Source organism: Choristoneura fumiferana, chromosome 30, assembly GCF_025370935.1.
Source record: "Choristoneura fumiferana chromosome 30, NRCan_CFum_1, whole genome shotgun sequence".
NCBI classification, from domain to species: Eukaryota; Metazoa; Arthropoda; class Insecta; order Lepidoptera; family Tortricidae; genus Choristoneura; species Choristoneura fumiferana.
The window spans coordinates 244,884-389,062 of NC_133501.1; the positions used below are offsets into that span (position 1 = coordinate 244,884).

General features: G+C 39.4%; 6 protein-coding genes and 1 long non-coding RNA gene across 11 annotated transcripts in view; 4 read left to right on the top strand and 3 right to left on the bottom strand.

Moving 5' to 3' along the window:
* The first annotated feature begins 2,152 nt into the window (after positions 1–2,152).
* On the top strand, positions 2,153–14,402 carry LOC141444613 (uncharacterized). The gene is made up of 3 exons (XR_012453189.1): positions 2,153–2,192; positions 12,043–12,151; positions 13,178–14,402. It is a non-coding gene; the product is annotated as an uncharacterized lncRNA (long non-coding RNA).
* A 2,028-nt stretch (positions 14,403–16,430) lies between these two features.
* LOC141444437 (uncharacterized) lies at positions 16,431–81,715 on the bottom strand. The gene is given in 51 exon segments (XM_074109986.1): positions 16,431–20,872; positions 21,832–21,936; positions 22,444–22,522; positions 23,206–24,161; positions 24,975–25,083; positions 26,231–26,386; positions 26,910–27,041; positions 28,166–28,179; positions 28,363–28,573; positions 29,617–29,745; positions 30,787–30,899; positions 32,323–32,409; positions 33,787–33,949; positions 34,465–34,590; positions 36,052–36,149; positions 37,490–37,649; positions 39,224–39,377; positions 39,941–40,032; positions 40,783–41,031; positions 41,787–41,885; positions 43,154–43,255; positions 43,258–43,281; positions 44,420–44,521; positions 45,554–45,652; positions 45,761–45,852; positions 46,877–49,205; positions 50,231–50,510; positions 52,631–52,753; positions 52,999–53,105; positions 53,713–53,801; positions 53,804–53,837; positions 56,520–56,640; positions 57,789–57,881; positions 58,538–58,715; positions 60,040–60,140; positions 61,171–61,238; positions 62,648–62,726; positions 63,429–63,513; positions 63,667–63,811; positions 64,314–64,380; positions 65,386–65,500; positions 66,861–66,986; positions 68,802–68,938; positions 70,673–70,799; positions 71,758–71,837; positions 73,825–73,901; positions 74,889–75,023; positions 77,581–77,660; positions 77,837–77,972; positions 78,372–78,494; positions 81,244–81,715. Coding segments are annotated over 51 exon segments (8,991 nt in total). The 5' UTR covers positions 81,544–81,715; the 3' UTR covers positions 16,431–20,867.
* Positions 81,716–84,355: 2,640 nt separating this feature from the next.
* LOC141444808 (uncharacterized) lies at positions 84,356–89,879 on the top strand. Of its 3 annotated transcripts, none has more exons than XM_074110469.1 (5): positions 84,356–84,775; positions 85,811–85,901; positions 86,749–86,867; positions 87,514–87,694; positions 87,884–89,879. In XM_074110469.1, exons 1-4 carry the CDS (start codon positions 84,634–84,636, stop codon positions 87,681–87,683), a joined length of 522 nt encoding a protein of 173 aa, XP_073966570.1. In that variant the 5' UTR covers positions 84,356–84,633; the 3' UTR covers positions 87,684–87,694; positions 87,884–89,879. The 3 variants fall into 3 exon arrangements, with proteins under 3 accessions (XP_073966570.1, XP_073966571.1, XP_073966569.1); XM_074110470.1 differs by having other exon boundaries at positions 87,887–89,879; XM_074110468.1 differs by having other exon boundaries at positions 87,514–89,879.
* A 4,645-nt stretch (positions 89,880–94,524) lies between these two features.
* On the bottom strand, positions 94,525–100,068 carry LOC141444809 (calmodulin-like protein 4). Of its 2 annotated transcripts, none has more exons than XM_074110472.1 (6): positions 99,893–100,068; positions 99,769–99,815; positions 98,688–98,801; positions 98,037–98,128; positions 95,894–96,001; positions 94,525–95,365 (listed from the first exon to the last, which is right to left on the bottom strand). In XM_074110472.1, the coding sequence occupies exons 3-6, from the start codon at positions 98,728–98,730 to the stop codon at positions 95,264–95,266; spliced, it is 345 nt and encodes a 114-aa protein (XP_073966573.1). In that variant the 5' UTR covers positions 98,731–98,801; positions 99,769–99,815; positions 99,893–100,068; the 3' UTR covers positions 94,525–95,263. The 2 variants fall into 2 exon arrangements, with proteins under 2 accessions (XP_073966573.1, XP_073966572.1); XM_074110471.1 differs by having other exon boundaries at positions 99,769–99,799; positions 99,893–100,066.
* Positions 100,069–100,205: 137 nt separating this feature from the next.
* Positions 100,206–112,562, top strand: LOC141444805 (solute carrier family 25 member 44). The gene is made up of 8 exons (XM_074110461.1): positions 100,206–100,394; positions 101,529–101,977; positions 104,025–104,176; positions 107,382–107,471; positions 107,872–107,997; positions 110,066–110,249; positions 111,164–111,291; positions 112,352–112,562. The coding sequence occupies exons 2-8, from the start codon at positions 101,800–101,802 to the stop codon at positions 112,544–112,546; spliced, it is 1,053 nt and encodes a 350-aa protein (XP_073966562.1). The 5' UTR covers positions 100,206–100,394; positions 101,529–101,799; the 3' UTR covers positions 112,547–112,562.
* Positions 112,563–130,885: 18,323 nt separating this feature from the next.
* Pisd (phosphatidylserine decarboxylase) lies at positions 130,886–133,855 on the bottom strand. The gene has a single exon (XM_074110460.1). It carries the CDS (start codon positions 133,598–133,600, stop codon positions 132,461–132,463), a length of 1,140 nt encoding a protein of 379 aa, XP_073966561.1. The 5' UTR covers positions 133,601–133,855; the 3' UTR covers positions 130,886–132,460.
* A 492-nt stretch (positions 133,856–134,347) lies between these two features.
* LOC141444800 (uncharacterized) overlaps positions 134,348–144,179 on the top strand; it is a 13,858-nt gene continuing 4,026 nt past the window's right edge. Inside the window, exons 1-4 of one of the 2 annotated variants that reach the window (XM_074110456.1) lie at positions 134,348–135,044; positions 135,567–135,856; positions 139,985–140,071; positions 141,331–144,179. The exon at positions 141,331–144,179 is cut by the window's right edge and continues 4,026 nt beyond it. In XM_074110456.1, coding sequence (XP_073966557.1) covers positions 134,438–135,044; positions 135,567–135,856; positions 139,985–140,071; positions 141,331–141,618 — 1,272 coding nt within the window. In that variant the 5' untranslated portion in view covers positions 134,348–134,437 and the 3' untranslated portion in view covers positions 141,619–144,179. Of the gene's footprint in view, positions 135,857–139,984; positions 140,072–141,330 lie in introns of both variants that reach the window. The other variant, XM_074110455.1, reaches the window with a different exon arrangement.

The following is a 144,179-nucleotide window of genomic DNA, read 5'->3' on the forward strand; positions in this document are numbered from 1 at the left end:
GTTGATGGATTAACAAACTACCCACAAATTATTAAAATAAAATTTTAACCGTCCTTCAAAACTACCTTGATTTTTTATTTATTTACTGTCAAGGCATGTTTTATTAACTACCATTGCTGAAATTAGATCCAAGCCAAGCAAGCAAGTGTGGTGGTGGTGATAGATGGTTTGTGTGATTTGTGTGTGTTCTTACAGTGTGGAGGTGGAGGAACTGCATGAACACGCATATTTTGCATAAGCTTAGCTATCGTAAGGTCGCGGGTGAGCAAGGAAAATTATTTAGTCATTAAATTGCTTTATATAAACTCGAACAGGTCCAATTTTAAAAAAAAGCTCAAACAAATACCGACTTATTTCTTATTAAGTGCCTAAATGCCAAGTTTCATGGGTTTTATTTTCGACAGCGACGAACTTCCACCATATAAAATTTTCATCCCCTATTTCAACCCTTAAAGCCTTTTTTGCGATAAAAGATAGCCTATGTTCTTTCCCGAAGGTCTATTCTATCTCTGTACCAAATTCATCCAAATCGGTTCAGCGGTTTTGGCGTGAAAGCGTAACAGACAGACAGACAGACAGACAGAGTTACTTTCGCATTTATAATATTAGTATGGATTTGTCAAGTCTCAAGTCAAGCTTTAGAAAAGACTCCGGCCATCGTATCTTCTATGGTATTTTTTAACCCCCGACGCAAATAAAGGGGTGTTATAAGTTTGACCGCTATGAATGTCTGTCTGTGGCACCGTAGCTCTTAAACGGGTGGAGCGAATTGAATGCGGTTTTTTTTATTTGTAATCAGGTTTTCTAGCGATGGTTCTTAGACATGTTTGATCAAAATCGGTTTAGCTTTGCGAACTTTGAAGTGACAAGGTCGGGGCTTTTCCAACTTTTTTTTAATTTATTGTTGAACTTTAAGCGTGCCTCAAAAAGACTTAAGTCCTAACAATCAAAAAATTTACAGTATGAGGGTGTTTATTTTTTTCTAACGGTTTTTATTGAGTGCGTTTGTAGGAACAAGAATATGTTCGTAGCAGGTAGGAATGTACTTAAGATACAAGGTGATAAGGTCTGGTTTTGTAATAAATTAAGGAAATCAGAATGTAGGTACTGATTGTCAAGTATACCTAAAAGTACATTTTAGTTCTAATCATAACTCAGTTGTTCGAAAAGCCTTAGGTCTAAACAAAACTAGTCTTTATAAAGAACTCGAGTCCTCTGTAGAGAACTCGAACATGGTTTCCCCCCCGTTTTTTGCTTGATATTAATAACGGCAACAAGTAGACGTTTGAAATATTCACAGAATCTTTAGTTGTATACCTAATCACTTTAAAAATAAATATTTAAGGGGGGCTCCCATGCAACAAGCTTAATTTATTTGCCGTTTTTTTTTGCTAATGTGTAATATTGTGTAGATAATGGTACGGAACCCTTCGTGCGCGAGTCCGACTCGCACTTGGCCGGTTTTTACAAGCTTTTATTTAACCCTTAATAAGGCAGAGGCGATTTAGCGACCACTTGCATTGAGTTGGAAACTGAACCTTATTGCTTACATAATAAGTCACAATTTCCATTGTAATTATTGAAAATACGACTAGCTTAAAAAATGTCCTTTGTCAGGTATGTATTCGATAGCTGCTTTTGATTCTGTGGTAGTGTGCTCCAATAAATGGGTCCTTAAAAAGGGTTAAATTGCCCTGTTCGTTTATTTATTTGGGTCAAATCTTGCAAGTTAAATTTCCAGTAGTCCGATCGACTTGAAATTGGATAAACTATAAACTTATGTCTGGTGACAATACATAATCTGTTAGTGACATCCTGTTAGTCCGGCCAGGGCCGTCTACACAGGAACGGAACTCTTCGACGGTTAATGACATCGACTTGAAATTTGGTATTCAAATGTAGTTTGGGTGCAATACAAGTACAGTCAACAGAGTACAGCCAGCAAAAAAAGCTTGTATTTTTTTTCCGAAATCTTTTTTTTTTTGTTGTAAAATGTTGCTACCGTCATAGCAACAGTAGCGCTGGCTGACACAGCTGAGGATGATGTATTCTGTTACAGACTAACCGCCCACAAATACGCGTGCCACTTCCTCCGACCGTCAGCGACGACCTGGCCCCGGAGTACAGTAACATAGTCAAGCGGCCCATGGACCTCTCCACCATCAGAAGGAACATCAAGATGGTGTCATCAGGTCATGGAATCAGCATACAATGCAGGTTGAAATGTTTTACTTGGTACAAAACTAGTGTTCGCATATTCAATTGTTGCGTAATAGGTGATTCAAATGACAGATGTCAAACTGACTAACTAGAGTCCCTCTACTGTTTACCAGGGGGTGTCACTAGGCATTCCGCCCGCCGAGTACATACATATACAGGGTCACTCCCCATCGTTGAACGAGATTTCGTGCGACTACAACGCGTGCGAGTGAACACGCCAGCTTATGCGATTAGACAGAGAAGCATATCGGAGGCATCGATTATTATGCCTAAACCGTCACTTTGTTAGGCGGCATGAATTACTTTACTTGTACTTATTACTTATTCTGTAAATGTTACGCAAACTATCGATACTTTTGCATGTTCCAGTTGCTAAAAAGATGGCAATAACCATTATATTTGTTGGTTAAAACGTTACGCTAACGAACTAAATCTTATTTTTTGAATTTTAAAATACAATTTATTCAAATTCACTTCCGACTCTATTTTTTTTTTAATTTTTACCGAATCATCTCTCACCATTCTAGGACAATGTACACAACAACACTGTAAGGGCGTATTCATTGAAGAAAGTACGTACCTTATTGGCTAAACAGTGCCTACTCAGTAAACTTAACGATTTGTTAGAAAATTGAGTTCAAATATTTCGAACATATCAAGCACTTTTATGTGATTTCATTTTTCAAAGCATTATATCTCTGTTGGAAAAAATAAAAAAATTAAGTTACGCCTCACAAAGTACATAATCATCATGTTTCATTTGAATCATGTTAAAACAATTAAGAGTATAAGCTTGTTTATTTGTTGTTTGGTTTATACTCTTTATTGTCAAAAAGGAAAAACAAAAGGTTACAATATGAAAATGAATAAATCTAACATTAAGAGTCCGCAGCAAGCTTGATTCTCCATACAAATCGTAGTTACGTCCTTATTTTAAAATAACAAGTAGCATCATCATGATTTTTTGTAAATACAATGAGATAAGGCATATCTAGGCCTGAAATTAGTTTATGACTCTTGAAATGGTATTACAAAGAAAATAGAACGAGTACAAGTTTTGCATTTTAAGAGCCAAAAACCCTGTGCAGTTCGGTTAAATACTACGGCCAAAATATAGTTCAGATTGAAGTCAAAACCTATTTCCGGCATCGACTAAACTATGTAGTTTCATAAGAAAAAGCATTTTTCCGAAATGATTTTGTGGTTTTCAAATGAGAACGAAACTACGAAAATCAGTAAAAAAACTATACATTTTTTATGCGAATCTGCAGCGAATCACTCTAGCGCGGGGGAACGGTACGGGGGAGGGCGGTACGCGCCGCCCTTTGTCCTTGGTTTACGCTGGCCCTGCGTGTGCGTGCGTCGCTCGTTAGTAGTGACTCGTCAGCTGTGCGCGAGAGTTACGTAATATTATTTTGGTGAATTCTCTTCGTATCATAAACGCGATCTAACTACTTACGACTTGGACTGATAACGGATTTGATATTTCTTGGTGATACTGGTGGTGTGTGTGCACATACTGTTCGACGACCTTGGCTTTCTTATATGGACTTTGCATTTTTATGTTACAAAAATGGATAAACAGGGTAAGTACCTACCTAGATGCATTTTAGTCAATATTACCAAGTACTTATAAAAAATGGGTCCATATATCGGCTCGCATACTGACAAACGATGATTTGGACAAAAAATAATTATGGTTTTACTAGAAAAGAGAAAAGAGTACCTATGCGAACTATGGCGCTCCCATAAAAAATAATTATTAATGTTCTTGTTTCCAGAAGTGAAAAGATCATCGAAGACAAGATTATGGTTATCGGCTCGTAGGAAAAAAAAGGACCGGCTCGTCATAAAAAAGAAAACATTAATCCTAATAGGTAAGTTATAACTAGGACAGTAGCGTAAGATTTTTCTTCCTTGTCCTCTATTACAAGCTTTTATTTAGTTTCACCTGTCCCGATATTTGTCTGTAATCAAATCTTGCATTCGACCAACTTCTAGCAGTCGGATTGACTTGAAATTTTGCATAATTATGTAAATTGCGTGACAATACAATAATCTGGTAGCTGACATCCTGGTAGTCCGGCCAGAATCGTCTCCGAAGGACGGAACTCTTCAACTGTTACAATGTTATCGACTTGTTTTTGGTATAGGTACAAAATAAATGTAGTTTGGGTAACAATGCTAGTAAAGTCGACAAAAAGTACAGTCAGCAAAAAAGCTTGTATTAAAAATGAATTTTCGTACTCGTACCTTTATTTATTATTTTTGTACGACGTAGGTACACCACACAAACTTGTTATTTCACTTATACAGGTCATAGCACTGTAATAGCACATTGTGTATTAGGGCGGTAAGTAAGGTATTACGAACGAAGTATTACCTCTGGTAGTCTCTGTTATTACTTTGACTAATGGCGACTGACGTCATTTCACCATGTATGTATTTTTCACATGTGCAGTACGCTTGGCACCGGAGAGCATGCCAGTGAGCAGTCTGATAGTGATAACAATACCGATCCTCCACCTCAACCTCTAAATTTAAGCAGGTTAGTGTTTTTATTATTATTTTTACTAGTTTACAATCTTTTATTTAACTTGCAATGTATGTACCTATGTACTCGTATGTATGTATGTGAGGCTCAAATCCTGCGAGTTGAATTTGACTCAGTTTCAGTGGTCGAATTGACTTGAAATTTGGTATACTTATGTGAATTGCGTGACAATACAATAATCTGGTAGCTGACATCCTGGTAGTCCGGCCAGGATCGTCTCCGCAGGACGGAATTCTTCAACGGTTAATGGCATCGACTTGAAATTTCGTATGATGTAGTTTAATAGGTAACAATGCTAGTAAAGTCGACAAAAAGTACAGTCAGCAAAAAAAAAAGCTTGAACAGATTTTTTTTTTACCAAAAACTTATTTCACAGCTACTTACGTTTTTCACTTGTAGTTTTATTTTCGCTCTTGACTGCAACTGCACTGAGACTAGTACCTACTCGTACCTATATTGACACGGCTATTAAAGATGATTTCAGTTTATTATCTTGATCGATGTACACCGCACTTCTGTTATTTCACTTATACAGGTCATAGCACTATAATATCCCATTGTTCATTAAGGGCGATAAGTAAGGTATTACGAACGAAGTATTACCTCTGGTAGTCTCTGTTATTACTTTGACTAATGGCGACTGACGTCATTTCACTATGTATGTATTTTTTACATGTGCAGTACGCTTGGCACCGGAGAGCATGCCAGTGAGCAGTCTGATAGTGATAACAATACCGATCCTCCGCCTCAATTTCAAAATTTTAGCAGGTTGGTGTTTTTATTATTATTTTTACAAGCTTTTACCTTGCAATAGTTGCAATGTATGTACCTATGAATGTATGTGCAGGTAAAATCTTGCGAGTTGAATTTGACCCACTTCTTCCACATTTGGTACGGAAAAGTAGTTTGGATGAAAATGCAAGTACAGTCAGCAAAAAGCTTGTATTAAAAATGTAGTCGCGCGCACAATATGGCACCGAAAATCGAAACGTATTTTTTGCATAGCGTCACCGGCGTTAGAAGTTTTCTGTAGTAGTGTACGCCTCATAATGCAGTATCAAATATTTTTATTTCACCGTATACTCTGATTTAACCTTGCATGGTATAAATATAACGTAACTTTTTTTTTCCTTTCAGAAATTTGAGTCCGAGTACTCCGTCCTCGACACCATCATTACAAATTGAACTTGATCATGATAGCAATGAGGAAGTCGTACGTAAAATGACAGGTCGACGAATTTTCAATGTTCAATATTTATTTGAACAAATGAAGGCTGTGGATCATAGTCCATTTAATTGCAGCTTTAAAGATATGGATTTTGTGAAGGAGTCGAGAATCGGATTCCAGTCAACTTTTCTTTTCAAATGCAAAATGTGTGGCAAAAAAGAAGCATTTAATAATGAAAAACTAGAGTCTAAAATTAATAAAAATGTTGTTCAAGCAGTCGTATGTTCGGGTAGTGGCTTTTCCCAATTAGATGAGCTTTGCGCTCATTTAGATATGCCATGTATAGCGGAGAAAACATTTGGGAAAGAGAATTTGTTGCTTGGGGATGTTTTAAAAGATATCTCTTTGAAGAGCATGTTTGAGGCAGGACTCGAAGAAAAACAAATGGCAATTGAAAAAGGAAACGTAGACGCTGATGGCGTTCCCTACATCACAGTAGTAGCGGACGCATCGTGGGGAAAAAGATCATATCGTACCAGCAATTATAATTCATTATCCGGGGTAGCGTGCATTATTGGGTATGAAACTAAAAAGGTTCTCTTTTTAGGAATACGGAATTCTTATTGCTCTGTATGCGCTGTTGCAAGTAATAAAAAGATTGAGGTCAAGAAACATAAATGTTTTAAAAACTGGTCTGGTAGCTCCACAGCAATGGAAGCCGACGGTGTAGTAGAAGGTTTTAAATGCAGCATAAATATGCATGGCTTGAAATACACCAAACTTATTGGTGATGGCGATAGCAGTGTCATGAGTGCTTTAAACGAAGCATTGCCATATGGCCACTCCACTGCTATACACAAAAGAATGCAGTAATCATTTATTACGAAATTATTGCACTAAATTGAGAAATTTGACAAAAAAAACTGAAAATAAACAAGGACCTGTCCCTATTATCATGAGGAAATGCCTAAATGATAACATATTGCGACTACGAAAGGCAATTAAAGGAGCAATAGACTTTTCTTCGAAAATGGAAGGGAAAACTTTTACTGAGAAAGTAAATGAATTAAAAAAAGACCTACGAAACGGGCCTTGCCACGTTTTTGGTGAGCATGCCAACTGCAAAACATATTTTTGTAATGGCCCGAAACCAGGCGAAGAAAACTTCATAGGCCAAATGAAAGATTGTGGCTTGTGGTATGACATATACACCGCTATAAGTCCTATTTTAAACAATGCCGAAAGTCTCCTTATGGGGCAAACAAACAATATTGTTGAGCAGTTTAATGCACTAATCGCAAAATTTATAGGAGGCAAACGAATAAATTACTCCCTTCGTGGATCTTATGAGTCCCGTTGCTACGCAGCTGCTACAAAAAGAAACACCGGGAGTCTTGTAGCAACCATGAGTAAAGTATTAACAAAAAATGAAGAACTGGGGACTTACACGCAGAAGTATGAGAAGAGGCAGGCAGAAAAGGCGAAAAGAAAATCAAGCCAAGACAAAAAATCAAAACGAAGAAAACGTATCGCAGGACCCGATGAACATTACGGTGATATCGAAAAAGAACCAGATATGGAAGTTGAGCACTACGAAAAAAGAAAACAAGCACTCTTAGCAGACTTTTCAAAAAGTAAAATAGAACTTGAAAATATCCAAAAAGATACCGTTGGGCAGGCAACGAACCCTGAATGGATCAAACAACGAAAAATACGCCTTACTGCGTCAGTGTTTGGTCAAATATGTAAGAGAAGAGCTGCCACGTCGTGTAAAAATATTATAAAAACACTCTTATATAGCAATTTTAAAGGTAGCGATGCTACTAGATACGGCAATGAGAATGAGCCCATCGCTTTAAAAGAGACTGAAGCTGCACTAGGAGTGCAAGTATCACCTTGTGGGTTATACATCCTCGAGGAACACCAGTATTTAGGCGCGAGTCCCGACGGAGTCATAGACGAAGAAACAATTGTGGAGATCAAATGCCCAGCTTCGGCGGCAAATATGACGCCAACAGAAGCTATTTTAAAGAAAAAAATTACTTTCTGTGTGTTGGACGAAAGTGATCCTCAGAAAATAAAACTGAAGCAAAATCACAACTACTTTTATCAAGTACAAGGTCAGTTAAATATTACAAAAAAAAGATACTGTATCTTCGTGGTGTGGACTCCAAAAGGCATATTATTCGAAAAAATCGAAAAGGATACAGGATTCTGGGAGAGCATATTAAATAAATTGAGAAAATTTTACATGGAATGCATACTACCTGAAATTATAGATCCGCGTCTACCTAGAAAGTTACCGATACGAGAGAGTTCTTAAAAATAAGCGAATTTTCATACTTGTATGTATTAAAAAATAAAACACAATATTGTATGACTTTTTTTATTTTATTCAATACACCCAATCTTCAATGTGTCCAATCAAGTTGATGTTGTAGTCTATAGATATTATACTTTTCACTTCTCATGCTCGTAAAGTTCGTTTTTATGCTGAGATTAAGCGACATAAAATGACTTTTTATGCTCTAGTGCATAAAATAAAATCTTTGTCTAAGACCAAGCTAATCAGGTGTCAACCAGCCACAAACAGAAAGTTTTTAACTTTTTTATTTATTTATATAAAACTAAAAATTAACCAAATCAATCAAAATAAATCAATAAAATAAAAAAATAGAATTATGTATATAGTAATTCATGAAAAATAAAAGAAACATAGTAAGTGAACCATTGTTTCCACTGTTGCTATTTCCTCGAATTAATCGAAGTAAAAAGCAGTGTAAAACTCGAGCATTAAACCCATTTTTCCCTCGACGTGTCTATCCACCCTCGCCGTACCGGAACGAACGTCTTAAAATCGTAAACGTCGTAAAATGGCTCGTTTTATGCTCTTGTTGTACAATCGACTATTTCACTTCTCATGCTCGTAAAGTGCGTGTTCATGCTGCATCTAGGCAACATACAATAACTTTTTATGCTCTAGTGCATAAAGTAGAATCTTCGTCTAAGGTCAAGGCAATCAAGGTGTGAAACCACAAACAAGAGTTTCTACATATTTTTTTATTTTTTTACACCTAAAAATCAATCAAATCGATGAAAATAAATCAATAAAACTAATATAGTAAAGCATGAAAAATAAAAGGTACAAAATAAGTGAACATTTATTTTTACTATTGCTATTTCATTTCTTCGCAAGCGAAGTGAAAAGCAGAGTGTAAAACTCTAGCATTGAGCCCATTTTCCCCTCGACGTTTCTATCCACCCTCGCCGTGGCTCGGGTGGCTATATGAACGTCTCGGGTAAAATTGCTCGTTTTATGCTTTTGTTGTACAATATACTATTTCATCACACTTGCTCGTAAACAGTGTCGTAAGCTGCAGGCTAACTTGGTTGCAGTCCTTAATAAAACCTAAGGGCCTTTTTTTGGCGTTATGAGTTGTTGCGCGTACTAATACTGCTGCGCGCGCAGGTTCTGCACGACTAGCAGGAGGACCTCGTGCACGCATGTCAGGCACATGCTGCGGGAGGCGGAGGGCGGCTGGTAGCTGGCGCTGCCAAGAACTGCACCAGCGGTATCGGCAATTTTTGTAACAATAATATTTTTCTTTTACACATATACAATTTTACTCGCAAATGTGATGAAAACATTGTAAGTCGCACGGGCGGTACTATAATTATGAACATCGACCTAGTCCTCAGTCTTTGACTTTGAGCTTCTAATACTCTCGTTCGTAATTTCTTATTAACCGCCCTTAAGACATAATGTACTATTACGCCACACCTGGCCATAATGTGAGTTTTACCGCCCGCTATGCGTATGGTAAAACCCACTTTCTGGCAAGGTGAAGACGTAAAATTGTGTACTCACCATGGGCAGTAAAAAAGTTTTACAGCGTAATGTGTAGTGTAATGTACATTTACGTTTTTGGAACGCCAAATAATATCCTAGCCGGTAGCTGCCCTCCCGCGCTGTATATATTATAATCTTGGTCTGGAGATGTTCTACTGTTATATTCTACTTAGATACTGCAATAATTTCACCATTGTATGAAGATATTTTACTGCAATATTGTTACTGTGACATGTCTCTAGCTCCGCCTTCCCGCTAGCGCGCTCTTGCTTTCTTTCTAGCGCCCTGTCTTACTCTAGGTGAAACAACAACATTTTAAAGCGTTAGCGCGTGATCTCAACGCGGAGTTGAGCGCTACTTGCTGCGGACTCTTAATACATTGATATTCTATGTTACATTTTAAACATTTTGATCTTATATTTTACTTCAAGATAATGTTAACAAATACATACTCATACTCATGTTGGCACTGGATTACCAAAACTCAGCATAATGGTGACCACTTTCGCGTTTATAATATTTTTAGTTTTAAGTTATTTGATACCTTTTTTATGCTTAGCTTTCCGTGCACTAATAATATATTTTGACTCTTTAAAACTCACCTATTTGTTTCTCTCATCCACTCAAAGGTTGACTGGTAGATATCCCTTAAAGGGATAAGTCCGCTTTTGTACAAGCATCTCAAAGTTTTGTAAATTTTTCTGTTTATTTTATTTTGTGCAATGAAGAGTTTTACACACATACCTACAGTATCTCTATCTATCAGTATCTTTAAGATTGCACATCGGTCTTGGGAGAAAACAATTGACAAACATTTCATTTTAATAACACTTCAAAATGAATATATGATTCAAAAGCATATTGCCTCCTGAACACTATACTATATTTATAAAAAAATTATATAGCTTAATAAAATAGTTAAAAAACAAATAAAATCATGGTCTAATTTTACCCATTCTACGAAATAGTTAACGGATAGCCTTTGCCTTGTTACAGAAAAAAAAACATACTCCACAGACATACTCCAGTGACAATGGCAAAGTCAGCAGGGCTACTCCGAAACTCAAAACTCGAAGTTCGTGTCGTGCGGTCCCTCTCGCTCTCGTATCAAACAGTGTAAGTGTCAGAGGACCGCACGACACGAACTTCGAGTTTCGAGTTTCGGAGTAGCCCAGCAGATGTCATTGTCAATGTCCGATCACTTTTTTCCGATCATGTAAGACAAAGGTGATAAGGCTATTCTTGCGTAGAATTGGAGTTACGCCCTTTTAGAATAAGTAAATATTGAAAAATTAATAACAAGTTAAATACGAAACCTAGAGAAATAAATAAACTATCAGCGTATTTGTCTTTTTAAACCAAATACACTGAACCAATAAAATTTAGGGCTCAAAAATATGAAATGTTGTCAAATTGGCTGTTCACGAGAACATCCGAACACTGGCCACCATCCATCAATCATCGTATTTATTAAGTGACGTTTTATATCAAATAAATACTGCACCTTTATTAACTTAATTATTTTACGTCAAGCTAATGCCATGCCATGTAAACTTCGGATATCTATAGAGAGCTGTTGTAACTACTAGAAAAAGGATATCGAAAATACAAACTGAGACATGGATGCACAGAAAAACCAGAAATAGAGACCAGCACTGGGAATCGAACCCAGGTCCTCAGCAATCCGTGCTGCGTGCTATAACCCCTACACCACTGCTGGACAGGAGTCTAGACACGAATTTTGCCTATGCATACATATCTCAGGTTGCTTATTTCTACTATGCTACTTAAGCAGCAGCACTACCTGGGACCTGGGTTCGGTTCCCAGTGCTGGTCTCTTTTTCTGGTTTTTCTGTGCATCCATGTCTCAGTTTGTATTTTCGATATGGTTTCACGGGATACCCGTAAAAGTAACAAATTTGGAGTTGAAATAAAAAATACAAAAAGACTCCAAAAAACCAATCAGAAAAAGGGTAGTTCCCTCTTTTTCCTAAAGATGCCATTGTACAATTTAAAGTTTTGGGGGGTTTCAACAACACTTTATTATATATTTTCATCTAAATGCGTCCGTACTCTATTGCACCTGTACAACGACTGACAAACGTCACATAAGTAGTGTGTGTCAACGCTCTATGAAACCAAAATTAGCAGAGTCTTTCCAAAGACCGATGTGCAATCTTTATGGCCGGATACTGTTAATATAAGTTTTTGAGTATGGCAGCTAAATCCAGCCATTCTTTCTGCTATCAGGACGACGGCGGAGTTCCAACGCGACCTGCTGCTTATGTTCGCCAACGCTCTCATGTACAACAGTTCTGAGCATGTCATCTACCACATGACGCAGGAGTTGAGGCTAGAGGTAACACGCTGAAGCATCGTAAATGGATTAATAAACTTTACAGTGCAGCTGGTTGCCATGGTGCTTGGTCACTTATAATTTATTGAATCAGGCGTTACATTAGGCGTGTACTTATGTCGTTATACGGCGACATTTGACAACTGACAGCTGTCAATACCTCTTTTTTTAAATCAAACAGGCCAAGGCACAAAACCTATTAATCTCACGAAACGTGTGGTTTGCCGAAATAAAGTTTTAAAGTTGAAAAAAAAAATATCTATCTACAGTTAAATTTTAAATTATACATGTATTATCAATAAAAAATATAATATGGACCATCCCAGAAAACTTAAGGTATCGAATTCTCGAAAATTACATAGTGGTTTTCATTGGCATTGCATTAAAAACAACCATGCCAAATTTCATGACTTTAGAGTCATGTGATTGTTTATTCGAGATGTTATCCGTATCCCGTGGGAATATTGGGTTAAAAAGACGCCTGTGTTATTCCACACATCCTGCTATTTGCGTACCAAATTTCATCAAAATCTATCCAACAGTTTCAGCGAGAAGCAGTAACAAACACACAGACATGTTCACGAACTTTCGCATTTATAATATTAGTAGTCACTTAAGCAGCGACACTAGCGACATCTATGCTGTAGCCCTCATCGAGAAACTTTCAGCACCCCATTGGAACTAACCGCTCACCCCGACAAGAGATGTCGTTATTAAGCAATCAAATTATTAATACAGCATAGATGTCGCTAGTGTCGCTGCTTAAGTGACTTAATAAGAAAAACAAACAAGCTGAGATATGTGGTGCATAGGGGAAATTCGTGTCTGTATCACTCTCCAGTGGTGGTGTAGTGGAATAGCACTTGCCACGGAATGCCGAGGACCTGGGTTCGATTCCCAGCGCTAGTCTTATTTTTCTGGTTTTTCTATGCATGGTTTTACGGGATGACCGTAAAAGTAACAAAAAACATGGAATTGAAATAAAAAATACAAAAAGATTCCAAAAAAACAATCTTAATCTGTCCGTAGGCCATGCGGGAACTCTCTCTGTTGGCCGCCGCCGAGTCCCGCGCGGAAGCCCCGCCCGCCTGCCGCCGCCGTCCCCGGTAGCACCAACTTGGTAATCATCTCAGCCGTAGGACATAAGCTTCCCAAATAGTCCAGTTGCTTCGGTTGGAAGCGGCCTGGCCCTATACTTCATCATCATCCCAGCCTATATACGCCCCACTGCTGGGCACAGGCCTCATAAATTACGTCCCGTCTGTAAAATGTCACATTAGCAAAATGTCCCGTTCGCAAAACGTCCCTTCCGCAAAATGTCCTTCCTTTCAATCCATTAAAAATACGACGCGCAAACAACGTTAAACTTTGATGACATTAGTGTTACCAGTGCAAGAAATTAGTTCTATTGGTTTTCCGCAATAGGGCGAGGTTTTTTATAATTCTGGCCAGCCTTTAATTTACTTCCAAATCTAGTATATAGGGCATTATGTGTCAAACTAAGTCATACATAACTAACTAATCAAAATCGTAAACTTTAAGAAACTCTGCTCATCTTCCGTGACATTTATTTGATTTGTAATTTTTTTATTTGTAAATTTTGACAGTTGCTGTGACACTACTACTGTTTTGGTAAATTTAAATCATTCGGTCCTTTTATCTTTGCAGTGTCTATTGTTTCTGATGTCGTATCAATAAAGGGATAAGTTCCAGTTAACCTTTGCTCGCCTTCCAACACTGTAGCATTTGTTTTATTTGTCATTTTTGTGTTTGCAAATTGTGACAATCATGCTTGTAATTTTGAAATTTTTGACATATTTGTTTTGTGCTTGTTGTATCAAATTTTGTACTGATTTACTATGTATTTTTGAATACCTACCAAAGAAATGTGAAATGGGTAAAAATATAAAAATAATAATACAATACAATACACACACACACACACACACACACACACACACACACACACACATACATAAAGGATTTTCATAAATAAACATAACGAACACATTTTGATCTAAGAAAAATAGAACTAAAAATAACCTATTCTAAACGTTTTTAGGGTACATTTTGATCTTGTATTCAACCTTTCAGTTTCTCCGAAAATTATGTCAAATGACCATTATGTATTTTGTTCATTATGCTTTACAAATTTTTATGTATTTTGACGCGTTCCATGTGACATACAAATTCTCGAATTAATTGTGTAAAAATTACATCTGTAAGGCCGGCTCCACACGTTGGCACCAACGTTGGCCCGAAGCGGGAATCGGTTATACGGTGGAATGAGATGTATATATTCATCCAATGTATCCATCCCATTCCACCGTATAACCGCGTCCCGCTTAGGGCCAACGTTGGTGCCAACGTGTGGAGCCGGCCTAATGGTGACACACACAAGTCACGAATGGTTCTATGTATTTATGATAAATGAACTATTGCGTTCCATGTCTGAGGCAGCCTGTGTAATGTAATTACCAATTATTTATAAGCGCTATTGTTCTCATTGTCTCATACAAACATGTTTAGTCATAAGGAATAAAGTGATATTTTGTTTATAACTTTACTTTTATTATACAAATTTAAAGAGTCGTCAATGGAATTATTAAACCCCAATTTTGAGCCTTATCACTGGCAATTTTATACAGACAGAGAGAGAGAGAGAGAGAGAGAGGAGAGAGAAAACAAAGCAAGCGCGCAACGCTTCCATCGCGAAGTGAGTCGTCTAATCTCGCATTAAGTATAATCAGAGGGGCTACTATGAATTTCGAAAATCGAAGTTCGTATCGTACAGTCGCCATCAGATACATATATCGGAACGACCAAGGTGTCCAAATATTTGAGTAGGAATAAATTTCAATAAATCCTGCACGCTGCAAATACCATTTATATCAAAACTACTGCAAAGCCATAATCATCTAAGCACTCTGTTTTTCAATGATTTCTTTGCATACGTCCAGCTAAAAATATCTGATCACACAAAATGTCAAACGTATCCCAGCAATAAGGGCGTTTACAAAGATTTGCACCAATTATAGGTACTACGTATGACATGACATGTCATGTTTATAGATATATATTATCCGACACAAGGTATATTGTCCTCAGATGACCAGATCTTTGTGAAATCACTTATTTCTTAATACCTGTTTGACTTTTTTTTGTGTGATCTGATATTTTTAGCTGGACGTATGCAAAGAAATTATTGAAAAACTTCGTGTTTAGATGTTATGGAATTGCAATCTCTCTCTCTCTCTTCAAGTGCCTCTCCAACTAGTGAAGGTTGGCAGTCAGCTCCGCATATCTAATTCGATCTTTTGCCAGTCTAAAAAGCTCCGCGGCGCTCTTAACTCCCGTCCATTCCCGGATATTGCGTAGCCACGATTTCTTCCTACGACCCACTGCTTCTTTGCCTGCCACTTTGCCATCATTTTAGAGTTGCAAGAGTTATATCTGTCATGTTTAATACGTGACCCAGATAGGCAACTTTTCTTTTTTTGATGGTCTGCATTAGTTGGCGTGACCTCCCAGCACGGCGTAGCACTTCAACGTTGGTCACTCGATGTGTCCAGCTAATGGCCACAGGCGTCTATAGGCCCACATTTCAAATGCTTCGATACGTTTCCGAGATCCGCTTTAATTGTCCAAGCCTCACATCCGTAAAGAGTATAGGCCATATATAACATTGAGGCGAGTTAAGGCTGCGACTGCAAAGAACCCTCCTCATCTCATTGAAGGCACTACGGGCGATTTCAATACGGGTCCTTATTTCACAATCACTGTCCCAGTCTAAAATTGCAATAGCTGATATAAATGGTATTTACAGTGTGCCGAATTTATTGAAATTTGTTCTTGCTCAGAAATATTTGGACACCTTAGCCGCTACGATAAATCTGATGGCGAATGTACTAGCGTACAGTCAACGCCATAAATAGGTGATCATTTCTGTACCTTGTCCCTTTCAGTCGTTACACAATTTGGTATGGCATTTCAAACATGACCTTAGAGTGACAAGTACAAAAGGGATCACTTATTTTATGACGTTGACTGTACTAGTCTGCGAGCGTCGACACGCGAACACAATCGAGGGTAAAAAGTCGCAGAGACTCCGCAAAATGTCCCTTGTGAAACCCCAGGCTTTGACCGGCTATGCCCATGAATTAATGACAAAAAATACGTGTCCGATATTTTTTTAACTAACTAACCGGTGGACTAATTATATAATTTTCAGGAATGGAGCCTATTAAGGTAAGTTTAAGGGATGAAAAATAAAAGGCATATCCTCGTCTATAATATACATTTTACTTATATCTTACGTCTTACAACCTCGCCGCGATCGGCAGTGATACATTTCGCTTACTCCTTACATAAATTCCAATCAAATGTCAAAATCATTATTTAGCGCAACAAGGGTTTAAATGAACGTGAAGGCACTGATAGCCTCCATTAGTCGAGTCAAAGAAATATCAGTTAAACATGTCAGTTCATGTGTTCCACATACGGTACACGATAAAAAACCCACACATCCAGCGTAACACAAGGCTAACCCTAGACACAGCGTTGGATACATAAATGTTTACAGGACAAAGTATTCCATAGTTGATGTTCCACATATGGCACACTGTTAGCCCAGTCATTTAAGCAAATAAACTGGTAACAGTATCATTCGAGAAACGAGTTCCAATCTACTTTAAGTAAACTGAAGGATTCCAACTAAAACGGAAGAATAGAAGGAATATCAACTCTATGAAACTTAGTACGGCAACGTTCTAAGGCGAGTTAAAATACAAATGGTTCGATAACCATACGTACCAACCATCAGTAGTTACAACTATCGCTTATGCCAAATTCCAAATTCCTTGAAACATAAAAAGTGACCTGCCTTTTTATAATAATCGTAGCACAAACTAAAATCCACGTTCATAAAAACCCTTACAACACTTGTAGAACGAGAAGCATAGGTGGCGCCACTAGTCATAATTGTGTACTAGAAACGCCATCTAGCGGTGCAAGCTGGTACTTGTTGCTCGTTCTGTCAATATAAGTTATTATTCACAAACACTCGCGACAGACGGTGCCATAAATCACTGTATTTGTGGGTCATTTTTTTTTTCTTGTTAGTTATTCTGGCCCGTTGTCTAAGAGACAACAGTTACAGAGTTTCTTTAATAGACTGTCAAGTAAATGCAATATGCTAGAGTCATTGCTGCAAAAATGTTTTCAAGTCACCATATTAAAGGGTTAATCGTAACTAATGATTATACTATTACATAACTAAATTATATATCACTTATATTTGTCACATTTAAAATAACCCAATTAATACGCAGCAAAACAATGCGTATCTACGTCTTTGGGACGTCACGTATAAACATTGCAAGTGGGAGAGAGCACGTTTTACTGCACCGTCTGTCGCACGTCTTTGTGTATACTATAGTTTAAGGTACACCAGCTGGGAACGCGGCATGCGTTTAAAATTTATACAAAACTAATAATAAGATTAATAGAAATTATATCGCGTATCTCCTTCCACAGTCGATGTCTCATTTCGCCTCTCCCGTTACTAATAAGCAAAAGTTATTTTGTTTTCTATAACTTTTAATAGATAACTGTACTTATCAATTAATTGCAGTAAAGCAGTTCTAATAATGCTGTACGTGTCCATGGGTGGCGGTGATCACTTACCATCAGGTGACCCGTATGCTCGTTTGCCAGCTATTTGATAAAAAAGTGACAAGGTACAAAAGTAATCTTATTTATAACGTTGACTGTTGCAGCATAATGCTGAGTCAAGTTCCTTTTCGACATCATCAAATGTTTTTATGTCATTATAGGCTGCGCTGGAGAAATAAATATATGTCTTTTTACACTTGCGCGATCGCATTTTTAGCTCGCATAACATTTCTATTATCGCAAATACAAACTGAGACATGGATGCACAGAAAAACCAGAAAAAGAGACCAGCGCTGTCCAGCGGTGGTGTAGGGGTTATAGCACGCAGCACGGATTGCTGAGGACCTGGGTTCGATTCCCAGCGCTGGGCTCTTTTTCTGGTTTTTCTGTGCATCCATGTCTCGGTTTGTATTTTCGATATGGTTTCACGGGATACCCGTAAAAGTAACAAATTTGGAGTTGAAATAAAAAATACAAAAAGACTCCAAAAAACCAATCACATTTCTATTACTCTTATTATCATTTCTGTGCTTATGCCGTTGTCACAATCTTGTATTTAAACGCACATGTGCATTTGCGACGCTTCAAGCTGCTCAGCCGGCAGCGACTATGTCATATTCTACGTCGTTGCTAAGACGCATCCTTTATTATTAGGCCGCTTCGTTTTATAAATAAACAAAACGGCACTCGTCAAGTCATTATAATCATTAAGTCATAATCGTGTATGTCAAAATTTTCATCATTATTATTATATCAGCTGTAGGACGTCCACCGTTGGACATAGATCTCCAGTTGCTACGGTTGGAAGCGGCCTGCCTGCATCCACCGTAAACCCGCGGCTCTAAAAAGTCATTCGTCCATCTTGATGGACGTCCTACGCTGCGCAATATACATGTCAATATTTTAGAAAATTATAAATTTTTGCTTCCACTGTTTGACAGTAAAGAGTAGAAGGGTGCGGTTATTTTACGCCCTGTAATTGTCAACAACAATGCGCGAGCAGATAATTCGTGCCCTCATGTACATATTATTATGTATTCGGTACATGAATTATCAGATCGTATATTATTGTCGTACATACCATGTCGACAATTACTAGAGCGTACATTTACCACACCAAAAGAGGACCTAATTTCTACATACAAAATTGTTGTCATATTCAAGCAAAACATAAGGCTACGTACACACTACGCGGCTAACCGCATAGTGCGTACATAGCCCAAGTAAACATTAAATTTCTACTCTTTACTGAAGAACTGGAGGCGTCGCCCTAATGTAAACCCTCTTAATTTAATACTAATAAAATTAATATAATTATTGCTCCAACCTAAATAGTTGTTTGAGCCCTTATTCTGAGTAAAACTTATCTACGATTTCGACGTTCTAGGGAACGAATATCGCGCTTATAAAGGACAGTGACTTCACCCCAAACACGTTTCAATATTATTGTTACCTCCCATCACAAATATCTGATGCATAAGCTAGATACCAAGAACTTAACCGAGAGGTAAGAAAATAAAGTAAATTGACTTACCATCACCCAAATAAGTGGTCTATCAATTTTAAAACAAGCTCCTATCAAATGAATATGTCGCTAAAGTCGAACATTCAAGTTGACAGACACGTCTATTGGCATTATTGTTTTATGACATGCAAACGATTATCAACTTTAGGGTGGTACACCACATATTTGGCTGATGGTACATTTTTTTAACCTTGTCTAGAGATCTGAACATGTTTATTTATTCCTGCCTAAATCTATGACAAATCACTATGGAATTTGTCACTGTCCATTTACCCGCCTGTCGTAAAAAAGGAAGGTTGCTATAGGTGTAATTTGACTAGTAGTAAGTTATTCCCAGTTGAATCCTGTTCACAAAATCTTTTTCCCAGTTGTTTGCAGCCTGTGGTCACCTTTTTTTATGAATTTTCTATAATTTGATGACATTTTCGAATATGTTGTAGACGTCCTGCACTTCTACTAGATAACATGGAAACTGAAACAAAATCTTCTACAGTGCTTTCATTTTAGCATGGTGCGGGTGACAGCTATCAATATCACAGACTAAAGAGTAAAAGTGCCGAAACTTGAGTCGATAAAAATAATAATTTAAAACCTTAATCATAATTAATGTCATCATTAATCCGATTATTACGCTAATTTTAATGAGAATATTAGTGAAATTCTAGATGGGAATATTATTTGCCACCTTAATAAGTAAGGCTATACGGAGTTTGCAAGAATATTCGATACTTACCAATTAATAAGTACCGATATAATTCAAGATCCATTAGGTCCCATCACTAAACGAGTCTCTGGTGTTACGTTACATGCATATTACGTTTATTCACTTAATTGTGCTTTGAATTTTATTAATTAATTATAAAAATCTGATAGGTTAAATTTATTGCGTATAACATAGTTCTTTATATTCAAATATTTCACGCCAGTCATATTCAGGCTACAACTGACATATACTTCCATATATTTAGACCGCAGCAACTTTTTCTTTTAGTAAAACGAAACGGCGCATCAAGTGTCACCCGCACCATGCTAGAATGAAAGTACTGTACCATTTCAAAAAAATGTGCCCACGAAATAAAAGCTCGAATGATCCTAGCCGGCTCTAACACATTCATAGTAATTCGCACTCACGAAGTAAGTGAGGATTGAGAAAAATCCAGCTGGAAATAACTCGTAGATGATAGATACAAAAGTGTCTAATAGAAAGAAAAGTGTTATGTAAGAAGGAGAAAATCTGATGAACGAAATGATTTTTGCAACGCAATAGTATTAATAAGAATAGAAAATAGAGAAATGGTTGTGAACAAAATGTTCGGTACAAACAAGTTACAAATCTTATAAATAGCGACGAAACACTTTTTTTGAGTCAGATTCTAATAAAAAAAACTTATAAATAAGAGGGTTTTCTTTTAGATTACGAAGGTTCTAGAATCCCGATATTTTACTCTAATTCGTCTGGAAGCGTCTGGATTTTATCTTCGTTTCGTCTTATGGTTTTCTAAATTTTTGACCGAACTCCGTTTATTCTGCGAACAAAAACACATCAAAGTCAAAGTACTTATTGTGCGTTACAGGTTAATGAACTGATAACAATTACTTTGCTCCCTTACTACAGGTCTAATTTGAACAATAAAATGAAAAAAATAAAGAATTTAAATAAAAATTAAAAAAATATATTTACTGGCGGGCTGTGCTGGTTTGATTATAAAATACCTAATTGTAACAACTATCTGTGATGTACAGTCAAGTGTAAAAATATGTACCACAGACTCTTATTCTGACGCAATAAGGCCGTAGTAACATATTTTTGAGTGGTTCGAATAGATACTTATTTTTGCACTTGACTGTACCCACAATCTACAATAATAAAATATTCGAATTTGAATTTTACAAAACTGTTAGGATTAATAAAACATGCCTTCACAGTAAATAAATAAAATTTGAAGGCAGTTTTAAGTGACAATCGAATTTTGTAAAATATTTGTGGGCAATTTGAAAACATAAAATGAGCACTTGGGTATTTTCGATGACAAATTTAAATGATTGTTTTGGTTCGTTAGTCTGGCATCATGTTGAACGGTTTTGTTGCTCTGATGATGAACTGGTTGAGTTCGAAACGTGTCAGCTTAGTGTGGTGGTGGTGATGGTTGGGATTGTGTGATGTGGGTGTGTGTGTTCTTACAGTAAGGAGGTGGAGAAACTACATGAAAACACATTTGTTGCATAGAATAGAGCAATTCAAGTAATTGTTTATACATAGTTTAGTAAAACATTGGGGGCAGACGTTGGAATAATTTGGTTGGGGGGACAGAATAATTTCAACGTGACTACATATCAAAGGAAGGTGGACGAGTTGCCTAAGACGACTGGTTGGGAAAAGTGGTCAAGTTCGAGAGGACACTGGACGAAATGAGATTGCTGACGAGCTAGGATGTTGACAAAATGAATGTCGTCGAAGTGAATCTAAAGGAAAGGCCTATAGTACCTGAGCGATCGTAGTGTAGAAGCGCGGGCCGCGCGACGGGCCCGAAGCGCGCGTCGTCGGGCTCCGCGCCCGCGCACAGCGGCGACCCCGCTGCCGGGACGCCCGCTGACACAACAAACACATTTGAGCCCGTAACACATCACTGATGATGAACTCTGCTCGAGTTCGAAACGCGTCGGTGTAGTGTTGGATAGGACTGTCTGCCTAAAAGATGTTTGTTCATATTTTAATGTTCGAATCGAGATTGAAATATGAAACGAAACAGAATTTGGACATCGATCTAGAGCTGCCAAGATATTAAGATCGCACAAGTTTAGACAAAAATAGAGAATCAGTAGAAGGTGTCTCTCTTGAAATAGTGATCTTAAAAGTACCAAGGAACTTCAGTCCTTACAGTAGTTTCGTGGTGATGATGACAGTTGGGTTTGTGTGATTTGTGTCCTTGGGCGGAGGTGCATGAACACACATTTGCTGCATAAAGCTATCATAAGGTCGCGGGTGAGCAAAGTAATCGTTTTAGTTCAAGTGTTTTTGTATAGCTCAAAAAGTTGTATAAGTTTCAAAATGGTGTCGGACTCACCCCCTAGTGAGTGGGGATGCCTAGGGGCTTACCGGGAGGGTTCGGTGGGTAGGAGGCGGGCCACGGGCGGGAGAACAGCGACTCGTCGCGCAACTCACCCGCCGGCATATCCTGTAATAACACAAGAAAATTATGATTGGATAACTTCCGCTTAGAAGTACGTCACATTTAGCTTGCAAGATTTGCCCCTTACATACATACATAACATATATATGTACATACATTGCAAGTTAAAGAAAAGCTTGTAAAATGTGTTTCTTTTCAAATCATAAGTGTATGATTCTCACCATCAACAAAAAACAATAAAAAAATGTGCAGAATTTATAATATTGTTTACAGAGATTATGACCAGGTTCGATATAAAGGTTAAACGAATGCCACAAACGTACGAATGCCACAAACGTAACAAACGAATGCCATTTTTAATTACTCTAAAATCGACGCCATTGTTCCTAAGATAAGAACAGATGTCGCTATCTCTCAGTTCCTGACTTCTCCCTACTGACCCATTTGGATTGTCACCCTTTATCTTTCAACCCAGCCTATATACGTCCCACTGCTGGGCACAGGCTTCCTCTCAGAACAAGAGGGCTAATAATAATGAGGGATATTATATCTTTCATACCACATAAACGGAAATAAACTATTAGACTATGTATGACTATGAAAAAAATATATATAGTCAAGTGTAAAAATATGAACTTATTCAAAGTTTCCAAAATAAGTACCCTTATTCCGACGCAATAAGGCCGTAGTAACATATTTTTGCACTCGACTGTACAGTAAAACCTCACCTGTCCTTTATAAAACTTCGACTCGGTCACATGGTGTATAGTCACTTCATTATTCAGCTTGGAGCCAACCCTCAACCTCTGAAAGTACGGTAGCGGATCCCCGTTCACCAAATGCCCATCATCATACCCATAATTGGGCACATTCTTATCATTGAACAGGGCATTTCTGAACACATTCCTATCCTCCTGCCCGAATGGAGTATAAAGACCTGCATAGTCATTCTCTTGCTTTAAAGGTGTACCAATAGGTTCTGGTCTCACTGGATTGGCGAATAACGAAGAATCGTTCGAATCGAACGATCTATTGGCGTCATTGGTCGGTCGGGTGCCTATAGGATTCGGGGAGACCACAGGTTTCGGGCTAGAATTTTCTACATAATATTCTGGCGTTAGAAAATTTCTCTGTTGACTATCCTCGTTTGTTTTAAAGAGGGAGTATCCTTCGTCGTTCTTTTGAGTAAAGGATGCCAAGTTCATGATTCTGTTTTGGAACTCGTCTTGCTTTGGCGAGTTGCGGGAGGGATCCAAAACGTAAGCTTGAGGGTTGGGTACAGTCTGCACAGGCGTGTAAGTGTTCGGATTGGTGTAGTTGTACTGCTGATTGTACATGGGCATCTGCGGCTGATTCATACCGAGCATGCTTTGCTGGTGCATCATGCTCATCAATGGATTCCTTATAGTGTACATTCCGTTGGAAGTCGGTGTTATTGTTGCTTGGCAAGCGTTGGGTGGCATGGGTATAGGGTCGGGGATTCTGATTTCTGGTTTTTTGACCGGGTTCGCGGCTGGCGGTAGGTTGGGGTGGAACATGGGGTTGCGCAGGGTGACCATCTTAGTGCCGTCGGTCTTGGGCTCGGCTTCGGCTGCCGCGGCGGCCTTTTTCGCCTTCTTTTTGGCTTTCTTCGAGCGGCCTGGCTGCGGTGCTGGTTCGGGGACGATTATTGTTTTTGGAGGTTCTGTAAAAGAGAGATAAATACTAATGTTTAGTCAACGTATTGATGTTGTTTGCATTTATTTCCTGCTACGATTAACACCGGTTCGTATCGGGGCCGGCTCGTCACAGACAAAGCACGGTATGCGCCTTGCATGTTGTGGCCGGACACGTGATGTTGCTAGACCGGTTCATGAATAGGGAATAAGCATGGGACACAATCTTTCTCTAAGGGGCTGTTTCACGATCCATTGATTAGTGTTAAGTGACGGTTAAATGTGATGCCGTCTCCGTCTATTCGAACAAAACAAATAGAGACGGCATCACATTTAACCGTCACTTAACACTAATCAAAGGATCGTGAAACAGCCCCAAAATATTTATAAACTTACTACGAATGACGTAAAACTCATCAATATCTGTTGAAAAATAAGGAAGATACGCCGAGCGATTGAAGTTTGATTGAAGTGTCAGACAATATTTAAAAAGAAAAAACATACAAAATTAAGTATTCATTTTTATCAAAATCCGGTAGACAAAAATGGAGATAAAAGATTGGAGAACCGATAGCCGTTTCTATCTGTAGTGCAAAAGTAGGAGATACGATTCAAAACTTGTCAAAATCGATGAAAACCTCGGTTAGCCCCTTAATATAAAAACAAATATTCTAAAACTCGGTTTGTAAAACAATGAAGATACATTTGAACACATAAAACAATTGCTTGCTATTATCTATTCTCTCGGGCACGCATTTACACACCGTCGCACAACACATCATTATACAGGCTGTCTTGTATGACATTAATTCTTTTCGCTGGCTGATACAACGTAGACTGACCTGGCTGCGCTGCGTGGAACATCATCATGGATGGATCAGCGTTGATGACGGGCTGCGGGCGCGCCACCGGCGTCGGCGCCGCCGCCAGAGCTCCCGCCTTCCACAGGGGCTGAAACAGACAAACATGGCTATACTACCCTGCGATAAAGATTGCACATCGGTCTTCGGAAAAAGACAATTCGCAGTTCACGAAGACTTCCGAACACTGGCAGTTCATCAATCATCATAATTATATAGTGACGTTTTATATCAAATAAATACTGCACCTTTATGGACTTAATTAGTTTACGTCAAATTAATAACGTGTAAACTTCGGATATCTATAGAGAGCTGTTGCAACTACTAGAAAAAGGATAGTTCCCTCTTTTTCCTAAAAATGCCATCGTACAATTTAAAGTCTTGGGGGTTTCAATAACACTTTATTATATATTTTCATCTAAATGCGTCCGTACTCTATTGCACCTGTACAACGACTGACAAACGTCACATAAGTAGTCGGTAGGTAGTAGTAGGTTGTCTGGAAGAGATCGCTCTTAAGCGATAAGGCCGCCTATTGCTCACTTTGTATTTTTTTCTCTGTGTATCTGTTTTCTGTATCACTTACTGTGTCTGGTGTACAATAAAGAGTCTTTGTATTGTATTGTAGTGTGTGACAACGCTGTACGAAGCCGAAATCAGCCGAGACTCTTTCCAAAAACCGATGTGCAATCTTTATGGCCGGGCGATGTAATGAGGGCTATCGCGAATGAATTCGTCAATAGAGGCGCTAGTGTAGCGTGAGGTCTCCGAAATGTCAAATCTCATAGTTTTTGGGTGAGCTACGCGGGTTTATTTATAATTAGAATAATTTTGTGAATATTTTGCAATATCTGAAATTAATTATGGCAAATATGCGTTCCGGGGCAATGAATGTCTGTGTTTTGAGACAGTTTTGTCTTTTGGAAACCTTTGTCCTCCCTTTTTTCCGAACAAAACGGGGACTATGCAACACTGTGGCATGCTCGATATTTTTATGGTACAGTTTTAAGTTGTATTAAATATGATTTTAATCTAAACTTTTCTTTTGTTTTCACGCCCGTAATAACAGACTTTGAAAGCCATACTTAAAAACCTCACGCAACAGTGCGCCATCTAGTGAGACAAAAAACGATAGCCCTCATTGATTGCAATGGTTTGCCGGAGCAATAGGTATTATCAAAAACAAAGCTAGGTCAGCGATGGTCGCTTGGCAGTCACATGCCGCCCCATGTACTGACCACAGACTTGATGGGCGCGGGCTCCCTGTGGTCGCCGGGCGGGACCCTGGTGAGCGTGATGCCGGGCGGCAGCCGCAGCTCGGACACCTGCACGCCGCAGCTCAGCTGCTGCATGATGCTGCAGCCTGAAGGCGCCTCGGGCTCCGCGCACTGCGTCTAAGACCAGATGACTCAATTAGAACAGAAACCAGTGGGACCAAAAACTTAGCCAGAGGTGCCGAGAGTGCCGAAAAAGAACACGTTTCCTACATACTTCTATCGTCCCACTGATATTTATTACCTCATCATGTCTAAACCACTAAACCGATTTAGATGAAATTCGGTATAAGGATAGTGTGAGTCCCGGGGAAGAACATAAGATAGTTTTTATTACGGGAAATTCCCGCGGAATAGCGATATACGAATTCTGCGCGGACAGAGTCCCAGGAAACAGCTAGCTTTGATATATTTTTTACAAGCTTTTATTTAAGAGCACGCCGAGCTTCTAGCGCATTTATTCCATTCATTTAATCCCTTGCTGTAACATTATTAAAAAAGCTTTAATTTCGAAACTCAACTTACTGTATAAATCATACATTGTAGAAACATTGATTGTAGTTTGTTCTTACAAACAAAATGGACTTGTTGCTAACAAACAAAATAAACCCTTAATGCGGGTTATACTATATTATATAAATACCTTTTTGCTGACGACCTCTATGGTGGTATCGGCTGTTATGTTGATGACATGCGGCTTATTCGACTGCTGTTCTTTTTTCTCTTTCTTCTGCTGCTTCGTCTGCTTGGCCGTGTGGTGGTGGTGGTGGTGGGACTGCAAAAAAAAAAACATTGTTTTGGAATATCTCCAGAGAAGTTATTTATTTAGTACCAGATCCTATACTTCGAAGATCATAATTCGAACTTCGGAGCACTATTATATATTCTGTGATACCATCATCTCGCTAACGCTAATCTATCTATCTAATACCTTTAAACGAGCAATTCTTGTATATACATATATACAGGATGTTTGGTAGCTACGTGCAAAGCTTTAAGGGGGTGATAGCCGAGGTATTTTTGAACATTTTTAGCCATTTATGTCTTGTCTGTGAGGCCGTGGTGGCCTAGTGGTTTGACCTATCGCCTCTCAAGCAGAGGGTCGTGGATTCAAACCCCGGCTCGCACCTCTGAGTTTTTCGAAATTCATGTGCGGAATTACATTTGAGATTTACCACGAGCTTTGTGGTGAAGGAAAACATCGTGAGGAAACCTGCACAAACCTGCGAAGCAATTCAATGGTGCGTGTGAAGTTCCCAATCCGCACTGGGCCCAAGCCCTCTTGTTCTGAGAGGAGGCCTCTGCCCTGCAGTGGGACGTATATAGGCTGGGATGATGGATGATGATGATGTCTTGTCTAACAACTGGAAGCATGGTGTACGGTTGTGTCACTCTGAAGATGAGCTCTGGTTGAGTTCGAAACGCGTCAGTGTAGTGTGGTGATGGTGATAGATGGGTTTGTGTGATTTGTGCGTGTTCTTACAGTGTGGAGGTGGAGGAACTGCATGAACACGCATATTTGCATAAGCTTAGCTATCGTAAGGTCGCGGGTGAGCATGGAAACTCTTTTAGTTCATTTATGTCTTAGCCGAAATTTGATATATTTTTCTTAAATTGAAAAAATTTAGGAAAAATCCCAGAATTTAAAAGTCACGAGTCAATATTGCCCCAATGAGCGTTAATTTGTAATCAAAATCTTTTATTTTGGATGGTTTAATGTGTATGGACCAAATGAAATAATTATGAAGCGTCTTTCTTGCCACAGAAACAAAATGGAGGCATTCGAAATTACTAAAAATGTCTTAGGTTGGAACAGTCATTTTTCTGTGCCATAAAAAATAACACCACAAAAACAAATTCACCCCGCTTCCGGGTTTTGTATGAATTTAAGTAAGTTACCGATTCCCTGTCCACTGAAGAGGAACGGAGATTTTATATATTGCCATTGATGGATTTTTATCTCACCTTAACCTGTCCTCTCCCAGAGGCACAAATTTGTGCCCAAAATCCTTCGATCCTTTTATTCTGGGAGATGACAGATTAAGCGACAGACGGTCTTATGCAACAAATATTTCCATTACTATAACAGCTCTCACCAGCCTTCTCCTGTTTTTGCTCCTTTAGCTTCTCTTGTTTCTTTTTCTCTTTCTTCTCCTCCTTCTTAGTCAGCTCGGGTTTCTTATTGTCTTTTTTCTCAGCCTTCTTCGGTTCCACTTTGGGCGGCTCCGCTTTCTTTTCCTTCTCCTTCTTGCCTTTGGCTTCTTGCTTTTGGAGCTGTTGCTGTCTCTTCCGCTCTTCCTCTTCGGCCTGAAAAAAGTTTCAAACATCTGAATAACAAAGTGATTGACACATCAACGGCTAGCCCACAACCCTGGATCTTAAGGTCAGGCTACATGGTGCTACAATTATTCGTTTTTTTTTTTAAATGAAATAGCAGACAAACGAGCAGATGGTTCACCAAATTAATTGTCACAAAGAAGAAAAAATTATCAAGATAATTATTTAATTTAAAAAGTAGCCTATGTCACTTTCTGGCCCATAAATTTATATAATAAATAAATTTCTATGCAAAAAATCACGTCAATCCGTCGCTCCGTTTCGACGTGAATGACGGACAAACATATAACACACACACTTTCGCATTTATAATATAAGTATGGATTTTCGGCTTAGCGACTTAAATGGAATCTACTCCACTTGAAGGGGTTAAGTATCCCTTGCTCTAAAAAGCAGCTGTTCTAAGTAGTGGTCTAAGACGAAACGGGTCTAAGTAGCAAGCGGACAAAGAAGCGACTGGTCTAAGTAGTAAGTAGTATAAAAAGTTCCCCCAATGTTTAGTCAGTCTCTGTTCGTATTTCCCGGTTCGTCAATTTTAATTCTATGATCGAAAGTCGAGGGAGCCCCGCGCGGAGCTCCTATTCCGCGTGGCTGAGTTGCTACGCGCCTTGACGCAGCTCTCACTTGACCCATGTTTTTTTATAGTTTCCGACACAAACAGGTTCGGACCAGTTCCTTTTTAGAACTGATACTAACTCTTTGCAGCGGAAGGTGGAAATAGATGCGAGTCCCGGCACCATGATCCGGCCTTATCGTGCAACACACTTGAAACGACAATGGTTTTCACAACTTCTTTCTGTCACACGTTACAGCATGAGGTTAGAAAGGGATGGTGAAATGGGACCGCTCACGCTCGAGCGTTCGGCAATACGGCTGGTCTGCAGGGCTACTACGAAACTAGAAATTCGAAGTTCGTGTCGTGCGGTCCCTCTCGCTCTCGTATTAAATAGTATTAGTGTCAGAGAGACCGCACGACACGAACTTCGAGTTTCGTAGTAGCCCTGCTACACTACCTGTTGTTTAGCTAGCAGTTTCCGCTGCTTCTTTGACAGCGGCTGGCTGTCTGGGAGCGATTGCGACCGCTGCGGCTCTTTCGGCTTCGGCCCAGCTTTAGCTGCCTTCTCTTGCTCTTTTTGCTTTTTCTGAAACACAAGATACAAGTTTTTTTTTATATTTATTAGGACGGCAAACCAGCAAGTGAAACATTGTCAGCAAAAAATAGGACACGTATTGTTAATGAAACATAATAAAAATTAAATTTCCGTGCAGTGTTGCTCGGCGTGACGTTACGCGGAACATTAACTGGCCATATTTTTTGACACGTGCACGTAACTCCGATCTCACGCAATTTGACACGCCTGCATCTTTGTAACTTTTTTCATTTGCCGATCAAACAACAAATGAAAAAACACGTGGCCATCATTGTCTGATAATCTAGCAGACTTACTAAAGGTACAATAATGTTTTTTATACAGGAAACCAAGCCCACAGTCCAATAGACCAAGTCTAAAGATTTTATAAAGCCGAGTTTAGACTTGCAAGAAAAATCGTGCGTTGTTGCCTCAATTGACAATCGTACGGCCTCGCAATGTAATATGGTATTTGACTATTTTGTATATGTTTTATAAATTAAAACTACACAATGCCTGTTATCGAATAGAGAAACAATTTTTAAGCTACCTTTACAAAAAACAAAGTTATAAAGGTTTAAAATTCAAGATTAGACAGCGAAAGACATACTGGCATGTGACGTCACACGCCAGTACCGCCATACTTGCCGCATAGAGAAAAGCGTTTGAGAAAGAGACAGGTATATAGATTTTTCAAAAAATCGCTATAAATGCAATTTTCAACCGATTTAAGTGTTGTCTTCGCTAAACACTGTCTGTATATATATATTTACATATTCACATTTTTGTATTTTATGTGCATGAAAGCTTACTTTCTGAAAATCAAAATCTGAAAAACCACGTATGCAAGGGGGTTTATTAAGATATGGAAAATTCAGTAGTTGTCAAATACTGTATTCAACTTGCACGATTTCTCTTGCAAGTCTAAACTCGGCTTATCAAACAAAAAATAAATACATCCGGCGCGCTGGCCGCGACTTGAACTCGCATCCCTCGGCTGACCATGCTCGGTCCAACCCCGACTACACTATATGTTCGGGCAGTCGTACATACCTTCTCCTTGTTCCCGCCCTTAGCGAGCTGGTTGATGTGCGCCAGCGCCTGTTCCCAGGTCTGCTTGCGGGGCTCCGCGGCCGGCGCCGGCGGCTCCGCGCATGCGTTCAGCACTGTAAGAAAAACGTTAGCATGTTCCTCACACTTCGACGCAAAGGCACTTGTCCCACCGCCGACGATGAGCGAGAAGCGAGCAGAGCGAGTAACTAGAAACGAGTGGGCGAGCAGTGAAAAGCGAGTGTTCGAGCACGACGGGCGATTACTCGCTCCATTCGCTCGAGCCGGGCGGCCGCCAAGCTAACAGCGCTGAGCGAGTATCGCCGAGCTAGTTTTATTGCTCAGCGAGTTTTATAGCTCTTGTCGCTGCGACAAAAGATGTAAGAGCGAGTTCTCGCCGGCAGTGTGAACCGCCAGCGATCAACTATTAATATATATGTCTCTTTTACTCACACAGGATCTTATATCTTTTGTTCGTTTCTTGAGCGACAAAATAGTCGATAGCCTCCTCGCCGGCGGTGAGACAACTGCCTAAGGCCGCTTGTAGACGTCCGTTGCTTTCACTACACAACGGACCGCTTTTTGCGGTGTCGTATGGCTTCGTCGCCGGACAAGTGTCCGGTGTATACACACATTCATTGTAAGCCATACAAAACCGGAACTCCGGCAAAAAACGGTCCGTTGTCCGGTGAAAACAGCAGACGTCTACAAGCGGCGTAAAACCTTAACCTCTTCACCGCCACAAAACAAATGTAGTGACGTGCTCTGTACGCCACAGAAAAACCAGTGACAAATCAACTTGATTTTTAATTCCATTGCAGAAAGATTAATTTCGAGTTGAATGTTGGTCATGTATGACCGTGGCGTGTGTGGCATTACATTGGCTGTCACGACTGCATGACTCTGGCGGTGAAGAGGTTAACACATACGCAATAAATTTTAATTTCATTGCATTTCAAAACGGCTAAACTTGTTTAGATTTTTATTATGAGAAGAAAACGAGCAAGCGGGTCATCTGTTGGCAAAATGATCACCACCGCATATGAGTACCAACAACTCAAGGAGAGTCATTAGTCCAATGACTCTAAAGTGTGGACTTTATAAGTTCTTTAGAAATGAAAAAAATGTTTATTAACTGTTTCTAAAGAAAATAAATGTATCACGCATAATTATTGGGGTAGACACATTAACTTATTAAGAACACTTCTATCAGACCACATTTTTAATTTTCATTCAATTTTTATGGAATAATCGAGAAAAACTAACAAAAATGCAACGTTGCCAGCTCAGCAGGTATAAACGCTCGTAACTGACACTAATCGCGGAAGCAAGATAATATTAATAACCGCTACGATCACATTATACAATATGTAGCGTAAACAAAAATCTAATAAAACCTTAACTTAGGCGTTAACCACTCTCTATCTATTATTATGTATTATTCTTTCGATGCGATCCTCCCCTAAGCAGTCTTGATGGCAACTGAAGTAGCATGAGAAATTCACTGTATTCACTACAACCATAATACTGTAAACTTACCAGTCAGATGTCTTCCGTTGTGTAACAGTTGCACGGGGTCGGATTCTGCACGCCGGACGTTCACTCCAGCGTTCGCTCCTAAAGAGACTGTCAAACGAACTTTGAGTTATAATTGTATATACTCTGTTTCTACGGCAGGCGAAAAACGAACATTGAAGAAGAATATATTTTGTCCGATGCACATTTGTTACTAGTCCAAATTTTCAAAGTACGCCCGTACGTGTTAGTGGTCACTCAAGGCAATAAAACTTGTTGATACATTGTTTTAGAATGACATTGAGAGATACATGTGAAAGGTTGCCCATAGTAAGTTTTTTCTTTCACCTCCCGTAGAAACAGAGTAGTCTTCGGAGTATTTTTTTTTCTATCTGTCTGTGTCTTAGATAGTCACAAAATATTGGACACTTATCTTCTTGTACAGTCACCAGCATTAATATCTGCCACAGCGGAGCGTGCAACAATATCTGACACGTCCTCCCGGCCGTAGAAATAGAGTCGTATCAGATATTTATGTACGGTTGTTTGATACTACCTCAAACTTTAAGGGTAGTTAGTGAAATATTAATCACATTTTATTATGTTTTAGTTAAAAAAAAATACTTAAAAAATATATATATTATATTCCTTACAACATTAATTAGCTATCAATGTATACTGCTTTGTTTTTATTCAAAACTTCGCATTTGCTGACGTGACAGCTGTCACAGAACGTTTCTCTCTCGTATCAAATTATTGTACGCATTACATTGCTGCTTGAAAATCTTGCAAAAAATAATTATGCTCTGATAGTTAATTTTAAATCAACAATTTGTTTTGACATCGGTTCTCAGCACTTAAATCTTTGTCTGGTTACAGTTTGAGGTAGCATCAAAAATACACGCTATATATCAAACAAAAAATGACAAAGATGAAGCGAGAGCGAGAGAAGAAGCGCGTCGAAGTTCGAGAGAGACGCCCGTGACGTCACACCGTGCTAAAAAACGTCGCATGACGTCTCATATTTTTATTCAACAAACTTATCAAATTACAGATTTATTTTTTAACAAATATTATTTGTTGGGTACAATACGTCAGAATAGGTTAAAAATCGCTACCAGAAAAGTAGGTAAGGTTAGGTTAGAACTGCGGCCTCACCAGAAAACGAATTTAATGTTTTTCTTGGTGATAAGTTTTATATTAACTAAATAATATCGATGAGAATAAGAATATTTGATTTGTTGTTCTATGATATGAATATTTAAACAACGACATTCATTTGAGGTTCATTGATTAGGAAATAACGCCTCCGCAAATAACGCCTGATTCAAAAAATTAATATTTAAACAATTTATTACTAACAAATATCAATGATTAAAATTTCTTCAAAGTAAGTGTTCTGCGTATTGATTATTCTATGAAACGATAATATGAGAAAACCAATTCTGCTAAAAGAAATTCTATTAAAATGTATGTAAAACAACGTACAACCCCTGATGAACGCCTCCTGGTCCATCTTGTCATTGCCGGCGAGCTGCACGAGCTTTTGCTGCAACTGTTGCTGTTGCATTTGCTGCTGGTGCTGCATTTGTTGCTGCTGCTTTTGTTGCTGCTGCAATTGTTGTCGATGGAGCATGGCTGCCGTCTCCAGCTGCAACACATACAGTTACTTGTTAAATAACGTTTAAAACTTTCGTTATTTTCACTCCTAGTTAAATGCAATAAACGGGAGACAAGAGCAATATTTACCTCGAAGTTTCGACCACGTTGCACTCTTGCTTTGGTATGTAGGGGTTTTCGGGGATGACAAATCGATCTTCATCATCCCAGCCTATATACGTCCCACTGCTGGGCACAGGCCTCCTCTCAGAACAAGAGGGCTTGGGCCATAGTTCCCACGCGGGCCCAGTGCGGATTGGGAACTTCGCACGCACCATTGAATCGCTTCGCAGGTTTGTGCAGGTTTCCTCACGATGTTTTCCGTCACCGCTTCAATCGATCTTGCTTGGTCTTATTGTAAGAAAACACTTATTATCGATATTTAACCCGAGCTTGGTCGCCGAGGTAATTCTGTTAAACTGTACTACTCTTGTCCCCTCGCTGACGGGAGAGTTGATCCACCCATCATCATCATCATCATCATGGTCGTCATCAGTGATCACTCACGTGTCGTGCGGCGTCGGGCGCGCGCGGCGGCTTCCCCTGCAGCGCGCGCGCGACGGCGAGCTCCTGTTCGCAGTGCGCGTACTTTTTGGCGCACTCCGCCACCTGCCGCTCCGCCTCCGCCATTTCCTGAACAATAACTTGATGTTCCAAAATGTCATTTTTAATAAACGCTGTATTGTATGGGTCTCCCTACATCTTGTCGACGCGGAATTTATTCAGTAAATAGGCCGCAATGGGCATTTTTATACGTAATTTTTTTTAACTAGCAGCGCTTTCGGAAAGACAATCATTGCTAAGAAGAATGCGACGGATTTACTGTCATTTGGTGCAAATAGAAAATGGACGACTCGAAATTATATCACAGAATAAGAGTACAAGTACAGAAGCTTCACTGCCGTACAAAAGTGACGTTTAGGCATAAGAATCGTGCCTTCTGTACTTGTACTCTTACTTATTCTGTGGTATAATTTCGACTTGTCCATTTTCCATTTGCACCAAATGACAGTAAATCATGCGACGCATGAAACTTGGCAGTATTTTTTTCAAAATAAAATGGATGTATGGGGTCCCTTAGCTACAAAACTAAACACTAACTTTATCTACGTTCAGTGGAAGTGTAGAATGCTTCCACAGTCATAAATAAAAAAAAGCCGACCAAAGAACGCTTTATGTCCACGCACTAAGAGCGAAAAGGACGTCTTCCCGTCGGTAAACGTCGATCGACGTCTCGTTAGATCGGTGTATTTGTATTTGTAGGTTTGGGGAGACCCTAACTGCACTTGCATTGTCATCTAAACTACACATGCACTTATGTCTCAGTTTGATTGGACGATAGCTCGGTCGACATACAGCGTGCGGTGACTTCCGCGGGCAGTTAACGACAATTGAAACCCGAATGCAGTTAAAGAAATCTCCCGTACCCCGCATTAGGGCTCTATCGACCAATGAAACAGTGCCTTAATACGCACACACTCGCACACAATTGGGTAGTATTGTATTGTAAAACTCATTATTGTACATAAAAACACATGAAAATAACAGAACACAGGATAATAAGATAATGGTTTCGTGAATAGAAAAAATAGTATTCTGTTTAGTACGTCAGTTAACTTATCAGAATATATTTTTCTTTTGTCAATGGAACAAAAAATGACAAAAATGAAGCGCATCAAAGTTCGAAAGGGGGGGGCCGCGACGCCACACCGCGCTAGAGAATGTCACACGGCGTGACGTCACGCGAAATCTTCATTTTTTTTTGTTGAATTGACAAAAGAACAAACACTTGTCCAATATTATCTGATAATCAAAATGACGTACCAATGAGGGTGTCGCTAGATGGCGTTAGTATCGTGAGGTCCGTTTCACGTTTCAGTCTTGCTTGCGATTGGCTCATTTAGTTATTTAACCAATCACGAGCGCGACGCAAACGTCAAACGGAGCTCACGACACTAACGCCATCTAGCGATATTTCACCTGTCGGAAAACCCACATTCGATTTTTTTACGACAATATCCTACTATAACCTTAGGAATAAATTAGTATGTAATAAGTATGTGTTACAGTACGACGGTATTGTAGTTTTATTACCTTAGCCATACCAGCGAGAGTGTTGTTTATATCCCCCAGCTGCTCGGCAACTAACTGTGTCTTGGCTTGTTGCACCGGATTCATTTTGCCCTTCTTTCCTGTAATTTGTTAACTTGCATTACATCAAATGCATCCTATGTCAGTAGATTATTTTGTATGAAACTTATCCCGTACTGACCCGTACCCTAGTAAACTCATACTGCAACCCCGCTAAACGCATCCCTTACCCCATTTACCATGGCAGTACCCCACTAAACTAATCATGTGCCAGACTTAACTCATCCCGTATCTGACTAAACTGATCCCGTAACCCATTAAACTCATCCCGTACCTAACTAAACTGATCCCGTAACCCATTAAACTCATCCCGTACCTAACTAAACTGATCCCGTAACCCATTAAACTCATCCCGTAACCCATCAAACTCATCCCGTACCTAACTAAACTCATCCTGTACTGCACTAAACTAATAAAAGGGGAAACAGCTCGGCGGAGCGAGGACAGGCAAATAAATAATTTCTATTGGCTCATTCATGACAAACATATTCCGCGCAATTTATTCCCACACCTCATTGGTGGAAATTTCAGTAAAGAAAGAAGAAAGAAAAAACATTTACTCGTGACAGTTACATAAACGACAGGCATACGAAATAACAATGTGCGCAGGCAACTATCACGAAACGGACCCGCATAATGCCGGCTCGAGAGCCAGCGCTGGTCTTCCGGCGGAACCGTGAGGCCGTAATCTGCACGCTGCACGTGCGACCGGACCGTGTCTAATCGTGAACGCGACCATTTCATGCTCAGCGCTGCCAACACAAGGGCGTTGTATTTGACATGGCGTTGACATTGACAACTGACACGGCCAGCCATATGCGCAGCAAGCAAATAGTACATTGTGTCTTAAGGGCGGTAAATAACGAATTACGAACGAGAGTCTATTAGGCTTTAATGAGTCGATGTTCGTAATTCTAGTACCACCCGTGCGCTATACAATGTTTTTCATCACATTTGCGAGTAAAAATTTATATTTGTAAAAGAAAAACTAATATTTTTTTCAAAACTTGCCGATTTGCCCAAACCCCTCCATCTCCCCGCAGCATGTGCCCGTCGTGCGCGCGCCGCAGCACACCATGCAGTACCAAACTTATTTACCAAGAAAATTAATACGGGCAACGACTCATTTACCGACCACAGATATCCATGACAAGCACATTAAGGTCGAGGGTTTTATTTGGGGGGATTGCAACCAAGGTAGCCTGCATGTTACGACACTGTTTACGAGCAAGTGTGATGAAAACGATATTTAATCATTTTAATTATTGTAACATGTAGCAATTTAATTTGATATTTTTAAATGGATTGGAATAATACAAATACTTGGTTGTAAAACAGTTGCTTAAGTAAGAGGTGTAAGGGTGTAAGAGTGTCCACTGACCACCTTTCCGCTTGGCGAGCTGCTGCCTCAGATGAGCCTTGGTGTCCTCGTAGGTGCGCAGCGCGACCTGGTGCCGCGACTGGAACACGTGCAGCTCGCTGCGCATGCGCGCTAACAGCGCCCCCAGCGCGCTGTGCTGCTCCAACAGACGGGCTTCCATCTGCCGACAATTATTGTACTTCCAATTTTAAAAAAATATTTGATGGATTTAAATTCGATGAACGGTGGAGCAGACGAGTCCCCGAATGGAGATCACGGACGGGAAAACGTTGTGTAGGGCGTCCTGAGGCACGGCGGATGGACGACCTTAAAGGCCCTGATCGACGGGCGAGTAAAACCGCGGTATAACGGCTCGTTAGTCGATCACACACTTAAGAGGGTCGCTGGCGGCGGATGGATGCGAGGGGCTGAAGACAAGTGTTGTGGCGCGCCATGGAAGAGGCCTATGTCCAGCAGTGGACTGCTGTAGGCTGATGATGATGATGATATCGGCCGTAGGACGCCCACTGTTGGGCATAAACCACCCCCATCCCATTGCCCCACGTGGTATTATTTAATGTGTTAAGTTTCGTTTAAATTAGTTTATTTCTAAAAAGGTGTCGCTATCTCGTAAGTACAATTTCTAAATGACGCTATTAAGGTTTTTGTAACATCATCTAAAAGGGCTATAAATCTTTGAATATAATTATATCATTCCCTAAGCAACCGAGTGAATATACGAGCGTTCTGGCCGCTCACCCAAACCTACCATCCCACGTTCATTACCAAGGAAGCACAGGATTCTTGCAGCTCCACCACCTAAGTGTAACAGTAAGAACACAACAAATCACACGAATCTATCATCACCACCACACTACACTGACGCGTTTCAAACTCAACCAAAGTTCATCCTGAGAGCAACACAACAGTCCACCATGCTACCAGTTAAACTCACATTTGATCTTGTGTAGTGTGGTGGTGGTGATATTTGTGTGTGTGATCTGTGTATTCTTACAGTGCTGAGATGGGGGAGCTGCATAAGCACACATTTGTTACATAGTTGACGACCAGATGGCTAAGTGGTTAGAGAACCTGACTACGAAGCTTGAGGTCCCCGGCCGGGGCAGATATTTGTATAATTAATACGAATGTTTGCTCTCGGGTCTTGGATGTTTAATATGTATTTAAGTATGTTTATCCGTTGCCTATTAACCAAAGTACAAGCTTTGCTTAGTTTGGGACTAGATCAATGAGGGCTATCGCGTATGAATTCGCCACTAGAGGCGCTAGTGTAGCGTGAGGTCTCCGAAATGTCAAATCTCATAGTTTTTGGGTGAGCTACGCGGGTTTATTTATAATTAGAATAATTTTGTGAATATTTTGCAATATCTGAAATTAATTATGGCAAATATGCGTTCCGGGGCAGTGAATGTCTGTGTTTTGAGACAGTTTTGTCTTTCGGAAACCTTTGTCCTCCCTTTTTTCCGAACAAAACGGGACTACGCAACACTGTGGCATGCTCGATATTTTTATGGTACGGTTTTGAGGTGTATTAAATATGATTTTAATCTAAACTTTGTTTTCACGCCCGTAATAACAGACTTTGAAAGCCATACTTAAAAACCTCACGCAACAGTGCGCCATCTAGTGAGACAAAAAACGATAGCCCTCATTGGTGTCAAGTGTCCCATGTTTTTTTTTTTATAGACACAGCTATCATAAGGTTGCGGGTGATAATGTAACAAATCGTCATACCCGTTTGCCTTTCTGTCGCTGTTTCTTGGCGCGTTTCTTGCCGCGGTCGACGTGCCGCGCCGGGCCCTCTATGTACTGAAGCAGCGCGTCCAAATCGCGCGGGTCCTGGTGGGACGACGCGCCGCGCCAACAAGACCCGCTGTGCGAGGTTATACTGCAATCATCGACATAGACACGCTTGAAATATGCAATGCTAGAAATAGGCTTGGTACTTGGCAAGGTAAAATGCATGGTAAATGTAAGAAATGCTTGGTAAATGCATGGTAAATATTAGAAAAATGCATGGTAAAAGTAAGAAATGGGCTTGGTATACAGTGTGAAAAAATAAGTTGTTAGAGAAATTTTATCCTGAATAATAATCCTATCGATTAGTATATTAAAATAGCGAGTTTTTGTTTTTTTTTTTTGGTTGGTTCGAGTCCCGGGCGAGGCAAGCGAGTTTTAGAAAATCTTTGAATGCAGTTTTGTTTCCTTTTAAAAATAAAGGAATGTCTCTTTTAAGTAAAATAAGCCAACTTAAGGATTTTAAGGTAGTTTCCCTCCAGGGCCCGATTTATTTTTCCACACTGTATATATCTGAGAAATATGCTTGGTAAATGTTAGAAATATGCTGATAAATATTAGAACTATGAATAAAAACTGTCAATCTGGAGTATCTAGGGAAGGTGATGTGGTTTATTTATTAAATGCTATATTAGGCTTGCCATAAATAATTACCCGGAACATCCGCTAGACGTGGAGAATACACTGGTGTCCCTGCTAGAAAGAGATGGCTGCGCAGGTCTGCTCATCCGCTGTTTCTGTTGTAACTAGAGAAAAGAGACAAAAACGTTTAAAAATGATATAATTTATGAATGAGAGTACACAACTCGAATGACGACTCATAACTAAGTAAACTACAAATTTGTTTTGTGTTCTAACTATTCTAATGTCGTGGTGGTTTGGACTCAATACTGACATGACTTTTATTAGTTACTACGCCATATAGCACGGAGAACAGATGGCCGTCGGGGCCGAAAAGTTCTCGAGTGGAGACCGCGGATCGGCAAGCGCAGCGTGGGACGTCCACCAACGAGATGGACGGATGACCTGGTTAAAGCCGCGGGTTCACGGTGGATGCAGGCCGCTGCCAACCGAAGCGACTGGAGGTCTATGGGGGAGGCCTATGTCCAACAGACGACGTCCTATGGCTGAGATGATGATGATGATGATGACTACCTACGCTAGCTGACGCGGTTTGCACGGAGCGGGTGGCCGCCCCGCCTGTTGAACAATAGTACAGTCAAGAGCAAAGATATCGACACGGCCAAAGTTGCAAAAATATGTATACACGGCCTTAATGTTAAGTGCATAAAGTCGTGTACACATATTTTTGCAACTTTGGCCGTGTCGATATCTTTGCCCTTTACTGTACAAGCAGCGCTAACTGCGCGCGTCGCGTGCATAGGATGTTATACCTGCACCCGCACCAGAAATATCGTACTTGGCATTTTGATTTTCGAAATGATGCTACGGACTTATGTTATTGGTCATATTGTTGCGAGGTTCTGTCGCATTACCTGTTGCAGCAACTGCTGCTGCTGTTGTTGTTGTTGCAACTGCTGTTGTCTTATCTGCTGCTGTTGTTGCGGCGTGAGCGTCGGCTTGTTGTGTATGGGCAGGTCGTAGATGGGTTCTGGCTTCTTCTGGGCCGGCGGCGGCCGCTGTTGTGCCTGCTGCTGCTGTTGTTGTTGCTGCTGTTGTTGTTGTTGCTGCTGTTGTTGTTGTTGTTGTTGTTGTAATTGGGCCTGCTGTTGTTGTTTTAATTGCTGAAACAAAAGTAACAAAATTAAGGAGTAAAACTTGGAAACAAGCGTTTTTTTTTTTCAAATACAAGATCAAACTACACAGCAAAAGTACCTAGGGATATTTTTTATACCTAGACAGTTTATAACATTTCAATTTAGGTATATTACTAATGAGTCAAAACATCAATTTTGTCATGGGATAATGAGTACCCCAAGCCTTTTTTGATGTGTGTAGACGAAGCTCGTGGCCGTGTTATACAGACATGCGTTACACATAGCCCTAAGCGATAAAAAAAATGTAAATTAAAAAAATAGTAAAGTAAAAGTTAAGCTCAAATTAATATAAGGACGCAGCACGCGTCGCAGATTGACGAATAATCGAGTATGACTCATGTCTCAAAGAATTTCTCTTCTTACTCCGCTAGCCCAGCGATCCGAAGCGAATCTCTCCCCAAGGGTGACACAATTTACCCGCCCAATATTTCATGTACACGCCGATAGAAACTCATGTCAGTGTGACACAAGTTTAAAATCGGGTCGGTACTATCCGGGCCGGTAAATACTGTAACCCGCCTCCGACACGATTTGACGCCAATGCGCCCTATCTCGTGCTCTCTTCTCACTTTATTGCGTGTATGGCACGGAGGTCTTTCACCACTCCATCTAACCAGCGATACTTGTGCCCAACCAACCGGACGCTTCCCAGTGGGCCGAGTAACTTACGCTCTTTCGGTTTTTGTTAAAAAAATAGTATATTTAAAAAAAAAAATGTGTACCTGTAATCGTATTTGCTCCATGGCATTCGGATTGACTTTCCCTTCGGCTTTGAGAGCGGGTGGGACGTTGACTTGTATCGGCGCTGTGCGTTGCAGAGCCTGTAATAAAAACAAACGCACATTTACAGGGTCGCGCCACCTATACTCTATTTGTTCTAACATGATTCAAATGACACATGATGATTATGTAACTTTGTAAGGTGGTAACAAATTTTTAATTTTTTCCAACAGTGATAATATAATGCTTGAAAAAATGAAATCACATTAAAAGTGCTGGTTGTTCGAATATTTGAACTCAAATTTGCTAACAAATTGTTAAGTTACTGCGTAGGCACTGTTATTATTAACTTATTTTGTTTAATGAACGCTTTTACAATGTTGTTTCATTCAATAGGCCGCTATTGCTAGAGGTGAGGGTTATCGGTAAAAATAAAAGCGGTAAAATAAGCGAACTTATTATTAATTCGCAAGATTGTTCGTCAGAGTCGGAAAGTGACACTCCAAGTGTTGAATAAATTATATTTTAAAATTCAAATAAGACTTTCAGTTCGATAGCGTAACGTTTAAACCAACAAATCATGCTGTTGCCACTTTTAGCACTAGGTAGGTATACATGCAAAAGTATCGATAGTTTGCGTAACAGTAGGAGGGACTCTAGTTCCGTCAGTTTGGCATCTATCAATTGAATCATGTTAGAACAAGATAAGCGACTAAGAAGGAGCTTTAAGTTAATGATTTTTTCGAACTGATCTGATGCTGAAGCCGGAAGGGAGGCAACGGAACTCTGTTATAAAACAACGGAACTAAGCCGTGTTTGGGCTTCATGGAATCGTTGTGAGATGTACTTTGGCTACGAATCACTAAAAAGTGATAAATAAAGAAATTTTTTAACAAAAAAGTAAAACCAACTTCAAAAAAAATATTTTCAAGTGTTTTGTAGTCGGTTCAATTTTTTGGTATTTTTTTATTTTTTTGAAGTCGGTTTTACTTTTTTTTTTTAAATTTTGCATACTCAAATTCCCTTGGCGCCTACTCTAGTTCCAAGCATTGCTTAGTTTGCGACTAGGTCAATTGGTGTCTATTATCCCATGATATTTTATTTATTTGACGACCGGATGGCTAAGTGGTTAGAGCACCTGACTACGAAGCTTGAGGTCCTGGGTTCGAATCCCGGCCGGGGCAGATATTTGTGTGAATAACACGAATGTTTGTTCTCGAGTCTTGGATGTTTAATATGTATTTAAGTATGTATTTATCTATATAAGTATGTTTATCCGTTGCCTAGTATCCATAGTACAAGCTTTGCTTAGTTTGGGACTAGGTCACTTGGTGTCAAGTGTCCCATGATATTTATTTTATTTATTTACCTTGGGCTTGTCGGTGACTGTCAGGTCGGCCATCTTGTCGGCGACGGCGTCGGCGGCGCGCGCGTCCGGCGGCCGGCGCTGCGCGGGCGCGGCCGGCGGCAGCGACTTGGCAGAGCCTGGAACACGAACTGTTGGGTTATTTAGTCGGTGCGTGCGTCACTACAAATCCTAAAACACGAAATTAACCCTATACTTATCCCTTTAAGGGATAAGTTCGCTTTTGTACATCTCTTTCTCTTGTTAGTTGTAATTTTCATATGTTTTATGTACAATACAGAGTTACATCAACAACAACAACAAATTATCATCATCATATCAGCCCACTGTTGGACATGCCCCCCCCCCCTCCCCCTTAGATCTCCATCAAAATATTTGTTTTCGGTCTTGGACGTTTAATATGTATTTACGTATGTATTTGTCTATTTAAGTACGTTGTTTTATCCGTTGCCTAGTATCCATAATAACTTTGCTTAGTTTGGGACTAGGTCAATTGGTATCAATTTGAATGGATGAAAATTTTATAAACGCTTGAAACTTTTATAGGAATAACTTTTCTAATTAACAGATTTTTTTTAGATTTTTAAGTAGCAGCATTTAATTTAACTAACCTAACAAGAAAAAGTTGGAAAACCCCCGACTTTGTCACTTCAACTGAACCGATTTTGATACAACATGTCTAAGAACCATCGCTAGAAAACCTGCTTTCAAATAAAAAAAAAAACACAAATTCAAATCGGGTGGACCCCGTTTAAGAGCTACGATGCCACAGACAGACACAACATACATACAGACACACAGACACACATAGCGGTCAAACTTATAACACCCCTCTTTTTGCGTCGGGGTTAAAGAAAGAGTTTTCTTAACCGCCAAATTACGATAGTCCGGTCGGTTACAGGTTGATCATAGCACAGAACATAGCACATAGCATAGCAGGTCATAGCACAAAAAAAAAACTTAATTTAGGTACATATCTTTCGACTCTTTATTTTGACGATTTATGTCTCTTTACCGGCCCGGATAATACCGATATGGAAATACCGACCCCGTTTTTCATGTACACGCCCATATAAGCTCATTACAGTTTCAGCGACGATATACAATTGAAGCATTTCTATTGGTTCATGATATTTTTCGCAACACACATCTCTTGTCAAAACGCAGTTAAAAATTTTCCTACTAAAGTGTCTTAAACCTTTGTTCAATCCATTCGTGCCAACTCTTGTGATCGAGCTGTAATTGTTAGCTCATGGCCCATGTACTTACTGGTGGCTTGGGCGCGGGCTGCGCCGGCACCGGCTTCGGCTTCGGCGGCTGCGGCTCGGGCTGCGCGGGCGCAGGCTTGGGCGCCGCCGGCTCCGCCTCGCCCTGCCAACAACACACATCCTCACTACTACATTTCAATAGAATCTGACAATTTTCTAGACATTTAAGACACCCTAACGTGGCCACACTTAACTGTGTATGTCCATGTTGATGTGATTATAATATAAAAGGAATCAAAAAACACCTAAAGTAAAACACCTAGGTAAACTGGTGTTCATATTAGTTGGCTGGAAGTGTCTACAGGATGGTCAGGTTCTATTGAAATGGAGTTTAGTGCAGGGTTTCCGAATCCCTAGTACCCGGGAGCGTCGCGGAGTGACAGTCTTTACCGGCCCGGATAATACCAGCATGTCAATACCGACCCTGCTTTTCGTATACTACGAAGATTAATAGGTGTTTAGTAAAAAAAAACTTAATTTGATTTTGGCGCTTCGCCGGCCGCTGCCGAGGCACGCTCGCTACGCTCACTCAGCTCGCGTAGTGTGGGGGGCGTTCAAGTAATATGTAATGCAATTTTTGAAGATTTCTGAGCCTCCCCCCCCCTTCCTAAACGTTAAATAATAATATAATATTGAAATAATTTAATTTTCCAATTTAAGTTGGTATTTTTTGGCACTATCACACTGGCAACTCAGTTTGAGAGTATTTATAGGCCAAGAACAAAAACTGATGATGCGAATTTCCCAGTACTGAGGACATTATAGTATCAGGTACTTGTTACAAAAAAACTGTGACGTAACGTTTTGTTTAAACCTTTAAGGTCACAGCTCATTAGAGCCAGCCGGCACCCGACCAGCACCGCCTCGACTTTCGGCGTCCACTCGTTGTTGAGTGGTCCACGGGTGGACGCCGCGTTGTCAACGAGTGGACCTCGCGTGGACCACGAATTTCCTAGTAGTCACGGCTGGCTGTCACCGAGTGGTCGGTCCACTCGCCGTCCGCGCGTGGCAATCTCGGTGACGCCACGGAGTTGATGTAGTGAGCGCATGCCCATACAAATCCATATGAAGAATACTAACCGCTCGAGGCGAGGCGGTGCTGTAATGAGCTGTGACCTTAAACGGAGCTACGTACATTGGCAGTCTTGCATTTCTGCTTCTTCTTGTTTAGTATGGATCGCAACCGCTCGCGGGTCTCGTTGAAGTTGCGTGGCACCGGCGTCGTCAGCGGTGGCTGCGGGCGGTATTGGATTTATAAACATCGACTCATCAACGCCATCTAATACAATCTCGTTAGTAATCCCTTCTTACGGCCCTTAATACACATGTACTATTAACTTACCGCGTGTCCGAAAACGGTGCAATAGCAACACGCGCACGGCTGGTCCGCGGCGGCGTCGCCCGCGCATGCGCTCGACCCATTCGAATGGCCCACTGAAAGTAACAAGTTCTTGTAATATAAAGATTTTTTTTGCTCACTGTACAGTTAAGGGCTTAAATATATATACGTTACCAAGACATCAAAAAAAAAAGAGATCTAAAATACCTGCACCTTTAAATTCCAGTAACCATTAGGTCGATGTAAGGTAAACGTCCGAGTGGTCGACGCGCTAATGCCCAATAGCCGACACCTGTTGTCATCTGTATTGCTACAGATTAAAGATGCCAACTATTGGGACTGGATAATGATATGAAGTAATTGAGGGAGATCGAAGAGTTTAAGTAAATCACTCATAGTATCAGAGATGTTGCACAAACTTAAAGATTAATTACACATATTTATCAGCTAATTATTGCTTACTAGCTATTACTCAATTACGTGCGTCACATGTTGTAGGGAGTAATGTTAAGTTGCGGTTATTGTGTGAATTTAGGCGTATAGCACAATATAATTAGACGCAATGGCTGTATATATATTTTTACCCCCGAGCTGTGCCAAGCAAGAATAGGTAAATGACGCGTTTCTATTGGTTCATGACAAACACATACCTCGCACAGCTCTAGTGTTAACGCAGCTTAACCCTTAATAAGGCCCCATTTATTGGAGCATACTACCTCAGCAGGGCTACTACGAAACTCGTAACTCGAAGTTCGTGTCGTGCGGTCCCTCCGACACTTATACTATTTAATACGAGAGCGAGAGGGACCGCACGACACGAACTTCGAGTTTCGTAGTAGCCCTGCAGAATCAAAAAGAGCTATCGAATACATACCTGACAAAGAATATTTTGAAAGCTAGTCGTATTTTCAATAATAACAATGGAAATTGTGTTATATTAATATTATGTAATGAATAAGGTTTAGTTCGCTGTTGGTCGCTAAATCGCTTCTACCTTATAAAGGGTTAAGGCGACTCAAACAAAAAAAAAAAAAAACAGAGCAAGAAAATCATTCTTTTTCCTCCTACATACTTGGACCATCCTGTTAAAAGAACTTATATCTACTAACAAAAACTCACCTTTACAAACATGCTGCTGATGCGACACGTTCTCGCAGGCCTTCGGCGGCGGCTTTGGCTTCGCGACCGGCTTGGCCGGCTTAACCTCCTTCTTTTTCTCCTCCAACCCACTTTTACTCTTCCCATCTAGGTCATAACACTGTTTCACTATATCCCCTAAGCACACAGCACCACTCACGTCGTTGTCTTTACACGTATTGCATATACAATCATTCGTCCATTTGCAATCGTTTTTGGGAGTATCACACGCGTCAGATTCCGATTTGCTCGGTCCATTTCTCATCATATTTCTAAAAGCGACGGCGTTTAAAGTTTGCTTCGCATTTCTAAGCGCTTGCGCGGAATATTTCGCTAATAACTCTGGATTCTGCGACCCTATCACAGATAAAGGAGTCTTCTCTTCATCTAAATTCAACGTATCTTGGATATCGTCGTCTAGTAATTTAGCATCGATGCTTGAGCATATTGATATCACGTGTTTCTTATACGTTTCCGGTACAGGCAAGCCTTGCGTTATATAAGATTTGATTGTATAAAAGCTGTCTAGTAGAGATTTCTCTCCTTTCGATGTGAGTATCGCTTCGCATTTCGCTAGTAAGGCCTCGTTTTTGCATTTCTTTTCGTCTTCTGTTTCTTTGACGTCTTGTTTTTCTTCTTTTTTAGGCTGAGGCGGTTCGACGTTAGGCTTTTTGACGACGCGTGTGTTAGCGCTAGCGTTAGCTTTACCTATAATTTTGCTGAGACCTTTAGCTGCTAATATTTCCGCTTCGCTTGCTTGCACGGGCGGAGTTTTGGGTGTATAAGTCAATTTTGTAAAAGATTCTTTAATTTTATCTTCTAATTTCTCTAATCTATAGAGCATCACTAACCACTGATCCCCCGAAAAGGCGTCCTTAGGCAGCGTGCCCATGTAAGTCTTGTTCATTCCTTTTAACCGATCGAGGAAGTATTCTTTCTTATCTTCTTCAGACATTGAATGAAAATCAGGCACAGTTTCAGCATTCTTAGTGGGTATACCTGTTAATTCTTCTATGACGTTACTAGCTATTTCAGGATTGAGTAATATCCATCCAGTCAGTTGTACCGAATCCGCGCATCTCCTTATAACATCCATGTATTTAAATTTCAGACTTTTGACCGACAGTTTTTTATCTTGCGACATTTTGGACAGCTTCATTATCAGCAAATCGAACGTATTCCCCGCTGATGTGCTTAACAACTTCGAAATTTGCTTCAGCGATTCTTTAGTTGCTGGAAAACTTTCACTATCAGATTCTGATTTATTACCATCGTTGAGATCCTCTATTTTATCTATTATCCTGTCACTGTCATTCATGTTCTGTTTTTCAGCTAAATCTTGTATGTAAGTAAAAAACTTTTCTAGCATCGCCTCTATTTCGTTTTCTAGTAAAACAACGGACACACCTTTGAATTTACTCGCCACGCAATGCTTCCATGTGTTATACCTAGCTTTTAAAAGTTCTCTCGATTCATCCATGCTTAATGCATCTTTGACAGAGTTATTGAACAGCTCGTGTATGTCCAGCGGAGCATCTTTCAACACATCAGTGACATTCATGCATTTCAATGTAATAGTATCAACATCTCTTGGCTTAATTCTACGGTTGGTTTTGCGTTTGGCAGTGTTCTTAGTAACTTTAACATTATCCTTACTCTTATTTAACTTAAGTTCTCTTATTTGTCTTAAAGTGTCGGGTGTTAGTTGTGCTTCGTTATTAACTTCGGGTAAACTGTTCATTATAGACGCGAATTCGGGTAATTCGAATGATGCATTCGCAAATTCGGATAGCTTCGATGCTATTTCCGGCATATTGGCTAGTATCTGCGGCATGTTTTCAACTAGCTCGGCTAACTTAGTGTTGGCTGTGTTTATATCTATAGGTTCTTCGGAGTCAATTTTTTCTAAGAACTCCGCTGAATTCTTGTCTAAACTCATCATTACTTCGCAGATCTGTTCTAGAGACAGCGGACCGTCCTGTTCGTCTTTGCCTTCCTCTTTGCTAATACTGTTGTAAGAATTGATAATATTCTGACACTCCTCCATAGCTTTTTTGATTTCTAGACCGAACGTGACATATTTATAGACATTAGGGTCCTTAGGGTCCTCTACTTTGATGCATTTTTCTTCTTCTTCTACTAGTATTGGGGTGCGGCGTGCGTTTAAGGGTACATTTAGTATTTCGGGCGTGATTTGTGATTGGAAGTCGATGACATCATCCCGATCGAGGAACTTGCTGACCTGGAGTAACCTCTGACTCGGTTTGGGCGTGTAGACGGGCATGGACTCTGATGTTGTCGGTGACATTTCCTGTAATGACATGTCAGTTTGATACCTAATTAAAGTAGAATGTGCCAGCTTTTCTGAACTTAGACAAAGTTCACCTATTGGTTTTGAATAAGATATCAATTGATCGTATATCAATAATCATAGTTCATATGACGCTTTATACAAACAGAATCATTTAAATGGACGTTGCATCTAAATGAAATTAATATAACCTAACCAACAAAAAGTTGGAAAATCCCCGACTTTGTCACTTCAATGTTCAATATCTCAAAAACGGCTGAACCGATTTTGATAAAACATGTCTAAGAACCATCGCTAGAAAACCTGCTTTCAAATAAAAAAAACCGCATTCAAATCGGGTCACCCGTTTAAGAGCTACGGTGCCACAGACAGACACACATAGAGGTCAAACTTATAACATCGCTCTTTTTGCGTCGGGGGTTAAGAATGGGTCGATCAACTGTTTCATCAACGAATAACAACGCCTAACAACCAAAAACGCTAAATAAAACGTTAACGTAACCCCGACGTAAAAAGAGGGGTGTTATAAGTTTAGCCGCTATGTGTATTGTGGCACCGTAGCTCTTAAACGGGTGGACCGATTTGAATGCGGTTTATTTTTTGAAAGCAGGTTTTCTAGCGATGGTTCTTAGACATGTTTTTATCAAAATCGGTTCAGCCGTATTTTACAACTTTTGGTGGTTAGGTTATTAACTTTATTTTTAGTATTACATAACACACACAGTAAGTAATACATAATCAACTCAAGAACTTTGTGACAGACGGAGGGACAGACAGACAGCGGAGTTTCAGTAATAGGGTCCCAATGGCATCCTTTGGGTACAGAACCCTAAAGAAGGTGGCGCCTATTGTCTATCTGAATTTTTCTATTTTTGTAATGTCTCTGTACTGTTTTTGGTGATCAATAAAGAATATTTGTATTGTATTGTATTGAAGGTGTGTCTGAGGTCTTCAGCTTTTACCCGACTGCCCGAGGGGGGTTATTAGTTCTTTTAAACTGATCTGAACAAGTTTACTCCACGTACCTGTAACGGCGGGCTAACAGAATCCGGCAACTCCTCAACCTGCATATTATACTCCTGCTGCAAATTATTATCCAAGCTGTTCAGCGCGAAATTGGCAAACTTGACGAGACACTCCTTCATCTCCTTGCAGAGGTCAGTATCCTTTTCCCCCACTATCGTCTCCGCGTCGCTATCGTCGTCCTTGTCTAGCGGGAACGCTTCGGGTGGATCGACTTCCGGCGCGTCGTCGTCGAGCTTGAGGTTCTGAGGGCTGCGGTGCTTGAGCATTTGGAGTATCTTGAAAAAATAAATGACGGTACACTTGATACCAGTTGACCTAGTCCCAAACTAAGCAAAGCTTGTACAGTCAACGTCATAAATAAGTGATCACTTTTGTACCTTGTCATGTTGTTTGTCATGTTTGAAAAGCCATACGAAATTCTGTAACGACTGAAAGCGACAAGGTACAGAAAAGGTTACCTTATTTATGACGATTATATTTATTTAAACACATATTAAACATCCAAGACCCATATTCATACAAATATCTGCCCCGGCGGGGAATCAAACCCGAATCTGGTCGTCAAAAGGGCAGTCGAAAGGAATGAAAATATATCGTGGTGGCCTAGTGCTTTGACCTATAGTTTCTCAAGTAGAGGAACGTGGGTTCAAACTCCGACACGCACTATGTGCGAAATTACATTTGAAATTTATCATGAGCTGCACGGTAAAGGAAAACATCTTGAGGAAGCCTGCACGAATCTGCGAAGCAATTCAATGGTGTACGTGAATTTCCCGATCCGCATTGGGCCAGCGTGGGAACTACGACCCAAGACCTCTGGTTCTGAGAGGAGGCCTGTGCCTAGTAGTGTTACATAATAAGCATCTTCAGATCTTTTCGCGACACATAGCTGAGTGGCGGCCATTTTGGCTGGTAGGAATAGACATGGATGTGTATATTACAGTGTTTCTGTATGTGTATCTATTTTAACAGCCAATAAACCATTCTTATTCTTATATGTGGGTCAATACACTTATTAGTGTAGCTTGTTACCGTGATAACGTCTCCTGTGTTACCTATTAAAAGTAAAGAAAGAAAAAAGACATTTATAAACACAAAGTCAAAGTCAAAATATCTTTATTCAATTTAGGCTATAACAAGCACTTATGAGGTACATTCACAAAGTATCATTTTATGGGTTACAAATGCACTAAAAGTTAGGAGTTGTGACCGTTTTAAGGCAATTCCTTTATGGCTCATCTCCTTTTTTTTTATTCGACTGGATGGCAAACGAGCAAGTGGGTCACCTGATGGTAACAGATTACCACCGCCCATAGACACCTGCAACACAAGGGGGATTGCAGTTGCGTTGCCAACCTAGAGGCCTAAGATGGGTACCTCAAGTGCCAGTAATTTCACCGGCTGTCTTACTCTCCACCCGAAACACAACATGCAAGCACTGCTATTTCACGGCAGGATTAGCGAGCAAGATGGTGGTAGCAATCCGGGCGGACCTTGCACAAGGTCCTACCACCAAAGTATGCTATTAGTATACATTGCAAACATTTTTCTAACAAAGTGTATCAATGCTGGTAGTTTTTTTTTTGACATTCATAAGTGCTTGTTATAGCCTAAATTGAATAAAGATATTTTGACTTTGACTGATGTCTCCCGAGTTACGGGACAGAATAACAACACTAAGATGTTGATTGATTGATAGAGGATAAAAACGAGACCCTGTTACTAAGACTCCGCTGCCCGTCCGCCTGTCCGTCTGTCTGTCCGTGTCTGTCTGTGTTCTGTTGCCGCTATAACAACAAATACTAAAAACAGAATAAAATTAATATTTAAGGAGCCCCCCACAGAACGAACGTGATTTTTTTTGCCGTTTTTTGCTCGATATTAATAACGGCAACAGGTAGACGCTTAAAATATTCACAGAAATTTAGTCCTATATTCAATAATTAAATTAATAATAAAATTTAAAAGTTCTTATCTTCATAAAGAAAGAAAGCTTGTAGAGGTCCATCACTACTTGATAGGACATCCTAAATCAAAATGTCATGTTTGACAGAAGCGAAAAATAGAAAAGCAAGGGGCTAATAATAGAATTAATCGAACTCTAATCTAAGTTTGTAAACAGGAAATAAATAATAAAGACATTTCTTATATCAAGATTTTAATTGTAAAAGTCCGACAGCATTAATTGGCGTAAACGTGTTTTTTTTTGCTAATGTCTAGTATAGGCTAATGGTATGGAACTCTTCGAGCGCGACTACGACTCGCAATTCACCGGTTTTCTTTTACCGACTGCGAAGGAGTTATTGTGATTATTTATCATGTTTTTTAATTTACACCACAATATGTATAAACTGTAATACAGTAAATTGTCATTGTTTCTAAATAAATGAATACCTTGTTGTGGTTTGGAGGGCGGCTTGAGTTTCCGCTTGGGCGCCGCCCCGAGCTTCGGCTTGGGCGAGACGCTGCGTCTCTTCCGCGCCGCCTGCTCGACCAAGGACAGGCTGCTTTCCGTCGTGTTGCTATAAAACATAATCCAATTCTGAATATAAGACAAAGTTGTACTATTTTTGAACCAAGAGAGAGCGTCCAAAAATATCTGACACCTTACCGATTAAAAATAGAGTCGTATCAGATATTTACGCACGCTTTTCTGTATCAGATATGCATGCTGTGTTGTTACATTATTGGTGTGAGTGGCTGTAGCATATGTTCCGTGAATAAACAATCACCAGTTGATTTGTGTGATGATGATGATGATGATTACCTGTCGGGCAGCTTGTCGCGCTCCCGTCGCAGCTGTTGCTCCAGCCACAGACGCAGCCGGTGGTAGTACAGCTGTTGATCGCGCATGTGCATTACTTTGCGGCGGACCTGCGGGCCAACACTACTTTAAAATACAAGTATAGATCTATTGAATATTTTTTTACCCGTGAAAACGATTACTTCCGAATGCTGCTGACGTGTCTATTTTTTATTTTCAATTATAATTTACACGTTTGTATTAATCTTTTCATTAAAAACAAAACTGCAGGTGTATTTTTCTAACGAAAACACCACAAGCTGTTTCAGACACAATAAAAAAAGTCCGGAGTTCCAGCAAAATAACTGATACTGGCCATTTGAGTTCGCTGTACATACAACTTGAGCCAAGTTGCCAACATTTCCATGACACCGTTATAACTTTATTAAAAATTTGAGACTCGACAATAATGGATTTTGTATGCCCCATTGTTGTCGAGTTAGCGAGCCAGCAATCTTTTTTAACTATTTAATTTTTCGCTGACCATAAACTACGTCCTTCGACTTCTGATATGTTCAGAATAATGTCAACTTTTATGGGAATTTTTCATAAAAATAAGGTATGCTGTTGTGAATAAAGATTCAACCTATCTACAAGTATATATCTAAGGGTTATTTTGTAATACGTATAATGTATTAGTTTCCCTATCCGTATCCGGCGACTAGATGTCACTGGTACCTCCTGGAAGCGCTGCAGATGGTACTCGGGGCAGAGCGCGCGGCAGGCCTGGTGCGCGGGCGGCGGGGGCGGCGAGCCCGGCGGCGGCGCGCCGGCGCGCGCCCGCCCACCAGCTGCATGCACACCTGCAAAGAACAGCGCTCAATGAGGGCTATCGCCTATGAATACGACATACGACGCTAGAGGCGCTAGTGTAGCGAGAGGTGTCCGAAATGTCAAATGTCATGTGTTATAATTAGAATAATTTTGGGAATATTTTTGCAATACCTGAAATTGATGTGATAAGATATGTTAGTTAATCGTCAATTGTGAGATTTACATAATTTGTTTTCTTGTTATTTAATGTTTTGCCCTATGGGCTAATGTGACAAATTTGTACGATGCCCGTTTCGAAATAAAATTTTAAAAAAAAAATTATGGCAAATATGCGTTACATGGCAACGAATGTCTGTTTTGAGACAGTTTTGTTTTTCGAAAACCTTTGTCATCCCCATTTTCCGAACAAACAAACAAAACGGGACTACGCAACACTGCGGCATGCTCGATATTTTTATGGTACGGTTTTATTTAAGGTATTAAATACGATTGAAATGTAAATTTTATTTTCACGCCCGTAATAACAAACTAACCACTATACTTCAGGACCTTTGTCAACAGTGGCGCCAACTGGTGAACGCGAAAACGGTAGCCCTCATTAAGTGCCATTGACGCCTATCGGCGTCTTGGTGGACCCTAATATAAAATGACGCAGGCGCCGATGCTAATGGAGATTTCACGGTATATTCTGAACAGAATGTCCTGTGGTAAATGTATAAACCTAGATTTAAGTTTTGGAATGTCCAGCTGTTGTCGTTTTAGAGTAACAAACATTTTGTTTTTTAACTTCGATTTCGTCTCGAACGCCGCGGACGACGATGGGCGTCTGTCTACAGAAGTGTCGGCATCACGGCAAAGTACGTAATCTGGCGCCTAACAATGAATGGATTAAGTGATTACTTGTGAACATTAAATAAATAGCTGCAAGCCTTCGGGTGACTTTAAGTGTTCATCCCCAGTGCGAAATCCCCTCACTACGAGGTAGCTGACTATACCCTCCTGCGACCCACCATCACCATCTTGCTCGCTAATCCTACCGTGAAGCAGCAGTGCTTGCACTGTTGTGTTTCGGCGTGGAGAGAAAGACAGCCGGTGAAATTACTGGCACTTGAGGTATCCCATCTTAGGCCTCTAGGTTGGCAACGCATCTAAAATACCCCTGGTGATGCAGGTGTTTATGGGCGGTGGTGATCTCTTACCATCAGGAGACCCACTTGCTCGCTTGCCACCCAGTCGAATAAAAAAAAACCATACAACAAAAATTGTCATCGAAATTTAAATCCTAAAGTCTCATAGATAAAGTTGACTTTTTTTGTTGTTAATTGTTGTTTTTTTTTTTTGTTGGCAGAGGACATTACCCTTTAAGTATTCCTTTTTCGAAAGATATAAATTCTTTTGCCAACAATATGTACTAGTATTATCACTTTGAACTCCAGGAGGACACAGCGGCCACCACAAAACAGGGGGTCGTAAAGTACAACCATATTACAGAAGATAAACCGCTAGTAGGTTAGATTCCTAAAAATATACAGTGTGTTACCGGCATCCAGGCTTTTGTTAAGGGCGGTTTAAGTAACGTATTTCTGTAACTTAACCATGCCATTAATTTAATTAATAAAGTAAAATCTGGACTTTGTGAACTTTCTAACAAAATTATAATTGTCAGAAATGTACAGCAAAGTAAATTGACAAGCAAGTGTAAATGACCGACGACAGATACTTTGATTCTTACTTGCCAATTTACTTTGCTGTACATTGCTGGTTATATTTTTGTTCTAAAGTTAACAAAGTCAGAATCTTATTTTATTAATTAAATTAATGTCATGGTTAAGGCACTGGTCCCACTGCCGACGATGAGCGAGAAGCGAGTAGAGCGAGTAACTAGAAACGAGTGGGCGAGCAGCGAGAAGCGAGTGTAGTTTTGTCGCTGGCTGTAAGCGAGTGTTCGAGTGCGACGGGCGATTACACGCTCCACTCGACTCGCTCGTGCGGGGCGGCCGCCAAGCTGACATCGCTGAGCGAGTATCTATAGCTCAGCGAGTTTTATAGCTCTTGTCGCTGCGACAACCAGCGATCAACTATGAATATATGTGTCTCTTTACTGACACAGGATCTTACATCTTTTGTTCGTTTCTTGAGCGACAAAATAGTCGATAGCCAATCGTTTCCTCGCTGGCGGTGAGACAACTGCCTAAGTTATAGAAATACAGTACCCGGCGATAAAGATGGCACATCGGTCTTTGGAAAAAGACTCGGCTAATTTCGGCTTCGTAGAGCGTTGTCACACACTACTTATGTGACGTGTGTCAGTCGTTGTACAGGTGCAATAAGTACGGAAGCATTAAGATTAAAATATATAATAAAGAGTTGTTGAAACCCCCAAAACTTTAAATTGTACGATGGCATCTTTAGGAAACAGAGGGATAACTATATATAGATATCCAAAGTTTACATGTCATTAATTTGACGTTAACTAAATTAAGTTATAAAGGTGCAGTATTTATTTGATATAAAACGTCACTTAATAAATACGATGATTTATGGACGGTGGCCAGTGTTCGGATGTCCTCGTGAACAGACAATCTTCTTTTTCCGAAGACCGATGTGCAATCTTTATCGCTGGGTACTGTACGTTACTTAAACCTCCCTTAAAAAAAACCTGGCTGCTGGTAGCACACTGTATAAATAGTCCGTCAGTTAGCTCTACTCACTGTGGACAGCTTCTTTTGTTTCCGGTAGACCTGGAGCTGCCGTCGATGCACTTCCGGGAGCCGTCGGTACATCGCCATCAACTTCCGGTCCACTTCCGACAGACCCATGTCCACACGTTTCCTGTAACGCAAAGGAATATACATCTCGATTCACAAAAGTCGGCAGGAATGGATTGAAAAAAAGTAATGTGACTTAGACATTTTCATATTTGTGTGAAATGTATTCAAATAGGTAAGACACAGAAAAAAAAAAGCCGTGGTGGCCTAGTGGTTTGACCTATCGCCTCTCAAGCAGAGGGTCGTGGGTTCAAACCCCGGGCTCGCACCTCTGAGTTCTTCGAAATTCATGTGCGGAATTACATTTGAAATTTACCACGAGCTTTGCGGTGAAGGAAAACATCGTGAGGAAACCTGCACAAATCTGCGAAGCAATTCAATGTGGTGTGTGAAGTTCCCAATCCGCACTGGGCCCGCGTGGGAACTATGGCCCAACCCCTTTTGTTCTGAGAGGAGGCCTGTGCCCAGCAGTGGGACGTATATAGGCTGGGATGAAGACACAGATACTTTCATTCACTCATTCAATCCATTCGTGCCAGCTCTTGTGAATCGACCTGTACAAGTTGTTAATTTAATTAAATATCTCAAAACTGGAAAGTAGTTTGGTCAGACTTTTAGAGCGGTTCTCACAACTTCCGATTCGATCCGAATACGTGATATAAGTTTTTGGTAAAAAAATATTTTTTAATACAAGCTTTATTTTTGCTGACGGTGCTTTTTGTTGACTGTGCTTCTATTGTCACCCAAACTAAATTTGAATACCAAATTTCGAGTCGATGCCAGTAACCATTGAAGAGTTCCGTCCTGTGGAGACGATCCTGGTCGGACTACCATGATGTCACTATCAAATTATTGTATTGTCACCAGAGTTACATAAGTTTATCAAATTTCAAGTCGATCGGACTACTGGAAGTGGGTCAAATTTAACTTGCAAGATTTGACCCAAATAACGTACAGGGCAAGTTAAATAAAAGCTTGTAAATACGGACCGGAGTGTTCGTAGAACTGTGTATGTGTGTGTGTGCATGTGCGTGCGTGCGAGGGCGTAACTAGGATTTTGTTTAGGGGGGGGGGGCGTAGTCAAACCAAGAATATATCTAAGGTAAATGTTACGTAAACGTAATATTACTTTAAAGTTTGGGAGCATTCCTGCAACTCCCGTACCTCGCTACGCCCTTGCGTGCGTGCGTGTGTGTGCGCGTGTGTGTGTACCTCGCGCTACGCTCGTCTGCGGCCGAAGAGTCGCGCCGGCAGTGCGCAGACGCCGGCCACTCGTCGCAGTGCTTCAGCACTCTGTCCATAAGTCTGAAAACAGTGACATTAGTTTAATTTGGTTGCGTAATGTGTTCGCGAATTCGATCGAATGTGAGTAACCAGCTCCACATTTGCCACAATATTTTTTTTGTTGCCAGATGGATTTTCAGGCTTGCTAAACGGAATGATGTCATAACTAAACAGCTATGCTAGCTAGCCTTGTGCAAGGTCCGCCCGGATTGCTACCACCATCTTGGTCGCTAACACTGTTGTGTTTCGGCGGGGAGAGTAAGACAGCCGGTGAAATTACTGGCACTTCAGGTATCCCATCTTAGGCCTCTAAATTGGCAACGCATCTGCGATACCCCTGGTGTTGCAGGTGTTTATGGGCGGTGGTGATCTCTTACTATCCGGTAACCCCTTGCTTGCTTACCATCCAGTCGAATAAAAAATTGTCACACAAACTCTATGTGAGAATGTGTACAGTTACCAATATAGCTAAGATCAAGATGGATAGCCGTTAGGGAGATGTTTCCCCAACGAAGAAGACGCAGCGATGGCAAGACTCCTACTGGGCGAGAACCGGTGCAAGCATTGTGATGTTCACAGGGGGGTGCCTTTTTCAACTGAGATCTCTGGCTGTCGCGTCCCCTCCCGCTCCTCGCCCCCGCCTGGCCCCGCCTGCCGTGCAGGTGTCAGCTGATCACCTCTCTATGCTGGCGATGGACCGCATCAGGTGTCGCACGGTGCGGCAAAGCGAGCCGGGCGCCAGGTCCTCGCCGCCCGACTCGACGGCCGCGGCCGCCGCCAGCAGCAGCGAGGACGCCGAGTCCAGCGAGGAGCTGGACAGCCCCAGAGAGCCCGAGCCGCCGTCGGATTCCGACACTGAAAAAATAATGAACGAGATGATATTGGCGGATGAAATTGGGTGTTTGACAACTCCTGAATTTGCCATGTCTGATATATTATTTTTAAAATATAGATATACAGCCTTATTCATATATAATCCTTAATTGAGGTTTGATCGGTCTGTTACTTAGCAGACTGATTAAGATTGTTAGACGGCTGTCAAGAAGTATGATTTATAAACGCTTGCTAGCAGTCTGCTAGTTGTTGAGCTGCTGATAGACGGATTAGACGCGTTATGTTGGCCATCTTGACAAATCAAAGACAAAATAAAAATAAAATAAATTTTCCTGGATTTTTTTAGACCTTTGCGTGTAACCCTCCCTTCACTAAAAATATCTTCGGTATGGTTTTTTGCTCTTGTCAAAGTCAGCTGTTCAAATTTGTGGCGGCCATTTTGTGACTTAGCAGGGAGATAAAGGATCCTTGCCTTGATCGACTGATTAGCGCTAACAGACGTTTATTAATCATGTTTTTTTAGCATCGGGCCTTCAAGGAGCCTTCAAGAAGGCTCTAACTTTTTATGAATAAGGCTAATAGTGTTTAGCGAAGAGAAAACTGAAATCAGTTGAAAACTGGATTTATAGTGAATTATTGTAAAATATATATACCTATCTCTTTCTCAAACGCTTTTCTCTATGCAGCAAGTATGGCGCCACTTGCGTGTGACGTCACATGCAAGTATGTCTTTCTCTGTCTAATCTTAAATTTCAAACCTGTACAACTTTGTTATTTGTAAAGGTAGCTTAAAAATTGTTTCTCTGTTCGATAACAGAAATTGTGAAATTTTAATTTATAAAACATATAAAAAATAGTCAAATACCGTATTGTTTTATCGTCATATCAGCCGCAGGTACATCCACTAATGTACAGTCGCTATCAGATATATCATAGAAAACGAGGTACTCAAATATTTCGAAGCATTTATGACAAATTGCATGTACTAATTAATATTATTTTAACTATATCTAGACTGAAACCTAGAGACAGAGGTCAGAATTAATTTCAATGTAATGCTGCACAGAAATATTTCAATGCCTCACCCGCTACAATAACAAAAATATAGATATAATCTGATGGCGACTGTACATAGGCCTCCCTCATTGGAGGGGGGAGAGGGGGGGCATACTCGCCACGCTTGGCGAGCGAGTTAGCGAGCGCTATACAGAATGAAAAGTTAGCCAAGAAGACGCGCTGTTCACACACACGTACTCTGGTACTCATAAACTTACACATAGATAAATAATAAATAATATATTAGTTATATATAAAAGTTTATAATATAAACAGTATGAGCACGTACGATCGTCGAGATCCCCTAAAGACTTGGAGTCGCTGTCCTGGTCCTGGTCTGGATACTCCTTGTCGGGACTCGCCGGCTGCCCTTCCGTGCTGTCTGGAGGCCTAAACCAACAAATATAACGACACACTGCAGAATAATACAATAGTGAACTGAATAATGTTTTGAAATCTAATTTTGCCGGAAAAGTTCATAATATGAACTTTGAAATTATTATTTATCTTGCTGTCTCAACTACCTTACTGAAGTTTACTAAAGCTAATTGAGGAAGCAAGATAAATAAACCGGCCAAGAGCGTGTCGGACACGCCCGAAATAGGGTAGGGCAAAGCCGCGGACGGACGGACAGACAGACAGACAGACATGGCGAAACTATAAGGGTTCCGTTTTTGCCATTTTGGCTACGGAACCCTAAAAAAAGAACTTATCCGATAAAATCATATGGAAAAACATTATTCACTGGATCTGTACGGTCGAACAAGTTGAATCATGATCCAGGGTGGAACCTTTTAATAATCAATTTCACTATGATTTCATTGACAAAAGTATGAGATGTCAACATGTTAGTAGCACAAAGATAGTCCATATATTACAATGAAGTAAATGATGTTATAGAAAAAGCAACACATACGAGCCGCAGGCAGAGCAGAACTGATAAAACATAAAAAAAAATCTCCATGAAGACATGAGAAACTTTTTCAAAGAGAATTTGTACAGATAGTTCAACTCAGTTGTGCGCGCGGCCCTATGTGTGGGTAAAGCGATAAGAACACGTCTTGCTCGGACGACGACTGCCGCGTCACGTGAAACTTGTATATTTACAAGCGCACGCACACATAGGGCCGCGCGCACAACTGAGTTGAACTATCTGTATCAATTTAGCGTATCGCATATCTATTAGTTTCGTATTTCAGTTAGTTTGTGCGCTTCGTATTCTCACTGTATGAAAAAGCTTAATTTTTGGCTGAAAATAGCTGCCACCCAGGCCTTATAAAATTCGAACTTCTTATCTTACCGTCCCTTTGACGCTTATATAATTTAATAGGAGTGAGAGGGATGGTACAATACGAACTTCGATTTTCGAATACCGTAGTAGCCCGCCATCAACCGCAACTTGATTGATTAAATAACTTACTTGGCCCCCGTACCGTCGCCTTGCTGCAATTCCCTGCTGCCAGTTTCCTTCTGCTCTTCGTTCGGCGCCTGAATAAAACAGTTAAAATAGTCAAGTGCGAGTCGGACTGGCGCGTAGAGTACCTAAAGGGTTCCGTACAGTATACCCCTAATATTTATAACATAACGGACAGCGGAGGCTTATTAATAGGGTCTCGTTGACAACTGTTGTACGAATCGCATAGCGCGGCACACAGGTTGAAAACCTCTGTCTTATACGTTATCTGTGATTAACTCAATCACGAACACTAATATAAGAAACAAGATTCTGGAAAGAAAGTTTGATATCGAAAATACAAACTGAGACATGGATGCACAGAAAACCAGAAAAAGAGACCAGCGCTGGGAATCGAACCCAGGTCCTCAGCAGTCCGTGCTGCGTGCTATAACCCCTACACCACTGCTGGACAGGAATCTAGACACGAATTTTTCCTATGCATACATATCTCAGGTTGCTTATTTCTACTATGCTACTTATGCAGCAGCATTCACGCAGCACGGATTGCTGAGGACCTGGGTTCGATTCCCAGTGCTGGTCTCTTTTTCTGGTTTTCCTGTGCATCCATGTCTCAGTTTGTACTTTCGATATGGTTTCACAGGATACCCGTAAAAGCAACAAATTTGGAGTTGAAATAAAATATACAAAATACTCCAAACAACCAATCATAGAAAGTTTGATTTGAAAAGTTAAGAGTTGTGACAGTTCTAAGGCGATTCCTTAAGGCCTCATCTCATCTTCTAAGCATGTTCATAGTGTACATTGCCAACATTTTACAAGCTTTTATTTAGTTTCACCGGTCCCGTTGTCTGTAATCAAATCTTGCAAGTTAAATTGTTGTTTTGCAGGTGGTAGGACCTTGTGCAAGGTCCGCCCGGATTGCTACCACCATCTTGCTCGCTAATCCTCCCGTGAAGCAGCAGTGCTTTCATTGTTGTGTTTCGGCGTGGAGAGTAAGACAGCCGGTGAAACTACTGGCACGTGAGGTATCCCATCTTAGGCCTCTAGGTTGGCAACGCGTCTGCAATACCCCTGGTGTTGCAGATGTTTATGGGCGGTGGTGATCTCTTACCATCAGGAGACCCACTTGCTCGTTTGCCATCCAGTCGTATAAAAAAAAAAAAAAAAATTCGACCAACTTCGAGTAGTCAGATTGACTTGAAATATGGCATACTTACGTAAATTGCGTGACAATACAATAAATCTGGTAGCGACATCCTGGTAGTCCAGCCAGGATCGTCTCCGCAGGACGGAACTCCTCAACGGTAATTGGTACCGACTTGAAATTTGGTATGCACATGTAGTTTGGGTGACAATGCAAGTATAGTCGACAAAAATTGATACCAAAAACTTCATTCTAACAAAGTGTATCACCAATGTCTCCTAAGTTATGGGACAAAATAACGTACACTGAACAGTTGATTGAAACAAATGGACAAACCTTTTCCCCATCAGCGCTTTCGTCAGGCTTGCCACTGTTGAACTCGTTGACAGCTTGCATCATGCCGAAAAACGATATCCTGAAACCATCGCACACAAATAAACTTAACACTTACAAATCGTAGCTGTTGACTAGTACAGTCACCAGCATTAATATCTGCCACAGCGGAGCATGCAAAAATATCTGACACGACCTTCCGGCCCTAGAGTCGTATCAGATATTTATGCACGCTTGTTGTGTCAGATATTGCTGCTGGTGACTGTACATTACTTTTAAAGAGATCTCAATCAATTGTTTTGCTTAAAACACAAGTGTATTGTTCAGAGTATTCTTGGATATTATTAAATAACCTATAGTAAATTAGGTACACACGATTAGTTCCACATAAAGATAAAATTCTTGCGGTTTGCGCTGCAGCGTCGACCAATCCTCTCTATCATCGACGGCTTGACCGACGACGGATCGATTGGTGTAGTAGAAGCTGTCGATCGACGTCGACCAATCCATTCTATCATCGACGCTTCGACCGACGACCGATCGATTGGTGTAGTAGAAGCTGTCGATCGACGTCGACCAATCCGTTCTATCATCGACGGCTTGACCGACAACCGATCGATTGGTGTAGTAGAAGCTGTCGATCGACGTCGACCAATCCGTTCTATCATCGACGGCTTGACCGACGACCGATCGATTGGTGTAGTAGAAGCTGTCGATCGACGTCGACCAGTTCATTCTACCATATCGATCGATTGTTGTAGTAACCCTAGCCAACGCGACTGACCTTAGCAGCAGCTTGCGTTGCTGCGCGCAGACGGAGCGCGGCGTGAGACAGTCACATTTGTGCCTGTAGCCCGCCCACGCGCTCACTGCAAACAAACACAATGCAATTACAGTGACTGGTCATTTTATAGTAACAAACATACTCACTCACTCACTCACTCACTCACAAACTTTCACATTTATAATATTAGTAGGATTCGTAGAATGCAGTTGACTGTACGAAAGACAGTCCGACTCACAGTCCTGCGGCGTGGGCCTCGCCAGCATGTCCCGGAGCCGCGCGGCGGTGGAGCACCGCTGGAACGGGCGCAGGTAACGCTCGAGCCGCGACCGCCACTCGCCGAACCACTCGTCCACAGAGTTCGCCGACGGTATTATCTCCACCTGGACAACAATTGGAATATGTTTCTGTTGACAATTTTATTTTTGATACATTTTTGTTTTATATTCATCATTATCATCCCAGTTTATATACGCCCCACTGCTGGGCACAGGCCTCCTCTCAGAATGAGAGGGCTTAGGCTATAGTTCCCACGCGGGCCCAGTGTGGATTGGGAACTTTTTTGACATTAAATAAATAATAAATCTTGCGTTATGGATACTAGTCACAAAAATTACCTTGTTTTTTTTAATTCTAGAAAAAATAAATATGGTTTTGCTTTCTCATAATCAAGAGATTTGTGATTCCGAAAAATGATCCAAACAAAAACGTCAGTTTAGTGACGTTTTTTTTCATACATTGCACATAAATACATTTCTATGAAAAAATTAAATACATTTTGAAAGAAAAGGTACACTTTTTCTTCGAAAAGCCCAGATACATGCTTAAATACATATCAAACAACCAAGACCCAACCATTCTTATTATATGTTTCAAAATTCCAACCTGAAAGGTGATGGTGGAAGCTTCCTTAAAATTCTCCAAGATCTGGCACAACCGCTCCATGGCGTTACTGAAACGATAAAATCATTGAAATATTATTAAAAGAAAGGCGAACGAATGTCACCTGTTGATCATCGTGGCGCGTCATTGTAGTGTGGAGGTGGAGGAACTGCATGAACACGCATATCTTGCATAAACGTAGCTATCATAAGGTCCCGGGTGAACAAAATAATTGACTCAGTTCATTGGATGATAATCAAGGAGCGGAATTCTCATAGCAAAAAACAAATGTCAAGACAAGAGGATTGACCATTGTGTTTTATCGACTATTCCAGTTATCGATTTTTCGCATGTTACCGACTTTTAACATTATTCTGTAACATTTGACCTCTTTGATAAGCGACTTGCATCTCTTTATTAAAATAAATAACGTCACGTCACATTTGACATTTGATGTCGCTTGAGTTTTCATAAGTATTATTTCATTAGGTTCCTGTGTTAACCAAAATGGTTAATCGTAAAAGGTAAAGATTAACAAATGGATAAAGTAATATCCTTCTCTTAATTTTAAATTATTCTCTTAATTCTCGTAGTATAAATGGTGACAATGTAGAGCAAATAATGTCAATTCTTTGTTACTACAGACAAGATGAAGAAAATATAATAAATTAGTACAGATATAGATTTCGATTCGGTTATTTTGAATGATGGTATCGTCAGTTACACTGTTAAACATTTCCGTTTCGGTTTTATGTTTAAATTGTAACAAACACACAGGTCTATTTTTTTTGTAGCCTATAGTGTCCCACTGCAGGACAAAGGCCTCCGCCATTACAGGTCTAATTTAATTACCTAAACCATATCATGCTAACTGACAATTAAACATCGACAGTCGATAAACCACAATGGGCAACCCCTCTTGACATTTGATTTTTGCTATGAAAATTCCGCTCCTTGATGATAACGGACCTCCGCAAAGTAACGCCTGATTCAATGCATCTGTATTGGCGCTGCTGACAGTTCGATGTGTGATTTTATTAATTCTTCGAGTTTTCACTACATATTGTGTACTCACTCTATCCTCAGCGGCGCGGCGACGGGTCGACAGAGACACACCTTGTTGACTATTTCGCTCGTCATCTCACTCTCGCCTTCTAACTTGAGCAGCTCCGCGTGGATTATGGCTAATCCTGAAAAACAAAACGAAAATCAAAACGAGTTAGTATCTTTTCGTCTAAAAAAGCAGCTGGCCTAAGTGGCAAGTGGTCTAAGAAGCAATTGGTCTAAGTAGCAACCCATACCGGGGTGACGACCGGATGGCCAAGTGGTTAGAGAACCTTGAGGTCCCGGGTTCGATTCCCGGCCGGGGCAGATATTTGTATGAATAATACGAATGTTTGTTCTCGGATCTTGGATTTTTAATATATATTTAAGTATGTATTTATCCATATAAGTATGTTTATCCGTTGCCTAGTGTCCATAGTACAAGCTTTGCTTAGTTTGGGACTAGGTCAATTGGTGTCAAATGTCCCATGATATTTTTTTTATTTTTATATAAGTAGCAAATGGTCACCCACCCGTTTACACACCCGTTTTTTTTTAAAAAAGAACCAGGTTAGGACCAATTGATTTATAGATTATTTGCTACTTAGACTCTGTTTTACGCTGTGTGACAGCCGATCTGCTCCAAAATTTTTAACCAATTGAGTTGAAAATCCTACTAATATTATGTAGCTATCAGATGTAAGGTAAACGTCCGAGTGCTTGGTACGCTAATGCCCAATAGACGACACCCAGTTATCATATCTATTGCTAATGACATAAGATTAAAGATGCCAACTATTAGGACAGCGAAGGTGCGGCCACATGCAAGTCGCTCGACGCTCGTTACCAGCGATAAATCAGTTCACGTGACCCTATTTTGAGTTTCCCGCGACTCAAAAATCAGTGTCAAGTCGCCGCGTCGCACAGCAGCGTCCAGGAATGTTCTTGGTCTTGAATGAAAATAATGTAGGGGTTTAGGCTACACTACTTTGATGATAATTGATATACATAAGATGATAATGTCCGATGATAGATGATAGGTCTGAGAGGATGCTAAAATGAGAACGACCGAGGTGAGTGCTGAATGACAACTGATTTATTGATAGGTATTAAATGTTATGCTAAAGTAAATTGCAAGCGTGTGCAAAGGCTTGCGCAACATAGTCATACAAATACGTGTTACAATAACCAAAGGTAATATGTACGGTTGACTGTACAGAAGCTAATTTCATAAACTCCTTTAGTGGCAGTCGTGGCTGTGGTACAAATAAAAGAAATTTGAGTGAAAGAAAAAAATAACAGCGTTTTATTCCGGAATTGAAAAGGGTTTTTTTTCTTTCGATAAAGCTCTACATTTTCAGCTGGAAACGAGCGTCAAGCGACTGCATGTGGCCGCACCTTGACGAGCACTCGTATGTTTACCTTATATAAAGATTGTGTGTCTCTGTGTGTCTCTCTCTCTCTGTCTGTCTGTCTCTCTCTGTCTGTGTGTGTGTGTGCACTGACCCGCGTCGGGCACGCGCAGGCGCCGCAGCCGGCGCAGCCGCCAGCCGGCGTGGCGGCACGGCGCGCCCGCGTCGCTAATGCGGAGCGCCCGCATCAGCGCCACGGCCGTCGGGATCGTGCTGCTATCTGGAAGGACCAATGTTTTTTTGTACCCTTTGCGGCTGCTACAGCTAGCGCGGGTGCACTGCGCGGGCACACCCCGGCGGCACTAAGGACAAAGGCAGACAAAGGGTCTCCCCAAACCTATCGATGCGGAATCGGCTTCAACCGATCAAAAAAACTCTTTTTCACTTCTCATGCTCGTAATGTTGGTATTTATGCTAGATCTAGGCGACCTAAAATTACTTTTTATGCTCTAGTGCATAAATTAAAACCTTCGTCTAAGGGAATCAGGTGTAAACAGACACAAACAAAGAAGTTTATATTTTAAAATAATTTAGCTCAGATAGCCAATCGATTTTCGACTTTCAATGGTATAGAATAAAGTTCATAATAAATAAAGAAGCTTCGGAACGGATACGTGCTAACGCAACGCAATTCATGAACTCGCACAGATCCGTGCCTAAGCATACGAGGGGTAAAATTAAAAAAGTATATAATTATATAGTAATGCATGAACAATAAAAGTAAGTAAAGGACATAGTAAATGAACAAGTTTTTACCACTGTTGCTGTTTCATATCCTCGCCATCGAAGTGAAAAGCAGAGTGTAAAACTCTAGCATTAAACCCATTTTCCCCTCGAAGTGTCTATCCACCCTCGCCATGCCAGCTCGGGTGGCTATATGAACGTCTCGGGTAAAATGGCTCGTTTTATGCTCTCGTTGTACAATCTACTATATGTCCACGCAATAAGAGCGAAACAGACGTCGATCGGCTCGGCCGATGCGAAACGACATTTACCAACGGGAAGACGTCTTTTTCGCTTTTATTGCGTGGACACAAAGCGTTTTTTGGTCGGCTCAAGCCGATACCGAGCCGGTAGATGTGGGGAGACCCATATCTGGCGACACCCGACGTCGTTGGCAGCACGTGTCGCACGCTGTTGCCAGACATTTCAAGCGAAATCCGGCAACGTCGCGCCACTTCACCAGGCGTGCTACACGTCTCGCTGGACACTTGTCCCCTAGTGCAGTGTTTGTCAATGTGTGGGTGACCCCCCGGGACAAGAGAGGCTTATAAGCTACCGTGTTCCGCATACCGCGCGTCGCTGAATACAATACGAATCAAATGAATTAGCGAGATGAAGGTGTCAGCTATCCAATTCTAAACTAAAAGAAACTTACCCACCTATACATTTTTCACAGTTTTGTGAACTGAATTTTAATTTCATATTTAATTTTATTGTTTTTTGACATTTTAATTATCTTATTGTTCGTTTGGTTCCTATTGCATAAATTTTGACTTAGATTTAAGAATATTCTTGTTTTGCTTTTAATTATTATTATTGAATTGAATTCTAATTTGACATTTTAAATTTATTTTTTTTTTTTTATTCTCGCTGACTATTTATTATACTTAATAAGATTTATTTTTTTGTATACATTTGACGATCCTTTTGTGAATTTCTTGTAATTAACTGACATGTGCTTATAATGTATTTTTTCAAAAGGTAATAAATAAATCTAATCTAATCTAATCTTTAAAATAAAGTCATAATACTCAATGTAATATGAGATGTGTATAAACATTTTAAAAGGTACCCGTCCCATAAGTATTTTATTCAATACCTAAGCAATGGTTGAGCTAATATCATAGAGATCGCGTGACCATAAGTACTTATGTGATAAGAAATTAGGTGTCATCGGTTTCCGATCCGTTTGATTCGATACTGGCAGTTTTGTATCGATCCAAGCAAAAATTGGATTCTTATGTATCGATATAAAATATCGATGTATCGTATGATGTTGTATCGATACTTGAAGATATCGGATCTGTAATACCTCTAGCGAGCGCGGTCAGCAGCGGCCGCAGGAAGCGCGCCAAGGCTTCAGAGTTGTTGGCGAGGCACAGACACAGGCGGCAGTGGCAGCCGAACCGGGCGCGGTACACCCAGTCCTCGCGCACCATTTCCACGCTCCTGTGTACACAAATTAATATATTTTAAAAGGTATTTAAAATGTTTGTTAGCTAGCCCCTATAAATAAATTATAAGTCAAGAATTGTAACTGCGTTATAAAAATAGCCCTCCGTGTCCAAGTAGGCGGGGATTAAAAGCGTGTTCTGCGTGTCATGCGGCGATTTAAGTCAGCACACCTTATTTCATACCTTGCACTTTACACCTACAGTACACTAAGAAAAATATGTAATAGTGCGCTGTAGCACAGGCTGTAGATAAAACATGTATATATAGCTTAGTAATATGTAAATGTTGTTTCACTTCCTAAACCCCAAACCTTTGTCTGCCAGGGCTACACTCTGGGTCGTAGAAACCTTCCCCTTACCTAGACATAAGTTGCTCTCACAGTGGCGAAGACACCTTCAAGCCCTTAATCGATTGACTGAGCCTGGTCGGTCGGCTGTGAGAAAATCTACCCTCCTCTAAGCCGTTTCCTTACCAGTAGGAACCGTCTGTTGCCTTAGGCCTGTAGAGGTAACAGACATCCCTCTTCAACCCGTTAGTCGTGCGTTAGGAATAGATTAGGAATTTAGGGAACTAGGAATGTAGGCTCCCTTGCATAAATCCCCCCTTCTTAACCGTACACAGTCTGTGCAGCCGCACCCAGGATATTAAATCCCGTCCAGGGAAATTACCTTTAACTGATTTACTTCTCCATCCCGGGGTAACTTAACTAACTTAACCTTCCAATCCCATCCAGGGGAAATTTACCTACCCGACCAGGGTAAACTAAACCTCAACCCTACTACTTTTTGCAGGTGGTAGGACCTTGTGCAAGGCCCGCCCGGATTGCTACCACCACCTTGCTCGCTAATCCTGCCGTGAAGCAGCAGTGCTTGCACTGTTGTGTTTCGGCGTGGAGAGTAAGACAGCCGGTGAAATTATTGGCACTTAAGGTATCCCATCTTAGGCCTCTAGGTTGGCAACGCATCTGCAATCCCCCTGGTGTTGCAAGTGTCTATGGGCGGTGGTGATCTCTTACCATCAGGAGACCCACTTGCTCGTTTGCCATCCAGTCAAATAAAAATAAAAAACTACTACTACTAATATAATGTGAAAGTTTGTGAAGATGTTTGGACGTTTATTACGCAATCACGTCTAAACCGCTGAACCGATTTAAATGAAATTCGGTATAGATAGTTTGAGCCCCATAATCAACATTATTGTATGGCTCATGGTCAATCCACTGAATCCTTAATACTGCCGGTCGTACATAGTTTGTCCCGTCGGATCCCGGTACTATAGGACGAAAGAGTGAGTCTGGATCAGCACAACCGTTTACTTATCATCATCATCAGCCTACAGCAGTCCACTGCTGGACATGAACTCTTCCATGGCACGCCACAACAATGTCTTCAGCCCCTCGCATCCATCCGCTGCCAGCGACCCTCTTAATTATGAAAGACATAGGATAGTTTTTATCCCAACCAATACTACGCGGACGGAGTCGCGGGCAACAGCTAGTATTTATATATTTGGGGAATCTTGGAAACGGCTCTAACGAATTCGATGAAATTAGCTATGTCGGAGTTTTCGGGGGCGAACAATCGATCTAGCTTGTTCTCATTTTAGAGTTTAGCCCGGGCGAAGCTCGGTCGCTCAGTTACTTCGGAATAACAGTCGTTGCCATTTACCAGCACCCGAGTAAGGAAACGCACGGCAGCATTTAGAATCTAGATTCTGGACGGTACTGACATGTTGCAGCCTATGAGCGTGTACATGAGCGCGCTGATTTCGCACCACGCGTGGTACACCCCGAGCAGCCACTCCGCCACCGGCGTGAACGGCTCCGCCGCCGACCAGCTCGCGAGACGCTCCGCTTCTGAAACAAACATCGGCTCATGACGGTTGTGTTGCTCTGAGGATGAACTCTGATAGAGTTCGAAACGCGTCAGTGTGGTGGTGGTGATAGTTGGGTTTGTGTGATGTTGTGTGTTCTTACAGCGTGGAGGCTGAGGAGCTGCATGAACACACATATTGCATAGACTCAGCTTGTTTTTTAATCCTTCACACTAAAACGGCTAGACGAATTTGGATGAAATTTGGTATGTAGATAGCCACCTGGAACCTGGGCATCTGGAATAATATTCCCACGGGATAGGAAAAAAAACCTCGAAATAACAATTTATTGAATCAGGCGTTACTTTGCGGAGGTCCATATCAATGAACTAAAAGAATTTCCTTGCTCGCGACCTTTAAGGTTTAAGGTCGCGGGTGAGCAAGGAAATTCTTTTAGTTCTCGAAATAACAACCGCTGGGCTTGTCATGAAATTTGACATGGTTGTTTGTAATGCAACGTCAATGAAAACCACCATATATACTCATAACAGAGTTTCCTCAAAAACTTGTCCCGTCATGAAAATTGACAAGAAATCAGTTTTGTCAAGAAATTATTAACCCTAAGGACGAGATCATAAAACATAAACTACATAAAACATCCAAAATTTCTTGACGTCCGGAAAACGTCACAAAATCTTGCGAAGAAAAATTCGTAATTTTGTAACTACATCAAAAAAAAATTATTGGATCCAACAACAAAGATTATCTGACTGTTTATCACTTTAACCACAAGGTTTTGTATATATTTAAAAACAATATTGCTTATTTTTTGTGGTGAAATAGCGTCAGCTTTTTTTTTAATAAGTCGACAACTAAAAAATTGAAAAATGGACAACTTTTAAAGAAATAGTCAATTCCCACGGGCATTTCGTAAAATCCCGGCATTACAATTCAACTGCTGTATTTAACGATTTACGCGTACAAATCTGTAGTTTGCTTACCGCAGACGTAATGCAGCAGCGCGGCCTCCTCCTCGGGCGTCACCGGTGGCTCCTCGAAATCGTCCAGCTCCTCTGACATCCTGCCGGTATACACAGAGACGTTCAATATGAGCGACTGGCTCCGCCAAACCCACCAACATTTGGGCATTTTCACGTTCGGCCCCAGTGACACAACGTCTGTGACTTTTTAGTTCTTACTCCTATGCCAGTGACACGTATTTGTGACTGCTGTGGGATATGCGCTATGCCTAGCGTAAGAGCTTAGTGGATCGCATTCAGCTCCGGCAACGTTCCGCTAAGCCCTTACGCTATGCCAGCTTAGGAGGTACGAATTATTTTGACAGGACATGCGTTTCACTGGCATAGGAGAAAGAACTAAAAAGTCACAGACGTTGTGTCACTGGCACCGGAATGTATTACGTCTGTGACACGTATACGTGTCACTGGCATAGAAGTGACTGCTGTGGGATATGCGTAGGCATAGCGTAAGAGCTTAGTGGATCGTTACCGGGGCCGAACGGGCATTGGAGAAAGAACTAAAAGTCCACAGACGTTGTGTCACTGGCACCGGAATGTATTACGTCTGTGACACGTATACGTGTCACTGGCATAGAAGTGACTGCTGTGGGATATGCGTAGGCATAGCGTAAGAGCTTAGTGGATCGTTACCGGGGCCGAACGGGCATTGGAGAAAGAACTAAAAAGTCACAGACGTTGTGTCACTGGCACCGGAATGTAATATGTCTGTGACACGTATACGTGTCACTGGCATAGAAGCGACTGCTGTGGGATATGCGTAGGCATAGCGTAAGAGCTTAGTGGATCGTTGCCGGGGCCGAACGGGCATTGGAGAAAGAACTAAAAAGCCACGTGTCACTGGCACCGGAGTGTATTACGTCTGTGACACGTATACGTGTTACTGGCATGGAAGTGATTGCTGTGGGATATGCGTAGGCATAGCATTAGCTTAGTGGATGGTTACCGGGGCCGGAGTGTATTACGTCTGTGACACGTATACGTGTTACTGGCATGGAAGTGATTGCTGTGGGATATGCGTAGGCATAGCATTAGCTTAGTGGATCGTTGCCGGGGCCGAACGGGCATTGGGGAAAGAACTAAAAGTCCACAGACGTTGTGTCACTGGCACCGGAATGTATTACGTCTGTGACACGTATACGTGTTACTGGCATGGAAGTGATTGATGTGGGATATGCGTAGGCATAGCGTAAGAGCTTAGTGGATCGTTGCCGGGGCCGAACGGGCATTGGAGAAAGAACTAAAAAGCCACAGACGTGTCACTGGCACCGGAATGTATTACGTCTGTGACACGTATACGTGTCACTGGCATAGAAGTGACTGCTGTGGGATATGCGTAGGCATAGCGTAAGAGCTTAGTAGATCGTTAGCGCATTTTTTTTCACATTTAGATAATTCTGGCTTCTCCTTACTCAGAATCACAAGCTCTATTGATTAAGACGAAGAAAAAAGTGTCCCTAATTTTTTTTTGTCAGTTTTGTGACTTTTCTTCGTCAAAATCAATAGTTCTCGTAATTCTGAGTAAGGGGAACTTGAAAATGTCCATTTACCGATTATGCATGTTGTGTCACATAGCAATCATTTGACTGTCTCACGTTTGCTCCTTTAATTTTGTATATAAATAGGCTCATGTCACATTAAAAGGTACTGCAAACTTGAAGCATAGTTTCCTTCGTTTTATGTCCTCCACCAAAGTACAATCACCCCCAAACCACAGCAAAGTGTGCAAATATATATGACACCTCCACCCTAGAAATAGTCTATCTATTGATATTAAATGATATTGTAACGGATAACTCACGTCTTAAACCGAGTTTAGCTCGACATGTTTCGGGCTATTTCGTCAATATCATTTAATATGTGTGAGTCTCACGGTAGTTTCATGTTCTATTCTATCTATTGGTGTCTAGATATTGGTGCTGATGCCTGTACACTTACCTCAAAAAAAAAGTATAGCTTTGACAGGGACTTTCCAAAACGTTATACTCCGGCAAAACTAAACAAAGTACATGATTTGTGTGAATGTCTTACGAGTCCGTCTGGTCCAAGGGGGTGTCGTCCTGGAGGGGGAACTCCACCCTGGCGCCCTCCTCGCTCGACGTCAACAGCTGCACACACAAACACACATTGTCAGGTATCTTTAAGGCTGGTTCACACATATTAAGTTATCAAGTAGGTAACTAAATTTTAACTCAAATTTCGTGCCGTAAACTTAATGCACCTAGAGTTAATTAATTCACCCAGGATTTATTCATCCGTAATTCATTGAAAACCTACAAATTCGACGGACCTACCTACCTACGAATTAGTCACACACGTGCACTTAAGCCTCAAAAAAAAAACCGCTGTAACTCGCCTACTATTACATAAACCCCAGTGGGTTTTTCAATAGTGGCATAATAAAACATTTAATTGTTTCGATTATATTAAATAAAAAAAACACAATAGTAGCAAATAATAAGAACAGTTTTTATTTAAGAAACTCTGTCACTGTTGTCTCTTGGACAACGGGTTCGTTATTCTGACAAATAAGAAAAAGTTGGTTGACTCAGATCTACAGTCGAAGGCATAAATATCTATACAGCCCTAGCATCAAATATATGTATACATCGACCTTAAGGTAGGTGGCATAAAGGTGTATAGATATTTTTGAAGCCTTGGGAACGAATATATTAGACGTTGACTGACTGTACATTTTGCGTTTTTTGCATATATTTTTTTACATTAAACTGACCGAGATTGACCCCAATCTCACCTGATGTTAAGTACAGATGAGGCCAAAGGTGGTCGATCAAATTCTTCTTGTACCTCGTTGCCATGGTTACGTCCCCTGGACAACTCTTTAAAACCTTACATTTTTGTCATAGTTACAAGCTCATTATTTTATGGACTATCTCTTAAGCACATTAGTAGCATATAATAAAGCAGTTCTTTTTTTTAAACTCTGTCACTGTTGTCTCTTGGGCAACAGGACAGAATAACAAACAAGAAAAAGTTGATTGACCATCTCACCAGTTCAGTAACAGCCTATTCACTCTAGCCTTAAAGAGCCCTATATTTGCTCGGAAGCGGTGTTAATGGCACTTGGTACTCACATGCAGAGGCGCGAGCCGCACCGCCTGCAGAATGTCTTCGTGCCGGATGAACAGCTCCGTGCGGTCCGGCGCCGGCGCAGGCGCCGCGCTCAGCAGCGGCAGCAGGAACTGGCCCATCGCCGGCGGCTCCGCCTCCTGCACCCAACAACCTCAGGGTCAAATTCAAATCTTTCCCTACAGTACTTTCATTGTAGCATGGTGCGGAAGACAGCTGTCAATATCACAAAACTAGAGTCACAGTGTCGAAACTTGAGTCGATATAACTCAAGATCCATTAGGTCCCATCACTAGATGCATCTCAGGTGCATATTACGTTTCTTCACTTAATTGTGATTTGAATTTAATTAATTGATTATAAAAATGATAGCTTAAGGGGCTGTTTCACCATCCATTGATAAGTGTTAACTGGCGGTTAGGTGTGATGCCGTCTCTATTTGTTTTGTTCGACTAGACGGAGACGGCATCACATTTAACCGTCGGTTAACGCTAATCAATGGATGGTGAAACAGCCCCTAAATTTATAGTATAACATAGTTCTTTACATTCAAATATTTTATGTCAGCCATATTCAGGCTACAACTGAAATATACTTCCATATATTTAGACCGCAGCAACTTTTTTTGAGTAAAACGAAACGTGCATCAAGCATCACCCGCACCATGCTAGAATGAAAGCACTGTAATTCCACACTGCTCACGAAATGAGGGCTATCGTTTTTTGTCTCACTAGATGGCGCACTGTTGCGTGAGGTTTTTAAGTATGGCTTTCAATGTCTGTTATTACGGGCGTGAAAACAAAGTTTAGATTAAAATCATATTTAATACACCTTAAAACCGTACCATAAAAATATCAAGCATGCAACAGTGTTCCATAGTCCCCGTTTTGTTCGGAAAAAAGGGAGGACAAAGGTTTCCGAAAGACAAAACTGTCTCAAAACACAGACATTCATTGCCCCGGAACGCATATTTGCCATAATTAATTTCAGATATTGCAAAATATTCACAAAATTATTCTAATTATAAATAAACCCGCGTAGCTCACCCAAAAACTATGAGATTTGACATTTCGGAGACCTCACGCTACACTAGCGCCTCTAGTGGCGAATTCATACGCGATAGCCCTCATTGACGCTCCGTTTCTGCCAGAGATGTGCGATGATGTGTTGCGTGGAATATGTTTTTCATGAACCAATAAAAACGCTTCATTTACCTCGCCTCGCTTCGCTCACCTGTTTCCACTAGTGATGTGCTGTGCGACGATAAATCAAAGTCAATCAAAGTCAAAATATCTTTATTCAATTTAGGCTATAACAAGCACTTATGAATGTCAAAAAAAATCTACCACCGGTTTGGAAAAACGTCTGTTGAGTCTAATCCGGCAAGAAACTCAACAAGGTATATATTTTTTTTAAACAAATTTACAATATTATTAAATGATATTTTAACTACCCTAGTTCGCCTTTGTACTCTTTTGTTTTGTTGTTTTCTTTTTGTATTATTTTTGTGTTTTATGTACAATAAAGTATTTACATACATACATACATACTACCTATTACTGGCAATGTCTATGGTTCGGGTTGCGCACTGGGATGGAGGTCCTACATTGTCCATCTCTTACATCTCTACATTGTAGGTAGTTAATATTATTTAATATCACAAATGTATGTTATAGAAACGTTCAGAAAGTGTGCTAATCAGGCGGGAGTCGGGGCGCGTCGGTAGGCGCGTGGCAAGTAAGGTGGTTGTGTACCGACTGGCGTCCGTTGGCCGCGGGCCCCGCGTGGTTAGCTAAAATGCTGATCACACAATATGTGGCAGGGGTGTCGCCACAATATCTATACATCACAAGTATTTAACACAACTTTATTTTTAGCACAGTAGGTTCGCTATTTGAAGGGATCGCTAATGCGGATCGGAATTATTTCCAAATATCCCTGTCCATGATATAATCATTAACTTTATAATACGCCTCAGATATTAATGTCTTCTTGACAATAGATCTAAATTTTGTATCCGTTTCAATTTTATTATAAAAACGTATGCAATTTCCCATGAAGCGATTCTATTGGTTCATGAAAAACACATTCCTCGTAACACATACTCGCACATCTCTGGTGGAACCGGAGCCAGAACGAGATTCGGCGAACACGACAATGTGGAGAGCACAGATATAGATTATACTAGATTACGCAAATGCATCTACTTCGCGTGTCCGAACCCCGACCAAACGTCGGGGTTGGCCCCGTACAAAGACTAACCGCTAACTGACTAATCATGACTAGTGACTGACTCGAGCCCCACGGCGCGGGCGGGCGGCGCATTTGAATCGATTTTGCGCGGACATCGGGCAATTCACATCGCTAATTCGCTCTTGAGACGTCACAGTAGATATATAAAAGTGGCACGGTTGGTTTTCATACAGATTGAGGTTTTCGCATTATCTAGTGTAATCTATATCTGTGGTGGAGAGGCACTTCGTCTTACTTCGTCCAACTCGGTCGGTACTTCGGTCAACTTTTCCGGTTACTTCGTCGAATTTCGTGCCGCCCCCCCCTCCCCCATTTCGCCGTCGGGGGCGAATAAATTTGACAAGGTAGAAAGATAAAATGATGAATGATGTAAATGAAAATTTGCTAATAGCTGACTATAAAATGATGGACACAAATCCAATGTCCACTACGACCAAGACGTACCGCTGCTTTGTGCTGGTAACCGTTGCACGCAGACTCAAAAGACTGCGCCGCGTCCTTAGTGGACGAGTTGTCCGATGAACCTGGCAACACAAATCAACATCAACATCAAACGGTCCTCACAATACTAACTCCATCTAGCGACATTTCGCCTCTGTGAATATCATTAATGAATAATGAAAATAGGCCTAATATTTGTGAGGATTCCTACACCTACCCGGTTTTTTGCTCTCCCTCTCTAAATATATCATATACTAACAAGCATCTTCCAACTCAGTCCACTGGCCGTCGGAGTCCGAGTCGGCGCCGACGTCGGACGCGTCGGAGACCACTTCGACGCGTCGCACGCGCATCGACGCCGCGCGCCGCGCCGCCGCACTCCGTCGCCGAGATATCTGTGAGATATCAGATTGGAGTTGTTAATATGCCTAAGGTATTTGATAAAAAGTGTGAAAACTGTGCTGATCTGAGGATTAACTCTGGTTGAGTTCGAAACGGGTCGATGTAGTGGTGGTGATAGTTAGGTTTGTGTGATTTCTGTGTTCTTACAACGTGGAGGTGGAGGAGCTGCATGAACACACATTTGCCGCATAGACATAGTTATCGTAAGGTTGCGGATGAGCAAAGCCATTGTAGTTCATTATTATGGACCTCCGCAAAGTAGGTAACGCCTGATTCAATAAATTATTTAAACTTGGTCATTTTCAAAACTGGTTCAGGCCGCAGAGGAAAATGCCATAACCGGTTTAAAAAATGAGATCAATTTAGTATTTCTCCGACTGCACTGTCAGTACCTCCTTCCCTTTAGCGATGGGCTTGCGTCGGGGCGCGCGCTGTGGACGTGAGGCGCGCCGGGCGCCGCCGCCGGACCAGGAGGACGACGAAGAAGTCCCGCTGCCCGAGACACGGTGGCCCATCTGTAATAACACCGTAGCACTAGCGAGTTGTCGATTTGGAATTATGAAGGAAGGTAGCTTTTTGACAGTATCAAACTAGTGGATGTTAGTCATTTTAAAAAGCTAAGAGTGGTTATGCCATTAAGTTAATCTGTGAGAATATGGTCCGGAGTAGTTGTACAACTGTTTGTATGGTTCCGCCATCCGATTTCTCTCAGATCTAGTGTATACATTACCATACAAATGGTTCTACAACTAGTCAGGACCATATTTGACCAATTGAGATAAAATTTGTTATGGAGATAGCCCAAGACCTAAACAAGGACATAAGATAGATTTTCTTCTGCAATAATGCATAGTTTCTGCGGGATAACAACAAACTTTATTGCAGATGGAGTCCCAAGAGCTAGCAAGAGTTAGTAAATCCATTTTATTTCCACCCAAATAAGTTAAACAAATAAATTTAAGTATTAAGCTCTTACGTAAATGAATGTGAAATTCAGTGAATTCTTAATGGGAATAAATGATTTTCTTTACACCCATATAATAAATCCTCCATCATGTGTTCAAAAACCATAGATAATGAATAATGACCAGCATTATGACATTGGATTCTATTATGAACATGGCTGTATCATAATGGTCATTACGATACAATTGGATACAGAAATCAGTATAATAAAGTTCATTATAGTACCAGGGCATGTAGGCATAGAGTAGATGTAGATAAAATATTGTATGCAACTGTATGCACCTAATTAGGCCTTAAATCACTTATGTGACCCTTTTATGAAACTCGGCTACACCTTGTTTCATGAAACCACACTCATGATTTAAGGACCCCTATTACAATACAGTTGCATAAATAGCTATACGCTATCTATCTAATCACTTGACAGGGCAACTAACTAAAATAAGTTTCTTAAAATTGATCACATCAGCACTTTATATAATACTTAATATTGTTTCAATGTTTTGTTTTACTTTTCTTGTGTTTATTCAATGCAAATATTTAAACGTTGCAATCAAAATGGCCTCCCCAGTTCCAGGGTTTCAATCTATGTATCTCTATATAAAAATTAAGTGCCAAGAGGTAACAGAGAGAAAGTTTAATTAATAATGGACAAAAAGTAAAGTTATTAGTAAGGATTTCTATTTTTCATCAAAATTCTACATTGAATATCTGTGACGATTTGTAAGATGGGAAAATATTCTAGAAAATATGTGATTGACGAAGAGTCATTTTGGGAAAGCATTTTTTACAATAGCCACATTATTTCAGAACAACACAAAAAGACTATACTTATAAGATTTCTGGAATATCTGATCAAACTAAACACAAAACAATAACAAATACATAACAATGAGAAGATTGCTGGTTATATTGTAATTGTAAACCAGTATAAAATGTTCTTGTTTCTAAAAATAACCCAATTACTTAAATTAGTATAATCAATTATACATAATAAGCAACAGGGTCTATTAACAGACCGACCGCATTGACAACACACATACTTTCCTATGTGTTGTCTATTTTTACTTAATACTATTGTTGTGTCTTGTGTTGTGAATAATAATAATAATAATAATTATTATTATTATTTATTCAGAAAAAATGTGATACAATTAAATAAATGTATAATAAATGTATGTAATGTATGTATGTATGTATGGAATAAATGTATTTTTTTTCTTTCTTTCTTTTCTTTTATTAATAGTTGAAAAATCGTCACATTTTTTAACAAATATTCAAACACTTGCATACAACTTGCATTTGTGTTGTAGTAAATAGATAATGTACATAATGCATGCCCTTGTCTAGCCATGCCTTGTCACATGGCCAAAATGTACATCATAGAAGTACTAAAGGTCAATGACACACACTATAATAGGATTTCTATTTTTCATCAAAATTCTACATTGAATATCTGTGACGATTTGTAAGATGGGAAATATTCTAGAAAATATGTGATTGACAAAGAGTCATTTTGGGAAAGCATTTTTTACAATAGCCACATTATTTCAGAACAACACAAAAAGACTATACTTATAAGATTTCTGGAATATCTGATCAAACTAAACACAAAACAATAACAAATACATAACAATGAGAAGATTGCTGGTTATATTGTAATTGTAAACCAGTATAAAATGTTCTTGTTTCTAAAAATAACCCAATTACTTAAATGATTGATTATTCAATTATACATAATAATGAACAAGGTCTATTAACAGACCAACCGCATTGACAACACACATACTTTCCTATGTGTTGTCTATTTTTACTTAATACTATTGTTGAGTCTTGTGTTGTGAATAATAATAATAATTATTATTATTATTAATAATAATAATTATTATTATTTTTATTCAGAAAAAATGTGGTACAATTAAATAAATGTATAATAAATGTATGTATGTATGTATGGAATAAATGTATTTTCTTTCTTTCTTTCTTTGCTTTTATTAATAGTTGAAAAATCGTCACATTTTTTAACAAATATTCAAACACTTGCATACAACTTGCATTTGTGTTGTAGTAAATAGATAATGTACATAATGCATGCCCTTGTCTAGCCATGCCTTGTCACATGGCCAAAATGTACATCATAGAAGTACTAAAGGTCAATGACACACACTTACAACTTTAGTCGCGAAAATTACGCACATATTCGATTTTTTCAGCGTGGGAACGTCACTTTGCTTGAAATGCACTTTAGAAAGAGAGACAATTAGTCAGCCATTTTGGTAAAGGAACGACTGGACTTACTGCGATTTCGAAGAGGGAAGGGAAGTCTTGCTGAGGCTCGCCGTCAGCCAGCCCAGCGAGGAGCCCCAGCTCCGCGCTGAGCCCTGCCAACTCCGCGCCGATACGGTCAGCTCTGTCCGCGTCACCCAGCTCATCTTTCAGAATGTCCCCGATCTCGTCAGAGACCGCTGCCACGGCCGAGGCCACCTCGTCCGGAGGCACTCCTTCCTTCCCCAAACCCTCGCTGCCACCGGTCTGATGCTCCGTCGCCTCCGAAGTACCCGTGCTCAGATCCGAACATTTCTCCGCCGAAAACATCATTTGCGAACCAAATTACACAACTGTTTCGAAAAACGAAACATCTAAAGTCACGCACGGTTATGATAAATTACACAAACAGCGAGAATACAGTGGTATATGGGTGAAAAATCATTTTTTCCCAATACTGATATAGCCCGAACTTTTTGACAATACCAATATGGCGACGATATTTTTAGGTAATTTGTGACCAGCCTCAATTGGATTTTATATCATTTTGGTATATGGCAGCACGTGCATCATGATCATAATCGATAACAGAAAATCGACAAACCGGTTGGACAATAAAATTCTTCAATTATATTGAAAATCATTGAAAATTGCAGAAAAAACGGCTAAGACATAGTCTGCAACGAACTGTGTGAAACTATGAGTGTCATAACTAACTGCTTAGATTCCAGAAATGTAATAGTTTACTCCTATATAGTTCCGCTTTTGTATGGTGCCAACCTTGTAGCCCTGGCCAAAAAGGATGGCGGCATCCGTCCGATCGCGGTTGGCTGCACTTTTAGGCGCTTGGCCTCGAAGCTGTGCTGTCGAAAATTTCACCAGAAGCTAACCCACATCTTCCAACCTCGACAGCTAGGGTTCGGAGTCAAAGGCGGCTGCGAAGCAGCTGTACACGCTGCACGCACCTTTCTGTCTCGTCCGGACTATGAGGTTTTTGTTAAAATAGACGTAAAAAACGCCTTTAATTCGGTCGACCGCGGTGCTCTGTTAGCTGAAGTGAAAAAAGAACTTCCTGAAGTTTATCCCTACTTGTTTCAATGCTACGGAGCGCCATCAAAGTTACTTTTTGGGGACCAAATTATTTTATCGAGCATGGGTTGCCAACAGGGAGATCCGCTTGGGCCTGCCATTTTCAGTTTAGTCATCCATCCCATCATTTCAAGTCTAAATTCCAAATTTAATTTATGGTACCTCGACGACGGGTCCCTTGGCGGGGATGCCTCAACTGTTTTACAGGACCTACATTTCATTATAAACAAATTTTCAGACATTGGCCTTTCTTTAAACTTCACAAAATGCGAATTTTTTTTACCGGATCACCTTTCACAAGGTAAGAAAATTGAAATTTTAACAAACGTTAACGCAGTTCTTCCAAATATTTCCGTTCATTCAAGTTCATCTCTCACTCTTTTAGGATCACCTATTTTCGACGAGTCAATCAACCCGGTCATTGACTGTAAATTAAATTTATTTAAGAACACATCTGACCTGCTTTTTAAAATAAACCCACATATAGCGCTCTTTATTATCCGTTTCTGTCTTTTCACTCCAAAATTTATGTATTTACTCCGCAGCTGCCCCTTATGGAAATTCCCCTCCATTTTATCATCCATCGACAATTCTCTTCAGTCTACATTATCCAAAATTCTAAATATTAATTTTGACAATATCGCATGGACCCAAGCGGTTCTCCCAATAAGATTTGGGGGGCTGGGTGTTCGCTCCTCGTCTAGTGTGGCATTACCGGCTTTCCTGTCCTCTGTTTATGGTTCGCTACCTCTCGTCAGTTCCATTTTAAATGTTTCACAGTTACTCGACGATGAGTTAGCGTACCTGAAGGAGGCCAGAGAAACTTGGTGTGTTTCATGTCCTGGAGCGAACATCCCAGTTCTTCGTCATATTCAGAAAGATTGGGACTCCCCTCGGCTGAAAGCAACCCATGCTTCTCTATTTGAAAATAGCCCGGACGTATCTGAACGTGCCCGTCTCCTAGCGGTATCAGCCCCGGAGTCAGGCCATTGGCTCAACGCCCTCCCTTCTCGTCAGTTAGGTACGGTTCTGGATCCAAGCACCTTGAGGATAGCAATATCCTTAAGGCTTGGTTGCAGAATTTGTATCTCCCACACTTGCACCTGTGGTAAGGACGTAGATGAGCTGGGACGTCATGGCCTCTCATGCCCCAAAAGCGCTGGTCGCTTATTCCGCCATGGCACCATTAATGACCTGGTCCGCCGCTCGCTTGCCACCGTCTCTGTGCCCGCAATCCTTGAACCCGTTGGCATGGCCAGAGACGATGGTAAGCGCCCCGACGGGGCTACTCTGGTGCCATGGAAGCTGGGTAAGGCTCTGGTGTGGGACGCAACGTGTGTCGACACTTTCGCGCAGTCCCACATTCAGGCAACCCACTCACAAGCCGGGGCTGCAGCTGACCAGGCCCAAGTTCTCAAGCGCCGCAAATACTCTTCTCTTTTAAAGGACTATGAGTTTGCGGCGCTCGCAGTGGAGACAATGGGTCCCTGGTCGGCTGACATGAAGGCCTTCATGGGAGCCATGTCGTCCCGGCTGATAGAGTCCTCAGGAGACCCCAGAGCTGGCGCTTACCTCTCCCAGCGAATTTCTCTAACTGTACAGAGAGGTAATGCCGCCAGTGTGTTGGGTCTATGCCGCAGGAGGGCCTCCTAGATGGTGTTTTCTTTTTATAGTTAGGTATATTTATGTTGTTTTTATTAATTTTGTTTCCTATCATATTATTGTATCTTGTGTTGTGTATAATCTTCTGTAATAGTTTACTTATTCTAAAACCGATTGAATAAAAATCGATTTAAAAAAATTACCTTATGCAGCTTATAGTGCTTTGAGAAAAAACGTGTTTCATGACATAAGTATACTATATATTTTTTTATATTCATCAAAATGTACTCACATTGACTAGTATACAATTGTTATACTGTAAGCTTATTTTCGACTATTTTAATTTCTCTCTATTAAATTAAAAAGTTAAATTTGATTTTTTATTAATTGCAACCCAGTCAGCATGACATTTGACAGATGACAGCAAGACTGACATTTTCAGATTGTGCGCGAACGTTCTCAGCTGGAGCTTCACATCTAATTATAATTTTTTATATAAAAAAATGTATTGCAGGTAAAATACCGCAGTGCGATGCACGGGGGCACGTGCCTGATATTGTTACAGGCCTCCAAAACGTTGTGTTTAATTTAATTAGCTTAATTTATCCCTCGTAATCCTTCATGTAACTCCAGAGCTATTTGAATTCTAAATTTACGAGTTAGATTGTGTTAAAGATATTGAAAAGTCTTTCTAAAATTGTAGTTTAAAATTAAATTATTACTTAGTGAATAATGGCTGTGCAAAATAAAGTTTTATACGCTTTTCGGGGATGGATAGCTTTCGTGGCGTTCATGGATTTGGGTACAGCCGGTAGATCGTACATTGAACGCCGGTCGTTTCTCAACCAGAATGGAGACAGTGAACATTTAGATGGTAAGTTGAAGCCCACACACGAGGCCTGGAAAATCGTGCCAGTAGCATTTCATTTTGGCATTCGATCAGTCACTCGTAACTCATGAGCGCCGCGGCTACGCAATGTAATGTATTAAGACTTTACTATCTTCGTGCAATTGATTCTGACATCGATTTGAATATTAACTTTGTAGCTGGATTGTGCCTACACTTCTGTAATAAAGTCAGTAATAGTCTGGGTCTTCAACTGGTATATTATACTGATTTATTATCAATAGTATTGGTACCAGATTGAAACCTGTGTTGCAGATACTGTGGCCATATTATCTAACGCTCTGGCGACCGCGATCTCATGCACTATCCCTTTCTACCCTCACCTTATACCATGTGATTGAAAGAAGTGGTGCAAACAAGTGTGATTCCGAGTGCTTTAGATAATACGGCCTCTGGTTAAAATGTGTTTATTGCCAACAATTAGGTAGGTATATAAGAATGGTACCTGCTCTAAAACTAAGTTAACTTACTAACTATATGCGGGTTCTACGAAAGTTTGTGAGACCTTATTTCTTATTGAAAATAAAAAATGTAACATAGATGCACAGAAAAACCAGAAAAAGAGACCAGTGCTAGGAATCAAACCCAGGTCCTCAGCATTCCGTGCTGCATGCTGTACTTTTACACCACCACTGGACAGGATTTCTCCTATGCACCACATATCTCAGCTTGTTTGTTTCTTATTTTATTCACTTAAGCTTTTTCTATGTGGATTTTACGGGATGCCCATAAAAGTAACAATATTTAAAACTGAAATTAAAAATACAAAAAGACTCCAAAAATCAATCTTAATTTACTTATTTCTTATGTTGGTATGGACCCCTTTAATACCAGTATATTTAGTACCATTAAAACCTTGATACAAGCAGCAACTACAATTTAATTATTTATTTTACATTTAACTGGGCTGACCTCTGCTAGACCCTAAAGGTTAGTTATACTAACTGTCCATTTTTTTATTTATTTAGTATATGAGTAAATGTGTACAATTTTGAATTGCAGGGGACTTCACAATCTCCAGGATGCTGGGCATGTACTCGCTGCTGAAGGCTCTGGCTCTGATTCACTGCACACTCTATATACATTACAGGCCGTGAGTTTTACACTAACATTTTTTTAATTATTTTATGGCCTGCTTGGTATTGAAATGCTTCTTAACAATTTATGCATGCGGCAGTGTTGCCAAGTTAACAAATTGCAAAAAAAAACTGCCATGACATTTGTGGCCATGAAAGATCATGACATATTTATTATTAATAAACATTGATAGTAACAATAGAGCTAAATTTCCAAAAATTTAATAAAAATAATATATTATGGTCATTTAAAAGACATTTAAGACATTCAAAAACTGTTCACGGTTTGTGCTAGTGCTGTATTCTGCTGACAGAACATTGCAGTAATATTCCCTATTTGGACATAATTCAACTAAAACACATAAAAAACATAGCGCCACCACTGCTAGCTATATTATTCTAGTGTATCTGTTTTAGGCAGTTGTCTCACCGCCAGCGAGGAAACCATTGGCTATTTTCTCGCTCAAGAAAAGAACAAAAGATATAAGATCCTGTGTCAGTAAAAGAGACACATATATTAATAGTTGATCGCTGGCTGTTCACACTGTCGGCGAGAGCTCGCTCTTACATCTTTTGTCGCAGCGACAAGAGCTATAAAACTCGCTGAGCTATAGATACTCGTTCAGCGATGTCAGCTTGGCGGCCGCCCCGCACGAGCGAGTCGAGTGGAGCGAGTAATCGCCCGTCGCACTCGAACACTCGCTTACAGCCAGCGACAAAACTACACTCGCTTCTCGCTGCTCACCCACTCGTTTCTAGTTACTCGCTCTACTCGCTTCTCGCTCATCGTCGGCGGTGGGACAAGTGCCTTACGTATTTTTATGTGGTTTTCCAATAAGAATCATTGTGGTGTATTGTATACAGGGTGGTGTCGATGGGCTACTGGTCTCTGATGCTGACAATTATCCTGTATTTCTCGGAGGCCTTCTATTTTCACTCCACAAATCTCAACTTCTATGTAGTATTTCCCTGCATACTTAACAGTAAGTACGCAACACAACACAGTAAGAAGACAGTAAGTGCGTGTTACTGTACGGTGGTGGCACTGATGGAACCAAATAAATCTTTCTTTCTAAGTAGAAAAACTATACTTTGTTTGAATACGTATTTAACTAAATGTAAACAAACTTAAGCTGCCAGATTTGGTTGGTTGATACTCATTTGCAAACAATAATGCCAATAGATGTCTGTCAACTTGAAAGTTCGACTTTAGCAACATATTCATTTGATAGGAACTTGTTTAAAAATTGATAGACCACTTATTTGGCTGATGGTACATTCAAGGATTTTAAACATTTTACTTATCTATCATTGTAATACAAACTAGACTAGTGTATTTCAATATAGAAATGTAAATATTTAGATAGTTTGATGGGGGAATTTCAGTATTTAAAACACCAATTGACATTGTTTTGTTTACATTTAGTTAAATAGCTATCTGACCCAAGTATAGCTATAGATATATTTTTTTAACTGAATAATAATAATAATACAACATTTTTCAATTCAACAACCTAACCATAACCATGTTTGGACTTGTTATAAATGGTCTTATGGTATATTTTGCCCAATGGTAGTTTCCATGGTCTGATGTTTTTTAGTATTTTAAACTGCCAATATTTTTTTCAGTACTTACCTTAATCGGTTTAATCTACTTACCGACGAAACTGAAGCTCTGGGGTCAGATCCCTGGCACATCAGGCATGGAGAGGGAGATAGAAGATGAAAACACTCAGATCCTTAGACAAATGGGGAACTTCAAGCGGCGGAGAGCGGGACAGAAGAACAAGTATGTCTGATTGTGGGGATGGTGAGTAAACTGACTGACATACCAATTGGGTATCCTACATATGTAGAACCAAGTAGAATGTGGAAAATCTGATTACTGATTTCCTGAAATTTAAGCGCAATACGAGAATCTGAAAACAAATAATGCCCTAAGGCTGCCCGAGATAAAAATCCACCAATAAAATTGTATAAAATCTCCGCTTCTCTTCAGTAGACAGGGTGTTGGTTTAACTGGGAAGCGGAGCGAGGAAGAGCGGTGAAGCGGGAGCGGGACAGAAACGAGCGCGAACAGGGAAGCTCCGCGAATGGATTTTTCCCAGGCCGCAACTCCATTTTGCATAAAGCTACTGTTTATTACACATGCTAGTTACTAGCACAAAAGCATGCTACTATTCTGATTGGTTTTTTGGAGTCTTTTTGTATTTTTTATTTCAACTCCAAATTTGTTACTTTTACGGGTATCCCGTGAAACCATATCGAAAATACAAACTGAGACATGGATGCACAGAAAAACCAAAAAAAGAGACCAGCACTGGGAATCGAACCCAGGTCCTCAGCAATCCGTGCCGCGTGCTATAACCCCTACACCACTGCTGGACAGGAATCTAGACACGAATTTTTCCTATGCATACATATCTCAGGTTGCTTATTTCTACTATGCTACTTAAGCAGCAGCACTAGCGACATCTATTTCGTCGAGAGACGTCACATTCTTTCGGAACCAACGGCTCACCCAGACAAGAGATGTCGCTACTAAGCAATCAAATTATGATTGGTTTTTTGGGTGCTGTTGCTTAAGCAGCATAGTAGAAATAAGCAACCTGAGATATGTATGCATAGGAAAAATTCGTGTCTAGATTCCTGTCCAGCGGTGGTGTAGGGGCTATAGCACGCAGCACGGATTGCTGAGGATCTGGGTTCGATTCCCAGTGCTGGTCTCTTTTTCTGGTTTTTCTGTGCATCCATGTCTCAGTTTGTATTTTCGATATGCTACTATTCAGCAAATGCTACCTACTAGCATGTGTGTATAGGACACGTGCTACTATTAAGCATGCTTTTTTAGTGTCCTACTGGTACTTCAGGTACTAGCTTGCTTATAAGCGAGCATGTGTATGGTGGCCTTTACTTTTTCGCTCCGCTTCGCTATATAGCTCCACGGCGCCGCTACCCTAATCCGCATTACTTTCTTGTTCCACTGTCTAGGTCAGCGCCGCGCCTATAGACAGACATCTCATCTTATGGTGGTCATGACCCTATTTTTTTGTTTGTTACTTCAGAACTTGGTCATTTACAAACCAATTCGGTTTTTTTGTATTGTATTGTATTACTTTGTTGGGTACACCTACTTCCCGTTTGGTCCGATTCAAATTTGAAGAAAACATACAATCACCAAGCAATGTTTTTGAAGTCAGGTTTTTTGTAAAAATAGTTTATTTGTGTATGTTTTGCGATGCCCTAGTTCACCAGTTACGTGCCTCATAATACGAGATTATTAAATTACTTACTTGTAGATCGCTGCCACCTAATAAATAGGAATCTTTCTATTTATTTTACTTCTATCTCCGTTTATTAATCCATCCTGAATTTAAACTCAGCTCTCGTTTACTGGCTGTACTATGTAACTAAAATAAATTAAAATTCTAAATTATAAAGCACCAAACCTTGATATTAATGCATCATAGATGGCTTTGAAGTGCTGTTTGTAATCAAAGCGCCATCTATTGATATTCTTAAGGAACTAACAAGAAAACTATATGAGCTTTTCTGAAACTAGTATATTTGTGGTGTTTTCCTACGAACCCTAATTACACCTTTCCCTGTTCTCGAATCAATTTTGCAGTATTAAATTAATAAAACTAATAATGTTGCAAAATTAATTTCGCTTTCCTCTGCGTGGTTATCTATAGAGCACTTAGTAATTAGTGTTAATTATAGACCTCAATAACATAAGTTATAACAGTTTTTTTTTAATATGTATATACTTCAATAGTCCAAGAACAAGTGCCAATCAAGGTCTGATCTTCCCAATAAGAAATAACAGTCAAAAATATTCATATACATATAAATATTATACCGAGTAATGGAATAATAATCATTGGTTCGTAATGCACTTTTAAAATGATCTCCGTTTCTCTCGCTTCTCATTAGAAGCTTGTAAATCAATAATATAATTTCACATTTATTTTGTTTGATTATCATAACTAAATTAAATATTGATGTTATTTAACAAAAAAAAAGAAAAAAAATCAATTGTTTCAACATCGTGCCTTTTTGTTCCACTTTTTTATAATACACCATTTAAGGTGGTATTTGAACCCGGGAATCTATGAAGGTTTCTGTCACAAACTAGATGGCGCTAGTATTGTAAGGTCCATTTGAAAACTCACGTTTGTGTCACGTTTGTGATTGGTCAAATAAATGACTAAATGAGCCAATCGCAAGCAAGACTGAAACGTCAAACGGATCTCACGATACTAACGCCATCTAGCGATATTTTGTCGGCTATAACCCTCATTTAAGTTTTTTTTGTAATCTGGTAAAATGAGTTTTCTTCATAGATTTTGTTTAGCAATAACTATAACATTAGGCACTTATTTTATTTTCATAATAATAAATGGCTTCTGTCCTAGGAACTTATTTGTCGGCTCAATACTACCTTATTTATTTGTTTCAAGTCAACTGAAAATCTAATCGTACTATATTGGAATTATTATATTGGCGTCAACTACTATATTCTTAGAAATGCTCAGTAAGTTTTAGTTTGCATAAGGTACTACTTTTTGATATTTATTTACAATCTACGCCATCTATTGTAAACTTACGGGAACTTAGCAACAAAAATACAGAAAAAATATGTGCATTTTATATTCATCCAAAGTTACAAACTACCCTCAGTAACCATATCAAATAAAAAAAGAAATATATGGCCACACTATTGATAATTCTAGGTTTAATTTGAAATTTTCATTCCTAAAAGCCAGTTTGGTATTAAACCCTCGCCTTTTGACGTTGACCGTGACTGTACTTCATTCCAGATAATAAGGAATTTTCTGTGTTGTATACACACACGCAGCTATTATTCTGCCCCCCCCCCCCAAGCCAAAACGCGGTATCTCAAAAAAAAAAACACTTGAGGTATGCACGCATGAGCATGAACATGTGTTGCAGAATGTCTTAAATTAGTTACACATCTCAATTTTTTTTTCTTGAAATACCGCTTTTTTTGCTTAGGAGGGCAGTATTCAGATCTGTTGAATAATAGGGTATAAGGAATCAAGGTGTTTCTTGATGCACTAACACTCCTTCGTTCCACATTCAGGGTGAAAAAAGTTGATGGTCCCCGAAGAACAAATTTACAAGAAATATTTTTTTATTTAAAAAAAAAAGCAAAACTGCGTTCGATGATTCTCTAAAATTAATTAATATTGTCGTATGAGAATTCATGATAAAATAAAATAAATAAATTTCATGGGACACTTGACACCAATTGACCTAGTCCCAAACTAAGCAAAGCTTGGACTATGGACACTAGGCAACGGATAAACATACTTATATAGATAAATAGAATAATACTATTATAATATTAGATTTTACGTTTTTTTTTATTTATTTTAAAGACCAAATGTAAGTATTAGATAAATTTTATCCTATCGTTTAGTAACAAGTAACAATAAAATAGCAAGTAATTCTTTTTGAATTTTTAGCCGGTTCGATTCACCGATGACACAAGCGAATTTTAGAAAAATCTTTGAATGTAATTTTTTAATTTTTAAAAAACAAAAGAAAGATGGAGCGCGCCATAGTTTGGGAGTGGGAGCCCGTAACGTCACACAGTGCTCAAAAGTGTCACACAGCGTGTCGTCACGCGGAACTTAAACTGGCTATGTCTTCATAAATTTTTTTTTGACTGACAAAAGAAAAAAATACCCACATAAAAGGCGCAATTATGTTTGCAATTGGGTCAATCAACTACTGTACCACAACACTAAAAGTGTTGTTATTCTGTCCCGTAACTACAGGAGACATCAGTGATACACTTTGTAACAAAAATGTTTGCAATTGGGTCAATCAACTACTGTACCACAACACTAAAAGTGTTGTTATTCTGTCCCGTAACACAGGAGACATCATTGATACGCTTTGTTAGAAAAATGTTTGCAATTCATACTAGGTATCAGCACGCTTAGATGAGCCATGAAGGAATGGCCTTAAAACTGTCACAACTCTTCACTTTTCGTAGATTATTACCCCATAAAATCATACTTATTTAATATGTACCTCAAGACACGTTACCATAGCAACAAGCTACACTAAAAACTTTATTGACCCAATTAAGTCCCCAGTGTGTTTGTGTTAGCATTACAAATCTACTACCTGGAATGGAATATACAGTTATTATGTTTCTAGTCAGATAATAAATTAATAATTATGTAATTTAAGTATTTTAAAATAATGCAATAAGCTCAAGACAATGTGCTTTCAGTAGTGACTTAAGCGTTTAAAATTAAAATTTAAGTTAGATTAATTGTTTGACTGTACCAAATGTTGTGGCGCAAAAATGTGTAACATGATGTTTATTATTATTATTATTATTTATATGTAACAATAACACCTCACTAATACCTACTATAATAATATACAAAAGAAGGTGTAAAGAAAGAAATGTCAGATTCAGACAATTAGAGTATACATAGTAGTAAGGAATAGGTTGGCCAATGAAACCTCCGGACGTGCGTATAATTAAAAAAATATATATATCTGGGACACTTGACACCATTACCTAGTCCCAAGATAAGCAAAGCTTGTGCTATGGATACTAGGCAACGGATAAACATACTATATAGATAAATAAATACTTAAATACATATTAAACACCCAAGACCCGAGAACAAACATTTGTATTATTCATACAATATCACCCCGGCCGGGAATCGAACCCGGGACCTCAAGCTTGTAGTCAGGTTCTCTAACCACTTGGCCATCCGTCGTCTATATAATATATATATAGTATATGCATATTATTGTGTTAGAGAATGGCAGTTGGATGAAAAAAGTTTTTGAAACGCCAGCTGTAAAAGTTCGCTCAGATAGGTATACTTACCGATTGAATGTAACTGTATTTATATAAAGTACCTCTATCTGTGGCCAGATTATGTGTTGTGGATGTATGTATATAATTTTCTACTAAAACAAACAGAAAAAGCACCACTGAAAAGTAAACTCGCAATATAATATATCAAATTGGAATATTTGTACAGTCAAACAGTTCTTAGTTCTTCGACTTTTCAATTAAATTATTACCTTTCACTAATGAATGGTATGGAGATCGCTCTGGAGCGATAAGCCCGCCTGTTGCCTTTTATTTTTTCCTTATGTGACAGTTTTATGTAGGTGTTGTATATTATTTGATACTCGATAAAACATTTTGGGTACAGTCAGCAACAAAAGTTAATGAGCAACAGTGGAGCTCAAAATGACCTTCATACGCTCTTATTGTCAATGAACGCAGTTGAGGTCCGTGGTCGCGGGTGAGCAAAGTAATTGTTTTAGTTCATTGATATAGACCTCCGCAAAGTAACGCCCGATTCAATAAATAAACTATTTCGAGTCTTGTGTAGCTCGTTTTAAGCACTAACTGCTCATCTACTTGTGCTGCTAACTGTATTGTTTTTTCTTAAGTCTGAAATAGTAAACACGAAAAATATAAATCAGATGTAAAGCATTTTATACTTTATAATAAATGTCATCGCAGTAATTTTATTACGTATGGAAAGGTCCGCATCCGCTCATTTTCTGTGATTGTGAGAATTCTAAAGTGCGAGGTAATGATTTGACTGAAAAAGGAGATAACTTTTATATTAAAACACTATATTTAGCGAATGGACCACACTGACTAGTGCCATATCAAGTTATAGGAATTGTTGAATTTTAAATAAATAAGTTTTCACAATTTGCGTTTTATTTGTGCTGACCTATTTCTAGCAATTGGTTACCTTTTATTAACCCCCAATGCAAAAAGAGGGGTGTTATAACTTTGACGCTTTGTCTTGTGACATCGTATCTCTCAACCGGATGGACCGGTTTCGGTGCGTTTTTGTTTTGACGTGAAAGCGAGTTTAAGGTTCAGACGTTTTTGAGATATTGAACTTTGAAATTAGTTAACACATTCGGCCGCAATGACACAAAGTCTGTGACTTTTTTTAGTTCTTACTTCTATGCCAGTGACACTTATTTGAGACTGCTGCGGGATATGCGTAGGTATAGCGTAAAAGCTTAGTGGATCGTCAATTCGTCACATTCGGCGCCGGCAGGCAACGTTCCGCTAAGCCCTTACGCTGTGCCAGCCTTTAGGAGTTATAAGTACAAATTCTTTTGACACACATACGTGTCACTGGCGCATAGCGAGTAAGAATTTTTGATCAAACGTTGTTACTGGCACCGGAATATGTTAAGTCTGTGACTCGTGGCACTGGCATAGAAGTGGCTGCTGAGGGATATGCGTAAGCATACTATAGGTACTTATACTCTTTGGCATAGCGTAAGAGCATTGGATCGTTGCCGGAGCCGAACGTGTTAAATTCAGAAATTGAAATATTTCGACACAGTTTGCACTCAGAGTGCGTTACACCCACTCACCCAACACCGAAGGACCTACGCTAGCTGGCGTGGTTTGCACTGCGCGGGTGGCCGCCTGTTGAACAACAGTACGAGCAGCGCTAACTGCGCGGGCGCACGTCGCGTGCATACGATGTTACCTGCACCAGCGACAAGCAGTGCACCAGCGCCGGCTAGCTCTGAAGCTTTAAGCCAATTAAGTACTCCATTTATAGGGTAAAAATAATAAAAACACAATCTGATAAAATAATATTTATTGCTTACACATACATTGGACGGCTTAATTAGAATAATTTACTGTTAGTAATTAGCATTCGGAATGTCATTAAAACCCCTTAAATCCTCGATTTATAAATGTGGATACAATAAACAAATTTATATACGACCCTTTTTACACAGTTTCCCGCATCCTACAGACAAAAATAAATACTTTGTAAGAGTTTCGAAAATTGAGCCAATCAACTTTTTCTTTGTTTGATATTCAGTCCAGTTGTCCAAGAGACAACAGTGTCAGTTTCGTAAAAAAACTGTTATAATATATGCTACTAATGTGCTTAGGAGATAGTCCATAAAATAATGGATTGTGACTACGACAAAAATGTACGCTCAATTAATTATAACCACGGAAAACATTTATTATTCTAGAAATTCGTTGTTTTAAAGTGTTGTCCAGAAAGAAAAAGTTGATCGACCCAATTTGGTTATACTAAAAAGGTCTAGGTAATTAACTAAATGTAAACAACTTCATTTGCCACATTTGGCACGTTCAAGGATCTTAAACATTTCACATCTATCATTGTAATAAAAACTAGACATGTATTTCAATACAGAAATGTAAATTTTTAGATAGTTTAATTGGCGAATTTCAATATTTAAGACACCAATTTTATTGACGGTGTTTTGTATACATGTACTTAATTACCTAAGCCTAAATCTTTCAAGTATAGTATAGTGATAAATTTCGTGTAGTCGAACTCTAATAGTAGTCGGGCACAGGTGCGCAGGCGATCTTCACGAAGTCTTCGTAACGGACAGAACCGTTGTTGGACACGTTCGCTTCGCGGAATATGTTGTCCACCTGTCAAACAATAAGTATTAGTTACAATTGAAATTCCGGGATTATACAAAATTCCCCAGGGAATTCCCAAAATTAATATCGTGGTCTTCATTGAGGTTGTGTTAAGAACTGTGCAAAATTTCATGACTCTCAACCCAGCGGTTGAAATTTCAAGATTTTATCCCTATCCCGAGGAAATATCGGGATAAAATGTAGCCTATGTGTTATTCCAGATGTCCAGCTATCTACATACCAAATTTCATCCACATTCGTCTAGCCGTTATAGCGTGAAGGAGTAATAAACACACACACACTAACTTCTCAATTTATATTACTAGAATTTACCCGCGGCTTTGCACACTTAAGCTATTCGATCTGGTTGTTACAATTAAAATTCCGAGATGTTACAAAATTCCCCTGGGAATTCCCAAAATTTTGATTGTGGTCTTCATTGATATTGTGTTAAGAACAACTGTTAATTACTACAAACCACTACAAACCCAGCGGTACCTATATAAGCTATACTTTAGGACTTTGTTTGTGGCGTACCTCCCTGGCGGAGAGGCCTTCCCCCCAGTTCTGGAGCAGATTGCGGAGCTGCCGCGCCGGGATGGCTCCGCGCTTGTCCGCATCACCAGCCTTGAACGCTGCTACCACCTGGGACGTTTCAGATTGTTTATGCCATACATAAGTAGGTGGGTCAAGCTTGTTGCCATGGTAATGTCTCCTGAGTTACTTATTAAAAGTATGATTTTACTAGCTTTTGCCCGCGGCTCCGCCCGCGTGGTATTCGGTTATCGCGCGCTGTTCCCTCGGGAACTGTGCATTTTTCCGGGATAAAAAGTAGCCTATGTCACTCTCGGGCCCATAAACTATCTCTATGCCAAAAATCACGTCGATCCGTCGCTCCATTACGGCGTGAAAGACGGACAAACACACAGACATACAAACACACTTTCGCACTTATAAAATTAAAGTATGGATTACAAATCCACTAAAAGTTAGGAGTTGTGACAGTTTCAAGGCTATAGTATACATTGCAAACATTGTTCTAACAAATGTCTCCCGAGTTACGGTACACAATAACATACACTAAAAAGTTGATTGACTCAGGTACCATCAGCCTAATAAGTGGTCTATCAATTTTTAAACAAGTTCCTGTCAAATGAATATGTCGCTAAAGTCGAACTTTTAAGTTGACAGACACGTCTGTTGGCATTATTGTTTTGTGACATGCAAACGATTATCAACTTTAGGGTGGTAGACTACATATTTGGCTGATGGTACACTCAAGAAAACTGAATCGCTACCAGGGTGGAACCTTTGTGTTACTAATGTCATGTTGACATCCCATACATCTGCCAAAGAAAAATAGCGAAATTGGTTAAGAAAAGGTTTCACCTTGGTACAGTCGGTGCCCTAACATAAGTATCCACTGTTCTATACATATTTTTGTAACTTTGGCCGTGTCGAAATCTTTGCACTTGACTGTACGTGATTCAGTTTCCTTGACTGTACATTACCTAACTGAGAGCTATTGTGCTGTGCATAAGGTCTTCGCTCACTTATCAACTCCACACCACTGCGGCACCAACTCAACTCAAACTTCCGGTTGAGTAGCCAACTAAGCTACCCAATGGTTACTATAGTGGATAACGTGGGCAATTCGTCTAACAGATGGTTCTCGTGATCGCAAACGGGGACCCCTTCAATCGCATAACTTTTTTTTAGATTATTATTGTTTCGCATAATTTTTATTGGCATAATAGTACTGTCGCATAGTAATACTTTGGCCTACTACTTTTTTGGCATATTAAGCTATTAGAATAATTTCAGTTGGACTAATTTGTATTAGACTAATACACATTATGCATATTATTGTTTGGGCTATTGATTATTTGTTATAAACGAACATCAAAATATTAGGTTAGGTTAGGTTAGTATGATATCCAGGCGCGGAGCGCACAAGCAGCGCAGAAATAGGGGTCCGCGAGTCGACCTCACCTTAGTTCCTAAATATATTACCACAAAACTAACCTTTTCTCGTAGTGCATCAGGCTCGTGATTGTGGTTATGCACTTTGTAATGATGCAAATTTATTATTATGACTTTTTGTATTTATGCTATTTGACGTTAGTCTTCATGAAGATGATGCTTTCTGTATTTATGCTTTTTAATATTATGCGTAAAAAATGAGTATGCACATCGCTAATTCGGCTAAAAGCAATTATGCGTAACAATAATATTACGAATAATTTTTTGCCATCCAATAGAGAACCTCGCAAACGCATAGTCGCCGCGTAGCCGACGTATGGGCAACGCGTGGCAAGTGGGTTTGAAGTGACTTAAGGTGCGGACATACTATTTAAAACCCGACGCCATGCCACGCTTGCACACGTCCTCCATCCAATGCGTGTCAGTACTAATCAGTCCCATATTTATTATGGTCAGGTACAGATAGAAATATGCGTCGGGCGATAGGCGTGGCGTCGCGTTTTAATAGTGTTTCCAGTGTACACCACGCGTCATACACTACCTTTACACAAATTTTGAAACTTAAAACCCTAGGAAATACAACATAAGGCTTAAATTTCCATTATTAACTTCATCAGACTCATGATTTTGGCTAAACTACTATACTACTTATTTACTTGACTATTTATTTAATTATAAGTTTATTAATTATTAATACCTCATTGGGCAGATTTTCAGCTCGGGAATGAATATGCATAACTTCCAGGAAATCAGCAAAAGACATCTTTCCACCCTTGCCTTTAAGGTAACCTGTAATAATAAATTATGTTGCCTTATTTAATCTAACCTAAGCCGTGGTGGCCTAGTGGTTTGACCCATCGCCTCTCAAGCAGAGGGTCGTGGGTTCAAACCCCGGCTCGCACCTCTGTGTTTTTCGAAATTCATGTGCGGAGTTACATTTGAAATTTACCACGAGCTTTGCGGTGAAGGAAAACATCGTGAGGAAACCTGCACAAACCTGCGAAGCAATTCAATGGTGTGTGTGAAGTTCCCAATCCGCACTGGGCCCGCGTGGGAACTATGGCCCAAGCCCTCTCATTCTTAGGGGAGGCCTGTGCCCTGCAGTGGGACGTATATAGGCTGGGATGATTTAATCTAACGTAAAATTCTCGTGTCAGTGTTTGTAACCAAACTCCTCCGAAACGGCTTGACCGATTTTTATGTCATTTTTTGAGTATATTCGGTAGGTCTGAGAGTAGGACGTAAACTATTTTTCATACTTTATGTTATACTGCAACATAACCAACATTGTAGTTTAAATGCAGTCAGTCGTACTGGCCTTTACAATGCCTGTTTATCATGAACTTACCAGCCAACTCCTGGATGGTGGGGCTCATCCCAAGGGACCTCATGACCACGGTCAGCTCGTCCAGAGACGTGATCTGGCCTGATCTCGCAAACAGGTAAAAGCATTCACGGAATTCTGCAGAACAGTGTGAACAAGTGAATATTAATTTCACAGCTTGCTTTACATGCTAAGTGCAATAACCCAGTATCCGTCGGAGCCTCCAAGTTGGAGGGTTTATATATTTTATGTTATGACACAACATAACAGGAGAGGGTTTAACAATGAGAAACAATAACCCTCTTTTAGGCAGTCGGTAAGAAGGGGAGCCCTCGCATAGCAATTGCCCACTTAATCGTTAGCTATAAGTCTATGAGATGTAATTAAATACTAACAATTTGATCCAAGTTGGTTGAAAAATAAATCTATTATTATTATTATTATTATAATCCATACTTCCGTACCTACCAATATTATAATTAGGGCATGCACCCGGTTTCGCGAGTGCCTCAAGAAACCGGGTAATACCCGGTTCCTTTGCGGTATTTGTATGTATCTGTGGAACCGGGTGCATGCCCTAATTATAATGTAAATACGAAAGTGTGTCTGGCTGTCTGTCACCTCTTCATGTTTAAACCACTGAACTGATTTGGATGATATTTGGTATAGGGATAGTTTGTGTCCTGGGAAAGGACATGAAATAGTTTTTATCTCAGAAAATTATATAGTTCCCGCGAGATAGCGATAAACGAATTATTTGCAGACGAAGACGAAAAACAACAATGAGATTAGTTGGTGAAGTACTTAAAGAAGATTGTAAGATCCAAGAATTTAATATGAAATTAAAGTTTTTTTTTGCTGGCTTTTTGTTGACTATAGTTTTGATTATCATCCAATCAAACAACATATCTGAACCAATATTTCAAGTAATTTCGATCATTACAAGTGGATGAAATCCAACTTGCTTGATTTGATCTGAACAAAGAAACTGCAAAAAGGTTGTAAAAGCGGATCAAATAGGGAACTATGAGGCAAAAAATGTGCATTTTTTTTCATTTTAGAAGGAATAATTTATCAGATAATCTAGCTAATTACTCATGCATACCATCGATATCTTGTTCTTTGAAGTAACGTGCCTGAAACGAAAACAAACTGTATTTATTAGAAAAACCGAGTATTTAAAAACCATGTAAAATAACAAGTAATACACCAAAGACGCAGATATTTACCATTATGTCAAATAAATGAAATTGTTTTCGAAAGGTACTCGAGGAAATAAGTTTTCACCAGTTTTCACGGAAGATAAACTCAAAAAAGATACGATACGTCACAACAAGGAAAGTAAGCAAAAGTAAATTTTATCTTTTTCTTGCGAAGGGAATGTCCTACTTGTTAAAAAGAGAAAAAAGATTTAGCGACTTTCTAATGGTATTGCCAGCTGGTTTTGACAAGAGCTTACGAAGATGTTTAAGCTATTGGTTTTAGCGCCATTAATGAGGGTGTCCAAAATTAGGGCTTCAGGTTAATTTCCCTTTTTCTGTAGAATCTGTGAACAAAAATGAAGGGCGACCAATCAGCTGACAGTTAAGAAGGTCTATTTTTCCATGGTATAATTATCTTAATTGAGTAAATTATTACATAAAACCTTTCAGAAATACGTATTTAGTGTCCAGTGTGATCGTGACAATGTTATTTAACTAGTAACAGCTATGGGGACAGGCTTTCACAGCGGTAAGTAAAGTGTTTTTTACTGTATTAGAAATACCTGCGTATTATTAGCATAATGTCCTTAACCTTCGGTGGTTATAATAGTTACATGACTGATTTGAGTTCTAGGAAGTAAATTACAATGTTTTTTAACCATTACATATGGTAAAAACACATAATAGCTGTGTAGTCAAAGCAAACATCAGTTTGAACATGCTTACTAAGTTGTTACTATTATTGGTGTTGGTTTTTGCATCATTAGGTTGTACTTTGTACATATTTAATGTGTTTATCTAACGATATCGAATCTCCGTCGTCCTTGCTTCCCTAATTGATAAGCCTTGGAAAACTGACGTCATTGTGACATGGCTAATTTTACGAAAATAATGTACCTACAACCTACCTACTCACTACATTTATGTACATAGCTGAATTTTGAATTTAGTCTGTGTGCTGCCTTCATTTGTTGCATTTGAAATTTACTATGAACTTTACTGTGAAGGAAAACATTGTGACAAAACCTGCATCACTTGTGAGGAAATTCAATATTATTAATGAAGTCCCAAATCCACTATGAGCCTGTGTGGGAACTATGTTTCAAATCCTCTCATCCTTACAGAAATTCTGTGCTTTGCAGTAAGACAAACATAAGCCGAAAATAGTAAGTTGTTATGGCACAAATGCAAAAAAAGAACTGAGCGCTGACATTCAGTCTGTACCATATTCGAGTTGATCCACTCGTCCACATACAAATTTTACTCTAAGTACAGTCACCAGCATTAATATCTGCCACAGCAGAGCGTGCAAAAATATCTGACATGACCTTCCGGCCCTAGAAATAGAGTTGTATCAGATTTTTACGCACGCTTGTTGTATCAGATATTGGTGCTGGTGACTGTACAATACAATAATAAATTATTTGAGTATATTTTGAATATATCATGTTTAAATAACAATACAACAGGCATTATTGGGTACAAATACAGTCACTAGCAGCAATATCTGACTCAACAATGCCTGCATAAATATCTGACACGTCTCTTATTTCTAGGGATGGTGGGATGTGTCAAATATTTATGCACACTGCGCTGTGGCAGATATTAATGTAGGTGACTGTACCTTAAGATGAAGATCTTAACTTTTGTTCTGTTGTTTCAGTTTAATGCAAGAAAAGAATGTAACCAAGCAACCATGGAGGAACCCACGGACAATATATGTTAACCAAACATACCATAGACAACATTATAATTCAATCAGAGATCTCTATTCTCATTTCTGTTAAATAAATATATTTATTTTATTATTTTATGTTTACAAAGTTTAATTCCATTTTTTTTTTAAAGAATCATAACGTAAGTTACCAAAGAAGTAATTATATATAGTTGACAAGATTTTGTTGTATAGTGTTAAAATAATAGTGAGAAAGTAGATGCTACTTGATCTATGGAGTAGGGATAGTGTAGAAAGTAAAGGGAAAGAGAAGAAAGAAGAAAAAATGGCTGCTACTATGGTCGAGACGCCGCCACCGCAACTGATCACAACAATAGAATGGAGTATGATGGATAAAGGGAAATTCTTCCCGTTATACACATTAAGCAGCTTTACAGGTGGGTAAAACAGCTTGTATACAGATAACAATACAATGCCATGTAGATCAGGGGTGGCAAACCGGTCGATCGCAGCTATTAGTCCAGTTCATTGTGGCAAAGCAAAAAATATAAATACTGAACTATGCTGTTTCATGTAAGATTTCTAGATGTATGCAATTGGTAGATCGCACAGGGTTTTGTCAGTAAACAGTAGATCTTGGGTCTAATCAAGTTGACCACCCCTGATGTATGTAGATAGTTTTTTTTTTAACTTATGTTATGGGTGTCCATGAGCGGCACTAATTTCTATCAGGTGAATTATTCAAACCTCATAAGTAGAATGTAAACCCCTTCCAGGTTCAGGTATTTATACTAACAGGTATTTTTATGTTTTCATGGCTCTTTTATGTTTTCGCTATGTCCGTCTGTCCATGGCTTGGCTTAGACACTATAGTGCTAGAAAGCTGTAATTTTACATAGTATGTGGTAACTACACTGACAGTGGAAAAATAAAATTGAAAAAAAAAGTCATAAATTTCAAGTTGAAAGTTTGAAATTCGAAATTCGTATCATATTGTCCCTCTCACTCTCCTATTAAGTACTATTTGCGTGAGTGGGACAGCATGATGAAACATTCTAAATTTCTAACATCTGATTGTAAAAACTGACCTTGGTGGATGCTGACTCGTTCATTGGCTAGAACTTATTTTTTGTTTCTTTTTTTCTACCATGCTCTTGTGGGGTCAACGTCCTGCAGTTCAATGCTCAGAGGAAGGTCATATCTCTGAGTTCTTAAGCCGAGTTTAGACTTGCGAGAAAAATCGTGCAAGCTGCATTACATTGCGGCGCTCGATTGACCACTACAAACTCGTTGGTTTTACAACTTGCACGATTTTTGTTGCAAGTCTAAACTCGGCTTTAGATAAACTCAACTGTATCTTTAAAGTTTGGGTATGTTAGGTGTTTTGTTTATGACTTAAAACCATTTTAATTCCTTCTAGGGTGGGTTATATTATAAGTTTGACGCCAATGTATGTGTGTGTCTGTGTGTGGCATCAGCGCTCAAACGGATGGATTTCGAGGCGGTTTTTTTTTGCGTGAAAGCATGTTTCCTTGCAGTAGTTCTTATTCTTAGCTTGCATTGTCATCCAACTTAAATACCCGACCCACTCATTTTGAACTAACAACTACAGCAAACAGGCCTTTTACTACGAAGTGCAAAATTCGAACTTTTTAATACGAGGGTGAGAGGGACGGTACGATACGAACTTCGAAAATCGAAGCTCGTATCGGTCGTATTGTAGCCCCTGCCCTGTTTGTGTGCAGTTAAATAAAAGTTTCTTGCGACATTATTCTTGACAATGATGGTTCCGAAAGCAGTGGCAGTATAAAAAAACCGGCCAAGAGCGTGTCGGACACGCCCAGGATAGGGTTCCGTAACCAATACGAAAGAATCAAGTAATCATTTTCTAAGGATTTCGAATTGTATACGGAATCTTCCAAGTTTAGGTATGTTTTATACCTTCTAGGCTGCTATTCACTCTTAAACTACTAATAATAATTATTCGCAAGCAATCTTAGCCGCTATAGTTTTTCTTGTAAATTTGATATATTTACTACCATTCTGAATTTATTCAAATTTTTCCACCCAACAGTTTAGATTTTAGAGGGGGAGACGCTCAATTTTAATGAAAATTTGCACTTTAAAGTTGAATATTTCGCAAACAGATCACTGAATAGAAAAATCGCCCCCAACCCCCCAATGATACCCCACACTATAGGGTTAGTCGATAAAAAAATTCACCCCCACTTTACGTCTATGGGTGGTACCATATATATTTTTTTTACCACTGTCGGCGTGGCTGACATGCATATTCATGCCAAATAGCTTTAGTACTAACGGTCTAAGCTTAGCCGCGAACGGACAGACTATAAGGGTTCCTAATTGACTACGGAACCCAAAAAAGTGACATGTAAAAAACCCTTTGTTACTTATTTGCAGAACAAACATTCAGATTAGATTCATTTAGATTTTTGATGGCGTACAAATCCGTTCTTTTTCCAGTACGCTGCGCCCTCTATCCCCTAACACTGATAAAGACCCAGATACAGGTGCAACGGAAAAAGGAGGCCTACAGCGGGGTCGCGGACGCGATATCCAAGATATACAGAAACGAGGGGGTCTCCGGACTGTACAGGGGCTTCTGGCTTTCCAGCGTAAGTGTCAGATATACTGTCAAACAAACTGTCATTCACGAGAGTGGAACCTTTGTGCTAATAATGTCATGTTGTAATTTTTTTATATAAGAGGGGGGGGGGGAAACGAGCGTGCGAGTCACCACTGCCGCCCATGGACACCTCTCAACACAAGGGGTATCAACTTATCAACTGTATTAGCTTATCAAATGGGGGGGGGACTTTAAGAGACTGATAGGCTTTTTAAAGATTCCTAAGCTGTACCGCTGCGGAAATGCTGTTCCATACATTGACATACCATATTTTGTCAAAGAAATCGTACTGAATTTGATTATTAAAAGGTTGCACTCTAGTATATGAACCAGTTTGTTCGACTATATTTCAGCAATGCGATTTTGTATCCGATTTTACCACTCATCTGTTCCAATAAGCTAGATGCTTGAAACCTTATAATTAGTTCATCAGTTTCATTTTCAAAAAATATCGGACATGTTTTTAACCCCCGACGCAAAAAGAGGGGTGTTCTAAGTTTGACAGCTATGTGTGTCTGTCTGTCTGTGGCACCGTAGCTCTTAAACGGGTGGTCCGATTTGAAAGCAGGTTTTTCTAGCGATGGTTGATAGACATGTTTTATCAAAGCCGTTTTTGAGATATTGAACTTTGAAGTGACAAAGTCAGGGGTTTCCAACATTTTGTTGGTTAGGTTATCTCTTTTGCCAATTAAACAAATAATGATAGCCTTAAGGTGATTTTCCACCGGCCGACCGGCGTGCGAGACGAGGCGGAGCGAGACGAGAATTGAAATTTTATGGCGGCGCCCGCGGCCTGCGCGCGAGAATCCGCCTCGTCTCGCCTCGCCAGTGGAAAATCACCTTTATAGCCGGTTAGAGTACCGTGTGACGTCACACACGTACACTTTACTAAGGAGCGACGACACGACCACTACCGATCTCTGGCGCGCATCGTCTTTGTCATTTTCTGTTTAATTGACAAAGAAAAAATACATGTCCAATATTTTCTGGTAATCTAATTGATGGACTATATAGAATAGAATATAATAGAATAGAAACGTTTATTCGCATTTCGCAAATTACATCAGTACACAAAATAAAACAAGTATAAAATAAATATTAAAGAAAGTATTTGCGAAGCATAGTGCTGGCCGTAGAGGCCAACGCTGGTCTTCCGCTGAGACCGCTTGGCGACTTCACGGAAGGCGACATAAATTCAAAAAAAGTAAATCTAAAAAGAAACAAATAGAAAGTAATATAATTTAAATAATAATATAGGTTTTTTTTTATCCAGGAATTTACCCAATTTATCCCAGCCCGCTTATGTTATGATACAAGTAACTTTAAGGCCACTTGTCGACGTCCGTTGTTTTCGCCGGACCGTTTTGTTGCCGGACTTGCGGTGTTGTATAGCTTACAATGAATGTGTGTACATGCACCGGATACTCGTCCGGCGACTGAGCCATACAACACTGCAAGTCCGGCAAAAAAAACGGTCCATTGTCCGGTGAAACAAACAACGGACGTCTATAAGCGGCCATACATTACATACAGCTTTGTATTGACATTATTATCTTCATTGTTTCATAATATATCGGGCTAGACTAGACATTCTTATCATCATAGTAGGTGCGGGTTGCCGATAAAGGGGAAGTAATTATTTATTACTATGTAGATTAAAAGCATGTATAACGATTATTATATAATAGTAAAATAGTAAATATGTCATTGACCTCTGACGCTACTCAGGCGCAGTTTAATACCTTTAAACGAGCAATATATATGTAGACTTTTAAAAATGAAACCCCAAAATTAGGTGTAGGTAGTAGGACCTTGTGCAATGTCCGCCCGGATTGCTACCACCATCTTGCTCGCTAATCCTGCTGTGAGGCAGCAGTGCTTGCACTGTTGTGTTTCGGCGTGAAGAGTAAGACAGCCGGTGAAATTACGGGCACTTGAGGTATCCCATAGGCCTCTTGGTTGGCAACGCATCTGCAATACCCCTGGTGTTGCAGATGTTTATGGGCGGTGGTGATCTCTTACCATCAGGAGACCCACTTGCTGGTTTGCCATCCGGTAGAATAAAAAAAAGGGAGGCTGGGTACAGTCGGAGTAAAAAAAGGTTCGTCAGTTTAAGATCTATTTTCCTTTGCTCAGTATGAGCGCTAATCTGCTTTACCGATTGAGTAGGACATACTGCGTCAACCTGTCAACCTGCTAAACATAAGGTGACCATAGCAACCCTACAACTACACCTTGGCACTGACAAACACTGACAATTAAATAGAACATTATTTGATTGAAACTTTTACGAAGTTGTTTATTAAAAAGTTTTGTATTGATATGAAACTAGATATATGTTAGAGGTGTATACTATTTTGACCCTTGTTATCATGTCAAGTAAGTATAATTTGATATGCACTTGTCTACTTAGTATGTTGGTTTTAAAACTTACTAAGAGTCTATGAGTTTGTAAAGGATCCAATTTAATAACTGACGAAGGTTTTTTTACCCCCACTGTACATTAAGCGTTCCTATTGTTTCATGAATAACACATTCCTCGCTACGCATCCTCGCACATCTCTGGTGGAAACGTAACCTTAGAGTTCATGTTTCGATATTTTTGAATCACCGTGGCCGCTACGAAATTTTTTTCAAACTTAAATCCTATTTCCTACTATTATTATAAATGGTAAGCCGTGGTGGCAGAGTGGTTTGACCTTATGGCCTCTCAAGCAGAGGATCGTGGGTTCAAACCCCGGCTCGCACCTCTGAGTTTTTCGAAATTCATGTGTGGAATTACATTTGAAATTTACCACGAGCTTTACGGTGAAGGAAAACATCGTGAGGAAACCTGCACAAACCTGCGAAGCAATTCAGTGGTGTGTGTGAAGTTCCCAATCCGCACTGGGCCCGCGTGGGAACTACTGCCCAAGCCCTCGCATTCTGAGGGGAGGCCTGTGCCCTGCAGTGGGACGTATATAGGCTGGGATGATTATAAATGCGAAAGTTTGTATGTCTGTTTGTTACTTCATCACGTGAAATTGACATGAAATTCGGTATACAGATAGTTTGAATCTCGGAGAAAGACATAGGATAGTTTTTATCCCGAAAAATTGCGTAATTCCCGCGGGATAGCGATAAACTAATTTTGCGCGGACAGAGTCGCTGGTAAAGACTAGTAAATAAATATTTCATGTGTTGTTTTCCTTCAGTTTCAGATTATTTCAGGCGTATTCTACATTTCGACGTATGAGGGGGTTCGATACGAACTGGGCAATTATGACATCAGCCCTAAAGTTAAGGTACTTCACACTAAATTTACCTACTAATAAATATAATAAATGATGACAGGATAACTTAGTGGTTAGAGAACTTGACGATATAACTGGAGGTCCCAATCCATTTCTCGTTAGACAAATTACAGGTTTATGATAAATAAGTCGTTATTTTTTACGTATAATTATTCCCCTTGAATTTTTGCAATAAGTAATCATCTCAAAACTGTCAAAAACACAATTAACAGGCTCCTCAACGGTACGGCATCGACTCGAAATTTGGTACGGAAATGTAGTTTGGTTGGATGCAAGTACATGTACAAGTACCAGCACAGCCAGCAAAAAGTACAACGAGCAAAAAAGCTTGTATTGAAAATGTAATTTTTAACGAGTCATTTTGTGACTCATTCACTCATTCATGTCCCAGTCGTTCATCGGCGGCGGCTGCGCGTCTCTGGTCGGCCAGACCATCATCGTGCCTTTCGACGTGCTCAGCCAGCATCTGATGGTGCTCGGTCTGGTCAAAGGCCGCGCCGGCGGCAGCAGGAACCCCGTGAGTGATCCGCTGTGTCTTGCCTATACTGCTTTTTTTAAGAGGGCAACTCGTGAGCTATGAATTATTTGGTATAGTATCACTTTTATTTAACCAAACCAAATGTATGTCTATATAACCAAATGTTTTCTCCTAACTAGGTTAGCTGGAAGAGATCCCTTTTTAGGGATAAGCTCGCCTTTGTTCTGCTCTCTGTGTATTTGTATTTTTATTTTTATGTGCAATAAAGAGTTTATATACATACATACATACTTTTTCTGAAAAGCTGGTCTTAGTAGCAAGTGGTCTTAGTGATCTAAGTAGCAATTAAGTAAGTATCAAGTGCTTTAAAATGGAACTGGTCCTACCAGCTTGTGTCGGGTTAGAGTTGCGTCAAGGCACGTAGCGGCACAGAAACGCGGAATAGGAGCTCCGCCGCGGAGCTTACTCGACTTTGGGTCATAGAATTAAAATTGCCGAGGAAATGGACGAACGTTAACCAATTAAACTATTTAGAATACTTGCTGCTCAGACCAGCTGCTTTTTATGCAACGTGATATTAGCCCATTTTTTTTTAATGACACTAAAACGAAATGAACACTGCCAAAATATCCACATATCCACTCTATTAAAACATCTATTCTCTCTCTGGTATGGCGTGTAAATAGCCAATTTTAATGGGTGGCGGAAGACCGAGAGCGCGCTATGCCAAATGGAATGTCCAACAGTGCAGAAGCACTCACCTGGTTAGGGCTCCGGCCGATGATGTGATGCGGGGGTCTTGTGATGCGGAGTCGAGGAAATCTTCTTATTTTGGCGATGCGGTTTATAACGAATACAAGACGTGAGCGGATGAAAAACTTATGTCAACGACAAGACTTGAGCCAGACTGACAAGTCCTGTGCCAGAGAGCACCCCTGCACTGTGTATGGCCTAAAAAGGTTTTAGTGCGCGAACACTCTCTCTCTATTCTGTTACAAAGCCCACCCGACCAAAAGGTCTAGGATCTAGGGCTCTTCAAGGCTGGAGTGAATAGGCTGTTACTGAACCAGTGAGATTCACCTTTGGCCTCATCTGCACTTTACATTAGGTGGGATAGGGGTCAGTTTTATGTAAAAAAGTTACTATACATACTACATTATATTTGGTCTATGTCCTATGTCCCCTTGCTATATTTAAGACTGTATATTGTTAAGCTTATGGATTTTAAACTTGTATATTTTGAGTTTAATTTCTAGTCACAGGCCCTCGACGTCGAAGTTCCCATGACGATCCCATAGGGCTTATGGGAACGGAAGCAATACCATGCCCTCGGTACCGCTCTGCTTTCAGAGCATGACGTGAGTGCGTGTGAGCTAACTTTGGGGGCGGCAGACGTGAACTTGCCTTCGGAATCCAAAAGCTTAATGGTTTCTTGACCTGAAATGTATATTTCAGTTTTTTTTATGTCGGTGGAAGCATTCTACACTTCCACTAAACGTAGATACCATACATCCCTGTATTATTATTCTTTTTTGTAATTTTTTCTTTAATTTTATACTATAGTTATTAAAGTGTTTTATTTGTATTTTTTTTGAAAACATGACTTTCTGCCAAGTTTCTTGCGGCGCATTCTTCTTGGCAATGATGGTCTTTCCGAAAGTGCTGGTAGTTTAAAAAATGACGTGTAAAAGTGCCCACTGCGGCCTATTTACTGAATAAATGATTTAAATTTGAATTTATGATACTACCGAATACTCTACTACTACTACTACTACTAGACTAGTACTACTATTGTTACTTTTATTACTCTTTAGTTACTAAGCCATTTCTTTGTTTTGAAGAATAAAGATTATTATCTATCTATCTACTCCGTCTACTCTACTAATTCGGACACCAATTTTCCTAATGAAGTGGACGGTCTGATGTAATGAATGATTACTGATGTAGTAGACACTATGTTACTTCGATGCACTAGATCCACGATCCACTAGATATTTCGATAAAGACAAAATTCTAATTGGATGTTGTGGTGCAGTGGAATTTTGATACAGTGGACATTGCTTTGCGCTCGCTTCGTCAATTAACGTAGTTTTTCTCTATGTTCCAGAAAATCAACCCCCTCGGTTTGAACCTGGACGGGGGTCTATCCAAAGCAGCGTTAGCAAGGGAGGTGGCGGTCCGCGTGTACAGACAGCACGGCGTGTTAGGATACTACCGGGGTTACCTGGCTTCGCTTGCGGCGTACGTGCCCAACTCCGCGCTCTGGTGGGGGCTGTATACCGCTTACCAAGGTACCTACAATACAGCTGATCATCATAATAACTCCAATTGACCGAAAATATAAACTGAAACATGGATGAATGATATTATAACGGATAACTCACGTCTAAACCGAGTTTAGCTCGACATGTTTCGGGCTATTTCGTAGCCCTTCCTCTCAGGAGCACGCGACTCGGCGGCTGCCGCAACACGCGCGCACTTGTCGAGCTAAACTCGGTTTAGACGTGAGTTATCCGTTATAATATCATTTAATATGAGTGAGTCTCACGATAGTTTCATGTTCAAAATTGAAACATGGATGCACAGAAAAAACCCAGAAAAAGAGACCAGCGCTGGGAATCGAACCCAGGGCCTCAGCATTCCGTGCTGCGTGCCATACCCCTAGACCACCACTGGACAGGAGTCTAGACACAATTTTCTCCCATGCAACACACATTTCAGCCTACTTTTTTACTTTCTTAGCCGCTCAAGCAGCTACACTAGCGACATCTATGTTTTAGCTCTCACCGAGAAACATAACACTCCTTCGTAACTAACCGCTCACCCGGACAAGAGATGTCGCTATTAGGCAATCAAATTAAGATTGGTTTTTGGAGTCTTTTTAGTCTCTTTTTCTGGTTTTTTTCTGTGCATCCATGTTTCACTTTGTATTTTCGTTGGATTTTACAGGATGACCGTCAAAGTAACAAATTTGGAGTTGAAATAAAAAATACAACAAGACTCCAAAAAGCAATCTTAACACCAATTGACTTAGTCCCAAACTGCTGTAATGCTGTGTGCAATAGTAATTGTGTTGTAGGCACTAAAAAAATTTTAATTCCTTTTTATTCTACAATGCTGTTGTTCACAATATGTAATAGTACCCAAATAATATAAATAAATAAATGACGATGTATTTTGACTTGTAACTTGAACATTGTTGCAGACGAGCTGCTAAAGATCTGTCCGTCCTGGGTGTCAGTCCTCCTGATCCAGTGCGTCGCCGGGACTCTGGGGGGCTTCACCACCACCATACTGACAAACCCACTGGACATAGTGAGGGCGAGATTACAGGTAACCGGCACACTTAATTTATAAAAATACGTAATAAACACATGTCAGCATATAAAAAATCACAAAAGGATCGTCGAATGTATATGTCGGCGGTCGATCGTAAAATCCGCCAGATAATGAAATGGTGCCATTTCATGATATGCCTAAACGTTGGCCAGGCAGCAACTTGGGTGGGGCCCTTTTGGAAATTAAAGAAAGTTAATGATACATTTGTTTTTCTGTGAATGTGCTTTATTTATTTATTACACACAAATTTAACTACCTATGTATCTCAAACGTCGATAAGCCAAAGGCTACTAGAAACACAGGGAAGCTTAAAGTTCCATCTTACAGACTGGCTAAAACCAAAAAGTCGTTTCTGGGAAATTGCATACGTTTTTATAATAAAATTCCAAAATTCAGATCTATTGTCAAGAAGACATTAATATCTAAGGCGTATTATAAAGTTAATGATTATATCATGGACAGGGATATTTGGAAATAATTCCGATCCACATTAGCGATCCCTTCAATAGCGAACCTACTGTGTTAAAAATAAAGTTGTGTTAAATACTAGTGATGTATACATATCATTTAATAATATTCTAAATCTGTTTAATAAAAAATATACCTCATTGAGTTTCTTGCCGGATTTTCTCAACACAGGTTTTTCCGAACCGGGGGTAGATTTTTTTTGACATTCATAAGTGCTTGTTATAGCCTAAATTGAATAAATATATTTTGACTTGACTTGACTTGAACCAACTGAATCGTGACCCACTGTGGAACCTTATCGTAGAAAAAGTCATAGTGACATCGCATTGCTTTACAAGGGAATTCATTATGTATGACACTTACTGTGAGAACGTTCTCAAATGGTCCGACTGTACAAACATCTAAGTATGAGTAACATACGGGATTTCTTTTGAGCAAAATCTTCTATTATGTTTTTGTCAGATTAAAATAGACAAAAGTGAATGTATAGGCATTCGGGGGACCCCTGGCGAGGGAGGCCAGGAGGGTATTGTACAGGTTTATAAATGTACTATCTATTGTGTCTCTAACCTAGCAATTGTTGTAGGTGGAAGGCGTTGGAACAATGAAAAAAGTATTCAAAGACCTCTGGGCGGAAGAAGGCCTGTGGGGTCTCTACGCGAAAGGCCTCTCGGCGCGGCTGCTGCAGTCGGCGTGCTTCTCCTTTAGCATCATCCTCGGCTACGAGAGCATCAAGCGGATAGCGCTCGCCGACCAGTACCGCACGCGCGTGCGGTGGTAATATACCATCAGACAAATATGTAGCTTTTATTTACCCACCCATACTTTTGACTCTTAACTAAGCACATACGATCGTGCATTACTGCTGCTATCTTCGGGAAGGTTCCACCGAGTACAGAGTACCACCGAGTACGCCGAAATGGTTAACTACAGGGGCTAAGACGTCGTTTTGGAAGCTATCAAGTAACTTGAAAGACAGATAGAACATTAACAACACTTTGAAGCGAAATCCTTGTCGCCATCAAATAGTTGTCGCCTACCCTCATAGTTCTAAAAATGTAATTATCAACTCTAATATCTTTAATCGTTACTTTTTCGGCAACGAGAGGGCCATGTAGTAACTTATGGATAGCTATAAACACAAATAACAGATTATAGTAAAATCCTCGTCGCCAAAAAAAATACAGTGGTCACCTACCCTCATAACTCAAGTGTTCAAAGACCTCTGAGCGGAAGGCCTGTGGGGTCTGTATGCGAAAGGCCTATCGGCGCGGCTGCAGTCGGCGTGCTTTTCCTTTAACACCATCCTCGGCTACGAGAGCATCAACGCGTGCGGTGGTAATATACCATCAGACAAGTATATGGCTTTTATTTACCTACCCACTCGTTTGACTCTTAACGCTTTGGTAAAGCTCCACCACCAGTTAGCCACACTGGTTAACTACAGAGCTTAAAACAACAACTGTAAAATTATTTAGTAATAATAACAGATAGATACATTTATAACAGTTCGAAGCGAAATCCTCGTCGCCAACAAATAGCTTTTGCCTACCCTCATATTTCCAAAACGTAGTTGGCTGCCATGCCACAACCGTCTTCATTGATTAACTCTTGATTGTCTTTATTGATTGTTTAAACTCTGGCCAACGAAAGCTGTCCACGATAAACAGCAGGGCGATACTCGAAACTCTAAGTTCGTGTCGTGTGGTCCCTCTGACACTTTCACTATTTAATACGAGAGCGAGAGAGACGGTACGATACGAACTTCGATTTTCAAGTTTCGTAGTAGCCCTGCAGCGACAAATTAAAAAAAAATGAGGCCGAAAACACTTGCTGTACACTGATTAAGTTTTTTTTTGTTTATTCGACTGGATGGCAAACGAGCAAATGGGTCTCCTGATGGTAAGAGATTACCACCGCCCATAGACATCTGCAACACCAGGGGTATTGCAGATGCGTTGCCAACCTAGAGGCCTAAGATAGGATAGCTCAAGTGCCAGTAATTTCACCGGCTGTCTTACTCTCCACACCGAAACATAACAGTGCAAGCACTGCCGCTTCACGGTAGGATTAGCGAGCAAGATGGTGGTAGCAATCCGGGCGGACCTTGCACAAGGTCCTACCACCTGCATAGCAAACGATCTTGATACTTAGATATTATTTAAATTTTCCAGATATTAAATTATACACTGGACTCCACTTCAATGTGCATCAAAATTCATATATAGTAATGTGTGTTAGTTGATGAAGCACTTCAGGAGTCCCTTGGTAAATTTAATGACCTTCCCCTTGCCTTGACGTGCCCATTTATCTACAGCCCAGACTTAACAATTTTTGGACCATTTGGACCAGATTGGCATTGAATATCTTTTCATATTTTAATTCTAACATAATCTTATAACATTTGCATTTTGAGAATGGTAGGAGGTTGAATTAAACAAAAAAACTATTTACTATGTATTTATTTCTTATAGCTGAAGTGTCAAAATTATCCAAGCCGGGCTAGAATGTCAATTTTGACAGTCTCAAATATGATACCAGATTAAAGTTTCGTAAAAAATGCGTGGACAGTTTTCGTTGGCCAGTCTATTAGCAATAACAACCAGAAATCTGTATAAATACAAGATAAAAAGATTGAAGTATGTTGAAAATGCATTTTTTATAATCATGAAAACACTTCAGCTCTATTTACCTCAAAAGGAAATTTATCATGGTTAAGTCCCTCTACTCATAACTCAGTCATTACATTACATCAGGCAAAAATATATTCTTCGTAGGTATTGTAAAGTATACCAACTAGCAAATTTCCTTAACAATTTAACCGTCGCCGTGGCGTGCCATGTATGCGCTTGACATTTAAAACTTGATGCTACAGAAGTATGAGGACCAGCACTCACTAGTCCGGTTTTTAATAAATAAAAACGGCTAATTTTAGCACCAGTGTACCGTAGCCTTGAACAACGCAACGTAAGGTTACATTTGCTTACATCGCTCGCTTCTGGCTTTTAATCTAGTGACCTAATAGGTTCTCTATCGTTTGCCCGAATTTCATATGCCCGAATGTATCGTTTTCTAGAATTTTCATTTGCCATAAATAATTTCTTCGGAGTTGATATTAAATTTAATACATGGTATTACTACATTCTATATAATGATATTTAAAAAATCCTGAAAACAGCACGGTTCCATATATGTTATGGCAAACGTTGGTATGGCAAGTAAAGGTAAACGCTAAAAATATCTCCAATATTTACCGTATACCTTCCATCTGGTAGATATGAACATTGAGCTCACGTAATGTGTACGTAATAACATCATCTACGTAACAAAAATTCCGCAGTGTCTGAAGACTAACCAGTGTGATAACCTATGGCGCTGAAACATGGTCTTTGACTGTTGATGGCTTGGAGAGGCTCAGTCACGCAACGAGCGATGAAGAAGGCTATGCTCAGAGTTTTCTTTGCGCGATAGAATCCAGCAGCCGAAATAGATACGGAAATTCGCCGAAGAACTAAACAAGGTCTTAGGCCAAGAGGGTCCTTGGGGCACTCAAGAACAGGGCCTTGTTGGAAATTAAAGACAGGGAATGATAATTTCTGTCTGCTGTGAATGTGCTTTATTTATTTCACACAAAATCAAATATAATATGAGTATGATTAAGATACCTACTGGCTTACAGGATGTCTTTTGAGCAAAATCTTCTATCGTAGGTAAGTATGTCGGATTAAAACAAAATAAAAAGTCAATTATATTGGCCTTTGGGCGGTTGGGTAGGTACGGGCCGCGTGTGCCTTTGTTTATGGTTGAGATGGTACATTGCGTACATCATTTACGTAACAAAAATAACGGCATTTGTTAGTTCTTTACCTCAAAAGCATAAATTCCTAGTAGCGTTTCACCGAATCTCATTTCACCTCGATCGTACATTTTAGTATCGCGTTGTGTCTCAATCGTGTTTTTTTTAGTCGCTAATAAGTTTTAGTCGCATTTTACCTCGATCGTGTATTAGTGTAATTTTAGTGCAAACATCAATTAACGCGTCAAATTAATTAGGGGGCGTCCATAAATTACGTGAGACATTTTTTAGGATTTTTTGACTCCCCCACCCTCCCTGGTGAGATTTCGAAAGATTTCCTTAACTCTTCCCCCCTCCCCAAATCTCACGTGAGATTTTTTGAAATGTGTTTTGGCTGTAAACCCGTTGGATATAATAAAGAAGAATACAAAAAAAAAATGTTCTACATATTAATTTTATTTACGACTAGCAAAGACTAGTATTTGTGATTTGAGAATATTGCCGCAGTTTAAAATCACTGTGATAAAATTAAATAATTTAAACTTAAATTAATAAACTTTACTTTCACGCAATATTACACGGTTTTCTGTTGAAAAAAAAATTACGTGATATTAGTCAAAACCCCCCTCTCCCCCAAGTGAGATTTGGAAAGATTTTACTTGACCCCCTCCCCCCCTTTATGACCTCACGTAATTAATGGACGCCCCCTTAGAGTCCCAAGCAAACATTGTGGCGACGTCCTTACGGGGTTCATGGTATAGCTTCGCAATATACCTACAACTATCGCCATATACTAGTTTAATAATATGATCATCAGATGAACACTGTTCGTGAACTTTAGATATAACTCTTAGATCATTTAATCTCGTTTACTATCACATACCCTCAAGTGGGTATGTGAGGAAATCGGGCTTCCGCCCACTGGCCTCCCAACAAATCCCCTCACAGCCAGCCCAAACCACCAGAACCAACACACGGTTCTATACAAAGGTTTGATTACATTTAATTACTATGAAAGCTCAACAAGCAATCTTGTCATACAAACTTTACTTATCACGATTAGTGTTATTCTCTTGATCATATTGCTTTATAACGGACATTAGATATGTAAGGAAAAGCTTAAGGAACTCACCAGTGATTGTTCTCTTACTGGATGCACTAACGTAATGTGCAACTTCTATCCTATCCTCCTTACATGCTCTTTATTCAAGTTAATGTCCTATTCCGTTATCAGTCCCGCCTTATTTTCGACTGTTAAAATTCAAAACTAGTGACAGCTGTCAGGTGCCATAAAACAATTACTTTATTATACTGCCAGTGTTACCAATACAATGTCAATTACAGTTTAAGGTTAGCTCACTTTCAGGTATAATTCGCGCTTAGCCGCGACAAACATCGATCGCGGCGAAAAGCGTCTGGGGTGAAATACTACACGAAAAATGAGATGCTACAAATTTATTATATGTAGGTAAGTACTAATGTTAAAAGCTACGCGGAAAATTGCGTCAAGTTCAAGTAGGTATAAGATTCTATTGAAATTTTTCTTCGTTCGAGGTGAAATGCTATTCGACTAAAAGACTAACAAATGCCCTGAAGAATAAGTAGTCTTTAACCAGTGCGTGTGTTACCAACGGCTCTGAGACGAGGTCCTTGACTGTTGATGTCTTGGAAAGGCTCAAAGTTACGCAATAAGCTATACAGAGAGCTATATTGACATATATAGTTTAGCTATATATTGATATTTTACAGATTTTGAGTGTTGAAAGGTAACGTAATCTTAAACATTGCTAAATATTCATGCATTTTTGTGTATGACCAAAATTAGGATGTGGGTTGACATTATCCCATGGCCTTATTAGAGTTTAACTGTGCGGGAGCTATTCTTCCCATGGTCCGGTAAATTATCTTGTCGTGTCATAAAAAGTCGCGTAAGTAATAAAACTGTTTTTGTGTTCAACCTAGAGCGAATTCATGTACCTAGCTGTAAAATCTCCTTTTAAAGACTTTCCCTGGAGAATAAGATGTGGGAGGAATATATCCCTTAGCCTGATCAAGAATATAATAAGACAAAATCAAGTATGACTGTGACGTACTTAGACAGGCGATGGGATAACCGTAACCCACATTTTTATTTCTGGTTTAAAGGAACATCTCCGACTTTCTTAAATACATTTTTTACAAGGCGTTAAATACGGTTGTAACAGTATATAAAGTACGTATGAAGACACGCTAGTTCTAAGGGCCTGGTAAAGGGTTAATACAACGACACAAACAGGTAGTCTCTAAGCTAAGCCGCAGACGGACGGACAGACAGACACTGCGAAGCTATAAGGGCTCCGTTTTTGTCATTTTGACAACGGAACCCTAAAAAGAAAGAAAATTTAATAACAACATGAATGAACTAAAATAATTTCCTTGCTCACCCGCGACCTTACGATAGCTAAGCTTATGCAAAATATGCGTGTTCATGCAGTTCCTCCACCTCCACACTGTAAGAACACACACAAATCACACAAACCCATCTATCACCACCACCACACTACACTGACGCGTTTCGAACTCAACCAGAGCTCATCTTCAGAGTGACACAACCGTACACCATGCTACCAGTTGTTAGACTAACGAACCACAACCACCGTTTTAACTTGTCACTGTAACTCCCCAAGTACCCACATACGTTTTATGAAACAAAACAAAACTACCCACAAAATATTAATAAATTTTTTAACCGTCCTTCAAAACTACCTTGATTTTTATTTATTTACTGTCAAGGCATGTTTTATTAACTACCATTGCTGAAATTAGATCCAAGCCGTAGCAAGGGAGATGAAACTAAATTTACCTGCTCATTAATAATAGACCCCATACTGTTGTATCTAATTATCTCCATGCATTCTAAAACATCGAGACGAAACCCCTTGCCACAATAATGTAACACTTCATACGAATCTGTGTCCGATAAAGAATGATTTAGTTCCAACAAATGTTTGGCAAAATTCGACTTATCAGGATGCTCATTCCTATATGCCGAAACATGCTCTTTAAACCTAGTATTAAAACTGCGACCTGTCTGACCAACATATACTTTACTGCAGTCATTACAAGTGAGCTTGTATACACCCGATCTAGTTCCTTTATCTACCTTCTCTTTGTGGTTACAAAGCTTAGAGTACAAAGAGTTGTTAGTCTTAAAGGCTACCTTAACATTGTTTGATTTTAAAATACCATAAATTCTATCAGACAAACGACCAACGTATGAAATGCTACACCTATATTTGTTAGAAGACTGCGATGGTAACACGGCGTAAAGCATGCTATTCACAATCCGTGCCTGCTTCTTCTGAACCAAACTATTGACCATTGTTTTAGTATAACCATTCGATAACGCTATCTGATAAATAGTATTTAACTCTAAATCAAAATCTTCCCTAGAAAGAGGTACAGTTAACAATCTATGTACATAACAATGAAAAGCTGCTAATTTATGCTGCCACGGGTGATTAGATGATGCTGGTATCACGGCATCTGTGTACGTGGGCTTTCGGTAAATTTTGAATTGGTGTTTATTATTAAATCTATTAATTGTCAAATCCAAAAAGTTTAACGAAAAATTTTCTTCTAATTCTTTTTTAAATTTTATTTTAACATGTTTGTTATTTAAACCATTCACAAACAAGTCGAGCTGTCTCATACTTCCCCTCCAGCACAGAATTAAATCATCAACGTACCTATAATAATACACAATATTATTGTTACCCACTATGTACCTATTTTCAAAGTAATCCATAAAAATATCTGCCATTAATGGACTCAGAGGTGATCCCATTGCTAAACCATCACTCTGTAAATAATACTGTCCATTAAACCGGAAATAATTTTGTTTCATGCATAAAGTTACCAAATTAATTAATTCACAAACCTCCCCAGGATGTAAACGCTTCCTTTCCAAATGATTTTTAAGAATAACTATTGTCTCACTATATGGTACATTAGTAAATAAACTATCTACATCTAAAGAAAGCAATGTTGCGTTAGGCGGAATGCTGTTATCTTTAATTTTGCTAACTAAATCCGAACTATTCTTCAAACTGTATGATGGGGTAAAAGAAGATTTTACACGAATAACACTATTTAATTTCCTTGCCAATTTATATGCTGGAGCACTCACATATGAGACAACCGGACGAACTGGCACATTATCCTTATGAATTTTAGGCAATCCATACAGAATTGGTGCCTGCGGATTCATTGGTATAACAAAACTCTTTTGCTGTTCGGTTTCAAAGGTAAATTGAGATTCTTTAACAAGCTTCTTTAATTCATTATGAAACGTTATTGTAGGGTCCTTTTGTAAAACTGTGAAAGCATCTCCCTGAATTACATCTAAAACTTTTTGATTATATTGACTTCTCATCATACAGTTTGAAAAATAGTTCGGATTTAGTTAGCAAAATTAAAGATAACAGCATTCCGCCTAACGCAACATTGCTTTCTTTAGATGTAGATAGTTTATTTACTAATGTACCATATAGTGAGACAATAGTTATTCTTAAAAATCATTTGGAAAGGAAGCGTTTACATCCTGGGGAGGTTTGTGAATTAATTAATTTGGTAACTTTATGCATGAAACAAAATTATTTCCGGTTTAATGGACAGTATTATTTACAGAGTGATGGTTTAGCAATGGGATCACCTCTGAGTCCATTAATGGCAGATATTTTTATGGATTACTTTGAAAATAGGTACATAGTGGGTAACAATAATATTGTGTATTATTATAGGTACGTTGATGATTTAATTCTGTGCTGGAGGGGAAGTATGAGACAGCTCGACTTGTTTGTGAATGGTTTAAATAACAAACATGTTAAAATAAAATTTAAAAAGAATTAGAAGAAAATTTTTCGTTAAACTTTTTGGATTTGACAATTAATAGATTTAATAATAAACACCAATTCAAAATTTACCGAAAGGCCACGTACACAGATGCCGTGATACCAGCATCATCTAATCACCCGTGGCAGCATAAATTAGCAGCTTTTCATTGTTATGTACATAGATTGTTAACTGTACCTCTTTGTAGGGAAGATTTTGATTTAGAGTTAATTCTATTTATCAGATAGCGTTATCGAATGGTTATACTAAAACAATGGTCAATAGTTTGGTTCAGAAGAAGCAGGCACGGATTGTGAATAGCATGCTTTACGCCGTGTTACCATCGCAGTCTTCTAACAAATATAGGTGTAGCATTTCATACGTTGGTCGTTTGTCTGATAGAATTTATGGTATTTTAAATCAAACAATGTTAAGGTAGCCTTTAAGACTAACAACTCTTTGTACTCTAAGCTTTGTAACCACAAAGAGAAGGTAGATAAAGGAACTAGATCGGGTGTATACAAGCTCACTTGTAATGACTGCAGTAAAGTATATGTTGGTCAGACAGGTCGCAGTTTTAATACTAGGTTTAAAGAGCATGTTTCGGCATATAGGAATGAGCATCCTGATAAGTCGAATTTTGCCAAACATTTGTTGGAACTAAATCATTCTTTATCGGACACAGATTCGTATGAAGTGTTACATTATTGTGGCAAGGGGTTTCGTCTCGATGTTTTAGAATGCATGGAGATAATTAGATACAACAGTATGGGGTCTATTATTAATGAGCAGGTAAATTTAGTTTCATCTCCCTTGCTACGGCTTGGATCTAATTTCAGCAATGGTAGTTAATAAAACATGCCTTGACAGTAAATAAATAAAAATCAAGGTAGTTTTGAAGGACGGTTAAAAAATTTATTAATATTTTGTGGGTAGTTTTGTTTTGTTTCATAAAATGTATGTGGGTACTTGGGGAGTTACAGTGACAAGTTAAAACGGTGGTTGTGGTTCGTTAGTCTAACAACTGGTAGCATGGTGTACGGTTGTGTCACTCTGAAGATGAGCTCTGGTTGAGTTCGAAACGCGTCAGTGTAGTGTGGTGGTGGTGATAGATGGGTTTGTGTGATTTGTGTGTGTTCTTACAGTGTGGAGGTGGAGGAACTGCATGAACACGCATATTTTGCATAAGCTTAGCTATCGTAAGGTCGCGGGTGAGCAAGGAAATTATTTTAGTTCATTGATATGGACCTCCGCAAAGTAACGCCTGATTCAATAAACAACATGAATAAAAATAGACACGAAAGATAGAGTGTGTGAAGCTAGATATTTATCTACTCTGACTAAGTAGGTATATCTACTTTCTGTACTTAATACAAAGTGAATACACTCATATTAAAAGCTATGATTATGAATTATGACTCACTGTTGTTGTGATTGAGTGTCTACGGAAATGACGATACGTAATATATGATACTATGATACACACTACACACATAGTATGCAAGAGTGTATTATAAATACACACATGGTAGGCTTACTCATTCATGTACTTAGTACTTAGTTAGTTAATGAAATCGAATGTTAGTATTATTTGCGAGTGATTTTTTAACATTTTAGGGTTCCGTAGTCACAGTGACAAAAATGGAACCCTTGTTTTTTTATGGTATAGGGGGAAAACGAGTGAACGGATCGCCTGATGGTAAACGATTACCGTCGCCCATGGACACCAGCAACACCAGAAGAGTCACAAGTGCGTCGCAGGCCTTTTAGGTAGGAGTACGCTCTTTTTTTGAAAGGTTGAAGGCCATATCGGTCCGGGAAGTCACAGAATAAGTAATAGTACAGTAGTTTGTTCACCATGTTCGTCAGTTTGTTTTATTTTTTGCCGGGTTTTTAATGTTAGTAGAACGCAAGACGCAACTGTAACAATATTTCTAAGTAATATATTTATTCACCAGCTTAAAATAAACCAAACAACCCCCCTACCTTCTAAGGCAGACACGTCGTCAAGAGACGCCACTGACATCGACTCCAACAAGGGCGACGCCAGGGGGGAGAAGGGAGGGGCAGCTGCCCCCCCCCCTAACCAAACCAAAGTCCTGTCTTTGACTTGACTTGCTTGATCGATCATTCTTGTACGTCGAAACCGAAACTCGAATGAATTCACCAATTCCAATAAATACCTACAACTACAATTCGTACCTACTTTTCTCGTTCTCCGTATCAACTTGCCTTCCCCCCCCTGGGCTATCGACTGGCGACGCCCTTGGGCCCCAAAACGCAGGCCGCAATTAAAGATAAAGATAAAAGATAAAAATATTTTATCTATATAAATAAAAATTAATCATATAATGTGTTGCTAAGCGCAAAACTCGGGAACGGCTGGACCGATTTCGCTTATTCTTATTTTGTTGTGTTCGTTATTGTCAGTAGTTATTGTTTTTATGGAAGAAAACTTTGAAAAATTACAACGGGGGCGAAGCCGCGGGCAACAGCTAGTTTTATTTAAAACTGCGTAAATTGTTGTGTTTACAGTGTTTCGTAGTAACGCAAGCCTCTTAATCATATTTTAGTTTCGTAGCTCTAGGCACCGACCTCGATATGTTTTGTAAAGTAAAACAAAACCGGGTCAGCCCGAGCGGGAAGTATAACTTGTGTTTATAAATGTAACTTGTGATAAATAGGTAGGTACTTAAATAACTGACTGAAATAAGCTTTCGTCAAAAATTACATTGAGTCCGTGATATAATAGTCTACTGCAGCGTTTTCCAAATAAAAAGCGCCATCTTGTGCGAACTTGAATAACTTGCTTCTTCGCAACCACACGTGCAAGCTACATCTGTGCGACACATAGGTACTTTTCATGCTGAACCCGTAGCTACTTCACATCCACATAAATTAACAAAATTTCACTCACACTCGTTTAGTACCTGGGCGAGGGCGTATTATATTTAGTTAAGTTATTTTTAGGATAGTTTTTACTTCAATTGTATAAAGAATAATGCATTTGTTTAAATAAATATCGCTAAAATAAAACATAAACTAAATAATAGTTTGTAAAGAAATCGGAAAAATATAAAGAAATAAATGCCAAAAATTGGCTCCGAAGCGGTAACGTTTCGTGTGCTCTGCCTGCCCCATTTGGGAATACAGGCGTGATGTTTGTGTGTGTGTGTGTGTGTGTGTGTGTGTGTGTGTAAAAAAGTAGGTACTAAGTCGAGATTTGAATTATGTCAGCCCAGTTGTACTGAATCGATTTCTCTAGAAACCTATTCCACTAGGTGCTCCACTTAGACCAAGAATCACTAAATTGTTCAATACGGAACAGCAATTGAGGCAATTGACCTCACGACCCTTTGGTGTACCAATTGTGTCGACAAAGAAAACGTAGACCAAAGGACCAACACCGCTAGGCCTCTCGTAGCAACCAGAGAGAGTATAGCCATATATATATAGGGGTCAAGTAGGCTGCGGCTCACACACGTCTTATCTCCGCTCGTCTCCGCTTGACTGTTTCCATTGAAGCGTGCGGAGACGAGATGTGGATTTGAACCAATATGATTGGTCGATTACTACACGTCTGCTCTCCGCTCTGCTCGTCTCCGCTTGACTGTTTTCATTTAAACGGTGCGGAGACGAGATGTGGATTTGAACCAATATGATTGGTCGATTACTACACGCCTGCTCTTCGCTCTGCTCGTCTCCGTTTGACTGTTTACATTTAAGCGGTGCGGAGACGAGATGTGGATTTGAACCAATATGATTGGTCGATTACTACACGTCTGCTCTCCGCTCTGCTCGTCTCCGCTTGACTGTTTCCATTGAAGCTTGCGGAGGCGAGATGTGGATTTGAACCAATATGATTGGTCGATTACTACACGTCTGCTCTCCGCTCTGCTCGTCTCCGCTTGACTGTTTTCATTTAAGCGGTGCGGAGACGAGATGTGGATTTGAACCAATATGATTGGTGGATCCCTACTACTCCCTATCGACAATTTTCATTGGCTAACCGCACTATTATTACGCGAAAGCTGTGAGTCTGTTTGTTTGTTTTGTTACCTGTTCACGTCTAAACCGTTCTACGGATTTAGATGAAATTCGATATAGGTACAGAATGAGTCCCCGGGAAAGACATAGGATTGTTTTTATCCTGGAAAATTGCATAGTTCCCGCAGGATAGCGATAAACGAATTCTACGCGGACGGAGTCGCAGGCAAAGGCTAGTAGTTAAATAAATAAAATATAAGTAAAGTGGTTGTAGGGATCAGATGGTTAGTTAACCCCATCACTTGTAGACCCCTCGTTTCTAAGAAGTCGAGTGGTTGCAGGATCATAATGTGTTGGTTACAACGTCCGTTATATATAGACCCCACGTTTCTATGAAACGAACTGGTTTAAGGGATCAAGTGTAATGGACATTGTTTTTTATGAATAGTTATTACTAAAACGGTTTTATTTGATAACGGGAGGTTATCGGGCATTGGTCACGCGATTTTGGCCTTGGATTACGTTTTGGGGTCGACCGATTGTAAATAACTAGCTGTTTCCCGTGACTTCTGCGAAGAATAGGTACGGTACGTATGTCACGATTGAGTTTGCCATATGCTATATATTACTATGAAAATTATAGATATACAGACAATGTTTAGCGGCACGGAATTCACCTTAAGTCAACAACTAACAAGTCGAATTGAAATTCCGGGTATTGACTAAGTTCCCAAAAACTACATCATATGTAGTCACCCTGAAGCCCTAAACTACGTAGTAAAGTACTATTATTTTTTATTCTGTGCCTCGACATCTCCGATTAGATCCCCTGGATTACTCGTTTAAAGGTAAATAATAATCATTGTTATTTAATTGTAACTTAAGTATTACGTAAAAGTTACTAACAATACAAGTTTGTTTTTCCCCGCAATTGTGTTGAAAAACGTCGTATTCAACTCGTGTGTTTTTAATCATTACGCACTCAGCTTCATTACCGCGCTCGCCTACGGCTCGCGCTTACAATAATGGCACGTGTGTAATGACCAACTTAGCAAACTTGTATCATAATGAACATGAAACTACCGTGAGACTCACTCATATTAAGTATAATGACCCGGATAACCCCCCGGGCGGGTGTGCGTGTTGCAGCAGCCGCTGAGTCGCGTTGCTCCGAAGACGAAGGGCTACGGATTAGCCGAAACATGTCGAGCTAAACTCGATTTAAGACGTGAGTTATCCGGGTCATTATATTTAATATTTGTATCATAATGTACTATTTCCTTTAATTAAATCTTTGATCTTTTAGCTAGCTCTATTCTATAGTAGGTATAATTACTAAACATCATGGTAATCATTAATGCAGCTGCAATTAATGATTAACCAGATAAAGATCTAAGTAGTTAACTCTTACTTTGTTAATTACCTAGGTAGTATGATTAAACATGGTGGCTAACACGTGCACAACGTTGCGCGTACAGTACAGTAAATAGTTTCATGGTTTTTCCGTAAAGAAATGCATATTTTTAGGGTTCTGTATCTCAAAAGGAAAAAAAGAGCCTTTTGCTTAGACCAGCAAGATTACAATACAATACAATACAAATATTATTTATTGCACACCATAAAGCAGTAAAAAAACTTATAATATAAACACTTAGATTCACTCAGATTACATTGCGCGGTCGTAAAGCCAACGAGTTTGTAGTTGTCAATCGAGCATCGCAATGTAATGCAACTTGCACGAGCTTTCTTGCAGGTCTAAAGTGAGTGAGCTTTATAGGATTACTCTGTTGTCTGTCTGTTCCTCTGTCATGACTCTTTTTCGCGGTAGCGCGTGGAGGTATCGTGCTGAAATTAATATTATATTGAAGCATTGAAAAACGCACTTCTAAGTTAATCCAATCAAAAGATAACGTAATTAAAAACTGTTTCAATACAAATTGCCGTAACCGTAAAACCATAGGTACATTGGGTTGTCCTAGAAAGTTGAAATTTGGTATTAAATTAGCTCTCATAGCACAACCAAAAATATGAAAACCTAAATTTTATTAACCTTTAAGTAAACACTGCGTACCTACATCCCACTCAGGAGCAGCAGGCCTACTACGAAACTCAAAGTTCGTATCGTACCGTCCCTCTCGCTCTCATATTAAACAGTATAAGTGTCAGAGGGACCGCACGACACGAACTTCGAGTTTCGAGTTTCGTAGTAGCCCTGCTGGGCTCTGCTAACACTGAATTTCATCTACAAACTTGTACGGAACTCTTTTGATCTTCGGACTCGCACTTGATCGATTTTTTAAACTTATCAACTACGCTTACACAACTTTATAACGTCGACTGATGTTTAAAGATATTTTTTGTTTTTAGATTGTTTATACGTATCTACTCGTACCAATTAAATATCTCATCCCATCTCGTCTGCATAGGAACATACGGTTACAATTTTCGGCAGACGGTAGCAGATAACACCGTTTTGATCTGGCTGTTCGATTAGATATACAAACAAAGTAGGTAACATGAATATACAAATTGAAAAATCAGTTGCGTAGTGGGGGCAGGGGTTGGTCCCGGGCGGCAAAATTATTAACCTAATAAATATGTAATACTGAATAGTATTTGGAAGTATAGTTAAAAAGAAGACAAAACTTACCTAAGGATATTAAAATATTTTACAGTTTTGTGGCACCTACGACCTACGGTTCGGACCAATTGGAATTAGAACGTACCTAATTTTCCATTACTCATTACCATTTTGTGTTTTGTTTCTTTTTCTTTGTAAATAAATAAAGAGTTTACATACATAAGTACATACACACATACCATTACTTATACCTACTGGGACGAGATCGGGGAATCCCCTTTCTATAATTGAATGGTACAATAAAGACATCTTCTATACTATAGTTTTTTCACACCTCTCCTTCAGAAAAGTAACTTTTCCTCCCTGGCGAGAGGGAACAAAGTGCAACTTTTCTGTTCAAGGCTTTTCTAAGTGTTTTATTGCAAATGGCAATTTTTGAAGTTGATAATTGTAAAGCCACGCTATTTTCTATGCTGGCTGTTCTTTAATAATATTTAGATATTTTTTTCAACTTTCTTAATGCTCGGTGTGAAAAGTTGTATGAGCCACTCGGGAGCAAAATTATTTTCATCTTGGGCGTTAACACTTGAATCCCTCATTACGCTCAGGATTCTATTGTAGAATCCTTCGCTACATTCTGGATTCAATGTACGCCCTCGCCGTAAATACATCATTTTGATCCCTTGTGACACAAATAACTATTTAAATTCTAAACAAGAGGGCGGCAAAATGTTTTTCCGCCCCGGGCGGCCGATACCCGCGCGCGCTACCGCATTAAAAATAACTAAACCTAGGTACATGTACTTTATTTAAAAATATGCGTGAGCGTAGTATTACGAGTGTTCGTAAAACCGATCATAAGTACCTACTCAAAAACACGGAATTGCATTCCGAAACCAGCGTTGCAGAGATGGTGCCAAGTCTGTTATAGTACATTGTGTTTTAAGAGCGGAAAAGGACGCGATTCCGTTAGAAGCCCGTGCCCTTAGTGTAAGTTTTCGGTTACAAAATACGTCTCGATCGCGTTCGCGTTAAAATCTCAATTTGTACGGAAACACGAACATCGCAAACGTTCCGCTAGAGGCGCTGTTCGTGTTTCCATACAAATTGAGATCTTAACGCGAACGCGATCGAGACGTATTTTGTAGCCGAAAACTTACACTAAGGGCACCGAAGTCGAAGCTGCTTTCCAGTGCCGCCCGTTGGACACACTATTCCGATCCGAAGATCCGTGGCTATTTTTACGAGTACATTCCGACGTAACGTAAGAAATCCGGCGTAACCGAACTTTTTCAAAAAAGTGTACCCTTTATTTTGTTTGTTTAATCAAGAGCACAATCGACTCCGATAGTTTAAAATAATGCCCAAAAAAATGACAGTATTGCTACGTTTTTTAGGGTTCCGTACGTAAACGAGGCGAGCGCGCAGCGAGTTCGCCGCGACCGTGTAACGATCGTCGCGAGCGCGCAACGAATTCGCTGCGTACTCGCTGGAAAATCAGCGGGGCTACTACAAAATTCGAAAATCGAAGTTCGTGTCGTTCCGTCCCTCTGACACTTATACTATACGAGAGTTAGAGGGATGGTACTATGGTAGGTACGATACGAACGTCGATTTTCGGATTTCGGAGTAGGTTCTCAGTATGGCGCACGTCCCAGCTTCAGACGCAGCGAACTCGCGGCGAAATCGTTACGCGCTCGCAGCAAACTCGCCGCGCACTGGCCTCGCATTCAACTCGCCCGCAAATCGCAAGTGTGTGAAGGCCCTTAGGTACTCACATAACAGCATGTTGGTAATTATAGCAATACTCGGAAGAATGCTGCTGGGCTACTACGAAACTCGTAACTCGAAGTTCGTGTCGTGCTGTCCCTCTGACACTTACACTATTTAATACGAGAGCGAGAGGGACCGCACGACACGAACTTCGAATTTCGTAGTAGCCCCCCTGTTGTGTCTGCGTATCGGAGTCCTATAGATTTCTTAGTAGTCTGTGTCCTATAGCAGCTTTGCGTGTTTCCAGACACCTGATAGTCTAGTAATTAGGTATACTCGCGGTCAGATATCTTTACACTAGCGCAGAATAAGTACTTACTACAAGTTTTATGCTGAGGCGTTACACGCCTGCAGCGCTGATACATCGTTGTTTTTTTTTTTTTTTAATTCAAACATTTAAAACGCGCTAAGATTATCTATTCCGTAGCTAAGGTGACATTAGAAAAGTTTATAAAGTCTTTGTTTTATAATGTTTCAAACTTGCGTGATTTTTCACTCATAGTTTGTTTAAATACCAAAAACGGGACTATCACGTCACAGTAATAATTTACCTCGACGTTTCGACCACTTTGCAGTGGCGTGGTCACGAGTAAACTGAAGTGTAGAGCCGAGTTTAGACTCTCCCTATATATACTGTAGTCTTTGGTAGACTTGCAAGAAAAATCATGCAAGTTGTATTACATTGCGAGGCCGTAAAGCCAAAGAGTTTGTAGTGGTCAACCGAGCGCCGCAATATAATGCAACTTGCACGATTTATTCTTGCAAATCTAAACTCGGCTTTAGGTGTCACGTCTGCTTAGCAGCGCGAGTCCTTCAAACTACCCACACGCACTCGTATCTCGAACTACCCGCAATTGGTCATTTTTGGTCACTGCAATATGGTCGAAACGTCGAAGTAAATATTACTTATGTGTCGTGATATTTAAGTCCCGTTTTTGGTATTTGACTATAAGTCGTTGATTTCTTATAATTTTTACGATTATCTATTTGAGGTTATGAAATCTTAAAACTTACTTACACAAGTGTCACTACTTACTTCATTATCAGGTTTTTCATTGAAGGCTGTCATCGTTCATCCATGATTACCTCTCATATTTCGTTTTCTAGATTTTTTTTACCGTACAACGGCAAAAACTACTAGACACTGGCAAAATTGTCCTCCGATGGACAGAGCCATATTTTTTTAAAGAAGAAGAAGAAGGTTTTTCATTCTAGTCTAGCGACGAAACAGGAATCCGACGAATCTTGAACAGTTCATTAGTTAGCTTGAATTATTGTTCCTGTTTCGTCGCATTCCTGATTCGTCGTATTCTTGTTTCGTCGGAATTAACTATGTATAAATAAATCATGCAGTAAACCAGTATTTATCAGAAAGGAAGATTCGTTTTAAAAATTAAATACAAAAGTAGTCACGGTAATTGCATACTTAGTTTCATTTGATATTGAAAATCCGACGAATCAGGAATCCGACGAAACAGGATTACGACGAATTAGGAACAATTCAGTAGAATCATTCACGATGACGCGTGCCGTGGTTCTTATTACAATGTCATTAATGTCTAATTTTGACAAAATCACGCGTCTTCGTGGATGGCACTAGGTATATTTCATGAAAAACATATTTGTATCCTCACATTATATTATCCTCTCGAATTTGGCTCTCTGCCCTCTCCAGTTAGTGTAGTTTATATTTAGCTGTGCATACATATATAAATCAATATCAACACGTGTAAAACCGATAAAGGCGTAGTTATAAATACAAAAAGTTGTGAGTGCATCTGTGGGAGTTTTCCTAATTTCACGGCTGGATGAAATTTATTTATTTTGAGTTAAAGAATTTGCTTGTAGATATAGCTGAATCTCTAGAATTTACGTAAGGCTTATTTATCCCGATATTCCCGCGAAGGCCGTGTAAAAAGCTGTGTGAAAATTGTACAAATTAGATGAAAACCACAATGTAATCGGAAAATTAATAAAATACTAAACTTTTAATATTTTGCTTGGGCTGGTGTGTGATCGTTTTATCTCTAAGCGGTTTGCTGGGAAGATACCTAAGCATGACAACATTGCCAAGGTATTTGATTCTACACAGAGATATAAAACAGCAGACAGTGGAAGTAAACTGTTTATTATAAATAACTTCCGATACATTCGTGATTGGACATTACAATTAGGTAGGTATGTTTACAATAGATACAATTTCCATTTTATGATTAATAATAAAGGTAAAAATTAAGGAAGTAGAGACTAGTCAAGAGACGCGATCGGCGGCGTGGCGAGCGCTCTCTATTCATTACGCCGACCTATTGCCAGTACCCTTAGAGTAAGTTTACGGTTAAAAAATACGTCTCGATCGCGTTCGCGTTAAAATCTCAAGTTGTATGCAAACACGAACAGCGCCTCTAGCGGAACGTTTGCGATGTTCGTGCTTCCATACAAATTGAGATTTTAACGCGAACGCGATCGAGACGTATTTTGTTACCGAAAACTTATGCTAAGGGCACAGAAAACGCAAGTTTAGTTCACAATACACGAGCAAAAACTTGAACTTCAGTGAAAAACCACGTGAAAGTATTCATTTTGGCGTAAGTATTCAATCAACGGTAGAAAATTATACGCAACGCTGATTCAATGCCTCTAGTGTAAGATTTCGACACGAAAAACTTCTTAATATAATGTAGGTAAGGCAAACATCAAAAGTCTAAAGCCATTTCTTGTTCTTAGCTAGCACATTTCAAATATTCATAAATGGAAAGGAATTAAATTCCACATTAATTTATCTATTTGCTAACATAGGCTAGTTGGAATTAAGTATAAATTATCGGACTAAGTCTTAACTCTGTAATGAGAAGGAGGTTCAAAATATCGGAAACTAAATTAAAAAAAGTGGGCGCGAAACTCCATGGTGGACTGGACTGGACATCACAGACAAAATACAAAAGTTAAAATTATTTAGTTTAACATAATAAGACACATCTGATAAAACAAGAAACTGTATTTAAACAATTCATTAATTGTTTTCTCTAAAAATTGCAACCTTTCTCAAATACGTCAATCACAGTCTTAAATTAAACATCTGTCGAAAATCCCGCCAATTTTGACACATTTCAAAATGGCGTTCTGGTTATTTATTACTTTTTAACGGAAAGGACCAAGGACGCCATCCAATAGCCAGGTAAATACGTAGATTTCAACAATACATGCAGGAAACATGTAAAATCGATGAGCGCATAATTGCTAGTCGTACATAGTTGGGGGAAACACGCGTAAATATATAAAACTGTTTACCAAACATTATTCTACCTCCATTTAGCATAAATATAAACATCAAACACTGGGAATAAAACGTCGTATTTAATACTTTACAGTTTAAAGGTTATATCTGTTACCACCCTCTGGATATATATTTATATATTTTTTGTACATTATATTCTTGTTTGATCACATTGACTAATTGCAAGGTGGTATAAATAAAATGCTAAATCTAAATTCAGTATAATCTGGTTACTTTATTTAAAAAAGCTTTTCTAGCTCACTTCACTTGTTTTAATATGGGGTCCGTAGCAAAAACTGCCAAACCGGATCCTTCACTTGCCTCCAAGCAACTATTAAATTCATATAATAAGCATCATCATGTAAAAAACAAGCACAAATTGGGCAACTTGAACTAAATCAGTATAAACTGGTCATCTTGCTTGTGCTTTCGCAGCCTGTGTCAAGGCCTCTCCAACCTGCACCCTGTCTCCGGATGTAAATTCAAACTTGAAGTCTTTTGGAGCCTCAAAAAGCAGTATTATCGTACTTCCCATATTGAACTGCCCAAACAGTTCCCCCTTTTTTATTGAGATCTGCCCTAAATTAGCTTCGTCAACTCGATTGCGCCTGCCCTTGGTGTTGGTTCGTAATAGTGGGTCACTGTAAATCTCTATTGAGCCCACATTTGTGGCTCCCACTGCAGTCATACTGAAGAATCCATGTTCCCAATTCCCAACATATACAGCTCGTTCATTCATCGTAAACAGGCCTGGAATGAGTCTAGCCATCCAAGGGTTTACAGAGAGTAGTTTTCCGGAAAAATGGCGTCGGAAACTTGCCGTCCAGTCACACGGCGAATGAAACCGGTGATAGTCTCCAGGAGCCAGGTAAATAATGCATTGATGTAGTATATTGTCTTTGTTGGTCAGCAACGAGTTGTAATAATCCTTATCCATGGTTTTAGACCATGTATTGGGACCCAGGAACTCTTCCAAACTATATGTGACTCCTTTAACTTGTTCTATTTTTTCTGTGTCTGCAGGACCACAGTTAAGAACTACTCCGTCACATGGAGACACGCAAGGAACAGCGGAGATGCAACGCGCGCCGTCGCGGAGCGGGCGAGCAAAGAACGCCGCCAAACTCTTGTAGTAAGTGAGATCAGTTACTGCAGCATCGTCAATATTTACATTGAATACTCTAACGTACGTACCGTAGACGAAATTCCGGAGCGACGTCGGCAGCTCGCAAGCCGCTAGGTGTCCCCATATCCGACTGGTAATGCGGAAAGGGAACATCTCATAAAACTTGATCTCCACTTTCGACACTTCATAGTTAACGCTCGCACGAATGTAACACCAGCCTACGTAAATCACGCTTCCGAGCGGTACCCAACGCGTAATTATAGCTTGCAAACTCATCCATTTATTCCGTTGGTATTGTGCTGCTGCGTTCTTTGTTTGGCTGTGTAGCGTCGCGGTTTGTCGGAACGGCCTGTGCGGCCGCAACCGCTGCTTGAACATCGGGTTTATGACTGGAAGGCAGCTACGAATGCGCGTGGGCGGAAACATTTTGCACCCGTCTGCCTTCCGTCGGGTTTTAAAATAAATTTGTTTATCTGATCTTTTCGCGAATTGATTTGCGTAGAGACTATAAACGTCCGATAACGAGGGCCAAGGCCGGGCAAAAAAAAAACTCTTCCCCGTTTTAAAGATAGATCTCTAACTTCTTTGTGATATGACACAGTTTATACTGTATCAATTTGAGCTATGCCGTTAAGCAAAGACATCGATATCAATTGATTTATTTATGAATTGGTTTTATAAAATTAGACTTTCAGAGTCTAATTAGAATCAATTTGCATTTATTATTTAAAGGCTAAAGCTGTAGGTTTCGGAACGGGTTTCAATTCTGTCACTTGTCAAATAAAGTAAACGTTCAGAAACATAGAAATATGATAGAAAGATAGAAATACAATAAATTTTGATATGTTTTCGTAATGTCATTCATTAAGTACTTACATTACAGTTTCATATATAAATTAATTAAATTAAGAATAAAATTTCTAGGATGTAAAATCATACGTGGAGGATATTCATATTTATTATTTTTTGACCTATGCGGTAATAGATCAATAAGTTAAAATATTAAGTATATCAGTCTAGCCAACATAATCATTACAGTAGTATCATTGATAGTTAACATTCTTAATCTTATTGGTCAACTACAATTTATCTCCTTTCTTGTTAATCTCTATAGTAGCGGGCATTTCTTTTTCTTTTGACGTTTATTTATGTGTTATCTGTGCTCATTAACGAATGACATACGAGAGCAAAGTTGATGTTGTTTGCGATTATTTTAGTTTTCCCCCTTATTATTTTATTTTTCAACATTAACTTTTCACTTCTATGTCCCTCAATTGCAATGGAGTCAGAAAACACTCGAAGGGCAAAGCTAAAAATGGTAAAAGACGAATTAGTATTGACGCCGCTGCAGCGAAAAGTTACGAGGCTGAAGATGCTTTTCGTGGATTCGCTAAATGCCCTGTAGTTTGTGTGACGCGGGCTGATATATCGTCGTATCTCAAGAGCATGAGCCAGAAATCCGAGACAAAAACTCCAATACACAAGAGTCTGTCGAAGCTAGAGTTGGCGGTCCATTCTAGAAATTTGGCGGCTAAATGTTCAGTTTGCTTGCTGCGTGAAGACTTAGAAGACTTAAAAATGGCTTTCCAAAAGGACCCTGATAATCCCATTTTTAAAGCGACATTCAACTTTGCCAAATTGAAATGTAAAATATGTGAGAAAGTTTACTCAAGCGAAAAAAAGTTGCAAAACCATTTGGAGAATAAGCACATTATATATAAGTCCAGCGAGAAAACGCCGAAGCGCGTGTCCTTCTCCGACCACGTGACAATACACGAAGTAAAGGAATACCACAAATGTAGAAAATGCACCCGGATATTTGAACACTACAAACTTCTCAAGTTACACATGAAACTAAAACACAAGAAACGTAAGTGCTACATTTGCAATTATTGTAATAAAAACTTTGTGGATAGGATGTTCTTTAAAGTGCATATTAAACTGCACTGTGATATTTGCGGTCATCTAGCTCCCAACAAATCTAAATACGTAGAGCATAGACGTAAAATATGCAGAGTCTTGAAACTGTACAAATGTAAGACATGTGACCTAACATTTTTCAAGTTCTTGGATGTCAAAGATCATAGTTATGATCATATGCCACCTTCATACGTATGCGATGTATGTATGGATAAGTTTACAAGCAAATGCGCTATAGCTCACCATTTATCATACCTCCACGCTGAGAAGCGGCCAACATCTCTTTACACTATGCGCAATTTAGGTAGCGAGAGGTTGTACCTGTGCAACTTTTGCGAGGAAAGTTCTGTTGAACGTGACGAGATAGAGAGTCACGTAGCTCTGTTACCGGACTTAGCAAATCGTGCCATGACTGGTTATAAAGACTACTATTTCTGTGACCAATGTTTTAAGAAATTTGATGTGGAAACAGATATGCTCCAGCACAAGTGGACGCACTTCTTAAAGACCAGCGACAACTCTCAATTGAGGCCTAATGTTACGAAGCCCGAGCCTTTTAAAAGGATATTCAAAGCTGAAGAGAAAGTTCCAGACTACATGCAACCGAAAGTGTTATTGGAGAAGATAATAATTGGTGGTAAAGAGTTGACGAAGACTGATTTTGTTGATGTTAACCGTCCCAATGAAATAACAGGGGAGATAAAAAGGCCTGTTGTAGATCCCGCATCCAAAAAGACAATTATTTCAAAGCACCAGTGTCAGGTTCGTATTACCGACACTTTGAAGAAATTTCACAAATGTAGTCAAGCTTTTTCTTAATTTGTTCTATTTTGGTAGACTAGCTCAAGTTCGAGTCCAGTGGTTCCTCAGACCTTAATTAGCTTGAATTATTTCACCAAATTAATTAGTTAAACTAACAGATTGTCCCTGAATACAAAAAAAAACATAACAAACAGAATTCAGGAGCCACTGGAAAATAGCGGAAGAAGTAGATTCTTTTTTCATTTTATTTTAAGTTACTTTGGCGAATTTAATTTGTGTTGATTTTATAGAAGTATTTAGTATATTTTGCTGTCTTTCTTTAAATTTGCTCTGCGCTCATACATTATGTAGATCCAATTTATTCAAAGTGTAAACAAACGAATTTCATCAAAATTCTTGTATAAACACCCACTGGATTGAATCAATAACACATTTATCTATAATTACTAGATGTCTAATAAAATTGACTTGATTTCAATACCTATTTATTTTTCATTTGAAAAATCTTCGTCAAAATCTGACGTAAATTCTTGAATGAAAAATTTGTATAATCTGTAGTAGCATTGACTAGCGTAGAGATGGTGGAAAATTTGTCATTTTAAAAATCGATTAATGCGCGGATGAATAAGCGATTTTTAAATTACTTTATTTAAAATTAAAAAATAGTTACTGCTTTTATAAATTTTATAAAAAAATAGTCTTTGGAATTAAATCAAGTATTGTAAATAATAAAATGGACAAAAATACTTTGATCTCTTCCATTAATAAATAATCGATTTACTGAACAGATTAATTATTTTGCAATAGGTCCTAGGTTTTCACATCAATAAATGTCTGTGGTCGGGTAAATGGCGTCTTTGTTTACACTTTTGATTAATTGGATCAGAATACAATATACTTAATTTTTTTTTTCCTTTTCGATGAAATATTTTTAAGAAATACTTTTCGCTTTGCGAATAAATCTTGATGGTAGTGAAACATATTTTAATTGGGTCATGTTCTTCTACTGATAAAATGTTTTTTGTTTTCATACAAACATAAAAACAAAACTTCGACTCTCGTGGCACTACCTATAGCATGTGGTTTTCTTTTTTAAACGGACCAGTGATAGATTTCTATCTCACCTGATATATAAACAGTCTCCTCATGTGTGTAATGTGAATGTCTAAGTAATACATGGACTTTGGCAAAATGTGCCTTGTTAACAAGAATGACAGCTATTAAAAAAAAACGGGCGAAGGTGTAGCTTACTGGTTCAGATACAGCCTCTTGCTTGAAATAGCCATAATTGTTTTTTATTTTATTTTTGAACAGACAACAGTAGGATAAGAGATTTTAACAATTTTGTTTGTTTTTTTTTTATTTTGATTAGCAAAATGGCAGAATACCATATTAAAAAGGCATTTTTTTTTCAGTTCTTTTCCTATTTGTTTCATATGGAAGAACATTTTTTTTTAAACTAAGTCCTTCAGGATTTTTACAAAACAAACCTAATCTAACCTATGGGGTTTTACATGATAATCTAGCAATATACCCGGAATAGCTTACAGTTTTAAAAAAAAAATCGTACATCCATATGAAACAAGTGGGAAATTAATCATTTGGAAAAAATATTATCAGAAAAACTTGCCATTTTATGAAGCAAGAAATAGTTTCGTTTATGTATTGTATCAAAAATAAACATTTGTAAATGTCAAATGCTTTTCTTTTGAGACATTTAGACAAGGCCAATTGAAATACTGATCTTAACACGCGGGATGGCCGGGTTCAGAGAAAAATTAACTTTTTGAGCTACTTTTGACCCCTTCTATTGCAATCTATAAAAGCTTAAAACTGCTTGTACCGTTTAAATCCCATTTAGCCACATGTTTGAACCGAAATTAATAAAATTTACTATCTTCAAAGAGTGATCTGAGGGATCTTATATTGGGAGACTAGTATTTAAAAAGTATGAAATGACAACTACCTATAGGCACAGATTACTTTTAATAATTATAGTGAAAGTACTAAACAAAAGCTTAACTCGCTCATCTCGCTGCTGCTCGTGGGTCATTTACACAAGATAATAAAAAACAGTAAAATTCTGACGCAGATTTGCGTCAGCCAAAGACTGCTGGCTTGGGTACTGATGATTGCGGAAAGTGTGCAACCTTTATTTATCGATTCGGAATGTACGACAATAATATGAAATAAATGAGCAATTAAGTATATGAGGGTTTAAATTATCAGGTGGTACATTTTCATTAATTCCGGGTCCACAAATATAGGTCGTGTTTTAGCCGCACCCCTCCCGCTTAACGCAGTTGCAAGCACTCTAAATTATTTGCGGGTAGATGTTAATGTTGTAGACAGTGCTCGGTCTACCCTCATTCTTGCTATGAATCTTTAAAAACATTTCATCATTTTCATTCATTCCGGGTCCACAAATATAGGTCGTGTTTTAGCCGCACCCCTCCCGTTTAACGCAGTTGCAAGCACTCTAAATTATTTGCGGGTAGATGTTAATGTTGTAGACAGTGCTCGGTCTACCCTCATTCTTGCTATGAATCTTTAAAAACTTATTTCATCATTTTAATTCGCTGACATTTGAATCTGTATGTATTTTTATACCTTTAATTTGTACATAGACTAACATTTAGCTCTATGTGTCAAAGCGATACTGACATGGCGTCAGCGTCGCTGTGACTCGCAGAACTAATAATAAGAGCAATAGAAATGGTACGCCATCCAGAAAATAAAGATGATGATGATGATTGAAGTGGTACACAATTTAAAACTAGGTTTCTTTTACAGTCTAAGTTTGCGGGACCTAAAAAAGGGTTATAAAAAGGTATGAAGGTGTAAAAAAGGCGTTCATTAACAGCAGAAGAGGTAAAAAAGTGACTTCGATAGTGGAAGGAAATATACACTTAAAAGAATCTATTGCTCTTATTTTTAAAGGTGCGACCAAACCGCTGCTTATAAAACGGTGACGGCACGGAATCGCAGTGATGCACCGTATACGCACTTAAATGAAGCGTTTGTCAATAGAAAGAAACCAATGTTCATGAATAACATATTGCTCGAAACACATCCTCGCACATCTTTAGTAGAAACGCAGTCTAATCTGCCACTCTGTCGCGGCGTCAAAATGGCTCAGGATGAGTTCGTCCACAGTCCCATTTTGTCACCTTCTTAAATCGTCCTCATTCTCATACAGTACTGTTCTGATTCGCCAACATTCCCACATCGTCACTTTCCTATCTTGTCCGCTTTCTTACGTGGGCCACAGTACCAACTCGTCAACAGTCTTATTTCGACTACAGTGCTAACACGTCAACATTCCTATTTAGACCACAGTGCCAACTGCCAACTCGTCATCATTATTGCACTGTTCACTATCCAGACTAATATAAATGCTCTATAAATGATTATTGAAAAGGGGCTTTTTTTGCAAATTATTCTCGGGATATTTTGCTATTTAAACGCTTAAATTGACCATATCTGTGAGACAACGTCTGCTAAACGTGGACGAGTTGGCACTGCTGTCCAAGTAGTACTGTGGTCTATAAAAGAAAGTGGACGAGTTGACACTGTGGTCGAAATAGGAATGTAGACAAAATGGGATATGGACGATACCATAAAGTGGACGAGTTAGGAAGGTGACGATTTAGGAATTGTAGGCTGACGACATGGCACTGTAGACGATTTAAGAAGGTGACGAAATGGGACTGTGGACGAAGTCATCCTGAGCCGTCAAAATCGCGTGTACAGTACAATTACTTGGAGTTAACACTTGACAGATGGGCGTGCCTTCAGTCAATTTTCAACTTTGACGTCATACAAATGAAGCCATTTTTAGTATACCCACGTTTACAGATTATGTAAAAACTATTTTATTTGTATGACGTCAAAGTTGAAAATTGACTGAAGGCACTCCCATCTGTCAAGTGTTAACTCCAAGTAATCGTACTGTACCTGGTGTCAATGACTCGTCATGTCTGACCCGCTGTCCCGCTCGCGCTAATAGTATTCAAAGCAAGAGTGAGCGAGGCTACTATACGAATTTTGGTGTAGACCCTGACGCCACCGATGCTTTGAGAATAATGTTATTTTTTCAGCTAGTGATGTTTTTTTATGTCGTTTCAGACTTGCGGCAAGTATTATTCGACGAACTATTGTCTGAATCGACACATAGTAACCCAGCACTCTGACTACGAGACTTTAAAATGCAAGGTAAATATACAACAGCTAGCGTTTACCCGCGGCTTCGCACACGTAAATCATTAGATACACACATACAGCTGAATTGAAATTTTGGGATTTTGAAAAATTCCCGTTGGAATTTCCGAAAATTAAATCGTGGTTTCATTGACGTTACATTAAAAACTCTAAGCCCAGCGGTTGTTTCGGGATTTTATCCCTATCCCGTGGGAATATTGGAATAAAAAGTAACCTATGTTAAATTCCAGCCGTTTCAGCGTGAAGGAGTAACAAACATACTCACTCACTCACTCACAAACTTCACATCACTCACCCTTCATATAAATACTTTCACAGCGGTATAACCCTTCATAATTTGCGTAAATTCATACACTTGCTCGCTCGTAAACAGTGTCGTAACATGCAGGCTACCTTGGTTGCAACCCCCCAAATAAAACCCTCGACCTTAATGTGCTTCTCATGAAACCCGTGTACAGTTATGTACAGAATATGAATATATAAATAAATTAAATATGAATGCAATATTTTTTTGCACTCATCATGAACCAGTTTCGCGAAAATCACAGCTACACGTAGCATTACGCGACGCAACTAGTTCGAGCGAGAGACTGCGAGCGTGCGTGCCGGGCGGTGCTCAGCCCTAGTGAGTTAACCCACGCCGGCGTGGGGTGTTTTGATACTTACAGAATCTTACCTATATCGCGGAGTGCGCCGCGCCTGACATAGATAGTATAATAATAATAATAAATATATGTCCTTAAATACTAGCACAGAATAAGTTTAAAATGTATTATCTTTTCTTTTGTTTGTTTAATTACTAACACACTACGGATACTCTGTTTGTCCGAAATAAAGAATTTGAATTGAATTGATATTTTTCACACCTCTCCTTCAGAAAAGTAACTTTTCCTCCCTGACGAGAGGGAGCAAAGTGCAACTTTTCTGTTCAAGGCTTATCTAAGTATTTTATTGCAAATGCCATTCTTTGAAGTTGATAACTGTAAAGCCACGCCATTTTCTATGCTGGTTGTTCTTTAATAATATTTAGAATTTGTTTTTTTTTTTCAAGTTTTTTTAATGCTCGGTGTGAAAAGTTGTATGAACCACTCGGGAGCAAGATTATTTTCATCTTGGGCGTTAACACTTGAATCCCTCATTACGCTCAGGATTTTACTTTAGAATCCCTCGCTACATTCTGGATTCAATGTACGCCCTCGCCGTAAATACACCATTTTGCTCCCTTGTGACACAAATAACTATTGTTTCACCAGGTTTGTGAAGAAACTTTCGTCTGGCCATCCCTCCTCACCAACCACAAGTGCATCCGTCTCAACTTACCAGAGTTACCGTTCGACGACGCCAGACCGGAGATACATTTCGACAATCTCCACGAATTGAGGGCCTTCGATGATCTCCCAATCACCGACGATTACATGAACACTGTGGACTTTGAAATACCGGAACCGATAGTGGAGCTGGTGGAGTATGAGGGGCAGTACGGGCAGAGGCAGTACAGTGGCTGTAAGATTGTGATGCAGGAGGTACCTATAGAGTTTTAATGTATTGTGTAAAGATAGTTTTGGACGGGCTTTTAGGTTAAACAGCTGTTAAGGTTGTAACCACAGAACTGATATTGAAGGATTGATTGAATCAGGCGTTACTTTGCGGAGGTCAGTATCAATGAACTGAAACTGTTCCGGCGACCTTATGATAGCTAAGTTTATGCAAGATATGCGAGTTCATGCAGTTCCTCCACCTCCACATTGTAAGAACACCTCCATGGTAGCATGGTAAACGGTTGCCCTGAAGATGAACTCTGATTGAGTTCGAAACGTGTCAGTGTAGTGTGTTCGTGGTGAATATGCGCGCATACACGTGTTTTGGACTCTGGACCTTTTTAATACTTAATATTAGTTCTGTGCTTTTAACTGTTTACCAGCTAATTAAGACTTAGCTCCTGTTTCACCACTCGTTGATCAGTTTTATGTGACAGACATGCGCCAAGAAGGGAGGGGGGGGGGGAGTTGCAAAGGGATGCAATGTGAAGTCCTTCATCACAATAGTTATTTGTGCCACAAGAGAAATGATTGTTTTTCCAGCGGGTGTTGATTTTGATTCCCGAGCATGTAGAATTGTACAATTGAATCACGAGCGTAGAGAGTCCCTGTTAGAATTCTGAGCGCAGCGAGGGATTCAAACAGTCGAGATGCAAAAACTGTGGTCTCGAGTGACATATACAATTTTTTACCTCAGATGCGGTAACATATTATTAAAGGTAAAAAATATAACATGGTAAAAATAAAACTACATGTTTTTTTACTACATTTGAAAAACAGTGTCAAAATTTCACAATTCAATCCGAAAAAAATATACTAACTAACCACACTTAAAAACTCAATAGACGATTTGAAATCGAACTTAAAATCGATTTAATCTTTCGTTTTTTTTCGTATTGGAGTGGAAGTAGCAGATCAAAGCTAAAAGCGAAGTTCAAATCTTTCGAATTCAGTACGCATATCTATCACATAAAATTTATCAACGTGTGCTAAAACACGTCTTAGAAATTTAGTGAAATCTTTATTGGCAGGCAGGTGGTAAATGAATATAAAGGTAAATTAGTTCTTGACATTAAAGTAACTTTTAATTGCAACAATGACTGTTATTATTAAGTAGAAAAACTTTTTTCTTGGTCATTTCTTTTTGCTGTTTGAATCTACAATTTTTATCTTACGGAGTAAAATCTAGCTTGAAGTCCATTTGACTGTATGTATGTTTGTATGTATTCCTTTGAGGTGATGTAGAGCCGAAACACTGTCCGATCGCAATGCTACGATTTGTATTGGTTTTATGAATGTAGATGTTATTTATTAGAAAATGTAGCCAATACTCGCTCAAACGTCTGCTTGTAATTTTAGATTGCGTTCAGAAAATCATGTTTATAATTAAGTCGCATAACTTCAAACTCGGGTAGATCCAATTCTGTATTTTTTTAAGATTTTGGTATTAAATAAAAGGGTAAGTAAAATAAAGAACTAGTTTTGTTACAATTTTATCGGTTAAGTATAAATCCGTGTGGTTTTTGAGAAAAATACAGTTAAAATCATAATACTTTATCAAAATCAGATATCCATATGACAGTTTTTTTTAATGTAGGTAAGTTCATCCAAGCCAATAAGCGAAAGCAGTTTGTTTTTTTTTTACAGTTTTTTTTTATCTAGAATCCAGGTCTGTTAAATCAAAATTATACAAATCCTCTGAGTTTTTTCAAAGATGGATATGTTGTAATCGATTATGTCAAATTAAAGTAAATCCAATCAACATTTATGGATGGTTTTAAATGCTGAATTTGTCGAACAGGATCGCTTTCTTTAATGCTTTAGCCATAATAAAAAAAACACTGCCTTTTTAAATCACCAAATTAACGTTATTGTCACTTTTTTTTTTTCAATTATCTCCCAAATCTTTAGAGTGGATTTATCTGAGTATGAAGTTAAGCGACTCAATTGAAAAGTCTACTGGGCCGTATTTGAGAGTAAAAAAAAAAAAATTTGTCAATTATGATTTTTTTTTTAATAATAGGGAATATGCATAGAACACAAATTTTCTCTTAAAAATGTAATGTGATACAGTCAGCAACAGAAGTGGATGAGCGGTTACGGTGCTCAAAATGATCTACAGATAGCGCGCGAGTTGAATGCAGTCGGGGCCTGAGGTGAAGAGCGGGAGCCTCTCCCCCCGCTCTCCACACGCCCCGCCTCAGTCGCCTTTAGTGTAGTGTAGTGCTGTCCTTGATAGCTGTCGTACACTTATCGATCGTGTTAAAACTCATATTGCACCCCGTATTAAGTTTTGTTCATGGTTTAATCGAGCTATATTCATCGTGTTGAGTCACGTTGCGACTACGACGGATGAAACAAATAAAAGTTTAGGTGCTTAGTCCTGTTTTATATACATAATTATGTGTTTAAAGCGCGAAAGTAAAAAAAAAACCATTAATTGGGTCAATCAACTTTTTTACCGACTCTAATGTGTCCGCGACATTTTTTAAACAATTGCAGATTTTTGTAAGTAAACACATTTTTCCTGTAATTTAATAGATGGTGTACCATCAGCAAAAGAA

Excerpts from the sequence above, each read along its gene's own strand:
- LOC141444805 (XM_074110461.1), top strand. The coding sequence starts at position 101,800 with ATGCTACTTGATCTATGGAGTAGGGATAGTGTAGAAAGTAAAGGGAAA. Across the intron at positions 101,978-104,024 it reads CACATTAAGCAGCTTTACAG|TACGCTGCGCCCTCTATCCC; the intron begins GTGGGTAAAACA and ends TTCTTTTTCCAG. Across the intron at positions 107,472-107,871 it reads ACATCAGCCCTAAAGTTAAG|TCGTTCATCGGCGGCGGCTG; the intron begins GTACTTCACACT and ends TTCATGTCCCAG.
- LOC141444808 (XM_074110468.1), top strand. The coding sequence starts at position 84,634 with ATGGCTGTGCAAAATAAAGTTTTATACGCTTTTCGGGGATGGATAGCT. Across the intron at positions 84,776-85,810 it reads AGACAGTGAACATTTAGATG|GGGACTTCACAATCTCCAGG; the intron begins GTAAGTTGAAGC and ends TTTGAATTGCAG. Across the intron at positions 86,868-87,513 it reads ATTTCCCTGCATACTTAACA|TACTTACCTTAATCGGTTTA; the intron begins GTAAGTACGCAA and ends TATTTTTTTCAG.
- LOC141444809 (XM_074110471.1), bottom strand. Across the intron at positions 98,802-99,768 it reads CAAAGAACAAGATATCGATG|AATTCCGTGAATGCTTTTAC; the intron begins GTATGCATGAGT and ends ACTGTTCTGCAG. Across the intron at positions 95,366-95,893 it reads AAGGCCTCTCCGCCAGGGAG|GTGGACAACATATTCCGCGA; the intron begins GTACGCCACAAA and ends ATTGTTTGACAG.
- Pisd (XM_074110460.1), bottom strand. The coding sequence starts at position 133,600 with ATGTTTCCGCCCACGCGCATTCGTAGCTGCCTTCCAGTCATAAACCCG.